This window comes from Antechinus flavipes, chromosome 5 (assembly GCF_016432865.1).
Source record: "Antechinus flavipes isolate AdamAnt ecotype Samford, QLD, Australia chromosome 5, AdamAnt_v2, whole genome shotgun sequence".
Classification (NCBI taxonomy): Eukaryota; Metazoa; Chordata; class Mammalia; order Dasyuromorphia; family Dasyuridae; genus Antechinus; species Antechinus flavipes.
The window spans coordinates 197,611,946-197,756,124 of NC_067402.1; the positions used below are offsets into that span (position 1 = coordinate 197,611,946).

The 144,179-nt window shown below is 36.3% G+C and overlaps 2 protein-coding genes across 3 annotated transcripts in view; one reads left to right on the forward strand and one right to left on the reverse strand.

The window, feature by feature from the left end:
* The first annotated feature begins 6,481 nt into the window (after nt 1-6,481).
* Nucleotides 6,482-79,529, forward strand: ADIPOR2 (adiponectin receptor 2). 2 transcript variants are annotated; one of them, XM_051962832.1, is made up of 8 exons: nt 6,482-6,673; nt 37,140-37,398; nt 53,502-53,621; nt 63,083-63,254; nt 71,313-71,499; nt 71,907-72,094; nt 74,938-75,131; nt 76,360-79,529. In XM_051962832.1, the coding sequence occupies exons 2-8, from the start codon at nt 37,225-37,227 to the stop codon at nt 76,486-76,488; spliced, it is 1,164 nt and encodes a 387-aa protein (XP_051818792.1). In that variant the 5' UTR covers nt 6,482-6,673; nt 37,140-37,224; the 3' UTR covers nt 76,489-79,529. The 2 variants fall into 2 exon arrangements, with proteins under 2 accessions (XP_051818792.1, XP_051818791.1); XM_051962831.1 differs by lacking the exon at nt 6,482-6,673 and adding an exon at nt 7,703-7,881.
* Nucleotides 79,530-84,099: 4,570 nt separating this feature from the next.
* Nucleotides 84,100-144,179, reverse strand: part of CACNA2D4 (calcium voltage-gated channel auxiliary subunit alpha2delta 4) — a 160,362-nt gene continuing 100,282 nt past the window's right edge. The window contains exons 26-37 of the mRNA XM_051962435.1: nt 129,170-129,231; nt 126,332-126,376; nt 126,029-126,091; nt 111,176-111,246; nt 108,563-108,638; nt 100,442-100,494; nt 99,826-99,881; nt 98,216-98,236; nt 92,536-92,653; nt 91,691-91,803; nt 91,284-91,366; nt 84,100-86,378 (exon numbers count right to left, since the gene is read on the reverse strand). Coding sequence (XP_051818395.1) covers nt 86,286-86,378; nt 91,284-91,366; nt 91,691-91,803; nt 92,536-92,653; nt 98,216-98,236; nt 99,826-99,881; nt 100,442-100,494; nt 108,563-108,638; nt 111,176-111,246; nt 126,029-126,091; nt 126,332-126,376; nt 129,170-129,231 — 854 coding nt within the window. The 3' untranslated portion in view covers nt 84,100-86,285. The remainder of the gene's footprint in view (nt 86,379-91,283; nt 91,367-91,690; nt 91,804-92,535; nt 92,654-98,215; nt 98,237-99,825; nt 99,882-100,441; nt 100,495-108,562; nt 108,639-111,175; nt 111,247-126,028; nt 126,092-126,331; nt 126,377-129,169; nt 129,232-144,179) is intronic.

Below are 144,179 nucleotides of genomic sequence, written 5' to 3' on the forward strand. Positions count from 1 at the left end.
TAAAAAAAAAGAAAGAAAAAAAGGGGGAAAAAAAAGAAAATATTCTGCTTCTCCAAGGCAATCCCAATAAACTCTGGGTAGAAATCACCATCTTCATATAGAAAAAGAACCATGGAGATTGAATGTAAATTAACACATTATGTTCACTTCTTTTTTGTTTTTGTTTTTTTTCCTTTCCCCTGGTTCTTCCCTATTGTTCTGATTTTTCTATCCCAAAATGATTCATAATGTGTATTTCAAAAAGTAATAAAAGAAAAACTTAAAAAAGGAACCGATTTCCATCTATTTCTCCAGTTTCCCTTTTAAAAATTAAATTTGTGTTCTGGATTAATGGATCTGGATTAATATCTCTAAATTGAATACTGAATCCCATGTTTTATAGCTAACTTCTTTAGTGTTTATTCTGCAGCTGGGGACAGAATTAGTCTGCAAGGTAATAAGGTTGAGATTGCTTATTAAGTGCTGGGTATACTAAAAAAAAGCAAAAATACAGTTCCTATCCTAAAGAAACACATTCTAAATGAGAAAGACAGTACAAAAAAGGTTGGGGCAGGAAACAGAGAAGGGGTACCCACCCAGGTTGGGAGGAAATGAAACCTGACCAGCCTGGGCCATGTTCCCAAATGGAGGCCCTGAAAGAAACTCACCAATGGGAGGAAGAGAAGGCAAGTATAGCTGAAATATATCCCAGGGTCTGAAGGTCTCAGGCACTGAAGGAAATTCTGGAGTGAACCCAGACCAGTCATGGTGGTGTTATGCCACAGTTTTCTTTAACTGTCCTGACTCAGTTTCCCTGTCTCAGTTACCTTAACTGTTCTGTCTCTGACCTAGTAAAACTAAGGATTATTCGCTCTTGGGTTATGAATTAGCAAGATAAAAGAGTAGATCTCCTGACTCTAGATCAACCCATGATATCTTTACTTCTTTGTCTCTGGAATTTTTAGGTTTTATGGCTTCCCCTCCCTGATAAAAAAAACCTTCCCTCCCTTTCTCTTCTTTGTCTCCAAAAAGGTATTTAAGAAGTTGGGGTTCCTCCATTCATTGCTGGAGAATGGCATCTGGCAGCTGTATGCTGGACCCTGGATTTTTTGGGTCCTCCAGCCCTGGGACCAATATGGATTCCTTGGTCCCAGTATACTTATCTCTGTCTGACTGGATAATCTGAGACGAGAGTCCTGTCCAGTCAATCTTACTCTCCAATTAATAAAATATTAAACCTCTCTAATCTCTCTCCTGCCTCAGTTTCTCCGGCATTACAGTGGTAAAGCTCTTAAGGGCAGGGAAGGGAATGAAACATGGCCTGTCTGGATCCCTACTGTAATGTTAAAAAAGTTAGTAAGACATAGTTTCTGGATAATTAATAATTTTATTAATAATGCTAGCTAATATTACCAATAAAATGGATCAATGACACTCTTGAATGCCAAAGAGGAAGCATTGCCATGGGCTCACAGTTTATATGCTCTTGGAAGAGTGGGTGTTTCTGAGGGTGGCAATAGTTAATGAGAGAAAGAATATCATAATGATATATGAGCTTATTCCAATGAGGGTTTTGAAATATTTGACATTGAGCCCTCAAATCTTGGTCACTGAGGCTTATCAAGTTCCATATTACCAAGTCTGACAAAAGGGAGAATTCACATTTACTCAGAAAGGTCTGAGTAAACATAATAAGAAGGAATCTAATTTAGATTAAATCTAAAGTAATCTTTACTGTCTTTGATTAGATCTTAGCTTTCCTGCCTGGGTAAGTCTGAACAAGATTCCTCTGACTTATTGATTTGTAGACAAGGAAGTGAAAAAGAAGAAAAACTTTGGCCCCAAATGAGGTTTTTAGTGTTGGGTGTGGTTAACAGGACTGATAAAAATTAATCCCTGAGGCTGACTGAGGGAAGGCACTGGTGGAGATTAGTTTAGTTCAGGGGTCCCACCCTTTGGGGAAATTGTCCAGTCAGAAATCCATGTTATGTCAAACCCCTGAAACCTATCCTTGCAGGGGTCCTCAAACTTTTTAAATAGGGGGCCACTTCACTGTCCCTCAGACTGTTGGAGGGCCGGACTATAGTAAAAACAAAACCTTTGTTTTGTAGGCCTTTAAATAAAGAAACTTCATAGACCTGGGTGAGGGGGATAAACGTCCTCAGCTGCCGCATCTGGCCCGCAGACCATAGTTTGAGGACCCCTGCAAGGGATCTTGGGCAGTCTCACTTTGCCAAGCTCTGTCAGAAATCCCAGTCATGTCCCTGAGGTTAAATTTTCCCTATAAAATCTACTTGTGGACCATACCATAACTGCTGCTTTCCCTTTGGTCAGTCCATAATAGCACTCTGCCTTTTGGTGTCTTTCTCCTTACCTCTCTCTCATGCCAAGTGACATCTCCTCTAATTCCACTATGCTTCCCAACCCCAGTTCTCCTCTTTACAACTAACTTACCCTTTTAGAATGCTAAATCCCTTTCAGGATTTAGCCTGCATTTTAAAGGCATGCCCCAGCCTCACTGAGTGCTCCTTTTCCACTGGATAAATTGTGAGTTCCACTGAGGAACTTGTCTTTCATAAACTCTCCCACTATAGTTCACATTTACCATTTCTGGGGTTTACTATATCCATTCATTTTGTCTGTAACCTCTTCCCTACATAACTCTACCTTTTGCCAAAGATAATGGCCATTGTGAATTCTTTACCTGACCAAATTCCAGCTGTTGGTGCCTACTATCATCTGGTGTCCACATCATCCATATCTTCCCTAATTCAATAATTAACTTGTAGATACAAGCAAGAAATAATCATTTATCTCACTTCAGATCTATAAATTAACCTATGTTTTTGGCACTTTGTTCCCTTAGTTTTTCTGATTAAATTCAGTTCAACAATCTTTAACAGTATAAATGAATAGATCCTTTGAATTATGGTTTGGAAGTTAGGAGAAATCTTAAAGATCATCTGGTCTAATTCCTTCATTTCATCTCTGAGAAACCTGAAGATCAGAGATTATGGGCCTTGTAAAGGCCCAACATCCTTTTGAAGGCAGGGTGTAGGTCTCCTAAGTTTACATCTACAATTCTTGCTACTATTCTTTTTTTTTTTATTCCAATAGTATTTTATTTTTCCAAATACATGTAAAGTAGCTCAACATTCATTTTTGTAAGATTTTATGTTCCAAATTTTTCTCCTTCACCCCTTTGTCTTTCTCCTCTCCAAAACAGCAAATAATCTGATATAGGTTAAATATGTGTAATTCTTTTAAGCATATTTCCATGTTTTTCATGTTGTGCAAGAAAAATCAGACCAAAAGGGGGAAAAAATCAAACAAATATACAAAAAGATTAAAAATACTCTTCTTCTGTGTAGGACAGAATACTAAATCTCCCTCCCCCTGTAATGCCAGAGAAACTGAGGCAGGAGAGAGATTAGAGTTTTTAATATTTTATTAATGGGAGAGTAAGATTGACTGGACAGGACTCTCGTCTCAGATTATCCAGTCAGACAGAGATAAGTATACTGGGACCAAGGAATCCATATTGGTCCCAGGGCTGGAGGATCCAAAGAATCCAGCGTCCAGCATACAGTTGCCAGACGCCATTCTCCAGCCATGAATGGAGGAACCCCAACTTCTTAAATACCTTTTTAGAGACAAAGAAGAGAAAGGGAGGGAAAGTTTTTATTAGGGAGGGGAAGCCATAAAACCCTAAAAAATCCGGAGACAAAGAAGTAAAGATATAGTGGGTTATCTTGGAATATTCTAAAGGAATATTGTAAATCCTTGAGGACACAAAACAGTCAGGAATCTACTCTCTTATCTTGCTAATTTATAAGAGATTGAGACAGAATAGTTAAGGAAACTGAGACAGGGAAACTGTAAAGAGAACTGTGGCATAACACCCCCTTACTCAAATTGACTTCCTGGAGTTATCTCCAGGTACAAACAGAAAGTTATTATTCTTTCTTGCAAGAAGTGGGGCAGCACATACCAACAAGGTGTGGCACAGCACAGAAGCAGAAGTTGGGTTATATAGCCGAAAAAACAGGTCTCCATCTCTCCTTTCCCCCCTTATCCTGTAGGTTTTTAAATTCATTGGGTTTTCAGGAACTCAGAAGAGGCTATTGTTGATGTAGCAGTGCAGATTCTGCTTCATAATAGTCATGTAACTTCCTGAAACTTAGGCCTGGAGTCTGTTCTACTTTAGCCTATAATTTTCTGAGAAAAGTAGTCATTTATTCCATTCACTTCGATCTATTCAGTCTTCATAGTTCTCTCTGGATGCTGGCAGCATTATTCATCCCAAGTCTATTGGAGTTTCGGCACTTTTTTAATCACCAAAGAGGTGTTTTCCCCTAGTAATTCTGTCTTGCAGTTGGTTGTAAAGAATATGATGGAGGATTGAAGGAAAAATAGTATAAGAACAAGGCTATAGTCAGTACCTTCTCAGATGTCAACTGTGTATGATGAGGTTAGGGTGGCAATTCCTAGTTCCAAATGATGTGTTAGAGGTTTAGCACCAAATGCTGGAGTTCAGTCATTGGAAGAATTCACAATGGTCATTCTCTTTTTTTTTTTTTTTTAATATAAGTATATTATGTTTTTTTTTAATTTTAATTTAATTTTATTTAATAATAACTTTGTATTGACAGAATCCATGCCAGGGTAATTTTTTACAACATTATCCCTTGCACTCGCTTATGTTTCGATTTTTCCCCTCCCTCCCTTCATCCCCTCCCCTCCTCCCCCCCCCAGATGGCAAGCAGTCCTATATATGTTAAATATTGTAATGCCGGAGAAACTGAGGCAGGAGAGAGATTAGAGAGTTTTTAATATTTTATTAATGGGAGAGTAAGATTGACTGGACAGGACTCTCGTCTCAGATTATCCAGTCAGACAGAGATAAGTATACTGGGACCAAGGAATCCATATTGGTCCCAGGGCTGGAGGACCCAAAGAATCCAGCGTCCAGCATACAGCTGCCAGACGCCATTCTCCAGCAATGAATGGAGGAACAACAACTTCTTAAATACCTTTTTGGAGACAAAGAAGAGAAAGGGAGGGAAAGTTTTTTTATCAGGGAGGGAAAGCCAAAAAACCTAAAAATTCCAGAGACAAAGAAGTAAAGATATCATGGGTTGGTCTTGGAATATTCTAAAGGAATATTGTAAATCCCTAAAAGAGTCAGGAGAGCTACTCTTTTATCTTGCTAATTTACAACCCAAGAGCGAATAATCCTTAGTTTTACTGGGTCAGAGACAGAACAGTTAAGGTAACTGAGACAGGGAAACTGAGTCAGGACAGTTAAAGAAAACTGTGGCATAACAATATGTTGCAGTATATCCTAGATATAATACATATTTGCAGAACCGAACAGTTATCTTGTTGCACAGGGAGAATTGGATTCAGAAGGTAAAAATAACTCGGGAAGAAAATCAAAAATGCAAATAGTTCACATTTGTTTCCCAGTGTTCCTTCTTTGGGTGTAGCTGTTTCTGTCCATCATTTATCCACACAATGGTCATTCTCTTTGGCAAAAGCCAAGTTTATTTAGAAGTTACAGACAAAATGAAGAGATACAATAGACACCAGGAATGGCAAATATGAAACAGAGCACGTAGTTAGCAAAGAAAGTGGTTTTAAAATTAACAATGGAAAAGACCAGCTCCCCAGTGGAACTCACAATTAGCCAGGAGAAAAGGAATACCCCATGAGGTTGAAGTATGCTCTTAGTTGGCAGGCTAAATCCATAGAGCAGTTTAGCACCCTAAAAGAGTTAGCCATAAGAAGGAGAAAGATACCATGAGATATGATGGAGGAAGGGGAGTAAAGACAATATGTGGCCCGAGAGAGGAGTGAGGGAAGAAAACACTAGGAAGAGTATCATGATGACTATAACTCCAAAAGGGATTTAGCCAAGATTGGGGGGGGGGGGTCACAGACAGATTTGTAGGGGAAATTTAACCTCAGGGTTTGACATAACTTGGATTTCTGATTGGATTTAAAGAAGTGGGACTACCCAGGACTTCCACAGAGGATGGGACTACGAGGTTAAACTGATCCCCATTAGTGTCCTCCCCCACTTGCCTCAGGGAGTGATTCCCCCCCTTAGTTACTCAGAACTCTTCATTTTGGACATCATGGTTCATGCTTTTAGAAAAATGACATTACTGTGAACATGAAGTTTTGAAGGCAGGAATAAGGATCAAAAGATATGAAGTATAACACGCATTTTTATACATGTACCCATTATGTATTTTTACAGATGAATTGCTCTAAACCTTAAAACATCTCACACACACACAAAACCTCACCACCTTTATAACACATAGTTGATTGTGGCACCCATATGTTGGAATGTGCTCAGTTTGTCTAGTCACACCCACGATTATGTCACTCTAAGAATGACACATTATCCTTAGGCTGATCTCTACCAAGGGACAATGAGGAAGGTAACAAATTCAGATCGACAAAAGTGTCAATTACCTGCTTACGAAGAATTCAACCAGAGAAGCAAGAGTAGAGAATTTATTTTATAAAAGTGGATTCTCAAAGCACCAGGATTACAAGAAGAAGGAAACAGTAACACCTGAAAGGATTGGACAAAAGCAGAGGAGCTCAATCTATTATTGAAGGCTTCCAGTAGAATCAGTGTTGAAAAGACCATTCACTTGAACTTGTGGATTATTTTACAGTAAGTATAACTATCTTTTTTTCTCTAATGGAGCTTAATTAAATTTGTTAAGAGAATGGCTAGGGTGCTCGCAAGCACAGAATTGGAGTTAGCCTTTTTCGATATTAAAGAGATTTTTAAGGTCCCCTTCCAGGTTAAACTCTTTGATTCCAAATAAACATGTTATTATACCAATGTGTAAACTAGCAATCACTCAACTTATTTATTTATTTATTCGTGTCTTTCAAGTTTCAAGAAGGGGAATCCTAAGTAGGTCTGATGGGGTCCCTTATTTTTAACCTTCATGACTTTGAGCTCATCTTTTCTTAGATTTCCGCTGCCAAGGTAGGAAAAGCCCAAGTTTGCAATCAAACCGAGCTTAGCACAAGCCCCGCTTGTTGAAGCTGATCTTAGCATCTTTGCCCGGGTCTCCCTATTCTGTGGTTGCGAGGCAAGCAGAAATGTACCCTAAGTAGTCTGGGTTAAGATCGTGCCTAGGTATGGAACTAGGGCTAAGGGACATTTTCGAATTCGTTTTCGGACGCTTCTTGGGGCTCGAGCCGCGAACCTAAAAAACTACGATGCGGCTGGCACTTGCGATTCTTCTGTGGCCCCAAACTCCTCCTAGCCTCCGGTTCCTGTACTACTTTCTCCCAGCTCTCTCGTAAGCGCCAGCTGGTAACTATGGAGACGGGAAAACATGCTACCGAGGCTGACCCGCCCCCTTAGACTCCCGGACTTTCCGCTTCCGTTGGAAGCTGGGGGGCTACGCGCGCCCCCGCGCTACGAGTGGGCGAAGGAGGAGGAAGAGGAGAAGAGGGAGCGCATGCTTCCTTGTTGTCTTAAGATTGTTCTGAGCCGAACCACAAATCCCCAGATGCATCAGGGGAGGTCATGAATTTGGAAAAGCAAGGACTTCCGGATGTAAGAGGCGCGTCTGCGTACCGGGCGCTGTCGTATTGGCCCGAGAGGTCTCGTGAGATGCGTGTCACAGCGACGTGCAGTCGTGGGGCGGGGAAGTCGAGGCGGCGGCGGCGGCGGCGGCGGTCGCGGCGGTCGCGGCGGCGGCGGCGGCGGCGCGGACACGGACGCGATTTCGCTGGAGCGGAGGTGGTCGCGGTTGCGACTGGATCGGGTTTTGGCCCCTTCCCTCCTCCGCTCCCCCTCCTTCCCCCCCTTCCCTTCCGAAGAGGTTGAGCCCGGCGCAGGCAGGCGGCGACAAGTTCCGGGTGAGGGACCCTGGAGCCCAAACAAACCCCTCTCCCCAACCTGGGTGCCTGGGGGCGGGGGAGAGAAGGCTTTGAGGGAAGCAGCCTTGCTTGTCTGTCAAAAGGACTCCTCGAGGGAGCTCGCCCCACCTTCCCCGGTCGCAACCTTGCTACTGTTGGGAGGCCGAAGTCCCGTTATTTTTTCACTAGGGTCTTGTCACACCCCTCTCCTCGTCAGAAAGGTCCTTTTTCTGTCTCTGCCTCTGGAGAGATGATTCCCCCATCTTCTTGCCGTCCCAGGAGCTCAGTACCGACCTCCCACCCGAAGACCAGCCTGCCCACCTATTGTCTCCCAAAGATGCTTTGTTTAAAAGTTGATTACATTTCCTCTTTCCTATGGATTTTGGGGTATCTGTTTACTTTTGGGAATAACTGACAATATCCTTCTTGAGTTCCTCCCATTCTATCTTGAAACTCCGGAGAAACATTTATCCACTTAGACTATTGAGATTGTGTACTTGGAGCTTTCTGCTTTCTTTTGGGATTTGCTGTTTTTCTGATTCGATAGCCTTAGTTTCTTTCGAAATTCCATATTGAGAACTGGCTCAGAAATTTATTTTCAACACACTTGAATTTATTTTGGCGTCTCACAGGCATTTCTTTTGTCTGTATCTTGGGAGGTTAATTATTTTTGCATATTTGTCTGGTGGTACAAGACTAGGTGAGTTGATGTTGAATCCTAGGAGAAAAAATTAGATATTATGGAGTTGTTGGAGTTCAATTGAATTGAAAGGCTTCCAAGCCATAACTGTTGTGTAATGGTCCCCTTTGGGCCCATATTTCTCAACTCTCTCCCTAGTCTCTGAACCAGTTTAAAAGCAAAAAGGGTGGGCTTGCCATGTTTATGAGAAAGTTCCAATTCATTGTGTCTTCCTTTCTCCCCTCTATTTTCCCTTCTTCCAGAAATGATTAGGGTCTTTTAAAAGTTGCAACTAAAGGGAATAAGGTGAAGAATGGGAAAAATGACTGTAATTTAGGGTAGGAAAAGAGAGCAATACAATTCTTAATAGTGTTTGATCCCAGGAAGGACTTGTCTCTTTTCTTGGATATTTGCATTTTGATTGAGTTTCTAGAAATAAAAATTTAATAAATGCCATTTAGTTTCTCTTCTCCATCTTCCCCCTACCAGTCCAAGGAATCTGTAGCAAGAGGTATAACAGATTCCCTGAGACATAAGAGTATTGCAGGACTTCAAAACTTGCAGGGATCATTGGATTCCCTGACACATGAAGTAATGGACAATAGATTGATTTTAGACTGTATCTAGGACTTATGAATATAATTCTTCATGTTGATTCAGGTTGTTTGTTTGTAATATCTCCCATCTTGATGGATTTATGTATACCTGTTTCAAGTGAGACTCTTCAGAAACAGCTTATCTAGTTTAATTCCCCATTTCCCTTTGGTGTTTTCCTCTCCCTTCCTTAGATGTTAGGGAGGGCGTGATCACTCCTTTTTTGAAGAGTCAGGGAAGGCATGATCACCTTTTTGGGGTTCTTAGCTCCCTGAGAAGTCTCAGTTCCCCCCTGAGACCAAGGCCTGTCTGAAAGGCTCTCCAGGAAGCTGCCCAGCCCCTGGCAAGGAGACAATAAAGAATTTGGACTTTTAACACCTGGCTATTCTTGTGGTGATTACTCAACTGAAACAAAGGTTGCTCCAAGACCTACAGAAAACCAACCAGAACACTACACAGGTGTTGAATTTTATTTTTGAGATGTCATGTAAACTTTGAACTATCAGTTCTGGTTATTGAAATGCCCTCTTACAAAGTTTCCTCCTTTCCCTTTATCTCTAAACTTAAGTTATGAGTTCATTTGTGATTATTGATTTGAGGGCTAAATATGGTTGTTATACTGCAGTTAACTCATCTGGGAAGGTATATAATTCATACACACTGTTCCTTAATAATAACTAGGTTATTTGAGATTTTGAATGACTCCTTTTTTATAGTTTGAAATTTAAAAGTCTGGTTATTTTCTAAGTTAAGACCAAAAAAAAAAAAAAAAACCCTTTCATGGTGAATCTTATGTGGTAATTGTGAACCATAGATTGTTGTGCATTACTGAATTTTTCTCATTAGTGATACAAATTGCATTTACCATTTCCCAATTAACTAGTAAGATTGACTGCCTTATTAGTGTAGTTCTATCTCTTTTGCACATTTGCTGAGAACTGACAATAATACATCTACTGACTTTGTTAAATAGTCTTAAATGTAATGACATTCAGTTGGTTTTTTCCCTCTTTGTATGTCAGCACAAATAGATTATTTCTTATAGTGCTTTATAGTGCTATAGTGAAGTTTTCTTCTCAGTTTTAGAATTTGAAAGTTTATTTACAAAATTGTTTTCCTTAATCACTCTAAACTGTTGATTTGATATATAATTTAGTTCTTAATCTGTTTGTCAAAGTATATAATATTTCTAAGTTTTCAAGGCACTAGACTCAGAAGAGCAGTAGTTAGAAAAAAATTTATTTCATGCCTGTAAAATTTTGTAATAACTTTTATGGTGCTTTAAGATTTGGAAAGTGTTTTATAAACATCTAAAAGCCTTGTGAAGGAGATAGTTCAAATATTATTTCCCCAATTTTATAGCTGAAGAGGTTGGGTCCTAGAAGTCTTAGAAGTCAAGTGATTGACTTGACAAGAGTCCCACAGCTAATATCACATTCAGTATTATATCCTGTCTTTTTTTTTTTTTTTTTTTTTATGTTCAGTACTTTTTCTGTCTCCCCTGAAGCTTCATCACTATGTTAATATTCGTCTCTCAGAAGTGATTGTGTGAATCTCATTTGGGATTATATATTTGGAAAATCCTGTTACACTTAGGTAATTACCAATTTTGAATTTAATAATTTAGTAAAGAATTCTACTACTAGAGTCCCCTCATGACCTGGTGTGCCAGTGACTCTAGGTTCTTTTTAGGCTAATCCTCTGATATTTGAGCAATGGTGTCAAACTCAAAAAGAATCATTAAATTGTACATAAAGATCCCTTTGGAGTGTCAATATAATGTAATTATTAAATAAAAAATTTAAAAAAAAAAAAGATCCCTTTGGATCATATTCTGATTTAGAAAACCACACATATTTATATGTTTCTTTTTTTTAAATTAATACATCAATTTATTAAAGTCAGCCATTTAAATCTAATTCTGGCTGGCACTTGGATTGTGGCATGTGTGGCTATTATTTACTTAACACTTCTGGCTTTAGCATATGGTTAGCTATAGAATGCAAAACGTTTTCCATTGTGCCTTCTAAGTTACAGGGGACTCATGATTTGCATTGGTGGAAGGAATAGATGCTGAAATATTTGAAAACAAAGATCACTTTTATTGATTTTAAAAAACATTTGTTTATGATGTTGAAGGCTGCATGATTTTTCACTTTTCATCGATTAGAAGTGCTATAGTATTTTGAAAAAAACCTAAATATCTAAATATATTTAGAACTGAGAGAAAGATTGAGGATTATCTGTTCTAGTCTTGTTCTTCTAGAACAACAGTACAGACTAGTAAAATTTGATTTATGTAAAGTATACCAAGGAGCTGGGAATGAGAAGAATGTAGAAGCCAGTTTGAAAAAAAAATTAAAGAATCTTGATTGCAGAAGTTACATGGACCAAATCTTTTAGCTTGAGCAATATTGTTGAGAAACACTGAGAGTTTAGCTCATTTCATTTATGTACTCAGATTCATTTTACATATTCAGTTTGTTATAACAGGGAACCTTAGATATCCAAACCAACCCTTTGATTTTATAGTCAGGAAACTCAGGCCTGAGATGTTAAGAAACATCTTATTTTCAACAACTATTTATTAATTCCCTGTGACATACTAGGCATTGGGAATACAAATCAACGAAAAATCTACTTTCAAAGAATTTATATTCTGATGGGGTAAACAACAAATAAGTATATAGAAAATAAGTACAAAATTAAATCAAGGAAGTTTGGGAAGGAAATAATACTAGTAATTGTGAGAAGGGGAGGATTCAGGAAAGGTTTCTTTCAAGTACTAGGAAGATACTTGAGCTGAGTCTTTTTTTCCTCAACAATATTTTATTTTTCAATTGTATGTAAAGCTAGTTTTCAGCATTCTTTTTAAAAAATAGCTTTTTATTTACAAGTTATATGCATGGGTATTTTTACAGCATTGATAATTGCCAAACCTTTTGTCCCAATTTTTCCCCTCCTTCCCCCCATCCTCTCCCCCCAAATCACCTGTGGGCTGACCAATACATGTTAAGTATTTTAAAGTATAAATTAAATACAATATAAGCATACATGTCCTAACAGTTATTTTGCTGTACAAAAAGAATCAGTTTGAAATAGTGTGTACTATTAGCCTGTGAAGGAAATAAAAACATTTCAGCATTCATTTTTGTAAAATTTTGAGCTCCATATTTTTATTCTCCTTCCCTTCCTTCCTCTCTCCCCAAGACAGCACAATTTGATGTAGGTTATACATGTGCAATCATTTTAAGCATATTTCCATATTGTCATGTTGTAAACAGTCATATTGTAAAGAAAAATGAGAACAAATGGGAAAAACTATGAGAGCAAACAAACAAAAAGATGACAATTGTATGCTTTGAATCCACATTCAGTCTCCATAGTTCTCTGGATATGAATGGTATTTTCCATCCCAAGTTCTTTTGTCTTGGACCACTGTATTGCTGAGAAAAGCTGTCTATTATAGATGATCATCACATAATCTTGCTGTTACTGTGTACAATGTTCTTCTGGTTTTGTTGAGCTGAATCTTAAAAAGAAGAAATTTTAGAGTTGTAGATGAGCAGGTAATGTACTGGAATCATAGGAAATGTGTATGAGAGACAGGGAAAAGGCCAGTTTGGCTGCATTGCACTTTGTAGGAGGGAAGTAATAAGAGGATGAAATAGAAAGATAAGTTGGTGCCAACTTTGTGAATTTTTTTTAAAGCAGTTTTTTATTCTAGGGATGTAGAGCTAGGACCCAAAGCTTCTCTTACTACTTATTCTACTATTCTGCCTAAGGGTGCTTTTCATTAGCTGGCGGAAATTATTTTCAGTCCCTTGGTGGCAATGGAAAGCATTTTTGTTGTTGTGAATCAAGGCTTTGCCATTCTGTATTTCTATGATTGTGATTAAATCATTTGAATTGAATTTTATTTGTAAAATGTAGTTAATAATACTTTATTAAAGGACTGTGAACAAAGCATTTTAAAACCTTATTTTTGAAAGATTTTTCAGAGAGTTGTGAGAGTAGCAAAAAGTTTTTAGGGAATAGTATGGAAATAAAATCTATTAAATTTTATCTTTTTAAAACACAAAGCAATTTTTTTTTTTTTTTTAGTATTTTGAAGTATATAGTTGAAATTTTGTTGCTGTCTCAAATTATTTTCTTATATTTACAATCTGTCTCAAGCCTATTTAAAATGAGATAAAGAGTTCTGATTAAATACTGGCTTATTAGTATGGTGAAGAGGGGACCTCGTAACTCAGAAAATCCTTGAAGGAGAAAATCTTCAATTCTGCCTCAATAAGAGACTACCCCAAGTCCCTTTTTTTTTTTTTTTTTAAAAGCTTGATAAAAGAGGTTTATTATGGGGTTTGGAAGTAATGTTAAATAAGTGAAGGTAGAGATAAGAGGGCACCAGAAACAGGATTCCAGTGGGCAGAGAGTCCTTGGTGCCAGGTATGGTATTGGCATGTTTTGACCCTCTGCAAAGAGAGGACTTCAGCTTGGCTCTTTTATAATGAGAGATTTAGCTAAAGGGGTTTGTGGGTGGAGTCCTAAGTTAGCTCCTGGATTGGTTTCAGCAAGGGCTAGTGGGGGTTGCTTGGTGGGGATTGGGAGACCTGAGCAGATAATTAGAATGGGGGCTGGGAGCCCCCCTCTCCTGTTGGAATTCAAAGGGGTGCTTTTGACCAGGATTTGTGAATCAAAGATCCTAGCTTTCTGAATTGATAATGCATCAGCCAGGAGGGGTTGGGAATCAAAGGACTAGTTTCTTTTTTTCTTTTCTTTTCTTTTTTTTTCCTGGTATTGAATGTTTTTTTTTTTTTTTTTTTTAATTTTTATTTAATAATTACTTTATATTGACAGAATCCATGCCAGGGTAATTTTTTTACAATATTATCCCTTGCACTCGTTTCTGTTCCGATTTTTCCCCTCCCTCCCTCCACCCCCTCCCCTAGATGGCAAGCAGTCCTATATATGTTGGATATGTTGCAGTATATCCTAGATACAATATATGTTTGCAGAACCGAACAGTTCTCTTATTGCACAGGGAGAATTGGATTCAGAAGGTATAAATAACCCGGGAAGAAAAACAAAAATGCAGATAGTTCACATTCGTTTCCCAGTGTTCTTTCTTTGGGTGTAGCTGCTTCTGTCCATCATTTATCAATTGAAACTCAGGTCTCTTTGTCAAAGAAATCCACTTCCATCAAAATATGTCCTCATACAATACCGTTGTCCAAGTGTATAATGATCTCCTGGTTCTGCTCATTTCACTTAGCATCAGTTCATGTAAGTCTCGCCAGTCCTCTCTGTATTCATCCTGCTGGTCATTTCTTACAGAACAATAATATTCCATAACATTCATATACCACAATTTACCCAGCCATTCTCCAATTGATGGGCATCCATTCATTTTCCAGTTTCTAGCCACTACAAATAGGGCTGCCACAAACATTTTGGCACAGACAGGTCCCTTTCCCTTCTTTAGTATTTCTTTGGGATATAAGCCCAATAGAAACACTGCTGGATCAAAGGGTATGCACAATTTGATAACTTTTTGGGCATAATTCCAGAATGGTTGGATTCGTTCACAACTCCACCAACAATGCATTAGTAGGACTAGTTTCTTAAAGAACCACAACATGTATCAATGGTACTTATTCTACTCCCCAAGCAAATTTTTTTTTTTTTTTTTTTTGGTATCCCCAGACTGTAGCACAGTACTACACAGGAATATAGTAAGCATTGAATAAATATTTATTATTGACAGATTGACTAACCTTCATAAAGCCTTTCATGATCCCCTTCCAACTGCTAGTGTCTTCCTCCACCCAAAGTAATAACTATAGATGAGGTAACTCCACTATCATTGAATGCTATTGGCACTTTCTTTGTTACCTGTAGTCCTACACTTGTCCTCAGTTACACCCCTAATTTGTTTTTGTTTTGTTTTGGCTAAGGCAATTGGGATTAAATGACTTACCTAGGGTTACAACCAGGAAATGTTAAGTGTCTGAGAGCAGATTTGAACTCAGGTCCTCCTTACTTCAGGGCTGGTGCTCTATCCACTGCACCATCTAGTTGCCCCTCTATAGCTAATTTGTGACAGAGACAAGATCTGAACTTAGATCTCTGTCTTGAAAACTAGCTCTCTTTTACGCCTATGCATTTACTTGTATATATTTTCTTCATACCATATATGCAAGTTTTCTCTAGTAGAATGGAAATTATTTGAGGATGCACTTTTGTGTTTATAACCTCAGTATCTACCACAGTGCTTGACGCATTGTAGTTACTTAACTAAAGCTTGTTGATTTATTTATTGCGTTAGAAAGTCAACAATCATTTATTAATCATCTAAATGTGCTAGATACTCTGTTGATGGAAGATATTATAATGTGGAATTCTTCATAGCGATTAGATCTTGTGATTTGAAGCTTCTTTGAGAGTGTTTTTAGACCTGGTCATTAAATATAATGGAGTCCTGTGGGAGGGTACCAGTTGATATAATTTACTATGAACCAGTCTAATGAAACCTTTGTTAATAGGTGAAATAAAATTCACCTTGAAATAAAGTTTTAGATAATTACTGAGCTCATTATAGCATTTATTACTAGTAACATAAAGGAGACTTGCTTTTTATCATTTTCATGGGGATAGCATGAAGATTTATGCAAATTCAAAAGTAAGTACTGTGTGGAACTTTTTTTTTGGTATGGAAATACCTTTTTTTTATTATTTAAATTCTAAATTAAAAAAGAGAAATACAATTTTAAAAATTGACTGTTGTCAAAACATAAATGAATTAACTAAAAATATTACACATCTTAAATCCATGTAGCAATAAAATGAATCTCTAGAAAGAGTATGATATTGTATTTTTCATCTTGAATTTTTTTTTCTTTTTTAAAAATTTTTATTTAAAAAACATATGCATGGGTAATTTTTCAACATTGACCTTTGCAAAACCTTTCTTTCCATATTTTCCCCTCCTTCCCCCCAATCCCTCCCCTAGCTGGCAGGTAGTCCAATACATGTTTAATATGTTAAAATATATGTTAAATCCAATATATGTATACATATTTATACAGTTACTCTTGCTGCACAAGATAAATCAGATCAAAAAGGAAGAAAAAAAATTGATAAAGAAAACAAAATGCAAACAAACAACAACAGAGAGAGAGAATGCTATGTTGTGGTCCACACTCAGTTTCCACAGTCCTCTCTCTGTAGATGGCTCTCTTCATCACTGAACAAGTTGCACTGTTTTGAATCATCTCATTGTTGAAGAGAGCCACGTCCATCGGAATTGATCGTTGTATTGCCTTGTTGTTGCCATCTATGATGATTTCCTGGTTCTGCTCATTTCATTTAGCATCAGTTCATGTAAGTCTCTTCAGACCTCTTTGAAATCATCCTGGTGGTCGTTTCTTACAGAACAATAATATTTCATGACATTTATATGCCATAATTTATTCAGCCATTCTCTATTTGATGGGCACGTGTGGAACACTTTACTAAAAAAAAAGCCAACAATCTCTATTCCTATCATTGATTAATGTTTGTCTTTGTGTCTTTTAATTTAAAATGCAGATTTGAAAATTTTTGATAAAACTTTAGGTAAACCTATTTTTAAATTAAAATCATGCCCTAATTTAAGCCAGTCCAATAGGAAATAGTGGCAGCAAAAGACCCAGAATATGTAATGTAGTTAATTCTTTGTGTAGTTTATTAATAACTTGATGACATTTAGGAACCGTGGATAACTTAAGACAGTAATTGTAAAATAAGAGGTTTAGGGTTAGAAGAGACCTTTAAGAGATCATCTAATCTAGTGTATCAAACTTATATCGTAATGGATCCCAGTGAGTACATATTAATTTAGAAAACCATAGACTATATATATTATGTTGTACTATATTTCATTAAAACATTCACTTTACTTTTTAATTACTTTTTAATCTGGTGGGACAGCAGTTGTGGGTTTTGCTGACTGAAATGGGCTTCTAGATTGACCACTGATTTATTTCAATCCCCTCTTTTTTACACTTAAGTAAATAGAGGCTTAGAGGTTGAGTGATTTGATGTGTGGGTACCTTAATAAGTGATAGATCTGTGTGATTGCAAGTTTTGAGCTTTTTCTACCATATCATGTTCACTGGTGGTTTAGTTTTATGCTTCATAAAATGATAGAAAATATATAAACTTGAATTTTTTTAAACATTTGGTCAGAAAAAATTCTCATTTTATTAAAATTAGACTTTATGAGGCATACTAAGAGTTACTTGTCACAAATTTGGTACATTTTCCTTAATCTCTTAGGGCCTTTGTTCTTCCATCTGTAAATTGTGATGAAATGAATGTGTGCTGACATCCAGTGGCCTTTAAGGTTACTTTCAGTTCTAAATCTATGATTCTGTGATAATGTTATTTTCAAGCTGGAAAAAATAGTAAATTCTAGCTAAATTATTAACTTATTTTTAAGATTTGTGTTTTACAGGCTTTTTTGTGAATGAATTTTGGATTTTCCTTTAAAAAACATAACGATAATACAATTCAGATTGTGCTTTAAGGTTTGCCAAATCTTTTATAAATGTTTTCATTTCATTCTTAACACAACTTTGAGAAGTAGGTGGTATTATTATTATTAGTAGTAGTAGTATGATTATGATTATCTCCCTTTTACAGATTTGGAAATTGAGGCAGACAGCCATTGAATAATTTGCTCAGAATCACATAGCTAGCATGTATCTGAGGCTAGCTTTGAACCCAGGTCTTTCTGAATCTCAAGTCTAGTCCTATATATACTTTGGCTTTGTAGGTTCTGTTTGTCAAATGTAGAGCTTTCTAAAAAGAAGCTGTCTTTTGTTAATTAAGCCACTGAAAGTATACTATGTTTATTTACCTCTTTTTTTTTTTTTTTTTTTGGAAGAGGTATTTTAAAAAGCTTTTATTGATGCCTTTTAACTGTAATCATTTCTATTTCTCCTCATGGCTTTTTCCTTGCCCTTGGTGTTAGTGAAGTTCCACTTTGATCATAATCTACAGACTAATATATTTCTGCTATTCTTAGATGTAAAACCTGGTGGTTGGTGAAGTTTTGCCTACCAAGTAGTGGTCAGTGGTCAGTGCATTTCAGTGTCAGTCTTAGAATATTCTAAGTACAGTCACTCTAAGTTGGCTTTGATATTGAGTCTGTATAGTATTTCCCCAGTGAATTAAATAATGCATTATACTAACTTGGACAGGGTTGCAAATATCTTATGAGAGAGACTAGAAAGTGACTAATTAAAGAAATTATTGGCTAATTATATGATAACATTCATTAAGAACAAATGCAAAAGTATTCTTAGAAAACGACAGACAAAAGATAAAAAGTAACTAAGAAGAAATATTATGTCAAAAAATTAAATATGTGTGTATTACCAGTTTTAATAGACTGAGTTAGTTATTTTTATGTTCTTTCTTTTAAAAGATTTTAAAATAAATATCTTTTGTTATATTATTTTTATTTTCTAATATAGCTCCCTTCGAGAGAGCTACCCCTTAAACCTAATGACAAAAAAAAAAGTCAGCAGAGCTAACCAATACATTAACTGAGTTTGAGGTTACATGAAATATTACACAATCTTAATACTCTTATCTCTTCAAATAAGATCATTTTCATATTCCTTTTAGGGCTGATAAGATTTAATGTTGCAATTTCATAGCATTAAAATTTTTTTGATTCTTTCCATTTACATTGTTATCTTTATGTATATCATTTTCCTGATTCTCCTTGCATCTTTTTGCATTTGTTCTTATAGAAAGGAAGGAAGGAAAGAGAAAACAGAAAAATAAAAGACAGATAAATCTCTCATTAATTAAAAAAATAGAAGCTATAAATTAAGAAATCTTTTCCTATATATATATATATATATATATATATATATATATATATATGCACTTTTTTTCAGTGTTACCTTATAAGGATTTTATTTTCTTTTTAAAAATTTCTCTGTTACATCTATTTTTAACCTTATTTTAAGTAGAAGTTATACATATATAAATACATACATGTACACAATACTCCATATATGCATACACATATATCACATATATCTTTCTCATCTCACACATAGCAGTATTATTGCCCAATTTTGAAACCCCTCCCCCCCAGATCGATGAGAAAATTTTGCAAGCAAGCAAGAAAAAAATAATTCAATTACACTGGAGCTACAATTAGAATTGTACAAGACTTATCATCAGCCACAATAAAAGACTGCAGATCTTAGAATCACATACACCAGCAGTCAAAAGGACTAGGCCTGCAGCCAAAAATATTATATCCAGCAAAATTATCTATAATATTGAATGAAAAAAATGGACATTTAACAAACATGAAGATTTTGCAATTCATAGTAGTTAATCTAAGTTTTTTGTTTTTTGTTATTTTGAATCTTCTTGGGTTGTATCAGGAGGACCCCTGTTCTGTCCCAAATCTTCTTTATTTTTCTAGTCTATGTTCATCCTGAGGTAAAAATTTGTTCTGTTTGTGGGAGGAAATCTGGAGAACTTGAAATTTATCGACCTACTCTGCCATCTTCCCAGAATTCTCCCTTTGCAAGATTTTGAGCTTCAGATTTTTTTCCCTTTCCTCCAACTGCAAGCTATCTAATAAAGGCTTTATTTCCATATTAATTATATTGTGAAAGAAGACTGGAAACAAATGGGGGAAAAAAAACCTACGAGAATGGGGGGAAAAAACACATGAAAATAGTATGCTTTGATCTGCGTTCAGACTCCATAGTTCTTTCTCTTGGTGTGGATAGTATTTTCCCATTAAGAGTCCCTTGGGATTGTCTTGGATCATTGCATTGCTGAGAAGAACAAAGTTTTAACCTCCTTTTTAAGGAAGATACCTTTCTTCTGTGGTGTTTTCCTTCCCTGCTTCCTTTTCCCTTTTCCCCTATTGGAGTGTAAGTTACTTGAGGGCAAGGGCTGATTTTTATTCTGCTTGTATTTGTGTTTTCTGTGTTTAGCAGAGTGCTTAGCACATTATAAACTTCCTGTTTGTGCTTATTGATATGGTAATTATTGGTTATATCCAGCTAGACTAAATAAATTTCTTTAATAAGGAATGTTAAATATGAGAATAAGCTATTGAAGGAGAATTTCTTTCTTGGAGATCTCTCAGAATCAGATTGGTGCTTGATTATGTGGATGGTTTTGGTGCAGAATTGAAAGTTGACTTGACTCTTTAGAATCTTATGAATCGCTGAATGGTTTCTGTTATAAGTGCAAATTGGCATTTACAAATAATATGTAGCTGAGGGTTCTCTCCTGGGTCCTTTTATCAATTTTCTCTGGATTTCTTATCTGATGATGTAATTGACTTCCCTAGTTTTTAATTATCATCTTTAAATAAATGACTCCCAAATCCATATCTTTTCTTTTGCTCTGGCTAAGTAAATCCCTTTTAAAAACTTGCTGAATGTCTCATTTGGTTCCAGTATTGAACCTAAACTATCAGGGATCTGTCCTGAATCAGACACAGTCCACAATACTATATATGCAATCAGTTGTCAAATCTTGTAGTTTCTATCTTCATATCACCCTATTTCAAGATTTTTTTCCCCTGGAGTATTATAGTGATCTCCTAATTGGTTTCTCAGTGTCAAAGCTTCTTCATCCCATCCTCCCTACAATTGTTAAAGTGATTTTCCTAAAGAGCAGGATCAACCATGTTATTCCTTTTCTCAGTAAGTTCCCAGCTACATAAAACATTTATTAAGTGCTTACTCTGCTAGATACAACCTTTTTTTTTTTTTTAAAGCCTTCATAACTTTTCTTCAACCTAACTTTTCAACTTCCTTTCCTGCAGTATTCTGTTATCTAGCTGTATTCTCTTCTTTGCTGTTTTTTTTAAAAGGACACCACATTTTATAAGACATCTCTTTTGTGCTGGTTGTCCACCATGTTCCCATTCCTACTTTACCTCTACCTTTTAGAATCCCTTTTTTCTTTCAGAACTCTGGCCAAGTGACAGCTTGAAGTTTTTCCTAATCCCTCCTAGATGAATATTATTTTTTTCCTTTCACCATTTATCTTGTACTATATTTATTTTGAATATATTTTATATATTCTTATTTATATGTTATTTCTCCCCATTTCCTTCCCCTTCTTCCCTCTCTCTTTCCTTCCCCTTCCTCTCTCTTTCCCTCCCTCCTTTCCTTTTTCCTTCCCTCCCTTTATTCTCATTGCCTGGCATAATAATGGCACATAGTAGAAACTTAATATATTCTTAGATTATATATGTTTTTGTTCAGGTCTTATTTTGCTTCATTAGTTCATACAGATCTTCCTGTGTTTCTCTGAATTCCTCAAATTCATTATTCTTTGGCAAATGCATGAAAGCATCATAATTATCAGAAAATAATTTTTTAACTCAATAATAAGAAGTGTCCAGTCCAACATAGGGATTTTATTAGTTTGTCTCAGATATTAGGGATCTTTATTGGAAAATGGAAACACGTTTGTTCCCTTGGATTTTCTGTCTGTGCTTTTATTTTAGATAGAAGTTAGCTGACAAAGAGTACGTTTGTCATTGTGTATGCCACTCCAGTCAAGTCTACTTTTCTTGGCCCATGTGACATATAAGACACAATAATCATACAAAGAGGAAAAGATATAAAATAGACATTGTATAGATTTTGTTGCTTCTTTTCTCGCCTTAAAAAATGAATTTCCAAATGAAATAGTTAAATTGATTTGTTGTATGAGACTTTGAAGGCATAGTTTCTAAAATCCTTTTTATCCATAGTTAAAACTAACAAAATTTGTAGGAGAAGCAATATTCTAACCTCTACCCTCGCTGAAGTTTGGTTAGTTTTTCCTTAATAGGTATCTTCAAGGCTTGGGTCCATCTTTAAGACTGGTTCAGAGGACTAAAGGCTCATATTGTCAATATAATATAGTGGTTACCATTATTTTACATATACATAATAATGTATATTATTATTATATATATATTATAATAACATATAAGGAGCTCTGAGAGAAGGAAATGGCAAACTACTCCAAGAAAACTGCAGATGGAATCATAAATAATTGGACATGACAGCAGTGTTTTCAATGCTTATTCTTGTTGAACATCCTCTTACTATGACTAAATCTCTTTTTGACTTTATCAGTGTCTCATTTTGTTTCAGTATTGAACTTTTATTGGCCCCAGCCCCAGCTCAGGACATTGGAAAATGCATTGGTTTTTTTACCATCCTGCAGATGAGTCATAGGTAGGTCCAATTATTGCAAAAAAAAAAAAAAATGACTCCAGTGAAATGGTTACGTTATATAAATTCAGACTGCATATTTTCTTTGGGTTGAAAACAGTTACCATTTCTTGCAAAGTATACTTTGAAGAATGTTTAATTTGAATTCATTTGACCATTTTGCAATATTCATTATTCACACTAATCTCAGGACCTAGCTTTTATGCTTCGGAAGATATAGAGGTTTTTAGAGGCATACTTGTATTATTTCTCATTATCTCCCAGACTTGAGTAGAATCAAATAAATTTTTGTGTTTGAATTACTAGTTATGAAATTATATTTGGGGGGCACATGTAAAAATATTTCTATTGAAATTTAATTTTGAAAAAATATCTATACATATATACGCATATATGTGTGTGCATGTGTGTATATATATATATGGAGAGAGAGAGAGAAAGAAAGAGAGGAATATAGAAATTTCTATAGCATTATTTCCTATGGATTTGTCAAGAAAGATTTGTAGATCTGGAATTTAGGTATTTGGTAATTGGAAAATTCTTTCTCTGCTGGCATTTGGAGAGGCTTATCTGACACTTTTTTCCTTTTCATTAAAACCTATGCCTCTTGAGGACTTAATATTAAGGCTATTTCCTTTGTTTATGTGGGACTATTACTTCATCTACTCTTAGTCTTAAGTGCCTTTTAGATAGTCCTTCCCTCCCCCCCTTAAAATTTGATTCCTTCTTAGGCTGCTTAGCAGTACCAGATCTCAAGCTATACTACCTGATACTGGATCACTGGAATCATTTATAATACAATATGCAGAAGTAAATGGCCATAGTAACCTACTTTTGATAAACCCAATATCCCAGTTATTTGGGGAAAAAACTCAAAATTCTACAAAAAGTGGGAAAACTGGAAAAAAAAACTAGGCATATACCATTATCTATCATTCTATACCAAAATAAATTCAAAATGGATATGTGATTCAGATATAAAGGGTGATAATTTTTTAAATGCTCCCCTAATTTACTTATCTTTACTGATCTGCATATAGGGGAATAGTTTATGACCAACCAAGAGATAGAAAGGATCATGAAAGATAATATGAATGATTTTGATTACATTAAATGAAAAAATTTTTGTTCAAATAAAACTAATGCAGCCAAAATTAGAAGGAAGGAAATAATTTTGCTTGTAAATTTTTCTGATAAAAATCTCATTTCTCAAATATACAGGGAACTGAATCAGATTTATAAAAATAACAAATCATTCCTTAATTCATAGTCAAAGGCTATGAACAGGCAGATTTCAGAAGAAATCAGAGCTATTCAGAGTCATATAAAAAAAGAAGCTCTAAATCACTACTGATTAGAGAGATGTGAACTAAAATAACTTTGAGATAATCACCTTATACCTTATATCAGACTGGCTAATATGTATTTCCCTTAGAATTTTAACTTTTGGTTTTACTTGTACAGAAATTTTAAAATTTTATATAATGAAAATTATCCATTTTATCTTATTTGATCCTCCTTAAAATTTGATCTTGAATTTTTCCCCTATCTATAAATATAAAAAATAGTTTCTTCCTTGCATCTTTAATTTTTTAAATTTATATTCTTTTATATCTAAGTCATATATCCATTTGGAGATAATCTTGGTATATTATTTGAGGCATTTGTATAAACAATATCTAGTGGTATTTATAAGGGGTGTCTGCACTCTATTCATCAAACATTTATTGAGTGTTTACTTTGTGCAGAGCAGTCTGTTAGGTGCTGGGGATACAGAAATAAATGAACAAAAAATTGATGTTCCAACAGGGCTACTTTTCCTTCCCTATCCTCACCCTCCACTTTTCAGCTCCCTTTTTTATATGTTGTTTTTTTTTCCAATGAGAACATAACCTTCTGACATCAGGACTGGCCTTCATTTTAATTGTGTTTGTATCTGTAGTGTTTAGTACAATGCCTGACACTTGGTAAGCACTGACTAACTTCTCTGGGCTTGTTATTTATCCCCTGATCTTATAAAGTTCCATTCAAATAAAGACTGGAAACTAAAGAAAAGAGAGGACTGTTAAATTTGTGTTCTGTAGATTTTGGTATGTGAAATAAGGGGAGATAGAGAACTCTTATCTTCTACTAATATCTTTTCAGTTTGTTGAGACATGCCAGAGTTTAGATTTTACTATCAGAACTTTTGGTAATGTAAGTTTCCTTCCACATAATGATGAAGCAACAGGTTCTTGATTTTGGAGGATTGATATTAGCAATATTCTGTAATAAGGTTAATTTCTGGTGTGAAATACCTTGATAGTATATTTCCATTCTCCTCCGCCCCCCATTTTATTCCTAAATACTGATTTTTTTTTTTTTTTTTGGTACTCTGATACTGTTGGTCTGAGGCCAAGAAAACAGTGTGACTAATATAGTATGTCTTTGTATTCTCTGAATAACAACATTTTTGTCTCTGGTGCTGAACATAGAGTACCATTGAGGACAACAAAAACATTAAAATGATTTGGTTTTACCACTCTAACATATTCCTTTGGTCATATATGGTGGAAGCAGATATAACTATCTAGATATGATTAAAATAACTAATTTTTAAAATTTTCACTTTTTAAAAAAACTTAAAAGTTAGAGAGGTGAGATTGCTTATGTGATGTTCATATTTCCCTTGTTAAAGAATAAGATTCTAAGAATAGGGTTATGAGGTCTAAGAATCTGAGATGGAAAGGACCTTAGCAACCATCGACTTTTTTTTTTTTTTTTTAAATTATAGCTTTTTATTGACAACATATGCATGGGTTATTTTTTACAACATTGTCCCTTGCGCTCAATTCTGTTCCAACTTTTCCTTTCCCTCCCTCTACCTCCTCCCCTAGATGGCAGGTAGTCTTATACATGTTAAACATGTTAAAGTATATCCTAGATACAATATATGTGTGCAGATCCGTACAGGTCTCTTGTATAAAACAAGAAGAATTGGAATAAGAAGGTAAAAATAACCTGGAAAGAAAAACAAAAATGCAAATACTCCACATTCATTTCCCAGTGTTCCTTCTTTGGGTGTAGCTGATTCTGTCCATCATTGATCAATTGGAACTGAATTAGATCTTCTCTTTGTCGAAGATATCCCCTTCCATCAGAATACATCCTCATACAGTATTGTTGTTGAAGTGTATAATGACCTCCTGGTCTTGCTCATTTCACTCAGCATCAGTTCAGACCATCTACTTTTAATACTTGGAAACAAAGTCCACAATACTCAACAAGTGGTCAGTTCATGCCTTTGCTTAAAGAATTGTAATGAAATTACAATTTCATCGTAATTGAGGCAATTCATTTTGCTTTTGGACAATTATGATAATTTGAAAGTTTTTCCTAACATTAAGCCTAAATTATTTTTATTATTGTTGTTATTATTGCACCTCTCACCTGTAGCTCCTAATTCTTCTTTCTAGGTTCAAACAGCACAAATCTAATACCTCTTACATGTGGCAACTCTTCAAAAGTTGAAGGCAGCTATCATATCCTTATTGTTTTGTTTTCTCTATATCAATAACTTTGATTTAACTTAGTATTTTACAAATAGAAGTATTTTAGTAATTTAAAAAGTAGAGTGGGAAGTTTCATTTGCTAGTAATCCACTTATGATTTTGAACATGTTTTGTGTTTTTACTTATCTCTTTCTTGGAGAAATTTCTGTTTTCCATCCATTTATCTTGCTGAGATTTAATCAGTCAGACTTTTAAATTAAAAAAAAAATCCATGGGAGTTTATGGAATCATAATTTTAGAGTTGGAAACGATCTAAGCCACTGTATTTTACAAAGGGGGAAATTAAGGCCCAGAAAAGCAATATTTTATTTTACAAAGGAGGAAATTAAGGCCCAGAAAAGCAATATCATTCCTGTGGAAAGGAAACAAAGGCCAACTTCAGTGCAGAAAGGCTGATTCTTTGAATTATTCTTGCATATTGCTTCTTTATTCCTTCTGCTTTTATTCTTTTAGCCATTTTGCTTTATTAGGACCTTTATAGAGATAGCAAAGAAAATGGATGCCGAATTTTAAGAAATTTTCCTCCTTGGGCTTGATTAAAAAATTTGTTTAGTGAAAGAAGGTATGACACCATTGGTTTAAAGATGTTGGGAGATTGTTTAGGTGTCATTTATCAGTTCTGATAAGAAAGGAAATTTAAAAAACTTACTCCTGTATATTTGTATTTGAAACATATCAGCAACCATGGTAATAATACATACGTTTTGGGGGAGAAAACCTGTTTTGTTCCATTTATTAGATTATATAGTCTGAGAAATAATTGTGGTATATAATTCTTAATGAGTATAACAGTCAAGAAGACCTGAGTTCAAGTCCCTTCTCTGCAATCTGACCGCAGACCTGACAATAGTATGACCTAAAGCAGGTCACTTAATCCCTCAGTGATAATCAGGTTACTCTTTATGATTACAAATTTCAGAGTTGATTGATTTTTGCATTGATTCATAGAGAAAATTTCTTACCTACAGGAGTATTTCCTTAGAAGATGAAATCAGAGAAACATAGGATGTTAGAAGAGATCTTGGTGGTTGTCCAGTCTGTGTCATACATGAAAGGAATCCCTTCTATAAACCTAATATACCAGTGACTTTCTAGCTTGTGTTTAGAGCACTCTAAGGGGGAGGAACCACTTTGTTATTTTTTTTCCTCCTCATTAAGCTTAAATTTACTTTGTTGCAGTTCCCACACATTATTATTCTTGTTTCTTCCTTCTGGGGCTAAATAGAATGAGACTATCCTCCATCTGACAGTCCTTCAGATGGTTGAAGACAGCTATCGGGTCCTTATTGAATCGTCTCTTTGTGCTAAACATGCCTAATTTCTTCTACTGATCCTCATGTGACATGGAGTCAACATCAGCTCACAGTCCTGGTTGGCCTCTTCTCTGCAATCCTCAACTTATTAATATCTTAAATCATAACATCTAGAACTGGATATAGTATGTATGTGAATTCTGGCAAGGTCAGGGTACAGGGGGAGTATCAACTCCTCATTCTTAAAAGCCATGGCTCTCAGTGTGGTCTAAGATCAAATTAGCTTCTTTTTTTTTTGGCTTTCATATCATCTTACTCTACTAAGTTACTGAGCTTTTGTTCCATTTAAACTTTTTAGAACATCTGTGTGTATCTGACTCCCCTATTTTGGTAGGTATGAATGAATTTTTTTATTTATCCAGGTATAAGACTTTATCTTTACCCTTACTGAAATTTCATCTTAATAGTTCAGTTCAGTGCTATATAGCCTATCAAGATACTTTTAAATCCTGACTCTTGTCATTCAGTATATTACATAACCCTTCCAGCTTTGTATCACCTGAAAATTGGATGAATATTCATCTTTGTTTTTATGCAAATCCTTTTATAAAAGTATTAAATAGCACTGACTTAATGTCTGAACTTTGAGAGTATACTAATGGAGAATTCTGGCCATCCAATCAGATAGACACTGAATTTGTCAGTTAAGATTTGTTAAGTGCTTATAATGTTCCAGGTACTATGCTAAGTTCAGATAATATCAAAAGAGGCAAAAGGTAGAGATCCTTCCTTGAAGGCGCTCATAAGCAAATGTATATATTATATATAGGGGATATACATATATGTGACAAATAGTAATTTGCAGAGGGAAGGCACAGGCAATGAGGGGATAGAGGATAGATGGGGATATTGGAAAACCCTCTTGTAAAACAGGGGTGGTAACCTTTTTTCTGACATAATCTGCAGTGTCTTGGTCTATATCCTGCCACTTGATCCACTGGAGAAGTGGTAGTTGTTGCTTGTCCTTCTTGAAGAGCACCACAATATCAAGGAGGTGATGCCATGACATGCAAGAGAATTGGATTTAAGTGAAGGAGGGCTGTGCAAGGTCACCATGCTGTCCCCTCCTAAATTGTTCTCTAGAATGGTTGGAACAGTTCACCACTTCTGGTAGTTTATTAATGTACCTATTTTCCCCTCAATCCCACCAGCATTTGTAATTTCTTATAAGTGGTGCCTGTAAGAAACAAGTGTTTTAACAGAAACTCTGCAGTTGAAGCCAGGGAAAAATTTTTATTCACAGTTTTGCAAGAATGGTTGTCCACCCATAGGCACCACTTAATGCTATAAGTTGTAAGTTCTGTTCCAAAATTCAAGTCTTAACTCTCCATTGGCTGTGTCATACAGAATTTACAACCTGTCTGGAGTATCTAATTCTCTCACATGAGTCCCCACCTCTAACCACATCCCCCATTGGTATTCATTTCCCCTTTTTCTTATACTTTATTTGATCATAGTTCCCTATAACTATAGATGTAAGTAAAATATTGGCAGAAACCAGTTGTGTATTCTTTGTCACATAGGAGTTCACAGATGTATGGTCACGTAGGTATTCCCATCCCAGTATAGAGGCAACGTCTTCAACTACATTTTCTATAATCTCCTCTTTTCTTTTTATTTACTCTTAGTTGCACTTGCATCTTCATTTTACCATAAGAAGATTCTAGTCCAGCCAACATTGTTTCAAATGACCTCTGTGACTCCTCTTACGCCTTTAGAAATTGGTTGTTTGAGCCTCACTTTATTTTTTAAATGCCAGGGTAAAAGAAATAGACAAATTTAATCAGTGTACAAAATGCTTGTCTAATTCCCAGGCAAAGTAGGTTGGAGAATGTCTTCTCCACCATACTCATCCCTGAGAAGTTGCTAGAGCTGTCCCTTATGTTCCAACTTTGAATGCATGATGTCAAAGTTCCTTCGTTTTGGAGTCCTTCACCCTGCCTTGAGAGACAAACCAAGTGATTTCCCATTCTTAGATTTGCGGATAGTACAGACTTAATGTTTTCTTTCTGTACAGAAGGGAAAAAAAAGGACAAAATCCTGTGATTAATTCTCCCTAGGGATATTGTTTTGGAACTGGAGGATCATGCATTTGAATTCACTTTCATGTCTTTGCATGTCTAAGGGGAATGATATTATTTGGGTGGTGTCGTGACTCAGTAGCACAAGCATAGCAGTCACTTTGTTCAGACTTTATAGTATATTTTGCCCATTTTACCCAGGCATTGGTCTCTCCATATTCTATTTCTGTCTCTTATTTTAAGTTCTTAACTTTGATTCCCTTCACAATCTTAGGGTCATTTGGAGGTTTTTGTTCCTTCAGTAGAGGCGCTATGCATTATGGTTTTCCTGTATCTCTTGAGTTCTGAACCACTGTTCTGGATCTTGATTGTTCATCTGTTCCAAATCCATAGATCTGAATTTTTTGTTTGTGGCAATATCTAATTTCTGTGGATTATAAATTCCTTGAGGACAGAGTCCTTTTCATCAATATATTCCTAATACGTAGCACAATCTTTGGCACTAGGGTTAGAATTTAGATCTATGATTTCATTAGTAAATGAGAAAACTAACGTTACCAGTGCTTTTCTCCCTTCCTTGGCTGCCCAAACCCAGTGTTATTGTTGTTAGTACATCTTTTTAACTAACTAACTAACTTTCTAACTAAGTACTAAGAGACTAAGAAAATCATGACAACTTTGACAACAATATGTAATATTTATTATATCAGTTTTCTTGAAATGGAAATTTGTTATTTTATACTGAATATTCTTATCATCTGCTGTGTACATGGCAGTGCTTTTTAAGTTTGTAAATTCTGTTCTTTTTTTTTTCCCTTTGATAATTTTTAAAAATTTTACATTTAAATTTTTTCGTTTTCTTCCTGCCTACTTTGCTTCTCTGTCTACTCATCCCTCCCCCCTTATTTCTCTAAAGATTTTGGAGCGTGCTATACCTTTCATAGTATATATGCAATGTTTTCTGTTAAGCTATTCTTGATATGAGTAGGTTTTCAAAACTAGTAGCCCTCTCCTCCCAAATACTTCTGTATCTATTCTTCTGTACCTCTTTGTATGACATAATTACTATTTTTATCTTAACTCTGGCCCAATTTTTCTTTTGAGCTGCTCTGTTATTTTTGGCAGTCTTAAACATATGCTATACATTTCCCATGTTAAAAAACAAAAACAAAAAAAAAAAAAAAACACAAACTATTTGTCCATGTTGAGTTCCTTGACATTGATCTTTTATATTGACTTACATGTTAAGTTTTCTATTAAGTTTGAGTTTGTTTAATAGAAAGTCCTGAAAATCTGCAAGTTCATTGAATGTCCATTTTTTTCTCGTTCAATAGTACAGATAATTTTGCTGGATATGATATTTTTGGCCACAAGCCTAGTTCTTTTGATTGTTAGTAGATATGATTCTAGGATCTGTGATCTTTTATAGTGGCTACTGATAAGTTTGATTCAATTCTAATTGTACTTCTAGCATATTTGAATTTTTTTTCTTGTTTTTTGCAAAATTTTCTCTTTGATCTGCCAAATTGAACTTTGGCAACATAGGTTCTCTCTTTTTTTTTTTTTTTAATTTAATTTTATTTAATAATAACTTTGTATTGACAGAATCCATGCCAGGATAATTTTTACACAGCATTATCCCTTGCAATCACTTATGTTTCGTTTTTTTCCCCTCCTTCCCTCCCCCCCCCCCCCCCCCAAGATGGCAAGCAGTCCTATATATGTTAAATATGGGCAACATAGGTTCTCATTGAGGTGATAATTGGTAGATTTTTTCAATTTCTACTTCTCATGTTCTATCACTCTAGGACAATTTTCTTGGATTGTTTCTTGCAATATTGTATCAAGGTTCTTCTTTTGGTCACAACTTTCAGGCAGTCCAATTATTCTTATATTTTCTCTTCTTCTGTTCTCCAGATCTGTTGTTTTTCATATGTTTCACATTCTGTTCTATTTTTTTCATTATTTATAATCTGTCTTGTTATTTCTTGGTCTCATAGCTTCATTGACTTCCCCTTGCCCAATTCTAGTTTTCAAAGATTTAAAGAGATTTTTTTTTTTTTAAGCAAAACAATTATTTTAAAAATCAAACAGGAACAGTACAGGAAATAGTGGGAAAATAAATGAGAGCTATGTAAGAAAATTAGAAAAGAAGTAATAAAAGGCATCTTAGTAATAAAAAAATCTAGATTTTTAAGTCATCTGTAGTTTATATTCTGAGTTACCTGGGGCACTGGGAAATAAAGTAATTTACTTCTCAGGTAGCTTACATTCTTTTTTTTTTTTTTTTTTTTGGCTGAGGCAATTGGGGTTAAGTGACTTACTCAGGGTCACACAGCTAGGAAGTGTTAAGTGTCTGAGGCCAGATTTGAACTCAGGTCCTCCTGACTTCAGGGTTGGTGCTCTATTCAGGGTGCCACCTAGCTGCCCCAAGTGATTTATTTCTCTAAGTTCACATAGCCAGTAAAAGACTGTACAATTTAGCTACAGGACTCATTAACTCCAAGGACACCCTTTTATCCAATCTCTGAGCTGTTGCTACTTTAATGCTTCTTGTTGGGACCATAAGTATCTTTATCTGCTTCATTTTGTCTCTGTAAATTGTTGTTAGATTCTTTTGTGTGTTTATGTCTGTTTAGGAAGCATTGTATTGTTTTGAAAGCTTTGATGTAATTAGAACAATGTTACCTGAAAACAAGAACATGTGAACCGTCCATAGGGAATTTCTCACATGGACTTCTGTCATTTTCAAGCATATGTTTCCCTGGCTTATAGTTTTTCTTATGTTTTCTTAAAGGACCCTGCTCTCCTTACAACTTGTCTGTCTATATTTCTTATCACTATGACTTTTTTATGAGAAGGTAGAAATATGTCTAGGAGGCACTTAGGTGGCTCAATGAATAGAACACTGGTCCTGGAGTCAGGCATATCTAAGTTCAAATGTGGTCTTAGGTATTTATTAGCTATGTAACCCTGCGTAAGCCACTTAGTCTCTTCCTTAATCCACTGGAAAGTGGAAAAGGAAATGACAAAACTATTTTAGTATATTTGACAAGAAAACCCTTGAACAATATCTACTGTCTTATAACAACATTCTCTAACAATGCTATCAAAAACAAATCACTAGAGAAAACAAAGATAAGAAAAACAGCTGGAACAATTTTGAGGCCATTGAGCCAAAGCATTAATCTCGTATCTTAAAGAACAAAAGATTATCATCTAAAAAAGAATCAAATAGAATTACCATAGAAAAAAGAATAACAGATAGCTGTACCCATATATGTTATTCATTCAATTCAATTGTGTCAGACTCTTTGTGACCCCTCAGATCATATTGTCCAATTTTTTTTCTCATTCTGTATTTAAGTGTAAAATTAAAAAAAAATTATCAAAGGGTGAAAAAAAAAGAAAGAATAGAATTTACAAATTTAAAAAGCATTGCCATGTACACAACAGATGATAAGAATATTCAATATAAAATAATAAATTTCTATTTCAAGAACACCTATATAATAAATACTACATATTGTTGTCAAAGCTGTCATGATTTTCTTAATTTCCTTGTTGGTTTTCTTTTGTTCTTTGCTGTTCATTTTTTATTTTATTTCCTTTCCCCTTCCCCTCCTCTCTTATCCCTTTCCCTAAAGAAGTCTACAGTTAAGTGTGGATATTTATACACTTATACACATATACATACATAAATATCTCTAAATGGACATATAAAACACAAATACATTTATACACACACGTGTAAATCCGCACTTTATTTTCTCTTATCACCTATTTCTCTGAAAATGGATAACCTTGTCCTTCCTAAGGTCAAGTCTTTCCATATTTTTCTAAATCAATCAGATCATCATTTCTTACAACAGCAATATTCCTTTCAGGATTCAAATAGCATTGTCCTTCATAGGATTTTTGAGGTTAATTTGGGTGTTTACATTAGTCAAAATGACTTTGTTGTTTAAACTTGTTCTTAAAAAAGTACTGCTATTATATATAGTGTTCTTGGGTTTGTTCCTTTTACTCTTTTTGTTTTGTGGAATTTTTTTTTTTCATGCTATTTTAAACCCATTGAGAACATTTCTTAGTAATGTTTTATCAGGAACACATACCATATTTCTCTCTCTCTCTCTCTCTCTCTCTCTCTCTTTTTTTCTGCTGAGGCAATTGGGGTTAAGTGACTTGCACAGGGTCGCACAACTAGGCAGTGTTAAGTGTCTGAGATTAGATTTGAACTCAAGGGGTCCTCCTGACTTCAGGATTGGCGCTTTATCCATTTGTGCCATCTAGCTGCCCTCATATACCATATTTTCTTTAGCCATTTTCCAATTAATGGACATCCCTGAAATTTCCAGTTCTTTGCCACCACAAAGAGGTGCTATAAAATATTTTAGAATATGTAGGTTCTTTTTTATTTTCCATAATCATCTTGGGAGACAGTCCAAATAATAGTATTGCTGAGTCAAAGTATATGGACAGTTTAATAACTCTTTAGGTATAATTCCAAATCTCTTTCCAAAGTGGTTGCATAAGCTCATAGATCTACCAATAATATGGTCACTTCCCAATTTTTTCACATTACTTTCAACATTTGTCAATTTTCCCTTCTATCATTTTAGCCAGTTTGATGGGTATAAAATGATATTTCAAGTTGGCTTTAATTTGCATTTCTATAGTCAATAATGATTTAGAACATGTTTTTCACATGACTATAAATTGTTTTAATTTCTTCTTTGGGAAAACTGCCTGTTCATATCTATTGATTATTGGAAATGACTTGCATTCTTCTAGATTTGACACACATTCTTTATACATTTGAGATATGAGACTTTTTGGAACTGTCTGTAGAATTCTCTTTCCCCCTACCTCAAGTTTTCTACTTTGCTTTTGATTTTGGCTGTATTTATTTGTTTTATTTGTACAAAATGTTTTAAATTTAATATAATAAAAATTATCCATTTTATACCTCACAACACTTCCTGTCTCTTATTTATTCAAAAGTCATTTACCTATGCATAAATCTGATAGGTAATATGTTCCTTGTTCTTCATATTATAATATCTCTCTTTATGTCTAGGTCATATGTATTCATTTTGACCTTACCTTAGTAAATGGTGGAAGATATTGATCCATGCCCAATTTCTATCAGATAGCTTTCGAGCTTTTCCAACAATTTGTAACATAATGAATTCTTATCTCAAATGTATGCATTGTTTATACCCATGATTCCCTATTCCCTCCCTCACCCCCCCACCCCTCCACACACACATAAAAAAAAAAAAAAGGTAAGATAAATGCCTCCTTGTATCTCTTCTTTGGGGTGAATCTTTGTCATAATTTTGCAACGTTTACTATCAATTGATTTTTTTTTTCCATTTAATATGGTTGATATTATATATATTGTTTCCCTGATCCTGATTTTGCTTACTTTGTTTCAATTTCTCTTAAGTTTTTCTGTGTTTGTATTCAGCTTTCTCTTCATATTTTATACATTAATATTTTGTTATATTTGTATATCATTCAACCAACATGCATTTATTAAGATCTTATCTTGTTACTTATCATGCTAGTTGGGAGGAGGGAATGATAACACACAGAAATAAAGTTCTGGCTTCAAAAAGCTTATATTCTAAAGAAGAAAACATATAAATCAGAACATAGAATATAAATGTAGAATAGATGGGAAGGAACATTAAAGTGACTTGGGGGGATACTAGGAAAGGCCTCCCTGAAAGAGGTGATACTTGGATTGTGTCTTAAAGGAAGTTATAAATTTTAAGAATCAGATTAGGAGAAGGATAAGGATGGAGAGAAGATGGAGTGTGAAGTATGATGAAAAGCAAAGTAGGCTGTATGATGAAAAGCAAAGTAGGCTGTATGGTTGGATTGTAGAGTGCAAGGAGAAGAGTATATTAAATGCCAGTGAAAGGATTTCTATTTGAGGTAATAATCACAAGAGCACAAGTAGTGTGCTTATATGTTTGTACCTATATTTTAGAAAAATCATTTAGATAGCTGGGTAAAGAATAGATTGAAGTGGAGAGAGACTTGAGGCAGAGTTCATACTTTTTAATGTAGTTTTTTTCTCATTACACGTAAAATTTAAAAACATTTGTTCTTTAAAAATTTGAGTTCCAAAATTTTTCCCTCCATCTCCATTGAGAATGTAAGCAATTTGATATAGATTATACATGTACAGTCATGCAAAATATGATTCCTTTTGTGAAAGAAAACAGATACAACAACAAAAAAAGACAAAGTTTTAAAAAAGTATGCTTTAATCTGCATTCAGATTCCATCGGTTCTTTTTGTGGAGTTGGATACTATTTTTCATTATGCATCCTTCAGAATTGTCTTAGATCATTGTTTTGCTGGGAACAGCTAAGACATTCACAATTAAAACATATGATATTGCTATTATTGTGTCCAATCTTCTGTTCATTTTGCATCAGTTCACTTAAGTCTTTACAGGCTTTTCTGAAAGCATACTGTTCATCATTCCATCACTGCTGTAATAATATTCAATCATATCCTATATCACAGCTTGTTCAGCTGTTCTCCAATTGATGGGCAAAGGATACCACTTTTTTTTAAAATAATTTTTTATTGATAGAACCCATGCCAGGGTAATTTTTTACAGCATTATTCCTTGCACTCACTTCTGTTCCGATTTTTCCCCTCCCTCCCTCCACTCTCTCCCCTAGATGGCAAGCCGTCCTATATATGTTAAATAGGTTACAGTATATAAAGGATACCACTTTGAAAGTTAATTACTGGATCATAATTTGTTTAGCCATTCCTCCAAAAATGGTCATCATTTCCCTCCATCTCATTCTTTTACTCCTACTCCCTGCTGAATGGGGCCATTCAGGAAGCACAAGAGATATTTTATGCCTACCATTTCCCTCTATATTCAGTTCAGCTTGATAATTTATTAATTGTCTATTATGTACTCTGTGTTAAGTTCTGGGACAAATATGAAGACAGACATTTCCTTCCCTTTAGGAGTTTACAATCTAGTGGGAGAAGATAACAAATAAAAAGAAGCTTAGTAAGCTGGGAAGGGAAAGAAGACACTAGGAGTTACTCTGCCCAAGGTCATCTTGGTGTATAGAGTTGAAATTAGGCAGACCTGCAGATGGGAAGTAGAATAAGTTGGCAATTCAGTTTCTGCCTTTAAACTTCAGTTTAAAGGAAAGCTTTGGGAGAAATTTAGTTCTCCGTCCTCCAGACCTCTAGTTACAGGAAAGAGTAAGCTCTCTTGTTAGACTGTAACCTCGAGGGCAGGCAATTCTTTGTTTTTGTATTTATATCTTGAGAATCAATCTGGTTCCTTGGCACATAGTAATTCTCAAATACTTTCATTTATTCATTATATTGTTAAATAATTTTTTGATTCATAATAATTATAATTCTATTTCTGTAGTACTTTTAAGATTTCCAAAGCACTTTGCCTTCATTGGTCTTGTAATATAATTATCATAAGTATGTTTATCTCCATCTCTCCTTTTTCATATGAAGAAATAGATTTATGAAGGTTAAATCACTAGTAATATCAAATGATTAATGAAAATTCTTATTTGTTTTCTGACCCCAAATCTAACACCTTTCTGGTTATCCCACAATGCAGAAGTATTTAGGAAATAATTGTAAAATATAGTTATCCTAGAATATTCTAAGATTTCATTGTCATGCCTGTGTTCTTGCTATGACTAAATTCTTATTTTTAATCTTCTCAAATTCTTCCTGTACTTTTTCCTTTCCTTTCTTTCTTTCTTTTTTTTAATTAAATTTTTTTACTTCTAAATTTTATTAATTTTTCTTTTTCTTAGGGCTACACAACTGTTTTGAGAGAACATCCTCCCAGAAGAGGGAACAGAAGGAGAAACATCTTTGTAAAAAAGACCTTGGTATCCCATGAACGAAACAGCAGATCTCGTATCGGGGTGCAACAGTACTCCGGAGCCAGTTACACGGCTCAGAAAAGGTTACCAATTTGATGTTTCAGGAAAAAGTCATAATGATAACCACCAAGAAGAAGATCTGGGGCCTCTTTTAGTGGCATCTGTTCCCTGTTCCCAGTTCAAAAAAGTAAGTAGGTGATATAAAAGTTGCAATTAAGATAGCATAAGGGATCTTAGAAGATCATCATTTAAAATGTGATCATGACTTTGTAGAAAAGAAACCATTAATAATTGTCACTTTTCAGGGTAGGAGGATTTTGGTTTAACATCTTGTGAATTATCTTGAAAATTATGATGTCTTCAGTAAGTTTTCCTTTTTGGAGATATTTTCATTTTCTCTTTATAAAAAGTTGGTAGGTTTTCCTTTTTTGCAGCTATTTTCATTTTCTCTTTATAACAAGTAGAAATGATGATCACGAGGTTGCTCATTGTGTTGAACACTGAATTTAAACTCATATTATGATCAGCTAGGGCAGAATAGAATGTAAATTGTAAAGCCAGTTGGCCATAATAATAAATATTTTTTCACAGTAACCCACCTTCCTTTCTTGCCTATGCTTTGGTTATGAAGTTCCTAATAGACTTTTGGAACAAATGCTGCCAATTGGGGATAGTACTAGCTATTGAAACTTGTTTACTGGGCATATCTTGGTGTCAGTTCAGTTTGGAAAACAGAAGAAATTGCTTTTTGAGATTTACTTTTGTCTATAAAAGGGAAAGAGCAGTTTTAAACAAATCACATTAGCAAACAAAACAGTTCTAATGTGAGAATAGTGGGAAGAAGTTAATTTTGTAGGTAGTTTATCTCTTTAATTTTATTTGTGTGCTCAGGAATAGTGATACTATAAAAAAAAAAGTATATACTGAAAATGTAGCATACTGAGTGACTGTCCATTTTTGTTTGGAGTGTTCCTGTTTGGTTCATAGGGGAGACTTCCATCTTTTTTTGGATATCTTTTTGGATAAATATCTCAGTGGTATTTTATTTTTCCAAATACATGCAAAGATAGTTTTCAACATTTTTTTTTTTTTGACTGAGGCAATTGGGGTAAAGTGACTTGCCCAGGGTCACACAGCTAGGAAGTATTAAGTATCTGAGGCTGGATTTGAACTCAGGTCCTCCTGACTTAAGGGCTTTTCTCCTTTTCTCCCTTACCTTCATTCCCAAGAAAGAAAGCAATTTGATATAGGATAAATATGTGCAGTCCTTTTAAACATATTTCCATGTTTGTCATATTGTACCAAAAAATCAGACCAAAAGGGAAAAAACATGAGAAAACAAAAAGCAAGCAAACAAAAAGATGATAATACAACGTTTTGATCCATATTCAGTTTTCATAGTTCTCTCTAGAGGCATATGGCATTTTTTATCCCAAGTTTATTGGAATTGAGACTTCATTTTTATTAGCATCCTGTTGGTTTGGATTTTAAAGACTTTTCTCTCAAGTAAACATTCTGGTGGGCCAGGGACCTTTTAACTATTAACAAACCAAAAAAGCCCTTAAGCTGAGATTTCAGTTTTGTTCTTGGTCTCACTTGAGAAGAACATAATAGTGGGATTTCTGTTTAATGCATACAGTGGACAGATAAATCATAGATTAGAGATGGAAGAGACCAGAGGAGGCATCTAGTCTAGCTTCCTTATTTTATAGTTATTAAAAAAAAAAAAAAAAAACAGATTCTGGAGAGTTAAGTGATTTGTTCAGTGTTACAAAGATAGTAACCAACAATCCCAGAATTTGACTCCACATCAGATACTCTCTCTTTTGAATCACAAGTTATGAAATATCTTACCTATCTGTAAATAACATGACAGAATAAGGCCTTGAAGTTTATTCTTGGAGGAGACATGTAGGATCTGTATTTCCTTCTATTTTAGTATATAACATAATATCACCTGGAATCATGACCACATAAATAGGGGGTCATATTACTGGTTGTAAAACACTTTGAAAAGAACATGTGACTATAGACTTTCCTTTTATAAGTCCTTTCTATTTGACGAGGTGCCTTTAGCAATATCATTTTTTAAATAATAGCTTTTTATTTTTACAAATACATGCCAAGATAGTTTTTCAACATTCACCTTTATAAAACCTCGTGTTTCAAGTTTTTCTCCTTCCTCCCCCGACCTGACAGCAAGCAATCCATGCTAGGTTAAACACGTGTAATTCTTCTAAACATTTTCCATATTTATCATATTTATCATAATGTGCAAGAAAAATCAGATCAAAAGGGAAAATAAAAACTATGAGAAAGAAAAAAAAAAGCAAGCAAACATCATCACCACCCCACCAAAAAAAAAAAAAAAGGTGAAAATATTATGCTTTTATACACATTGTCTCCATAGTTCTCTCTCTGGATTTGGATGGCTCTCTCCATCACAAGTCTATTGGAATTTCCTTGAATCACTTCATTGTTGAAAAAAGACAAGTGCATCACAGTTCATCATCATATAATCTTGTTATTAGAAATATTATTTTACATGATAAAGAGTGGATGTTTTAACTCCCCATTAATTTCAAATACTTGATGTATTTTACTTGCTTTCTTGAAACCCTGAAAAATTGTTACGATAGACTGAGGTCTGTAAGGAAAAGATTAAGGAAATGTGCCATTTATGTACTTTTAATGAAGTTGTGTTAACTGGCTGAAAACATTTTTTTATTTTTGCCTTTTGGAAGCATTTTTATAAGTATTTACATTTTCAGTACAACTGTAACCTAAATATCGATGATCAGAGACTCAGAACTCGAAGAGAACTCAGGTCTCTCCCATATTTTGTAGATGAGCAAATAGAGAGAAGTGATATGATTTGCCTTTTGTCATAATGAGGAAGGAGTAGATCTGGAATTTCCACCTGTTTCTGTTGATGATAAAACCAGTTTCCTTTTCCTTCTATCTTTTAAGCAAAATTTTTTTGTTGAAATACATTTTTGTACTATATGTTTATATGTTGTCTCTCAAGAAACTCAGTGCTTCATGTAAATTATTTCTTTCAATCATTAAATATTAAGTGCCTACAAAGTATGCCTATGCATACTATTCTCCATTTCACCAATGGAGAAACAGAAGCCAAGTAACTTGTTTTACAGCACATAATAGAACAACTCAGGTCTCTAAACCTCTAGGCCAGTGTTCTTTTCCATTAAAGTATACTAAGAGTTTCTTTTGCTATTGTAGGTGGCTGGTGATTATAGTATCATAGAATCATAATTGAAAGGCACTTGGTAACTAAAAGCAGTCTGAAATATTCTGTCACTTATATCTGACTGGTTTGTAGTATGTAGTAAAATGCCATTCAGCAAATATTTATCAGAAAGACAGCATGTGGTGTTCATTGTGTTATTTATGTTCTTCCTTTAAACATATGGGTCCTGCATGTGTAAGTATCCTTTTTATACTAAACCTGTTCTTTGAGAGCTCTGATCCTTTGACTCATCTGCATTTTCTCAGTCTATCTTATCCATTCTGGCTTCATTTGTCTTCAATTTCTGGATCTGAATCTGGTGATGGTTTCTTTAATGTTTCACCAACTACAACCCTAGAATCCCTCATTTCCTTGATTTTGCTTTATTTTTAACCTCCTGATCTTCAATCCATGTAAATGAAACTGTTCATTCTCCCCATTCCACATGCTAAGTCTTATTAGAAAGTCCTTTTTGGATAAAATCACAAAATTGGATTAATTTAACCCACTTCAGATTTATGGTATATAACTTCAGCTGGATATAATCTTTTTACTTTGTTTTCATTGATTCCCTTTCCAATTTTTCCCCAGCTCTTCAAGCCTACAAACTATCTCCAATTTTCATCCTTTAATTTTTACTGACTGGACATCTGTATCATTTTTTTCCCCTTTATTCGCTGTTAGTTTCTTCCTGTTAGTCTCCTTCTCTTTGGACTCAGTAACTTCACTTTCTACTGTTTCTCCAGCCTCTTTGACTATTCTTCTCTCCTTTACTGATTTCTCCTCTTTCCAACCCACTCAGGTAGGTATTTTCCTTGGTCTTTTTCTCTTCTTTCTTTATATGTTATCCTTTGGTCATCTTACTTCATTGGCTTCAGTGATCACTTTTCCAAATCCATATCTCTAGCTTGGACTTCTCCTAATCTCCAGCTTTTCTTTTCCAGTTGCCTATGGGACATCTTTCCTTGAATGTCTTATCAGTATCCCAAATTCCACATGTTCAAAAGTTAATTTTACCCCTAAATCCACTTTCCTTTCAGATTTCTCTTTGTTTCTTTTAGTGAAACTATCATTTGCTTTGTCTCAGAATTCCAGTGGTAAACTTTTAGTTTAACTATCAGCATTTTAAATGACTTGTAACCTAGAGTAGACTTATGAGCCCTTTTCAGCAGTTAAATATCAGTTTGACAGCTGTATGGAAAATGAGTGGGAGAGATTGGAGGCTAAAAACTCATGGTCAATTAGTTGGTGAACAAATATTATGTACGTACTGTGTGCCAGGTATTGTGTTAAGAACACAGGATGCAGCGAAAAACAAAAATAGTCCTTTTCTTTAAGGATCTCACATTCTGAATAGGGAGACAAACACTAAAAGATATGTAGAGAATAGATGAAAGGTAATCTTTGAGGAGAACGCACTAGCACAGAGCATTCCACAGAGTGGGGTGGAGGGGAAAGGAAACAATTAAGAAAGGCTTCCTACAAAAAGTAGGACCTAGGTTGAATCTGAAGGAAGCCAGGAAAATGTAGGGGATACAGAATGTGCCAGGAATGGGAGCAATTAGTGCAAAGTTAGACAGTGAGTTATTGTGTGTGAAGAACAGCAAGTGGAAAGGAGAGCACAACAAGAATGTAAAGGTAGGAAGGAGTCAGGTTGTAAAGGACTGTAAATGCCAACTAGAAAAGTTTGTTCTGGAAGTAATAAGGAACCATAGGGTAAGGTGTTTGGATGGTGGTAGGAAGATAGTTCTGTGCATTGGGAAAAATCACTTTGGCAGCTGATTATTGCAATAATCTAGGAGTGGAGTGATAAATACTCAACAAGGATGGTAGCTGAATGTGTGGTGAAAGGGTTGTATATAAAGAGATGTGAAGGTAAAAATTGTAAGATTTGACAACAGATTGGATATATGGGGGTGACTTACTGAAAAGCTGAGGATGACACTTGAGTTTTTAAGAACCTGAATTACTGGTGTGTTTGACGCCAGTAATTGGAAAGAAGTAGTAGTTTTGGGGAAAGATAATATGTTCTATTTTGGCCCTATTGGGCCAAACCTGTTGAGTTTCAGGTGCTGCTAAAATCTTCTAGTTTGATCTATCCAAAGTTAATGATAAAGGGATAAAATGCAGGAGAGTGTCATGGTCTACATTTGGAGATCTGGAAATCATCTGCAAATAAACCCATGGGAGCTGATGAGATCACTAAATGAGAAAGTACATCAAATAGAGAAAGGGGCAGGGCAGCGTCTTAATGAATACCTAATGCTACTGGGTATGTCATGGAAAGAACTAGCAGATAAATGGAGTGATCAAATAGGTAGAAGAAATGGATTATGAAAAACTAGAGAGTAGAAACTATCCAGGGCATAGTGATCAAGTATGACATGATGCAAAGAGATTCAAAAAGAGGATTGAGAAAATGCTTTTATTAGATTTCGCAGTTTTTTCAGGCAGTGTCAGTTGATTCATGTAGTCAGAAATCATATTATAAAGGATTTACAAGGGGAAAGGAGTAAACATACATGCCTACTATATGCTAGGCAATTTTCTAAGCTAGTACAGGCAGTTTTCTCAAGGATTTTAGTATAGAAGGGAAAAATAGTAAAAAGAGAGATATGATAGCTTTTACAGGCTCTTTTCCAGGGGTGGATATATGAAGGGAGAAAAGGAGATGGATATGAACTCCCTTGTAGATATTGAATAAAAAGATTTGGCAGCTGATTGATTATAAGGAAAGAAAACACAGTTGAAAGTAACTCCCAAGTATTACACCTAAGTTACTAAATGAATGATGATATCCCCAGCAGAAACTCACCAATTAACTTATATATTAAAAAACAGATCAGGAAAAGATAAAAGCAAGGCTAGGTAGCAAAGAATAAATATGAATATGGTATGCTCAGGAAAGTGAAGGATAACAAAAAACCAATAGGGCATTCTTTTTTTTTTTTAATTACTTTTTATTTGCTGTAATGGGTTGAGGCTCGAGTTGATGCACTGAGGTCCCAAGCACATGAGGCTAAATAGTAATTGGACCATACTCTATTAATATATATACACTTGGAGAAAGAATGGCCCCCGCCCACTCTTTGTGCAAGTCCTGATGTGGAAATGACGATTTTGGTGGGTGGAGGCAGGGGGGCGGAGAAGGAAGCGGAAAGAGAGACTGCTGGCTGGCATCTTGTCACAGCTGCTCACATTGCTAATCCTCCTTCACTTCGGATCCCCCTTCACCTCCAATTCCCCTTCACCTTCGATCCTTTTTCACCTCTACTAAGAATAAAGATTGACGATTTTACCCTAACCTGAATTCCTGACTCCGGCTGATTTTAAAATATGCAGTCATCACAATTTACAAGATATATGCATAGGTAATTTTTCAGCATTGACAGTTGCAAAACCTTTTGTTCCAACTTTTTCCCTCCTTCCCCCAGATGGCAGGTTGACCAATACATGCAGTAGGGCATTTTTTCAGCCACATTGGAAGAAAAAGAACCAATAAAAGGATAGAATCATTACTTTGGAGTGACATAAATGGAGAATGGATTGGAATAGAGAAAGACTTGTGACAGGCAATCCACTGGCAGCATATTGTAGTGTGAAGTGCGAAGTCCCAGCATCAGGGTGATTATTTATTATATTATTGGAGAAGAGAAGGGATTGTAGATGAGAGATGTTACAAAGGTGATATCTGTAGACCTTGGCAATAGATTGAATAAAGGGAGTAAGAGTTGGGAGTTAAAATGTTTTTTTTTAATATTTTATTTTATTTTATAATAACTTTATATTGACAGAATCCATGCCAGGGTAATTTTTTTACAACATACCCCTTGCACTCGCTTCTGTTCCAGTTTTTCCACTCCCTCCCCTAGATGGCAAGCAGTCCTATATATGTTAGATATGTTGCAGTATATCCTAGATACAATATATATTTGCAGAACCAAACAGTTCTCTTGTTGCACAGGGAGAATTGGATTCAGAAAGTAAAAATAATCTGGGAAGAAAAACAAAAATGCAAATAGTTCACATTCATTTCCCAGTGTTCTTTCTTTGGATGTAGCTGCTTCTTTCCATCATTTATCAATTGAAACTAAGTTAGGTCTCTTTGTCAAAGAAATCTACTTCCATCAGAATACATCCTCATACAGTATCGTTGTTGAAGTATATAATGATCTCCTGGTTCTGCTCATTTCACTTAGCATCAGTTCATGTAAATCTCTCCAAGCCTCTCTGTAGTCATCCTGCTGGTCATTTCTTGAGAGTTGGGAGTTAAGAATGATACTGAGATTGTGAGCCTGAAGGACTAGGAGAATAGTGTTGCCCTCAATAGTAAGGGAGGGTAAGAGGTAGGAGAGAATTTAGAAGGAAATATGAGTTCTGTTTTGGACATATTAAGTTTAAGATATCTAATAGACACCTAATCTGATCTATCTGAAAGAAGATGTGAGACTGGAAGTCAGCAGGGAGGTACATCATTAAATCCATGGGTGCTGATGATAGGATCAAGTGAAGTAGTGTAGAGAGAGAAGAGTAGGGGGCCCAGGACAAAGCATTGTGAGACACTTAGGCTTAATGGACATGACCTGGATGAGGATTCAGCAGGAGAGATTGAAGAATGGTCAGATAAATAAGAGGATAGCTAGAAGAGTGGTATCCTGAAAACCTAGAGGGAAGAAAGTTTCAAGGGAAGGTGATGATTAACAGTATCAGTTACATAGGATGTTGGATTTGGCAATTTTGAGGTTATTGTTGACTTTGGGGAGAGTAGTTGGTGAGATGATGAGGTTGGAAGCCAAATTGTAAGGACTTAGAAAAGAGTAAGAGCAGAGATAATAGAGGCACCTATGGTCTTCTCAAGTTTGGTTACAGTGGGCAGAAGAAATTATATATATAGGATGATATTTGGTAAAGTTGAAAAGATCAAATAAGGGTTTTTTGAGGAGACACATGGGCATGTATTTATTACCGTGATACTTCTTAGGAAAAATAGTTTGGACCTAATTTATTTCAGGAATATTGATAAATGCCTTTTAAGTCTTGTTTAGCCCCAGAGGGTATAAGTAAGAGATAAGTAATTTTAATAAGGATTTGTAACCCATCTTTTGCCATACGTGGGGACCCAAAAAACCTTTACATGAAATTGAAAAAAAAAAAAAGTACAATACCAACCAATGAAATCGATTAGTGTGACAGTATATTCAGTATTCCATACCTATGCGCTCCCATTTACCCTTATAGGAAGGGAGATTTGCATTTATTTTGACAATTGCATTTTTAGGGAAGATTGAAGAAAAGGAATAAGGGTGTGATTATTCGTAAGGCAAACCTATATTTGATTTGTTTTTCAATGAAATGGAAAACTTTATAGCTAGAAGGAACATTAAAGATCATATAGCTTAACTCTCATATTATGTAGAAGATACTGTGAGGATAATTCTAGATTCTCTCGGCCAGAATTTTATCCATCCTTGATATTCTCATTTTGCCTGATTAATTTTTTCTTGTGCTTATTCCATTGTAATTAATATTTTAGTTTTTTGTAGCATGTTTTATCTTTCCTACATCATAAATTCCTTCAAGATTTTATGTTTGTTGTTCTATGTGCTAAACTATAATGTAATAAGAATAGAGAATGAATCCATTATTTTGTTGGCATAGGGCACAGCTAGGGAGCAGTTTTCCTTCTACTTAAGCAGGTTGGCACCTCCTCTCTGCAACACATAATTTTATAGAGTTGCTTAAAGCAGTAAGAAACTATATTATTATGTCTCAAAGAGTGACCCATTGTTAGAGATAGGTCTTGAATTCCCAGGTCTTAAAGGATGACTCCACTATATCAAATTGTTTATTCTTTGAATGCTCAATTCAACCTATTTACTGAACTAAGTTGAAATAATTGTTCTGTCTTATTTAAAACAAGATTTGATTTATACCCACCCTTTCAAAACATTTCTGGCTTATAAAAAACTGTCAATTTTCTTGAATATTGGATATAGTATTGGAGATAAAATTGATAAAGGAAAATGTTAAGTCACTTGGTCCTCAGATTTTTAAGCCAAGAGATCAGCTTGTGTTTGCTTTAGCTAATCTCTGTACAATTAGAAAAAGAAGTTGAAGTACTGGGACATTTAACTATGTCTTTAAAGTTTTATTACTGGCCAGTGCGAATCATGCTCACAGAGATTAAAAATATTTCCATAAAGGAATCTAAATTATGAGATATGTTGACTTTTTGCCTTCATGTTCTTGGGAATTTTCTTTCTTTTTTTTTTTTTTTTAATTTTTATTTAATAATTACTTTATATTGACAGAATCCATGCCAGGGTAATTTTTTTTTACAATATTATCCCTTGCACTCGTTTCTGTTCCGGTTTTTCCCCTCCCTCCCTCCACCCTCTCCCCTAGATGGCAAGCAGTCCTATATATGTTGGATATGTTGCAGTATATCCTAGATACAATATATGTTTGCAGAACCGAACAGTTCTCTTGTTGCACAGGGAGAATTGGATTCAGAAGGTAAAAATAACCCGGGAAGAAAAACAAAAATGCAGATAGTTCACATTCGTTTCCCAGTGTTCTTTCTTTGGGTGTAGCTGCTTCTGTCCGTCATTTATCAATTGAAACTCAGTTAGGTCTCTTTGTCAAAGAAATCCACTTCCATCAAAATATGTCCTCATACAATATCGTTGTCGAAGTGTATAATGATCTCCTGGTTCTGCTCATTTCACTTAGCATCAGTTCATGTAAGTCTCGCCAGTCCTCTCTGTATTCATCCTGCTGGTCATTTCTTACAGAACAATAATATTCCATAACATTCATATATCACAATTTACCCAGCCATTCTTCAATTGATGGGCATCCATTCATTTTCCAGTTTCTAGCCACTACAAATAGGGCTGCTACAAACATTTTGGCACATACAAGTCCCTTTCCTTGGGAATTTTCTTAATGTTATCTTTTTTATGACAGCTGTTTTTAAATATTTAAAGGGCTCTCATGTGGAAAAGGGATTAAACTTGTTCTGATTTGGTGTAGAAGATACAACTTGGAGTAATAAATAGAAGTTGTAGAGAAGATGAGGTTAGGAAAAATTCTGAACAAATAAAATTATCAAAAAAATGGAATTGCCTATCTCAGAAGATACTGAATTCCCTTCACAAAAAAAGCAAAGTCTGTATATGTTTAAATTGTAATGAAGAATTATTTAAGTATCTATTAGGCAAGATCACCTCTTAGGTTCCTTTCAATTTTAAGTCTTTATTATTCTGAGGCCATAGTAGGGATAATGAACTGGGAGAAACCTGAGTAATAGAAATGAGGATAAATGATTTCATTCAATAAATATTTATTTAATACATACCTACTTTGTGGTAGGCAATATGCTAGCCAACTGGTACATAGAGACAAAACGAAAGTCCTTATTCCTCAACTTACAAAGTGGTATTCTCCTGAGGAAAGTATATATAATTAAATATAAAATATATTTAAAAGAGTTTTGATTAGGCTTAGAAATGGTAGGGTATGGAGAAACAGGAAGGTAGAATATTTTGATAGATTGCTGAGAAAGAAATAGAAAATTAGGATTTGAAGACATTAATGGCCCAGGAGGACAAGAATCATTAGCACCACTAGAAAAGTTCATGAAAATGAGACAAAGGAAGTTGATGTAGAAGGGAGTACTGAGATGCTAAGCTACCTGAGGAAGATTTAGATTGATTGCTCTTCGGGGAGAGGTAGAGTTCTAGGGGATGGTGGCAGAAGAAGAGAATGGAATGCCTACTTATAATTCTTATAATAGGTAATAACACATTTCATTGATGATTACTTGTAATCAAGCAAAGAAAATATTTTGCATCCCCCATGTTTTTATTGTTTTTAGTTTATTTATTAAACAATTTTTTAACCTTAATTAAAAAATTTTGAATTCCAAATGTTTTCCGCAGCTTATTGAGAAGGCAGCAATGTGATATCCATTATATATGTGAATTCATGTGAAACATAATTTCCTTATTAGTCATATTGTTTTTTTAAAAAGCAAGAAAAAAAGAAAAGCATTATGCTTCAGTCTTTTTTTTTATTATAGCTTTTTATTTACAAGATATATGCATGAATAAGTTTTCAACATTGACAATTGCAAAACCTTTTGTTCCAATTTTTCCCCTCCTTCCCCCCACCCCTTCCCCCAGATGGCAGGTTGACCAATATATGTTAAATATGTTGAAGTATAAGTTAAACATAATATATGTATACATGTCCAAACAGTTATTTTGCTGTACAAAAAGAATTGGACTTTGAAATAGTGTACAATTAGTCTGTGAAGGAAATAAAAAATTATGCTTCAATCTTTATTCAAGATGGAGGTGGATAGTATTTTTCATAATGAAGTCTTTTGCATTGTTTTGCATCATTGTATTGATCAAAAGTAGTTAAGGGTTTCATAGTTGATCATCATTACAATAATGTTGTAACTGTGTACAGTGTTCTGATTCTGCTCGTTTTATTTTGCATCAGTTCATATAACTCTCCAATTTTTCTGAAACCATCTTGCTCATCATTTCTTATAGCACAATAACATTCCATCACAATCATATATCACTCTTTCAGCCATGAACAGCCCTCAATTTCTAGTTCTTTGCCACCACAAAAACAAAGTTCCCTAAATATTTTTGTACTTATCTATCCTTTCCATTTTTCTTTAATCTCTTTGGAATACAGACCTAGTAACTATTGATGGATGAAAGAGTATGCAAGTTTTATAGCCTTTGAGCATAGTACTTGAAATACTTATTAAGCACAGTACTAGGAGCCCAGGAAGCTATAAAGATAGGATACCTGAATGCTTACAGAACTGTGTTTCTAGTAAGCAAGAACAATGGTACACTGCAATAAAGAATACACAGTTCAGTTATTACTGTAAATAGACCAAGAAACAAGTGCCTGTTACATCATGTCTAGTTTCTTGACATCTATTCACATTGAATACCTTCTCTTAACTCTTCCAACTATCATCTTTAGTCAAGTTCTCATCATCTTTTGGCTGGACTTTTGCAGTAGGCTCATAATTATTCTCCTTGCCTCTTGTTCTTTAAACCTCCATACAACTATCCAAAGAGTTTTTCTCATCATGTCACTCCCCTGTGCCTCCCTGTTATTTCTGTGATCAAATATATTAAAACCCTTCACAACTTTGCACCAACCTACATTTTGGATTATTACATTATTTACATTGTTTCCTTTCCTTTCCTGAACTCTTTGGTTCTGCCATACTAGTCTTTTCACTGTTTCTCTGTTATCTCCCTCCCTCCCTCCCACCCTCTCTCCCTCCTTTCCCCTCTTTCTCTCTCTCTCTCTCTCTCTCTCTCTCTCTCTCTCTCTCTCTCTCTCCCTCTCCCCCTCTCTCCCTCTCTCTCTCCCTTTTCCTCTCTTCCTCTTTTTCTCTCTCTTCCTCCCTCCTTCTCTCCCTCTCTCTCTCTTGGCTTGTCTCAGGAAAGAGTAGTATTTCTGATGTGAGGGCTGCTGAGCCCTTTTCAGGGATGCTTTTCACATTTGTGTTGTTTCCTTGTTTCACTCAGTTCTTGCCTGTAGTTCTAAGAAGCTGCAGTATGCACAGCACCTACACCGTAGTAAACTATTTCAACCTGTGGACAAAACCAGATTGGGGGTAATCGACAGGCCTTAGATCTGTCATTGAGTTAGGAGAGTATCTACCCCAAACATGTGAAGACTTCTTCCTAGTGATATGGGCAGAGAACAATTTGTTCTAACAGCCACAAAGCTGAAGCAGGTTCTGTACAGTATTTAGAGCTTAGTTCGACATCACAGATGCTAAGATCATCATCCATTGCATACTGGGCTATTGCTGGTTTTGTTGGTTTTTGTCTTGCCACCATTGGACTTTGATAACTCTAGAATTGAGTGAGACTAACAACTTTGTGCAACTCTGCCTCATTTGAATCCAGTTTATATGCCAGTCAAAAGATATCACCCATACCATTTTTACCTGCCTCAAAGTCCTATGGTAATGGGCTCAGTAGCCCTCACATCAGGAGTACTAGTCTCCCCTGTACAATTATTGGGACAAGTCAGTACAAAAAAGAAGAGAGAGAGATATCATTAGTGAGGAACAGTGAAAAGACCAGTTTGGCAGGACCAAAGAGTTCAGGAAAGGAAAGGAAACAAACCCTGTATGCAGGCAACTCAGGCCATGGAATCATCTTCCCACTGGACTGCAGCAAGATACCTCTTCATCCTTCTGTAAATTATTGCATTGCTTACTTTCTGGCATGAAGAAGAGGCTCACAAAGACACCCTAAAAATTGTCTTCATCTAACTTAATCTTGATCTGCTTACTAGCAGGCAGGTAATCTTCCCTGAAGTAAAAACATAAAAAATTGTACAAAAACTGTTGAAAAATTGATTCTATTCACTTTTGATACATGGAATGTGCATATGCTTGTGGAGAACACAAAATTCAGTAGACCTGAAAGAGAAATGCTTTTGTTGCAAAAGAACTTAGCAGATATTGTGTCCCAGGACACACATTTTTCTGGAGTGGCCACAGTGAAGAGGAATACTGTGAAGCTGGTGTAAGTATTAACATTCAAAGCTAATCTAGTCTACAAGCTTGTATGCCTTCCAAAAGTGAATGACAGCCTCATCACAATGAGATTGCCACTCTGGAGAAATACACCACCATAAGTGTGTATGCTTCCACGATGATGAACCCTCATGAGGTTAAAGAACAATTTTATGAAGACCCTCATCATCAGTGTGCTGAAAGAGAACAAGCTTAAAATTCTGGGTGACTTTGTCACATTAGGCATAGTATTGCAGGGAGTCCTTGGGAGAAATGTAGTCAGAAATAGCAGCCACTTAAACTACTCTGAAGATTTTTAATCTTATGACCTACTCATCATCAGCGCACTGTCTTCCATTTACCTAAATACAAAAAAACTTCATGGATGCAACCTCGCAGCAAACATTGTTATTTATTAGATTATATTATTGTGAGGAAAATATACAGTTAAGATGTGAGAATGGTGAAGATGGAGTGTGACAGGGTGCTGGACAGATAAGGTCATAGACTTAACCTCTCCACTCTAAACGTTCTCATTCAATACAAGAAAAGTGATAACTACCAAAGACTTAGGGTCTAACGGGAAGAGTTCATTGCTAACTTGGAGGGAAAGTTCCACTAGTATACAGTTTACAACAGTGTAACAAAAAAGTAGTGGACAGCTTTAAGAACTTTGATGTACAGCAGCACAGTTACTCATCTGGACTAGAATACTCACAAACATAAGACTGATTTGATGAAAATTCAGAAGCTGCTAAATGAAAAATGAGCACTCCATAGGGTTTATCAACACTATAGTTTATCCATCTCTAAAAAAGGCGGAATCCCTCCAAATTAGCAAGAATCCTGGCACTTTGTAAGATTCTTGGCTTAGTAAGAAGACGGATGAAATTCAGTTTTATGCTGTTTGTAACAGTCCAAAATACTTGTATGATGTCCTGAAGGCCCTTTATGGGCCAAAGATCTATAGTCCATCTCAGCTACTCATTCCTGATGAAGTCACATTGATTAGTTGATGATGCAATCCTGGCAAGATGGGTTGAATGTTTCCGTAGTGTTCATGCTTAACATACTGTCATTGATTAATGCTGAAGTCATTGACCATTTACCTCAGATTGAAGTCAATATCTCTCTACCTGAACTTCCAATTGAAGAAAAGATTTTGAATGTAATTAGGCTCCCCATGTGATACTCATATCCTTAGTGTTCCAAGAACATATCTCACTCTATTTCTTAGCTCTGGATATTTTCTCTGTTGTCCCCTATGCCTGGAATGTCTTCTTTCCTTCATCTCTGCATCTTGTTTTCTTTTAATTAAGTCCCAGCTGCAATTATACTTCAATGGGAAGATTCCTCTTAATTTTATTACTTTCTCTCTGTTAATTATTTTCTGTTTATTCTGTGTATAGATTATTTGTACATATTTGTTTTGAAGCTCATTCCCCCAAATTAGATTGTGAACTACTTGAGGGAAGGGATTGTCTTTTGCACCTATTTGTATCCCCAGTGGTTAGTACATTGACTGGCACATAATAGGCATTTAATAAAGGTCTTTTGATTGATTGTTTGAAATAAACTAGGTGGAGACAATTGAAATAATAGCGTTTATTGAAAAGAAGAAAGCAGGAATATCCAGAGAATATGCATATAGGGAGTTTGTGAGTGATTATAAATAGAAATCAATGAACACTTTTTTAAAATAGTTACCTAAAAATAATTCATGCATAATGAAACTAATTTCCAGACCTTATTTTTAATACAATAGTTTTTGAAAACTATCATCCCATTATTTCTCTGTTGATAAGTTTACATTAATCTAGGTTCATTGATATTATTTAGCATAACATTGGCAGAACAATCTATTGAAGCTTAGTTCCAACATATACACTTGTTCTTGGAAGGAGATAAGGAGATTTAGGAATCCACTCTTTAAAAACTATGCTTTGTTAGAATTTAACTTCCTTAGAAGCATATTATGTTACAATTTAACTTTCACTTACGTGTACAGGAACATTTTGAGTTTAATAATAATAGGAGGAGCCACTAAAGGAAGTTTATCTTTTTATAAATTTCCTATATTCTAGATAAACAGTGAATAGTTATTTCTCTGCTGTCTATAGACTTGTGTAATCCCATTTCTATTGTTCCTTACTATACATTCTAGGAATTTTCTATCAGAACTCTAGACATTTACATATAGTATGAAAACTGTTCGTTTGTTTATTCAAGAAGACTTTTTTAAAAAAAACTTCAAATACCAAGATTCTAATAAACTACAAACTTAGTAAATTTACTTCATTTTTCTGTTGGCTTAGGACTTTTCTGTAACTTTATTTTGAGCATAGTAGAAATACTGTTATTAACCTATAAAGATAACATGATTTAAAAAAAAATTATAATTTTGTTTCCAGTCTCTGTTACTGACTAATAAACTACATGGAACATTTCTCTGATTGCTTTGCAGAAGTCTGAGGAGAATGAATGCAACAATGGATCATCTCAGGAAGATGAGGGATTTATGGGCATGTCCCCCCTCTTACAAGCTCACCATGCCATGGAAAGAATGGAAGAATTTGTATGTAAGGTAAGATGGAAGTTTCTTGTTATCTCTGTTACTTTTGTTATTTTAAGTCAAGAACTAATAAATAGCTCAACTTTTATATTTACCTTAGTGGTAATTTTTGGGTTTTATTGGTAGAGGAAATGTACCAAGTCATTTCAGAGTATAGTATATATACAGTTGCCTCTAGCACCCTTATTAAAGGTTGAACTTGTAAATAAATTTTTTCAATATTTATTTACCGGTATTAATGAGCATGTAGGTGAATTAAGACTAAATAAACATTTTGGGATTTGAAATGTTTGAACTCAAAGAACTTTAAAATGCCTACACAAGAGCCTCATTAGAGTCTGTTCTGACAGAGGATGTGGGTATGAAAATAATTTTTCATTCTTTCTAGAATTTCTCTTATTTGAATAGAATTTCCCATCTGTTTTTATGCCCAGCTGGTGTTCAGTTCAATTGCTAACAGAGCCATCATTTCCAAACTAACCTGATTATCATTTTCTTCAAGAGTCTTGGCTCTAAAGTTTTTTGTTTCATTTATTGTTTTTTTGATTCTTTATCAGATCTTTTTTTTTTTGGAGACTATTTCTTACTAAAAATAGCCAAAATATGATCCTATTGAAAGGGAAGTTGTTTAGTGGAAATATTCTGAGACATCAGTAGTTCTGAAATCTTCTTGTTCATATCATTGTGGGGAAAAAAGGCCCTGGAAGATAAAAGTTTAAAAATAAATCTAGATCTAGACCTATCAAAGAAAGATGAAAAGTACCCATCACTGAAAGAGTGCTCATCAATTGTAGAATGACTTAACCAAGTATATGAATGTTATAGAATACTATTGTATTATAAAAAATGATGAAATGGAGTGTAGTTTCAGAGAACCTAGAAAGACCTGAGAGTTAAATGAGCTCAGGAGAAAAATTTATATAAAAAGAGCTATATTTTATAAAATACCTTCGAAACATTTAGGAACTCAATCAATACAACGACCAACCACAATTCTAGGGGATTCATAATGAAACATGTTACCAAATCCAGTGATCACTCATGTATAGATACTTAAACTTTTTTTTCTTTTTAAATATAGCCAGTATAGAAATTTATTTTACTTCACTTAGTACTTGCTTGTAATAAAAGTTTGGTTTTTCTTGTTATCTTATAGGCTGGAGAAGGAGAGAATATTTAATTTAAAAAATTAAAAGCACTTAGGTCCTTTAGATTTTTTTAAAACGTACATAAAATTTTCTTTCAACTTTATTATTTATATAGAATCCTGGGAAAAGAATTTTAAGTATGGGGTGGGGTTTCTAAATATATCTCAGGAGGTTTGAATCTCTGTTGTCACTAGGCAAAGGGAATGCAAAATAGTACTTTCTTTTTCAGGGATTCCTGTCCTGTAACAAATAATGTGAAATAAATATATTTTTTTTTCAAGAAGGAAGTTAAGGTTACTTAGTAGTCTGAAAAATCATACAAATAAGCATCTAGTTTATGGAGACCAAGAATTTATAGATCACTTGGGACATTATAGATGAAAGTCATCTTGCCTTTTTTTTTTTTTCTTTAAAGCTTGATTGAGAACAATCGAAGTTCTAATTAGCTAATGAGGGGGGAGTAAATGGAGCATTTGTTTATAATGTAAATTTACATTGTTATCTCTAAGTTATGACTGAGAATCAGTGCTATGTAGTGACGGAACAAGACTAAAAGTAACCCTGGATTCTAGTCTTAATTATCTCATAAATTAAGTTACCTTATATAAATCATTTCAGTTGTATTAGACAATCTGTGAGATCATTGTCTAGCTTTAAGAAATTCTAAATCTAGAAATGAGTGGAGAATAAATTTCATATGAGAATTGTATACTGAACTGAATAATAATGCTGTAGCAATGGGACAAAAAAAAGAGTTGGATGTTTAAACATAGGCAAAGAATTCATGATAGAAAAGAAAATAAATGCAAGTCATAGGCTGACATAAGCCCTAGGTTTTTGGAAAATAGAATCAAGAGGAATGACAGGCAGGATTTCATGCATTTAAAAGTTCTATAGGAGAAATTAGTGCAAGAGGAATAGAAACTTTTCAAGAATGAAAATCGGAGGAAATAAAAGGAAACTATTAACAAGGTACCAAAAAACCTGAATTTCCTGAAGAGATTCATGTCATTACAAATCAGGTTAGATTTTTAGAAGATGGAAGCAAGAGCAGGTAATAAAGAATGATCCTCTGTCATGTCCTGGGTAGGAACTGATTCTATTTTGGACCACTACCGTTGGGTATGCCATCTTGATGAAGCCAGCTAGTGCAAAGGTACATAATTCACAGTTATTTGTCCAGTCCTAGGCCATAGTGCAAATATACATCTCCAGCTTTCCACTTTTGATCAAGGAACAATTATTAAATCAATGTACTATCTTTGTTTCTGGAAAGGAAATGTCTATTGAGCCTGATATAACTCTACTCATCTTCCTGATTTCTCAGGCTCAAATACTTTTCACTGGCCATGACTCCATTATATATGTTGTTATCCTGTACTGTAATACTGTGTTCCTTGAGGACAGGAACTGTCTCATTTTTTGTATTTATTTCTCCACCGCATAATTAATTACATGACAATTAATAGGCATCAAATGTTATTTTTCATTCATAAATATGTTAGACTTGTAAAAATAGTATCTGAGCTAAAGTTCAGTAAAATTAAGCTGGCAAGGATAATTAACAAAAAGTGTTTCTGAAGATGCATCCAGGGAAAGACAAGAATAAAAGAAAGGATAAGACAGCTGCTTTGAGTAGATGAAATGATGCTAACTAATGACATTCAGAAGACAGACCTGCTTAATTCTTAATTTTGCTTCTGTTTTTGTCAAGGAGAATGACCATCGCACTGGAAATTTCAGAACAAAAATGGCTTACAGTTGGTCAGTATTAATTTATTAAGCACTTGCTATGTGCCTGACACTGTGCTAATTTCTGGGGATACAAAGAAAGACAAAATGTAGTTCCCAGCCCATCAGAAAGTTATACCTAAATTAGTAAGGAAGTTAGTTAGAAAACACTTAATGGTCTTGATGACCAGTCATCTGGTCCTGATGAATTATATCCTTGGATATTGAAAGAAATGATGAATGTGAATGATTGCTGAACTATTCATAGTGATGAATAACAGTGAAGAAGGGAAGAAGTACTTGGATTACGGAGAAGAATGACTGTTGTTTTCATTAAAAAAAGGGGGAAAAATCAGAATCCACAGAGAAACTACAGCTCAGTGAGTTTGACTCACATTCCTGTGAAAATTCTAGATTAGGATATTGAAGAAATTGTTAGTAAATATCTGTAAAAGGAAGCAGGGATTGTGAAGAACCAACATAATTTCATCAAGATGCTATCATGTGATAAGGAATTTTTTTCCTTAACATGATAAAAAGCAACAGTCAGTAGAAAAAACACTTTCTTAATTAATATAGAAGTAAACAAAGATGCCCTTTCTCTCCACTGTACTTTAGCATTATTCCAGAAATTCTAACAATAGTAGTAAACAAAAAGAAGAATTAAAGATTTAAAGATAGACAAAAAGGAATCAAAACTACCTATTTGATGATAAGATGATGGTTAATTTTGAAAAATTTAGGGAATCTGTATAACAACTAATTGAGATAGTTAATATAATAAAATATCAGAACACAAAATTTAAATGTAAATAAATAGAAATGTACTATAAATATATTTATATCATAATATATAAATGTAAATACAAAATATAAGATGTAGAAGTCAGTAATAGAGAAATCTCATTTAAAATAACTTCAAAATGCATAAAATATCTGAGAGCTAATCTACCAAAACACACTCAATACTTATATAGATAAAATTACACATGATACTTCTAAGAAATAAAAGCCAACTTAAACAGAGAAGTATTTAGTGACTATAGTTGGTTGTTGTAAATAAAATAAAAATGACAATATTGTAAGAGTTCATCTACAAATTGAATGTTAAAACAACAAACTATAAAGAACTATATAGTTATAGTTATAGAACAAAACAAAATGACAAAATTCATTTAGAGGAACAAACAATTTAGACATCAGTGAAAAACCTGAAAAGATAAACATGGGAAATAGCACTTCTAGGTTTCAGTCTATATCGAATAAATTTGAAGATATAAATTGTCTAAGATTGAATTTCCTGTTTGATAAAAACTGCATGGAAAACTTGAAAAATCTGGCAAAAATTTCATTTAGACCAATATTTTATACTGTATTTCTCAATAAAGTCAAACTGAATATATAATAGGAATATTTAAAATATTAGAAGAAGTGATCATAATTCTTTCACAGCTGTCAGTAAATAGGTAAATTCTTATCCAAACTAGAGATTGAGGCAAATTGCAAAAATGAATAATTAAATCATACGGATATGAAAAGCTTTTTCATGAATGAAGGATAAGAGGTTTTAAAAATTACATATCTTTTAAGTTCTGACATCCAAGATTTGTAGACACTTGAAAATACCATAAGAATAAAAGCTTTTTCTCAATAGATAAATAGTCAAAGGATATGAATAAATATTTTTCAAAAGAATTGCAAATTATTGATGCTTTGGAAAGAATGTTATAAGTAACTAATTATAAGAGAATTGGAAAAATCCAGATTTCACTTCTAACCTAGTTAATAGCTACATTTTGTCATCATTTCTCTATAATACTTATTTTAAGATAAAACAAATTAATGGCATTTTGTATTCCCCCCCCATGTTGTAATTCATAAATTTAGCCAAATATAAACAAGAAATAAAATTAATAACTTAAGCAGAATTTTAAGAAAATTACAGATGACTGATCTCTTGCACTTACTGAATGGGATAAAAAGGAATTTACATATCTTTAACATATGTGACATTTTTAATAGCAGTTAGTCATGTTTTGGGACATATAAAGACATCACCAAAAATAAGGCAAGATAAATACCAGACAAATTATTTTCTGATGACAATGTACTAAAAATTATATTCATTAAAGGACTTTTGAAGATATGAAAAAAATTAACTGAAGACTAACCATTTTAAAATCAAATTGAAGAAATAGTTAAAAAAAGTTCATAAAAGAAAATTATAACAGTATACTAAAACTGTTACAGCAAAAGCACTAGGGGGTATTCTGTCTCTAAACACGTTGATTAACAAAAGAGTAGAAAAAAATGAATGCATTGGGCATGAAATTAAACTAGAACAAATCACAGATCTAGCTAAACAGAAAAGGGTAGAAATTCTGGAGAATAAAAGTATATTGAAATGCTGAAAGGAAAAAAACCACTAAATAAATCTAGAAGTTGGTTAATAAAACAAAAAGCTTAATCTCATTTTTGAAAGAGAGGAAAATTCTAAAAAGTGAAAAAAATTCATAGTAATTGAAGGGGAAATAAAATACTCAATAACAAAAGAAGAATACAGTCTATTAAAGTAACCTAATATGAGAGAAATGTAATAATGATAACAAAGAAAAGCAACTTTACAACTCTGATTCTTGAATGAATGACAAAACCCAGTTTGAGACCACTGAAGATGAACTAAGCTTCCTTTCTTCTGCTAGAGAGGTGATAGGCTTAAAATTCAGAATAAGATGTAAATTTTGGACTGACTAATTTATTTTACTAGTCCATAAATATTTTAGATATGTATTCAATATGTCGGTGAAGGTGTGGCAGTGGGAGAAAATCTTTGAGAAAAATAAAATAAGGACAAAAATGTTGACTTGCAAGAAAATGATCTATTCAGTTCTGCTATAACACTTGTTTTGAAAATGCACATTTATTCCAACTTAATTGATATAGTATGAACTAATTTGAACAAAACATAAGAGTTTTTTGGTTGTGCAACTTCATCCCTAAAGATTCACAATAAGCACAGATTGCAACCATTCTAATGTCCATATAAACACATTTTAGGTCTTTAAAGGTCAAATATCATAGTTACTATATATCTCTGGGTAGAGTAGGACTTATCTATCACTCACACTTCTCTCTTCCTGGTGTTGTACTCCTCAGGTGCTGTGCTCTCTCCTGTAGCATAACCAGCAGCCCTAGACTACAGACACTGCACTATTGATTGTTGTGTTCTTGAATATTTTTCTAAACTATTTAGCTTATGTAAAAACTATGCTGTCATTTTTATTAGGTAGCTATACGTCACTAATGAAGTTTTTGAATGTAATACTCCTAATCTTATTTTTGTCCCATAAGCCTTATAGTTTATTTTGCGTAGCATGGTGCTTTTAAGGAATCTATACATTATTATAGTAGATCTGTCTGTAGTAGCCATAACAGCATTTTATAAGATTTTTTTCATATACTGAATGAAAAACTGTATGTAGCTTTCCTAATACAAATCAATATAGGAATATGGTCTTGGTGACAAATTGTATCTGCTTTTTTGAGATGTTGCTTAGCCAAAAAAGGAGAGACCCACTGTTTTACAGAGTTTCCAGTAGGTGAAAAATTATTTGACCATAAACCCTATTAAAAACTCAGATGCCTTTTAGTACTGTAAAGTCTTCCTTTTGTTTCTGTAGTGGTAGTGTCAGAGCGATGTAAAATAAGAGAGAGAGAGAGAGTGTGTGTGTGTGTGTGTGTGTAGCAGAGTTTGTGTGGGAGTTGAGGAAAGGTTCTAAGAATTTCTTTTAAACTGTCTCTAAATCTTAACTTGAATATTAGATTCTTAAATGTATCAATGATCCCATGAATGACAAATCTCAGGATGAACTGATTCATGTCTGAATTCAGATTCTAGAGATGAGTGAAGATATAGGAAATAAGAGCATTGTAGATAAATGGAATGATGGCTCATAGATTTTGTTTAGACAGTGAAGGAACTAGTTTTGTTATACCATTTCTTGGAAACCTTTGTTTTTTGTTTATGTTAAAGATGAACAAAAAGAATACCAAGAAGATATTTGTATCTGTGTATCAACATCTGTTGCAAAAGATGTGGTAGAGAACTTTTTGGAAGAATTTATAATTTTACATATAGGATCTCATTTCAAAGCCTTACAAAGGAAGAAATTGAGGCAGAGAGGAAGTGCTTGAGGACCTAAAACAAGTCCTTTGATCTCCAAATCCAGAGATCTTTTCTACTGCACCATGTTCTAGTCCACAAATTTATTTTATAGATAAAAATACAACTGAGGAAAGCTTAATGTCTCACTGTCCCATAGATTCACCTAAGTCAGATAAAATTCAGAGAACCAAGACCTTTTTCTATGTGATCTTTCTACTCTTTTCTCTCTACCTGTTTCCTTGTCTTTTGTTTTATCATCACCTACATTTCCTAACATCTTTTCCTCTCCTCTCCTTTTCCCCTTTCCTTCTAGAGTGCTGATCCTTATAACAAATTTTATGACAAGTGGGTGAGAGTTCAGTAAGAGTTCTGGCTCTTAAATGATCTTACTTGGATCTGTTTCCCAAGTTAGGTTTTTTTTTCCTGATATACAGTCCAATGCCTAATTTTTCACTTTTTTTTTTTTAACTTTAATATTTCTTTAGCTTCTATTTAGTCAATTCTGGTTTTTAGTGAAAATTTGCTGCTTGAGTTGTATTTTATTCTTCCAAGCTGTTAATTCTCTTTTCATCTTTCTTCTATACTTTCCTATTTTTTTGTTTACCCCTTCTCTTACCCTTCAGAAACCCAGTTTTGAGGAAGTCAGTCCATTTGGTTTTATACTTTATATTTGCCTCAAATATGGAATATGTTCAATTATAAATTACCTGTTCACGTCTTAAGTTTTTAGAATCTAACCTTTAATATCCATTTTGAAATTATTAACAGAGAGTGTAAAAGATTGATAAAAACCTAATTTTTGCTCATTTGCTTTCTTATTTTCCCAGCTCTTATGGTTAAGTAGGGAGTTCTTCCCTAATTAATTTATGTTCATTGTTTTGTCAAGTACTGAATTATCGAGTTATTTTGTTTCTTATTTTTCCTTTTCTAGTCTGTTTAGATAGCTAGTTTTTCTATTTTAACTTATTGTTCCACATGATTTAGATGGCTACAACTGTAATAATATGAGGTCTGGAAGTGTTTTATGGATTTTTTTTGGTTGTTGTTGTTATTTCTCTTGTGGATTCTAGATCTTTTGTTCCTTCAAATGAGTTTTGCAGGTTTTTTTCTTATACCTTTAGGTTTCTCATTGATAGTTTGGTATACTTAACCAGATTCACAAATTAATTTAGCTAGTATCACATATCCATTTTCCCTTTTTTCCTTGTAACTTTCAATTCTTGAGAGAATCAATATTGGAAAGAAGCAGTGCCAAACTTATTATGGATACCAAAACCTACCCTACCTCCTTTCATCACCATGGTTCAGTCATTTCCCCAAATTATCATCTAATTTCCTTTCTCCTCATCCTCAATTCTCAATGGCAATTTTCCCTAGAAACTCCTGAGTGGGATGCTAGTTATGAAGGTACAGCAATCAGGATTTACCTTACTGGGGATTCTGTTTTCTTTCCTTGGATTTAAATGCAGTTAACTGCAATGCATTAATTCTCTGTCTTTATCTTTGTCTCTCCTCTCTCTGTCTCTCTGTCTTTCTTTCTCTCTCTCTCTCTCTCTCTCTCTCTCTCTCTCTCTCTCTGTCTTTCTCTCTTGATTAGAGAAAATGAGTAATGAATCATCTTTCTAGCCCTAGCCACATAATTTGGACATCTGGCTTGACTTTCTTAGCTACTATTCTATGAATTTGGAGGTATGTGAGTGCTGACCACTAACTGACAGTAATTCTCTTTGAGGCTGCTTTTTGTCAGGTAGGAAGTTCATAGACCAGTGGCTTGTATGATGAAGATAAACAGTTCACCTTGTATTCTATGAGTGCTAGGGTTCTAGTTTTAAGGTTAGAGTATTTTGGATTCCTTTCTTTCCACCAGCTGAGGGGAGAACTTATCTCACACCTGGATGTGATTTGATCATTAAAATCAACTGTGGTATGTTTTAATAAGTTATTCTGAAGAAATGTTGCAGTCTAGTATAGTATAGTTTATTTTCTGCAAGGAAAGAAATATTACGTAACTTTGGCCAAATTAATTGGAGTTTGATTTCTCTTTCCTAAGAAGATAATTCTTGAATATTTGAATATTTGAAATTCATCTTAGAGGCTTTAAAGGTATAGCTAGTGGATAGAGCTCCTAGCCTGATGTCAGGAAAATCTAAGGTCAAATCTGGCTTCAGGCACTTATTAATTCTGGGCAAGTCACTTAAGCGTCATTTGCCTCCATTTTCTCATCTGTAAAATGAGGGAAATAGCACCTACATCCTAGGGTTATTGTGAGGATCAATTCTGATAATTGTAAAGTGTTTAGCATAGTTCTTGGCGCATAGTAGGTTCTAAATATATTAGATTTCCTTTAATGAGAGTATTGTTGTTGGAACGAGCATGTTCTAATTGATCAATTTCACTTACAACCTACTTAACAAGTATTTTCCTTACAGGTATGGGAAGGCCGATGGAGGGTTATTCCTCATGATGTACTGCCTGACTGGCTAAAAGACAACGATTTTCTTTTGCATGGGCACAGGCCCCCTATGCCTTCTTTCCGGGCCTGTTTCAAGAGCATCTTCAGAATACACACAGAGACGGGCAACATCTGGACACATCTCTTAGGTATTTGTGTTGAACTATAATATGTATGCCCTTTTTATTTTTGTGAATTTAAGGATAGGGAGAAGTATAAAGGGAAAAAGGAAACTTTTTAAATTTCCTTTTTTATTATAAATTTAATTATGGGCAAACATAAACATTTAATACAAACAAGAATAAAAACAAAGATTACATATGAAACCTGGAAACTTCTGTTGCAAACATGGTTTTTGAATTCGCACCAGAGAACTTTAATGTTCATTCAGTGCTCTTTTTCGGTGTTCTGTGGCAGAATTATAAGCAAGTTATCAGGCTTATGGGAGCCTAAATTTAGGATAGAGGCCAAGCCTACTGTACTATTCCGCTGACCAAACTTCCTCATCCTCATTAAGAGTGGCATACACTGAATTTTTTTTCAGTAACATGAAAGAAAAGAGAAGAGAGATGCTGGAATTAGATTTACTTGAAAATATACTAGTTTTTAAGTGGGACATTCTGCAAACAGGGATTCACCATAATTGCAGTGGTTGCCCCAGTTTTAGCTTTAGCACAAGCTTTAGGGTTGTGTTTACCCATTAAGAAGTATTTATTTAAAGAAAAGGATACCAAAGGAGTGAGGAATCCAGAGGGCTACCATTATGGGCAGCATTAAGTCTGAAGGAAAGGGGTCTGAATCTCAATTGAGGCCAATTCTATCTCTCCCTAGAGATTTTTCAGACAGGACCTAAGATGGCAAACCATATAAGCTAAGGCAGCCTTGCAGAATAACATGGAGAGGGACAAGAACATGATATGGGAATACAGTAGAGGCTTGAAACAAATTCTTGTTTCTAGAGGAAAAGAAAAAATCTCAATGAAAGCCCAGCATACAGATATATTAACAGAGATAACTCTAAAAACAGAAGGAAACTGTATAAAGAATATAAAGCTTCAATAATTTAAGTATATATTTTATGTGACAAAATAGCAACAAAATTGTCTGTTTTCTAATTAAGTTTTTGTTTTCTATAGTTTTAATGTTTTATTGATTTAAATTGTTTTATTGATGCTGTTTTCTGCATCTCTGCTACTATGCGTTAATGCGTGCGTCAACAAGTCAAACCAGATAAATCAGTCATATCAAGAAATGCATGTCTAACTATGTACTTTTAGTCTGTTATCTCTTCAGAGTCAAGATGCATGGAAAAAAGATCTTTTGATATACTATTTTACTATGTACTTTCCCCAAAATACATGGCCTCTCTAAGAGGAACTATATATGATATTTCAGATAGAATGCCAGTTAAGGAAAGAAGATGACCTGATTTTTATTTTTATTTTTTTTCTCTCTTTTTTTTTTTAAATTAAAACTTTTTATTTTCAAAACATAGGCATGGGCAATTTTTCAGCATTGACCCTTACAAAACCTTGTGTTTCAATTTTTCCCTCCTTCCCCCCACTCCCTCTCTAGATGGCAAATAATCCACTATATATTAAACATATTAAAATAAATGTTAAATCCAATATAAATATATTGTATAAATATGTGTACATATTTATACAATAATTTTGCTGCACAAGAAAAATCAGATCAAAAAGGCAAAAAAATGAGAAAACAAAATGCAAGCAAACAACAACAAAAAGAGTGAAAATGCTATGTTGTAATCCACATTCAGTCCTCTCTCTGGGTGTAAGTGGCTTTCTTCATCACAAGATCTTGTGAACTGGCCTCAATCATTTCATTGTTGGAAAGAGTCATACCCATCCGAATTGGTCATTGTATAATCTTCTTGTTGCCATGTATAATGATCTCCTGGTTCTTGTCACTTCACTTAGCATCAGTTCATGTAAATCTCTCCAGGCCTTTCTAAGATCATCTTGCTGATCATTTCTTATAGAACAATAATATTCCATGATATTCATATGCCATAACTTATTCAGCTATTCCCCAACTGATGGGCATCTACTCAGTTTCCACTTTCTTGCCACTACAAAAAGGGCTGCCACAAACATTTTTGCATATATGGGAAAGACCTGATTTTTAAAGTTCAGTTCCTGACATATACTGAATGCCTAACTACGAAAAAGTCATATAAACTTCTCAAAGTTCCATTGTATATGAGTTGCTGTTCTGAATTGGTGGAGAGAGCCTGTATCCATACAGTTTCCATTCACCAGTGAAATCACATTACTAAACTTCCAGCCAAGAATTGCCTACTTCATTGGTTACATGATTGAAAAATAATTAAGAAACCTGAGAAGAAACTGTAGCAATTACAGTAGAACTGCACACAAACTTGAGCCAGAAACTCATATACAGTAGGAAAAGGAACCAGCACAGCTCCCAGTTAGTATAAACAAATTAACTGGTAGCCTTCCAATATAGCCAGAAATGATCCAGAAACACTTTTAAGGCTCCATGTTCTCATACAACAGAATCAGAAGAATCCTTAAAGAAGGTTCCTAGGTTTGTACAGCAAAATAACGATTTGGTCATGTATACTTATTGTGTATCTAATTTATACTTTAATATATTTAACATCTAGGGGAGGAGATGGGGGGAAGGAGGGGAAAAATTGGAACAAAAGGCTTGGCAATTGTCAATGCTGTAAAATTACCCATACATATAACTTGTAAATAAAAAACAGTTTAAAAAAAAAAGGAAGAAGAAGAAGGTTCCTAGGTGGAGACCTTGAAAGCCTCAGGGAACATCACTGACTAGTATGGAGTAGCAGTGTTCAGTCTTTGATCGCCTAAGAACTTAAGGTCTCCCACCTGTATCTTGAGATATCATTGAAGCTTCTGAACACCTGACATTCTGAACCTCAGAGATCTCTGGATGGGATGGAGGGAGGATGATAGGGCAGAACTCAGGTGACTTAGAATGAGAATGAGCAAGACTGACCACCTAAATCCAGAAGCTCAGTAGGAGACAAGATCTGGTCCTGGCAAAAATTCTAAATCAGGAACAAAGATTGAAAGGATGAATAAACATAAGACGACGCTGTTGGAAACCAATGGTTTACCTTAAAAAAAAAAAAAAAAAAAAAAAAAAAACCTGAACAGTTTATTTCAAGAAATTACAAGAACCATATCTATTAGAACCAGAGGGAAAAGTAAAAATAAAAAGAACTCACTGATGACCTCTCATAATGTATATAAAGAATGCTGATCTTAAAAGAAGAAATACTGCGAGGACCCAGAAGGAAGTTTAAGTGTCGGGATCTCATAAGAACAAACCTAGTTCTTTGTATCACAGAGCTGCTGTGATAAACCAGAGGAGATATTGAAATATAATGTTAGAAAAGGTAAAAGAGAAATGCTTCCTTCTAAGAATAACTTTACCCTGAAGAGCTGAGTATAATCCTACTAAGGGAAAAAAAAAAAAAAAAAATGGATCTTAAATGAAAGAGAAGATTTTTAAGCATTTTTAACATTTTTTTGATTTTTAAGCATTTCTAATGAAAAAACCAAAGTTGAGAAGGAACTTTGATATACAAAAATATAATACTCTTTTTCCTCCCCTACAGCACCTTTCCCTATTTCTGAATTCTTCTTGGAACTTCCATTTGGGGGGAGGTGGGGAAAAGAATAGCCATTTTTTACTTTTTGGACTTTATTATCATGCCCTTGCATACTTTTTTTTTAGCTTTTTTTTTTTTTTTGGCCTTTATTTTTCAGTTTCTTTTAATATGTTCTCTTCCTTCAGTAAACTGTTACAACAAAAATACCAATAATATTTAAATAGTGCTTACTTTGTGCCATTGTGTTAAGCATTTTCACATAGTATCTATGATCAAGCATATTCCCCCTTTTTGAGAGAGAAGTGATAGGCTTTTTTTTTTTTTTTTTGGACATGACCACTATATATTTTGTTTGGCTATGCTTATTTGATACAAGTTTCCTTTTTCTTTTTGTTCCATTTTTAGTTTGTGGTAGAGGAGGAGAGAGGGTTTAGCAAAAGAGAAGAGAAAAAAGAGAGCATATTAAAACATTTGCTCAGAAGAGAACAGAAGGGAGTTCAGATGGTAGTGCAGACAAACAGGATAGTTTTGAAAGTAAGGGTAGAATTTAATATATATATGTAAACTCTAAAATGATAATTCATGGTATCATTTGTAGTCTGTTTTTTGTGTTCTTTGTATATGGAATTTCTCCCCTTCCATCTTCCTTTTTTTCAGCTCAAATTAAAAAATTATTTAAAGAAATCTCATCCCAATCTTCCCTCCCCCCAACACAATTCATTCTTTTGCTCTCTTGTTTTGTACAGTGATGCTTTTAGACAGAAAAGGTACACTCCAAGAGACATCTTGTTGGCTCACCAATTGAAATATGTTTGAGTATAGCTAAAATGGAAATGTTTATTTCACTGATGATAGGCAACTTGATTTTAGGGATTAATTTTAAATCCTTGGGAATGTTTTCTAAATTTAAGTTTTAGCTTTAGTTGGAAGTTTTGTTTTTTAAAAATCTAGTACTGTTTTTCTCTAAATTGACTAAAATTTATTTTGTAAAATTATCATAGATCACTGGTATGTGAAATAATTCTGATACTTTGAATACCTGTTTCTAAATTTCTTGAGACCTTTAAAATAGGAATCTTCTTTATGAATGTGATTGTTAGCCTTGACCACCTTTCTAGTTTACTTTTTGGTAAATTCTTTAGTAAAATTTGGTTAAATCTCCAAATTCATGTCAGCCAGTCTAGCAAAAGACAAGGTTAAAAGAATCAACCTCAGCATAATACTGCGTTCTAATTCCAATATGGGGATTTTTTTTTTAAAGGGATTAAAAATAGGATCACTCAACAAAAATCACTTTATATTTGTACAACTGATTTAACCCAATTAAATACTAAGGTATAAAGTTTTTCATAGTTTACAAAGGACTTTCATGTACATTTATCTCTTAATCTTAGCAGCTCTATGAAGTAGACAGGCAGATAGACACAATTGCAGGTGATAGAACTTGAATTCAAATTCATATTTTATGTTGCCATCAAGTCAGTTAAGCATCCATTCCTTCACTTCAGGATCTTGATAATGAAGATCTTTTGCTATCATTCTGATGGTTTTTGCATTCTCTCTGCATTTTAAAACTCCCTGTTGTAAAGTTTGTTTGTTTTTTTTTGGGGGGGGGGTTTGTTTTGTTTTTTTGTTTTTTGGTGTCTACTTTTGTTAGAATGTGCACTCTAAAAACAATCATCTTGCTTTTCTTTTTGTATCCCCAGCACTTTGTACATAGTAAGCACTTAATAAAAATTTTCTCATTCATTTATTCCTATTTTGCTGTTAGGAAAAGAACAGCTAAAATAAGAACTAGATAAGAAATGCCTTGAACTAGCATGGTGTCACATGATCACCTTCTAAGCAGCTTTTGGTCTAATGGAGGCAGCCATTCAAGTACACTGAGTCTTTTTTTTTTTTTTTAATAGCTTTTTATTTACAAATATATGCATGGGTAATTCTTCAGCATTGACAATTGCAAATCCTTTTGTTCCGACTTTTCCCCGCCTTCCCCCCCATCCCCTCCCCCAGATGGCAAGTAAACCAATACATGTTAAATATGTTAAAGTATATATTAAATACAATATAAGTATACATGTCCATATAGTTATTTTGCTGCACAAGAAGAATCAGACTTTGAAATAGTGTACAATTAACCTGTGAAGGAAATCAAAAATGAAGGCAGACAAAAATAGAGGGATTGGGAGTTCTATGTAATGGTTCATACTCATTTCCCAGAGTTCTTTTGCTGGGTATAGCTGGTTCAATTTATTACTGCTCTATTGGAACTGATTTGGTTCTCATTGCTGGAGATGGCCAGGTCCGTCAGAATTGATCATCATATAGTATTGTTGTTGAAATATATAATGATCTCCTGGTCCTGCTCATTTCACTCAGCATCAGTTCATGTAAGTCTCTCCAAGCCTTTCTGAAATCATCCTGTTGGTCATTTCTTATAGAACAATAATATTCCATAACATTCATATACCGTAACTTATTCAGCCATTCTCCAGCTGATGGGCATCCACTCAGATTCCAGTTTCTGGCCACTACAAACAGGGCTGCCACAAACATTTTGGCATATACAGGTCCCTTTCCCTTCTTTAGTATCTCTTTGGGGTGTAAGCCAGTAGAGACACTGCTGGATCAAAGGGTATGCACAGTTTGATAACTTTTTGAGCATAGTTCCAAATTGCTCTTCAGAATGACTGGATGATGTGTTCACAATTCCACCACCAATGTATCAGTGTCCTGGTTTTCCCACATCCCCTCCAACATTACGCATTATCTTTCCCTGTCATTCTAGCCAATCTGACAGGTGTGTAGTGGTATCTCCACACTGAGTCTTTGAAAGCTGGACCACATAAAGTCCACATCATAAAAGCGCTTTCATTTTAGAGTTAGCTCTTGCTGTCAGTGTTTTGCCCTCTTAAGAAGTGGCTGCCATCTAATTTCTCTTAAAGTAGATCAAAATGCTTTTGTGCTTGTTCTTAAGGAAGGTTTAGAAAGTTTGGATTGGAATTTGTGAAGGCTGTGTGGGATAGGTGGATCTTTGTCTTCAAAGAGAAAAAAAGAATAATTAAAATTATTACAAAATTATATTAATGTACAATAACGTGTAATAATGAAGCATCATTAATAATAATGAAAATATCAAGAAAAAGCATTGAAAAGAAAAGCTCTTTGGTAATCATCCAATCTGATATTAGTTAGGATATATTGTGATTGATCAGTGGAATGGATTAGGTACTCAGTATCACTCAAGTACCCAGTATCACTTGTCCTTAAACCTTTTTAATACCACAAAATATATCAACTATTTCAGTTACTTTAAACTTTGCTGGCTTGTGATGCAATGGAAAAAATTGTAGATTTGGGAGTTAGAAAAACTGGTTTTAAATCTCACTTCTTCAAATTAAAACTAATGTGATCTAAGTACATTTGTCTCTGGGCTTCTGTTTCCATATGTGAAATTAGGAAGTTTGACTAGATAAGCCTCTCCTTTTTAGCTCTAAATCTACAGTCATAGGAGAAGATTCCTAAGCTCTCACAGTTTTATTTTAAAAATTTGCTTATCTGAACCTGTATCAAATTGCTTGCTTTATTAGCAGGAGAGGGGCAGCAGGAATTGAAGGAGTGAGAGAATTTGGAATTATAATCATATAAATATGTTAAGTATTTTTAAAAAATTAATTAAGGAGTTTTATTTCTATAATAAATTGGAAGGTCAAGATACTCAGATTAGCATAGTGACCAAAGTGAGAGCAACAGTGGAAAGGTGAAGAGCCTATTAAACTAAACAGCAGACACAACTACATTGGAAGTGTGTAATAGTTTCATGATGATCCTAAAATTGTTGGTTTTTTTTTTTTTAAGAGGGTTACATTGATCAACTGTATTTAAAGAAAAAAAATTGTTGTCTTTTAAAAATTATTAGATATTTGGTATTTTGGATTTCCATCATGAAGGGATAAGCTTCAGTTATTTGGAAAATTAAATACTTAGAATGTGTCACCTAGGGAAAAAAGATACAATAATTAAGTAGAATATATCAGGTTAGTGCAATGGAAAGTATCCTGCATTTGGAAGAAGAAACCCTGTACTTACGTGTTGATTCTACTGTTTATTCTTTATATATAATTAATCTTGCATAAATGACTTATTCTCTGTTTGAATTTTAGTTTCCTCATCTGCAAAATGAATGAATTGGTTAATCTCTAAAATCATTTACTACTCTAAATCCTATTCTGACATCATATGTTTAATTGTACATTTTTCCAATGATAAGTTGTGTTTTAACAAAGCAAATATATATAAAACACAAAGTGTACTTTCCAGAGAATGTTTTGTGCCGTGTGCTTAACAAAGTGATACCAATCAATGAACACTGACTGGAGTTTTGTTGCCATGTTATAAAGTTTTGTTTTTTTTTTAAACTCATAAAATTCCCTAATAATTTTCAAAATGATTGAAGCATTTTTATCTCTACAAGCAATGAATTAATTGTCCTATTTTTGATAGAGTATTTTTGTTGTTGTCTTTTTGAAGGTTTAATCTTTCATTCTTTTCACCTTTCCCTTTTATTTCTTTTGCCTAGGTTGTGTTTTCTTCCTATGCTTGGGGATATTCTACATGTTTCGTCCAAACATCTCCTTTGTGGCTCCATTACAAGAGAAAGTGGTCTTTGGATTATTCTTTCTGGGAGCCATTCTCTGCCTTTCCTTCTCATGGCTTTTCCACACTGTTTACTGCCATTCAGAATCGGTTTCCCGGATCTTCTCCAAGTAGGTATCTAGAAAGGCTCTAAGGCAGGGGTCCTTGGGTTTGTAAATGTGTTCTTTTAAAAGTTTTTGATACCTGATTTCAATATAACTGATTCCCTATGTAATCCTATATATTTTATTTTGTACATTTAAAAATATTATTCTGAGAAGGCCACATAGTTTTATCACATTACTAAAGGGATCCATGATACATAAAAAGGTTGAGGATCCCTGCTGTAAGACTTGATTAATTACATAGAAACACTAGTCTGATTTGGCCTAGGGAAACATATTTGGAAATCTTAATACTGTTTATTTTAAGGAATCCAAAGTTTCTTATTACTGATATTTCCAAGCAAATGGGGCTAATTAGGGCTCTGGAAATAATTTTACTGTGTATATTAAACCAAATATTTGTCCTATTCTAGACTGGATTACTCTGGCATTGCCCTCCTGATCATGGGAAGTTTTGTTCCTTGGCTTTATTACTCCTTCTACTGTAATCCACAGCCTTGCTTCATTTACTTGATTGTCATTTGTGTGCTGGGGATTGCAGCCATCATTGTCTCCCAGTGGGATATGTTTGCCACCCCTCAATATCGGGGGGTGAGAGCAGGTAAGAGTACTGTCAGGTTTTGTACTTTAATGCAGCAGTTGGAGAAGTTTTAATTGAGGAGAAGGGACCTGTACTTTTTTGAGTAGTATTTAAAGAAGCTGATTTATGGTTGTGGCTATAAGATGTTCTGAATGGCAAGCTCTTTAAACCTTGTAAAATGAGGGAGCCCTTTAATTCTCTTCAGGGGAGCTTTTCAGTGAATTAATTGCTATGAAAGCTTAGCTAGCTTATTCTGTGGAGATTCTATATAACCACGTTGCTTATTTGATTATTACATGTGGCTTCTTTTCATTACTTTTGCTGCAGAAATAAAAATAATGAATTCTGGATCAGGACTCTTCAATGTGAAGATGATATAGGAATCCCTTTGGAATTTTTTCTTATAGGTGCTGGTCTAAAGTGAAGTAGAATGTTTTAAAAGGAAGGATCAAAGGTGGGGAAGGTACCTTCCAACTATGATTCTCTTCCCCCATCTAGTATAAAAAAAATAAAACTAAACTAATTTATCAAGTGTAACAAGTAGGTTGGTTGTGGAAAGAACTTGCATCTCACCATTCTCTTGTCACAAATGTTTTAAGCAAGTAAATGGATAGTGCTTAGTGTTGGTCTTCAAAGACAGGGGTAGGGGTGTGTGTGTGTGTGTGTGTGTGTGTGTGTGTGTGTTTTCAAACATGGACACATTAAAGGACAGCTTTATTGTCATTTGTATGCAGCATAAGATCCTCTTTTTTGAACTTTTGACTTAGGAAAAAAAAGGATCAAGAATGTCAGAAGTCTTTTTTTAACCATCTAGAAGTAAAAGTAGAAGACATTAGTTGTTTTTGCTTGTAGGTGATATAGAGATTAATATTTTTAGTTAGGATTATTAGATTTTGGCAAGTGGCGTAAATAATGCCATTTTCCCCTTCTTGTTTACATAGAAATGTACATAATTTTTGAAGGCTCAAAAGGTAGGTGTTGATGTCTAGGATATAGATGTATGATCTTGGGTAAAACATTTGCCTTCTCTGCAATCTCAACATTCTTAGATTATAACATCGAGGGGTAGTTGAGTTAAAAAGATCTTTATGATTTCTTCTGTCACTAAAATACTTCATACTTCTAATTCTGCAGAGTTCAGTGTATAATGGCTGTAGAATAATCTACTTTTTCTAGGAAACTACAGTAGCTGTATACCTTAGAACAAAAAGAATAGGCTCTAGAAAGTTGGGATTTATAACAAAAGTTTTCAAAGCCTCTCTCATTCCATGAATATTCCTGAAGGCTAAAATACTAGTCTTAGTGACACTGACAAACTTTGATTCCCAAGTGCTACTTATAGTTAAATTTTAATGTTTTTTTTTTCTAATTCCCCAGATTAACTCATGAGTACTAGTTTTCCTTTTGAGGGTAAGATACTGCCTCAAATGGATAATTCAATTTAGCAGACATGTATTAGGCACCTGCTACAAGGGAAACAGTAAAAAAAAAAAAAAAAAAGTCCGATCCAGCAGTCTCTGCCCTTAAGAAGCTTATGTTCTGCAAGCAGGGATATAATCCAGTAGACATAAGATAATATGAGAAAGAAGAAAATATCTGGGATATCATGGAAGATACCATGGAGGAATTGGCACCCAAGCTGAACCTTGAAGGTTACTTTAAGGGGGAGCTGACAAATTGCAGGTTAAGGGGAATAGGAGTCTGGGACGGTACAGAGATGCAAGATATTACATGTCAAGTTGAGGAACTGTAAGATAGTTTGTCTAGAAGCTGTAGTGTGTGACAGGGAGATATGAAATAAGGCTGTTTGAAGAACAGATTTTAAAAGATCTGAAGTGCCAGGCTGAAGGATTGGTTGCTCTAGAAGCAATAAGGCCAATAGGGAGCCCCTGAAGTTTCTGTCCATGGGAGAGGTGTGGTCAGACCCATCCTTTTTTCCACAAGCTCCATATTCCAGCTACGTTGGCTTTCTTGCCAGTCCATAGGGATGGCGTTTGTTTTCTAGAAGGTGGACAAGGTTCATAGCTGTTTAGCCAGGCATTCAGCTAAGCATTTCGTAGTTGTTACCTCCTTTACTTCTCACAAGACCCCGTGAGGTAGTACTGTTGTCCCCTTTTTTATAGTAGATGAATCAGAGGCAGCCATTGCCTAGGATCATGCAGTTAGCGAGTATTTGAGCCGAATTATGAACTCAGGTTTTTCTGCTCTCACATTACACCCAGTGTGCCACTGAGCATCCCTTCATGCAGGGAACATACTTCCTCATCTCTTCTTGTAGAGATCTTAGATTCTTTGGGAGTTCAGCTCTCTAGGCCTCCAAATAAAGGAAATGAGGAGGGCTGGTAAAAGGCAGTCAGATTAGAATGGAAAGTATTGTGCACCTTGTAGATAGCAAGTTGTTGAGCTGTGGATTAGACAAAACACCCCACACAGGAAGCAAATACCCCATCCACCTGACACCTTGCGACTTAACATCTCAGATGTCAGGTATCTTAGGACCTCTGGCTCCCCAAAGTGCAGGACTTATCAATGTCAAAGAATTCATTCTTCTGTTGCTTTCTGTTGTAACTTGTATCTTTTACACAAAAGGCAGCTTACTTGAGCTTCTCTGGTAATGTAAATCTAAACTCTTTGCAGATTGACAGCTAATCAGATGAAGCATCATTCATCAGGACACTTTTATTTTCTATTATAACATTGTTGCAAAATAGGGCTTCACAAATCTTTTGTCCTTTTCTAAAGGGACATTAATTTTGCATTCTGTGTACTTTGTATTTCCCCATTTACAATGTTTTCGGGTTTTAGGGTTTATGTGTTCTTCACCTTCTTCATGTTTATATTGATTCTGTCCATTTGGATTCTAGGAGTGTTTCTGGGCTTGGGCCTCAGTGGAATCATTCCTACGCTGCACTATGTCTTTTCGGAGGGGTTTCTGAAGGCTGCCACCATTGGACAGATAGGCTGGTTATTACTCATGGCCTGCTTGTACATTACTGGAGCTGCACTCTATGCTGCTCGGATCCCAGAGCGTTTCTTCCCTGGAAAGTGTGACATCTGGGTGAGTATGGAACCCATTCATTTTTATGGTAGTAGATAAGAGATGATTGGGTATATGCTTGTTTAACCATTTTGGATTTTAGGTTGTTAAGGAGATGGCATAATTAATAGAAAGGAGTACTGGACTAGGAATCTGGAGCTTTGTATTCAAGTGCCCATTCTCTCACTAGCTAGCTATCGCCATGGCTAAGGCTCTTATCTGTATGGGCCTCCATTTCTTTAGCTATAAAATGGGGAGGAAAAGTCTGGATTAGAATACAATAAAAGTATGAAGGACATAAAGAATTTTATAACTAAAGAGGCTTTCATTAAGTTCTTGAGAATTTAAGTACCAGTGAGGATTATGAAACCTGGCCACTTTAATGTCAGTTCTTATTTTATGATCCTAAATATCCTTGAAGTGCAGTTTATCAATCCATAAAATGAAGGTACATTTTGAGCCTCAGGTAACTGAGATTTTTTCCTCAAATCATGATTTTGTAGTAATTGTTGGTGCAGAGACATTCTCATAACATATATGTCATTGAACTTTAAATTTGGAAGAAATCTTTTGTTATGTTTTCCATATGCAAGAGTTTCTTCTGTAGCATCTCTTAAGATAGGTGTATAACCTCAAGAGTGGTTTGCCCATGTATGAATAACTGGCCATATAGAGAGTTTTCATAGAGAGCTTCTGAATGTTACAATGGCCCCATACATATATTTTATTTCACTAATCATGAAAGAATCACTCCCCAAAAAAATCTCAGTACTGTTGAACTATTGTTACAATGTATGAATATAAGATTGATCTATAATTTCTTCAGTGTAAAGAAAGCCTTCATTGACAAAGATTACACAGCCTATTTGTGCATTAACGCCCATAGAGATAAGTCACACTAGTAAATGTCAAGACAAGATTTGACTTTGCTAACTTTAAGCTTGGCACTCTGTCCATTATGCAATATATGCTGTGTACCTCTTGAGTCATTGTTTCCTTGACTTGTGCTAGAAGGAGGCTTTGCCAGATCATACGTGGCCATGAATTTCACCCTGATGCATACTCTAGTATAAAGTGTATTAGTGATTCTTGGGCTTATCAAGACTGTATACAGAAGGGACAGCAGGAACTCTTAATTGAATTCTCTGTACTTCAGCTTTATTGTAGAACTGAAGTCATTGTTTTAAGTACTCTAAGCTAAACTCTTAATTATGTATGGGGTTTTGTTTTTTCTTCTTTTTGTCTTCAGTTTCACTCCCATCAACTCTTTCATATCTTTGTGGTTGCTGGGGCTTTTGTGCACTTCCATGGTGTTTCAAACCTCCAGGAGTTCCGTTTCATGATTGGTGGGGGCTGCAGCGAGGAAGATGCACTGTAAAACCTGCCAGTGTCTTGGACCATAAACCAGAACCAGGGCCAGCAACAGCTGTGGTCCATATTGACTGGACATTGATGCAAAACACCAGAAAGAGCCCCACAACTTTGAAACCCATCTGGGCATCGAAGCTTCCCAGGGGCTGGACATGGTACACAGTAGAGAAGAGAAAAACAAAAATAAATCATACCTCAAAGGATGGAGTGCATCAATTTGGAGAAAAAGGAGATGAGATATTCACTCAAACTTAACTTATTCTTAGGAATCTACAGATTGAGGGCCATGGAGGACCCTTGGCAAACTGGCTTCTGTTCAATGCCATATTTATTTGTAGAAGATGGGGGCATCTTAGTTGGCTGTTATTCTCTTTCCATACTCTTGCCTCCTCTCCCCTCTTGCCTCCTCTCCCCTCTTGCCTCCTCTCCCCTCTTCTCTTCTCTTCTCTTCTCTTCTCTTCTCTTCTCTTCTCTTCTCTTCTCTTCTCTTCTGTTCTCTTCTCTTCTGTTCTCTTCTCTCTTCTCTTCTGTTCTCTTCTCTCTTCTCTTCTGTTCTCCCCTCCCCTTTTCTTCCCTCCCTTCCCTTCCGAATCTCTCTTTTTTAAATAAATCAACCACAATTTGGGGTAAACATTTATATCTTGCTAAGGGGCAGGGGTGATTTTAGATGCTCTTTTGGGAAAACAAAGAAATTAATGTAAATAAGATTTCTAACTTTCTGTTTAAAAAAGAATTTATATAAATGTTTAAAATGGGGTGGGGTAGGGTAATTTTTGTAAAGACTGAAACATGCAAGTACCACACACTGTTTCAATTTTGCACAAAGGAGGCTGTAGGTGAGAGAAGTCTATAAGTAATGCATTCTTGGTGATATCAAGGTGCCTCTCCAAAGGCTTGAATACCTTGGGCTATATTGAGACAGAGGCCATGGCAGGCCCAACTTGGTAGTCTAGTGACTACTTCTATACCTGGGATTCTTGGGGCAGTGAAATTAGAGAGTTATTGTATGTGTCTTTTTAGTGGGAGCAATATGTAAATGGACAAGATGGTGTGAAAAGGTCCAGAAGTACCCATCTGCACAAAGTTTGGGTGCTTTTGTGGGATCTTGCTTTCTTGTCTTAGCAGATGCTGTTAGTGACATTTCTAAGAACTAGAATCATCCAAGAAAAAGAAAAGGTGTTTAGGTCTGTACTCAAGCAGTATATGCAGGGAGTGTAGGAGAGGAGGGGGAAGCAAAGCTTTGGATTTAGCACTGGGGCAATGTGAGTACTTAATTGGCAGCTTATCTGATTTTTGTGATTTTGCTTATCTTGGATGGTGAGCTGCATCAGTTTCCTATATCTTTTCTCTAGGAGTTCTCTGACACTTTAAAAACCCTTCTATGTTGAAATCACTGCTCTAATTCTCTCTTTCTTCCCACATAGAGAGTTAGTACTTCTCCCTGGTAATTTGGTGGATAGAATAAAGCCAGCCATCAGACCAGGATTCATTCTGTCCTGGTGCCTCTTAAACTCATTTACATAAATTACAAATACACTTCAATTTATAAAGATGGTTTTTAACCTTTGGCATACTCCCTTCCTGAGCCCTTTTCTTGAAGAGGAAAATCAGCCATACCATCTTAAATCCAAGTTTAATACTTACCTTCCCTCTTCTGGGGAAAAACCTGGTTCCTTGTCTTCAACACTTATTAAACCTCTATTTTTTTAGGGGATTATAAAAGAAAGCTTGCTAGGGAAATTGTATAGGACCCTTGGTATAATGTCCTAAAAAAGCAATTTGAAGTAGGAAAAATATTTATTTATGGCTCCTGTTCTGGCATGGTATTGTCAAGGAGAATGAGTGAATATCTAAAGAAACTGGGGATTCAGTTTCACATAAATTCTGAAGTGGCTTGTTTAATAGGTAGAAACCTTAAATTACTTCTAACCTTGGGATCATGGGTATTGGCACTAAATGATGAGGCACCAAGCATAGCAGCTAGCTTAATGTATTAATGTTAGGTGAAACAGGAAAGACTCATTTGGTAGAAAAGTTTTTTTTCTGTGTAATTTTGTTCTCTCCCCTTCTAACTCCTGGATCTCTGAAGATGCCTTATGTAAAGTGAGCAGAAGCTGGAGGCCAAGGAAAATGGATCCATGGTAGGACCTGGGAGAAGATTAAAAGTATTTGGTTCTGAGTGAGGTCATTGCCCTGGACGCTATCAGGACTGAGCACAGAAAGCTCAGGTGAATGGAGTATGTCCAGAGCGGATGAAGAGCAGTATTAATCCCTCTGAGGAAATGGGGTCCATCAGGACTAGAACCACCTGGGAGGAAACTCATTCAGTTCCACAGAAGTGACAATACATGACAGAAGCCCAGTTAATTCTTCTGTAATGCACTTTGGGTTACAGTATAACAGGCCCCTGTATCACATAGTTATTGGTGCCAGGCATCCTGTGCACCTTAGAGAAGGAGATGAGCCTGGTTTGATAGAGCACAAACCCCTGGAGAAAAAAAATTAAAACTCTACCTATCCTCAATCCAGTGGAAGCTCTCCCTCTTTAGGGTGTGTGTGTATGTGTGTCTGGGCACACGTGCGTGTGTGTGTGTGTGTGAGTGTGTGTGCATGTGCAAGTTTGTGTGTGTGTGTGTGTGTGTGTGTGTGTGTGTGTGTGTTTTTGTATATTACCAAGAGCCTCCCTGTGCATTTTGTTCTACTGTGCTAGCTGAGAAATCTCACCAGGTTGGCACCTGAATGCCTTACTCTCAGCAATCAGAGGCTTCCTTGCTCTGTTGATTTTAATTTAATTTTATTTTGGTCATAGGTTAGGACCTCTATAGTGTCTTTCTTTTCCCCATTAAATAGTGGCCTTGTTCAGTATGTCCTCCCCTCCCCCCCCCCCCAACACTTTAAATTACTGAAGCCACAAAGCACATTCTTGGGGATCATGGAGGGTTGGGGTTCCAGAACGGCATCTGTGATATTTCCATTCACCATGGGATCTCTCAACTTGCTGTATTCTTAATTTCTGCTAATAAAAGAATAAAATGAAAATTGACTCAATCATATTCTACACCTTTCTCCTCATTTGTCTTTTTGTTAATTGCTTATTGTGAGACATTGTAGGGTTCAAATTTTCATAGATCTTTTCTATTGAAAGCATTGAAACACGAATGCTTGTGTGCTGCTTCCCTCTGCTTATCTCTACGTTAACAGGAAATATTAAAAGAACTAAAGAAAAGGCTCCATTGGGGTGAGTAGAATCTTTGTGATTCAGCAAGGGAGGTAAATAAGCATTTATATAGCAATTACTGTCAATCACTATACTAAGCACTTTTACAAATATTTCACATTATCTTCTTAATAATATTACAAGCTCAGTTTTTTATTATCCCCATTTTACAGCTCAGGAAACTAATGCAAACAGATAAAGTGACTTGCCCAGAATCACACAATAAGTGTCTGAGGCTAGATTTAAATCCAGGTCTTCCTGACTTCAGGCCTAGCACTCTTATTTATTCAACAAACAGTTTTTGAATGCCAACTATTTTCTTTCTTTTTTTTTTTTTTTAATAGCTTTTTATTTACAAGTTATATGCATGGGTAATTTTACAGCATTGACAATTGCCAAACCTTTTGTTCCAATTTTTCCCCTCCTTACCCCCATTCCCCCTCCCCCCCAGATGGCAGGATGACCATTAGATGTTAAATATATTAAAGAATGCCTACTATTTTCAAGCCACCATATTAGACTAGGAATTCAAAAGACCAAAAAGAAACAAAGCTTGCCTTCAAGAAACTTTAATTCTACTTAGCTAATATGTGAAGACAAAGAATAAGTCCAGGTACTCAAGGAACATTTGAGGAAGTAGAAAATACAAACAACTGGAAGAATCAGGTAAGGCTTCATGGAAAAAGTAAAATCTGAGCAGGATCTTGAAGGAAGATGAAGGATACTGCAAAGTTGAGATGATGTAGTAGGACTGTGTGCAGATATGTGGAAGTGTGAGAAAAAATGTTAAGTAGGGAAACAAATCCAGTTTGGTAATAAATGAAGACTGGAAGGGTAGGTTGCAGACTATATGGAGAACATGAACAAGAGTTACCTGTAATAAAACTATATAGAATGGTTAAATCCTACCTTTGAGGGGAGAGTACTCTTAGCTATGTCAAACTTGGAAATGGAACCAACTTGGGAGGGGGTGGGGAGGACTGGAGAGGAGGAGGTCTCTTAAGGATTCCACTATTTGTTAGTGTTTTCAGGCACTTTCACTGTCCACTAAGGTAGACTGGATAAGCTCTGAGTCATCTGTTTGGACTTGTCTAGTGAAAAGGTCAAATATTTATTTTTTAAATACATTTTTTGCTTATGTAGTTCACTTTTCCTGGCAAGGTGAAAATTCTATATTTAGGTGAAAGTTTTTTTAGATGGATGGGGGAAGGGAGGAAGAGACCAGGCATCTCAATGTAATTCTCCATAGATAGTTTAAAAATAATTTGAGATCTTTTGTTTTTATATGATCTAAAATCTTCCTGTATCTTTCCCCGTCCCCTTTCAGAAAACCATTCCTTATAAGAGAGAAAATTTACCAAAGCTAAATTATTATTTTAAAAAGAATCTGACATTTGCAATGTTCCACACCCTTGTATCATCCAGTCAACAAGCCTTTATTATGTGCCAGGCACTGTACTAAATTGGTATCAGTGGGTAACTTGAGTTAAGAAGTTGAATAATACCAAAAGTCTGATTGTAGACAGTTAACAAGAATTGAAAGGAAAAGTAGAAATGCCTAGTTTTCTCGGGTAGTTTAGTTGAGATGGGAAGGACTACATACTGATAGGGAATAGTAAGGATGAGGAGAGACATGCCCAGTAGGCAACTGGGGTAGGAACCAGGAGATAGGGAGAGAAGCAAATTAGAGTTGAGATGGTGGTGGAATCTGCTGCAGAAGATAGGAGGGGGCTGGATCAATAATGCATGTTGAGGGATTTGTCTTAAAAAGGAAACTTCCTCATTTGAGGCTGGAATAAAAGGAAAACAAGGAAAGATTTGTGAGTGATTTTTTTTTATTATAGCTTTTTATTTACAAGATATATGCATAGGTAATTTTTCAGCACTGACAATTGCAAAACCTTTGGTTTCAATTTTTCCCCTCCCCCAGATGGCAGGTAGATGGATACATGTTAAATATGTTAAAAGTATATGTTAAAATATATGTATACATGTCCATACAGTTATTTTACTGCAGAAGAAGAATCGGACTTTGAAATAACGTACTATTAACCTGTGAAAGAAATAAAAAATGCAGGCAGACAAAAATAGATTGGGGATTCTATGTAGTGGTTCATAATCATTTCCCATAGTTTTTTTTGCAGGGTGTAGCTAGTTCTATTCATTACTGCATGATTGGAACCGATTTGGTTCACCTCATTGTTGAAGAGGGCCATGTCCATCAGAATTGATCATCATATAGTATTGTTGAAGTATATAATGATTTCCTGGTCCTGCTCATTTCACTCAGCATCAGTTCATGTTGTGAGTGATTTTTTGAGGAGAAAAGAGGGAGAGCTCCAGCAGATTTCAGGTGGTGTTCTCCCTCTCTCCTCTTATATTAATATGAAGCAAGGTCCTCTGCTGAGAGGATTAAGAGAGAAGTTCCCTGGAGAGATGTGAAAAGAAAAGGTTTGAAATAGGATCTGTATTGAGTGGGAAAGTCTTTTAAGAAAATATAAAAGGATTGCTTGAAGGCTTATATTCCAAATTTGTAAGGGACCCAGTTAGAATGATTTTGGGACTTTCTCCAATTCCTTTCAACATATTTGGAGTGAAGACAGTAGATAATGGAAATAATCCAAGGCTGGGGTTTGACAAAGCATGATAAGATAGAAAAGATGAGGGGCTCAAATGTGTAAGATTATACTATAGAGTTGAATAGATAGACTAAGGGGTTGGTAATATAGAAGGGAAAGTTCAGAGCCAGTAGAGGGATGATGGAGAAGTGGAAGGATCAGAGATGGAGGGCAAGAGGAACAGGGATAAGGGTTGTAAGGCAGAGGGAAATTAGAACGGTAAAAGATAGTAATCAAATATGAGAATTTCACAAAATGAAACATGAGAGTAGAACACTTGGGTGGTTACAAGATCAAAGGTAGTTGCATCTCTGTTGAGGCAGAGTAGAGGAGTAGCTCATGAGAAGTGAATAGTGAACTGAGAAATTATCCTTTAGGATGAGGGCAATAGTCAGATTGTAGAAAAAGATGGATTTTCTCTGGTGCCAACTTTAATATTTGTAATTTTGTAACATGCATTTTAAAATTATTTTATGGTGTTTGTTTCTTCTCTTACATCATTGTCATAGATAATACCCATAAATTCTTTTTTTCAGGTAAAGATATAGTTATATTTGTGTCTGTTATTTTACTTCTACTCTGGACTTGGTCTCATTTAGAAAGCCATAGTCTGTCTAAAAGAATAGTTCAAAAATTCCAAAGATTCCTCCTTTTCTAGAGTCAGTCATAGGAAGATACTTGCTTCCCACCTGTTAGGATATTAATTTGGTGACTATTCAAATCATAGAAAATATGGATGGATTTTTACTTAATAAGCCCCCCCACCCATCCCCCGGGTGTATGTGTATGCATGCACCAATGGCTTCTAGGCAACACTCTTTAAATATCCAAAAAAAAGACTATCCTTAAAAATCTTGCTCAATTTAGTTTTCTTCTCTTGGTAGACAGTAACAGCTCATTATCATTTGTACCATATGTGAAGCCTGTATTCTCATTTTTAATTGGGAGAAGAGATTCCACAAACTTAGTCTGTTCTTGCTTCACCTTCCCCCAAAACACACATACCTGCTGACTTGACATGATTAATAGCTGATAATTTACACATTGCTTCATACTAACTCGGTAACTAACATACTAACCACATTACTTAACATGTTCCAACTGTGAAACATTTATGATCACAAGCCTGTTGGGTTTTTGGTCAACACCCTTGAAGATGACTGAATTCTTGCTTTACCCCTGCTTCCTTCAGAGCTAAGATGTCAGAGTGAAGAGAACCAGGTGGGGCTTCTACCTGAGCCTGACTGCCATCTGGTGGCCCTTATGGCAGTTTCTGGGTCCCTGAAGGCAACAGGGAGAAACAATCCACTCAAATCCCAGTACTTAAGTGGCTTTCTCTTTTGGTTGTCCCGAAAGCGGTACAAAATCAGATCTGGGACTTGGGGAAAGTGGGCAGAGGTGTAGTGAGTGCTTCCTGACCTTTTCTAGTTTTTAAATTTGCCTTTGACACCCTTGATTGGATGGGGAAATAAGACAAAAACTCTCCTGATGAAAAAGAGAAGGGGGCAGTAGCTAGCAGGAAGTCTATGGGAGGCAAACTTTGAATTAAGTTTTGACTTGAGAGTCTATAAACTGGTATTAGCAAGAATTTTAAAATAATCTTTTAGTGACACACCCAAGATCTTTGCAGTGACTTGATTAGGAAAAAGTAAGCTAGTGATAAATAGGCCTCTATCTTCCTGGAGACAAGATACTTTTTACTTGGTATTTTTAACATTTTAAAAATAAATTTTTATTGATGTCTTGATTTAACAAATATGTATATACATATTACATATGGACATACAGATACACACACATGATTAAAGATATACACATTCATTTGCTGGAATTGTACAACTTGATTAACTGATGACCAAATCCCAGGAACCAGTTTTGATTGTTCTGTAGACCATTGGGGCACCAACAATTTTGAGTACTCAAGCTCTTCTGCTCTTGGATGATCACTATACAAAAAAGTCCAGGGGTTTTTTCACCCTCACTTGAAACAACTGATTTACTTACTGTGTGATCTACTGTGGTTACCACGGTTACTACAGTTTTCTCCTTATAAGCAAACATATTACAAAAAATTTCCTTCCTCAGGAGGCAGCATTAGGATACTTCTTGAAGATGGTGAAAAAAATGCCTAGGGAAAAATCATAGTATAACCTGAATTACATGAGGATGGTGGGGAGTGGGGCTGGGACGATATGCTTCACTAGACCTAGAACTTGAGAAACCTAATTTTTTAGGATAGGGATGAATTAGCATGTTAATAGGAGACAATGCCATAGAATAGGAAGAGTAGGACTACACAACTGCACTTTGTACATAAACATATAATAAATCCATCCACCTTCAGGATCAATTCCTTCCCCTCTTTCCTCATTTGCCCATCCAGCTGTTTGTGCCATTAAATCATTGAGTTATATGAATTGTTCCTAGGAATCTGCACAAGAGTCCACCCTGGTTCTTATCTAGTTTTGATGTGGGGGGACAAAGATCTGCATCCATGGGTATTAATAATAGCCACTATTATATAGTACTTTGCAATGTGTTTTTACATATTTTACTCATTTGATCATCCAGCAACCCTGGGAAGTAGATACAGTTATTTACATTTACATTTTACTGACGAGGAAAGCAAGGTAAGAGGAAGTTAGCTAACTTGTTAGTCTAGAGTCACAGTCTGAAGAAATGAAGGATTCAAACTGTTTTTCCCAACTTTCTCCACTGTGCCACTTAGCTGCCAGTATATTAGTAGATTCAGTAGGAAAATGTCTTTTTTCAAAATAATTTTCTAAAATCTCATTTATACAGTGCTTTCTCCACAGCAGTTCAGTGGGATAGGTGGTACAAGTATACTAACCATTAGTTGAAGACCAAAGATCCCTTCACCTCCATTCCTCCCCCCTTGCTGATCAATCAGTATCATTGTTACTCTTTCTGTCACTGAGTTGCAAGCCACCTAAAGTGAAGCTCCTCTCTCCAGCAATACTCCCCTGGATTTGTGCCCATGGCAACCTTATGCTTTCTGTGTCCCTACTCCACTCTGCTCTGTCCTAACACTGTGTCCTCTTACATCAAATGCTCCATTGTTAATAAAGTGCCCTTCGTGTTCAAACTTCTCTTGGAAATTCCCACCTCTTGGAAATTATTGTATATATGTTGTATTTGTTTGGCTATGTACAGATATTTTTCCTGCCTAAACTGTCCTTACTCAATTTCATTCTCAAAGGCAGGGACTTTTATTTTTGACTTTGTATCTCCAGAACCTAGCACATAATGTTCAATACATGTTTATTGAATTGATGCTGTGTCTAGAAGTTCTCCAACTATTAGACTGTCATTTGGAGTGGTATAGCCATTACCCAAAGAAATTTGTTTTTTGCCCTTCTTAGGTCTTTTTCATTTGCTCTTCCTACCTGCACAAATATATCCCTTCCTACACCCATATCCATAAGAACTTGAACAGACCCCAGATAATGAGATGTATCCCAATATAAGCTTTACTTTCCTCGAAGTTTCTGTGGCATTTTTGTCTTTTCTGTAATATTTCTTCTGTGTTGTTCTGTCTTCTTGTCCCAGTATCTGTAAAACTGTGACTTGCTTCTCTAAACAACCTGTCAAATGAAAATAGTTAATTCTTCCCTTGATCAAGCCAGAAACCTGGCACCTAAGTGAATTAATGGAAGTGAAAACTTCAGTCAAATCAGTATTTATTCATGCATAACTAAGGAAGGGGTGGGTAGCTGGGAGCTACCTGAGAACCACTCTGAACCTTGAAGCAGATAGTACTTGGGAAGAGGTTCTTAGGAGCCTTTTTTCCCTAGCCTAACAGTCTGCAGTAATTTTCCATCTGAAAAAGGGAGGCTTCAATAGCCCACGTGGGACGGGCTGGATCTCAAATCAGTCATGGTTTTCTGGAACATCTGCGCAAGGAAGAGGCAGCCTTGTTTACCCCAGTGTAGTTAAGGTTGTGAGCTGTCACCGAAGCAGCTCCCAGGTTCCCAGGGGCAAAAGGAGCAGGATGATCGAGGCTGAGTTCTCTGCAGCACCTCCACAGTCCTGGGCATTTTCCTATAAAATGGGGGGAGAGCTGGTCAATACCCCAACTAGAGGACTCCCCCATAATGGAAATTGTGTCATTCATATTTTTATAGAAGACTTTGAATCTTCATTATAATACAAAGGATATCAGGATTTAGAACTAGAATGAAAATGTACCCGAAGAAAATGGAAAGCATAACATATATAAACATATACATATGATATACACACACATACAACACACTTATTTTTTAAGAATTGTGCTAATCCCCTTCCCCTGTCTTTGCTGTCCTAGGCACTTGCCTGCCTTTCCCACACATAGTCCCAAAGCAATTCATCACCTGTATATTATCTCCTTTAAGCATAACATCAAGTAGTGATAAAAAAAAAAAAAAAAAAAGCTAAATAAGAGCATATTTAGCAGGAACTTGATACTTGTCTGCCTATCTTCAAGTATATGCAGTTTATCTCTTAGGGGGCAAAATTGGGGGAAATAGATGAAAATTACAGAAAAACAGATTTTGATTCTATGAAGGAAAAAAAAAAAAAAAACCTTACCATTAGAGCTACCCCAAAGTGGAATAGACTGGCTTTTTTTTTTTTTTTTTTTTTTTTCCGTGAGGAGAGTGGGGAGAGAGGATCCAACTCTGTGATTTCACTGTTATAGGGGATGCTGTATAAGAAACTATTGTGAATAAGCAATTCTTCAATTTATTTAAAGTCTTAGAGTTGCTTGGGGCTCTTGAGAGATTAAATGATACTGATTCATAATCATAACACAGTAAGGATGTTGAACCCATCTTTTTGATTCTTTGTATTTTGTGTGAGAAATTCTAGAGAAGTGAATTTTGGAGTCTTCCATCCAGTGGAGTTTGGGTGGCCCTTTGTAATGGATGTTGGGAGGCTCCTCTTCAAGTATTTATTGGACTAGATAGCCTTGGAAATTCCTTTTACCTCTGAGACTGATGATAGGATTGATTAAGTGGAAATTCTTTTTGGATTATCTTTAACTTTGAATTATTGATACTCCTGACTCTTCTAATGACTGCACAGATAAACGTAGCTGATTGAGTGTAGTAGGAATCAGGCAAGCCTGGAAGCAATTAATTTCTTGCTAACTTTAAGATCAGGTTTAGGGAGACTTAGCATATATTATGTACCAGCATACTTTCTGGCCCTTCATTTTTACACTCCTATATAGGAACATATATACTGGCATGCATACACATCCATGGATGAATACATGCACATATACCCATGTACATAAACACATTTATATTCTTCATAAATTCACATACAAAATATTTGTAGGAGTTATTTTTGTGGTGGCAAAGAATTGGAAAATGAGTAGATACCCATCAACTAGGGAATGGCTAAATAAATTATGGCATGTGAAAGTAATGGAATATTATTCTATAAAAATGATGGATAAGCTGATTTTAGAAAGGCCTGGAAAGATTTACAGAAATCCTGAGTGAAATGAGCAAAACCAGGAATATATTATACACAGTAACTGCAAGATTGTGTGATGAACAACAACCAGGTTCTTAGCGGTTCAGTGATCCAAGGCAATCCCAATAAAACCTCTCTGGATACAGAGAGAGAACTATGGAGACTCAATATAAATCAACACATGCTGTATTCACTTTTTTCTTCTGTTTTTTTTTTTTTTTTTCCTCTTGTGGTTTTTCCTTTTTGTTCTGATTTTTCTCTCCCAACTTGATTCATAAAGAAATGTGTATTTAAAAAAATTTAATGTACCTATGTAACTAGAAAAAATAAAACAATTAAAAAAAAAAAAAAACCAAGTTCACTCATGTACATGAATACATGACCACATATTCAACATCACATCTTTAGCTGAGAATTCCCTCAGGAAACATGGAATTTGGTAGAGAATTATAAGCTCCTATCACACCCATCTCTTATTTTCTGTTGGCCCTACTCCTGGACCTTCTCCAATATTGGACTCTCTTTGCACGATTGATAATTGGATCCCCATATTTCCTCTTCCTCTTGCTTTTTGAGGAGATACAACATCATCACCCGCTTTGAGGGAGGATCTTGAACAATCTAATTGTCTGTCACTCTTAGTCGTTCTCTCCAGCTGCTAATCTTCCTAGACTCATTCTTTGATAATTAGCATACTCCTATCTTTCTTCTTTCAGTCTATCTCAGTGATTTTGGACTCTTGACTGCTGATATTCAAATGCTAGTCCCCATTTTTAAGTGGGGACTTTCTTTCATCTTACTTTCATTTGACCAATGTGTATTCCTATTGTACTCCATCTTTCCCCTCTGCTTTCTGGAATTCCTTTCATCATAAACTTTTTCCTTTCTTACTCCTTCCAATTCCTGGTACCATCCAAAGAACACTTTGCTATGCTATCTTTTCCACTTCTGGATATCCTTTCATACTCTGACAAAATGGGAAACTTGGAATACTCCTTTCTCCCCATTCCTATTTATAGGTTGTCCCCCCATGACGTCTCTTTTGAAGTTCATAATAAAAAATCGCTTCAATCAGAGTCTGGTAGCTGTTGTTTGTCATCCCCTAAAACATTTTATTTTCTTCTTCATTGAAGACTTTTCAGTGTTTCTCTCTGCTGTAATTCCTGCCCTCATACTAAGGAATTTCAACACACATTTTGATATTCAAGTACCCTAACTTCCCAGTTTTCCATGTGATTAGTTCCCATGAGCCTCTGATATGCATAGAGATAGTTATACCCTTGAACTGATTGCAACCCACGGTGTTCCTCTTCATGTTCACGAACTCCAAAATTTCTTTATTTAATCCTAATCTTTTATTATTAAATATTTCCCTATGTCATATTCTATTTCTTAAACTACATTTCTTACACTCCTCAGTTCTTTCCTAGGCATCCCCATTGCACTGATTGCCCTCTCTTCCCTTACAATTCTCAGACCCTCAGTTCTGGTCTGGTATCCCTTGCTTTCCCACATTTTTATCACCAGTCATACCTTATCGAACCCCTCCATTGGATTCTTTCCTATCGTGCTACTAAATAGACTGGAGAAAATCATTAAATGGTGCTGATTTGAGTATTCTACAAATTTATGATATTTAATCTTAATGCAGCAAGGTAATTCTACAGCTCTCTGATTCTCTATTCTCTCCAGAATGGCTCTTCCAAACCTTTTTTGTATCTAGTTAAGTCTTCTAAGACTCCCTCTGCTGACCACCTTGCTTCAGATTTTACTCATACTTCAATGAAAAAATTGGGGTCTTTAGCTGGTACCTCCCTCTTCTCTTCTTCTCATTTCATATCACTCAGACACCTTATCCAACTATTGTTTTCTTTATTCCTGTTTTGAACAAAGAGATTTCTTTTCTTGCTCCCTTCATCCTATTTCTTTCTGTCTTCTCCACAGATTGCTCTCAGTCTCTTTAATTTCCATTTTCTATCTCCTAACTCCTTTTTTTTTTTCTACCTACAAATGTACCTATGTCTCTTTCATCTTTCAGAAATCCTCTCTTGATCCTAATATGTTTACTGGTGATCATCCTGTATTTATCCTTCCCTTCTCAGCTAAACTCCTTGAGAAAACAATCTACCTTATGGGACTCCACTTCTATTTGCTCTTTTCTTCTTCTGTAATCTAATTTACATCCTCATCTTTGACTTAAATTACTCTTTCCAAAGTTGCTAATGATATCTTAATTGCTAATTCTAATGGCAACTTCAGTCTTCATCTTTCTTGATATCTCCATAGCATTTGACACTATTGATCAACTTCTAGAAACTTTCTACTCTTTGGTTGTTATGGCACTGTTCTTTCCTGGTTCTCTTAGCTATATGATATTTCTTTAGTCTTCTTGGTCAGTTCTTCATTCACATTAGCCCACTAATTATGGGTCCCAAAGCTCTGTCCTGAGTTCTCATCTCTTTTCCCTATATAGTATCTTATTTGGTGATCTCATCAATTGCCCAATGGTTCAAATGTAATTTCTATGAGGATGAGTCCCAGAGTTCTCTCCTGAGATATAGTCCTGGATAGAGTTGAATATATCATAAGTATCTCAACTTTGACATGTCCAAAACCAAAGGAATTTCCCCACTTCAATCCCCTCCTCCATCTCTGCTCTTTTTCCTCAAATTCCTTGTTACTATTGAGGGCTGCACTCTCCTTTTTAATTAGGGTCACACCCTTGGGGTCATATTTGATTCCTCCCTCTACCCCCACACAGCCTGTCCACTGTAAAATCTTGTTTTTACCTTCAGGACAACTGTCTTATATATTCTCTTGTCTCTACTCCTACTACTGTTACTTAGAGCCTCATCACTCTTGCCTGGACTTCTAATTGGTCCCCCCTGCCTTATCTCTCCTCACTACAAACCATCCTCCATTCAGCTGCCAAAGTGACTTTTCTAAAATGTCAGAAAGCAGAAGTGTCCATGTCACACACTCCCTCTCCCTGTTCACTAAATTCTGATCATACCCAATAAATTCCTTATTACTTCATGTTCCAATATAAAGTTTTCTTTTTGAAATTTAAAGCTCCATTCTCCCCTTCCATTTTGTTTACTACCCTCCATAAACTCTACACTTAACTACACTACCTGTCCCTTATACCTGGAATACTGTCCCTCATCTCAGCGTTTTAGTATTCCTGGATTCCTTTAAGGCTCAGTTCAAATCCCAGTTCCTCTAGGAGGCCTTGTTTGTCCAGTCTCCTCAGCAGCTAGTATCTTCCTATGTGAGATACTCTCACATTTACTCTATATAGCTTATATGTACCTAATTATTTACATGTTTTATCCCTCCTTAGAATGTGAGTTTCTTGAGGGCAGGGATTACTTTTGCCTTTCTTTGTAGCTTCAGTATTTAGCATAATGCGTGGAGTATGATGAGTGCTTAATAAATGCTAATTGGCTAATCAATTACTGTCTACTTCTCTAGGATACACACCTCTGGATGAAATGCGTGGCAGGTGTCTGGGCGTCTTCGGAGTTTCTGAGAGCGCATCCTGTCACACTTGACAGATGCATTATGTATATCAATGTTAAAGTCAATAGTAGGAGCCCAGAGGCTGGGCATAAAAAGGAAGTCTAAATTTAGTAATTGAACATAAAGACCTAGAAGAGTCCTGATTCCTTTGATGACAGATGCATTCTGAAGCAGCAGAGGGTGGCAAGAGGAAAGGGTACCAAAGAAGGGTTGCATGAATGCAAGGAAGAAGTTGGAACCCACTGAACTTATGTGAGGAAAGAAGAGGGGGAAGGGCTGGGATATTCAACACCTGGAACACATGATCACATACTCCCATCCCTGCCTCCTCTCTACCTCAGACCAGCACAGGCAGAATGGAAGGATATATTTGACTTCTGTGGCTTCTTGAAGGACAGGTGGAAACATGCTGCAGTCACAGGTGGAGTCAGTCACTACAAGAAGGAGGTTACTGTTGGGAATCTGTTGAATCACAAACATCCTGTAGAAAGAATGACAATGTAGTCAAATGTGCAAATGGCCAGGACATTGAATTAGACTTGTAGGGTTTAAGAAATTAGTAGTCACTTGTCAGCTTTGTAAGTGATTTGTTTATTGGCTTGAATTTTGATCTGGGGAGCCTGTTTTGTATTTCCTTGTTTTCCCTTGCATGGGGAAAGAAGGAGGGCAAATTAACTTGAAGAATGAGGATAGAGCACTCTAAATCTACCATGTCATCGGGAGCCTTTTTGGTTGGTTAAGTGTGCATTTTGTGTCATAGAATGGGTGAATAAAGTTGGTTCGTGGTGCCTACTTGGTCAGATTCTAATGGCATCCTAAGGCAGGTTGGGGAGAGGAGGTATTCAATGGCAGAAAACATCATTATCATTTGGGGAAAGCCACAAAGGAAAGAAATCTCCAGAAGAGAAGGGTAATGAAACTAGGCTGGAGGAATTTAGGTCCTGTTATATTTCTTCCTCAACAGGTTCAGCCAATAAAAGCAGAAATGAAGAGAGATGCTACCAGAAATTTAGAAGATTTCATCATCCCCAAATACCCCCACAAGATGCACCAAAATTCTGAGGGGTGAAAAAATCTTATCTCACAGATACTTCCACCTATCCCTTAGCTTTTCCAGAAGAGGAAATCTGAGGGATACCTCCTGTCACCCACCTTCCTGGCAGGCAAAACTCATTCAGAATTCTGCATCCCCACCTCCTTTGTGTGATCTTACTTTCTACAGCCTCCGCACTCCATGATCCCATTGGTCTCCTTGATAGAATTCTGGTACACAAATACAGGATACTCTGTGTCACAGGGTTGCAATATATCTTGCTTCTTGTGCTTGTGGGCTATGGAGAGACACATAAAGAGATATGTACTCAGACAAACCCAAGGAAGACAAAATGATGTCAGAGTTGAGGCAAAAAAAGTGGAAAGAGAAGGAGTGATGGAAGAATTAGAGGGGAGAATCTGGAAAGAGGACAATTAAATGGCAATAAACATATCATAAAAAAGGGAGTTAGGAGACCTGAATTCTCACAAACTTAGTTCTTGCAAACTAACTATGATCTTGAGAAGGTCATTTCTTTGGAGCTCAGTTTCCTAATGCTATAAAATATATTGGAAAGGATTGTTGAGGGAGTGTATTTTGTGTCTGGAAGTAAAGAATCCTATTGTGGAGGGAGAAACTTTGAAGAAGAAGCATTCATGGTAGCACCCAATATATAGTTGGAAAGGATGGGGAGCAGCTGCTTGTGAAACCTTCTTGCCCTCTGCGAGGAATAACATGGAGTAGAAAAAACTGATGATGCGGTCTGATTCTAGGTTCCACATAGTAAGTAGAGAAAAGCCAAATGACTAAATTTTCCTCTCCCAAACCAGTCCTATATGAAGAGCACAGGGAGGATGTGGCTTTGTCTCAGAGGAATGACATCTTTGGAAGGATAGTATGCTTCCTCTCCAACACAACAGCCACTCCAAAATCCTCCAGAAGTGTGAGCAACATGCCCCTCACCCCTCCCTGACTTTTGTGCTCTCGTGCACTCCTTCCCGCAACACTTTGTTCCAAGTACAGTTATTTTTCCTTATAGCTGCAAGAAACAGTTCTTCTCCCTTAAGTGTGAATCTTTTTGAGGATTATATTTTTAGGTTTTCCCTCCTTTGTCTGAGAGAGAATATTAACTCTATTCTTTTATCAGTTGTTTTAACTTTAATCCAAAATTTGATCTTTTTAAAAAATATATGATCTTCTGACTTGGAGCAAATGATCAATGAGATGATGAAAAGTTCTCAGTTGATCTGGGCTAGAGACTGAGCTGAATGAGGAATACATTTTGCTAAAAATCCATGTTGAACTCAATAATTTATGAGTATTCCAAAGTGGGGTGAAAAGTGGGCTGCATATGTCAAATGAGGGGGTTGGATCAGATGATCTTTAAAGACCCTTCTAGCTAGCAATAAGGGTAGTGGCCTAGGGGACTTTTTGTCAGTTATGGTTTGGTTTGGGTGAGCATTGAGATCCCTTTGATTTCCTAAATTCTGTGATGGTGAGTCTTTGATGAAAGCAGAATGGAGTGGGCTGAGAGCTCGGCCAGTAGGTGGCATGGGAGAATCACCAGAGGAGGTACATCCCACCAGTAATGTTCAGGACACTTCTCAGGAACAAACTGATCACAGTTGTAGGCCTCAGGGTCCCCTTAAGTTAGAAACATGATAGGGAAAGGGGAAGGGGAAGAGCAAGAGGAAGGGGAAGGGGAGAGGGAGGGAGAGGAGGAGGAGGAGGAAGAGGAGGAGGAAGAGGAAGAGAGAGAGAGAGAGACAGACAGACAGACAGACAGATGGAGACGGAGACGGAAAGGAGGGAGGGAGAGACAGAGAGACACAGAAAGAGAGAAACACAAACAGAGGGAAAGGGAGAAAGAGAGAAAGAGACAGAGACATACACAGAGAAACAGAGAGAGTCACAGCAAGAGAGAGAAAGGAGAGAGAGAAGGAGGAAGGGAGAGAAAAAGGAAGGAGGAAGGGAGAGGGAAAGAGAGAGAAGGAGGGAGGGGAGCAGACAGAGAGAAAGAGATAGAGAGGGAGAGAGGGAAACAGAGAGGGAGAGGGAGACAGAAGGAGGAGGGAGAGAGAGGGAGAAAAAGGAAGGGAGAGAGGGGAAAAGAGAGGGAGGGAGGAGAAAAAAGAGAGAAGGAGGGAGGGGAAAAGAGAGAGAAGGAGGGAGGGAAAGAAGGAGAGAGGAAGAAAGAGAGGGAGGAAGGGAGGGAGGGAGAAAGAGAAGGAGAAAGGAAGAGAAGAAGGGAGGAAGGGAGGGATAGAGATGTTCTTTATCCTTAGAGGAAAGAACCATACTGTAATAGTAAGGAAGAAAAGTGCCTTGTAGAGACCATACATAGGACCACCTTATTTAATGAACCCTGAAACTCAGAACTAGCACACAGGCTGGGGGAAAGTAAGGAAAATGTTATTAATATTAATTATTTGTTAAAGCTCTACACTGGTGTCTCATCATAGGACAGAGGTGACCCTGGATTCTCAAATGTTTTAAGAACTTGTCACTTAGTAATTTTTCAGACTTGTCTATTTTTTCACGACCCCATTTGGATTTTCTTGGCAAAGATACTGGAGTGGTTTGCCGTTTCCTTCTCCAGCTTATTTTACAGATGAGGAAACTGAGGCAAGCAAGGTTAAATGACTTAGCTAGGATCACACAATAAGTAACTGAGGTCAGATTTGAACTCAGGAAGATAAGTCTTCATTCAGGCCCTTTGCTCTATCCACTTTGACATCTAGCTCCCCATGCTAGAAAGCTTTTAAATATGTGGCTTTTCAAGGACCAGCTTAACTAAATTAGGAGAGGTCTATCAGAATATTGGCCCTAGGTTGAGGCATGTTTTAGCTCTTGCATTGATAAAGGGAAATCATGAAGCCTCAACTTTATTATTAACAGCATTATTATCTTATTCTTCTTTTAAAATTTGGTTCAAATAGAAATACTCCAAATATAAGTTGTTGTTATTCTTATATATTAATAATCTGTGATTTTTTTTTGGTAACTGAATAAGAGTATTGGATGTAACATCTTCTGTAGCTTTATATATTGAAAGCACCTTCAGTCAGTAAACACCAGTAGCAGGCGGGATGACAAAAATGGCATAAACCTCATCATATTCTGCTGTAGTTTTAATGTCTTCCAAGAAGTTTCTGAATTTGAAAGCTTTCCATTTAATGTGAATGCAGTTAGAAAATAGGATGTGGGATTTGGAATCATGAAGAACTGAGTTCAGATTCTGCCTCAGATTCTATGTGATTCTGAGCATCTATCTCTGTCTCATCTGTAATTTGGGAATAACAGCATCTATCTCACAGGATTGTTCTAAGGATCAAATAAGTTAATATTTAAATCACCTTGAAAACTTTAAAGTATTATATAAATGATGGCTACTATTAATTTGGATTGAGTTTTCAACATGGTGACATTAAAAACATTGTTCTTAAATTTTTATGAATCTTTATTAATTCTGGGCATTTGTAGGCAACAGTCCTGTCTGATTATGCTCTAGTTCTAAAACAATGTATTTGCTGAATTCTCAAGGACATTTTGGGATGTGCATTTGTAACATAGTTATTTGTTGTTTCTTTATAAAAGATAGCAAGCATTTAGTGGCAATGGTCTGATACTGAATTGTTAGCAAAAGCCCCACTTTCTCTCTAGATTTAAGACCTTTCCTGCCCCTATTCATACTTCTAGAGCCCAATATTGAAACTAAGTCCTTAAGGTCTGCGAAAAGCTTCAGAATGTTCTTTTAGTAGATATAGTCTTTTCAGTCCTAGAGAACTGGGAATCTGTCATGGACCTTAAGCAGGAGGGTGGAGTTTCTTGATGCAATGGGTGCATTTTAATCTTCTGGGAGAGATAGACAGGGGCAGTATTGGCAGCATTCCCCTGTGGCCAAGGAGGAATGGGGTGGCAGGGACCATAGTGGCCATAGGATCTCTTGAAGCAATCTTGCAATATGAGTCCCTGGACTAGAGAGGAAACAAGCAGCCCAGACTTTGCCCAATGGAACAAAGAACTTAAACTGAAGCTTCTAGGAAACCTGGCTTTAGGAATTGAGAAAATGGTGGGAAGATTGTATTTTCTTCCCCTTTCTCTCCCACTTTTGCTCAAAAGGAAGGATTTTTCAATTTTAGTTTCCTGTGTCCGTGAAGCTATTTTCAAAATATTTTAAAACTATCTCTGAATAAAGATAAAGTCAATCTTAACTGCTCAGAGATCCTTATTGTTTTTAATTGTGTAAAAGAATGCCAATGGAGGTTGGAGATTGCTGGCTTGAATACATAAGAAGTTAGATAGGTCAGGGTACCAGCCCTGTTTGGATGATTAGACTTCAGAATCTGATCTGGTGTCTTGACAAGGTGAGATGATTTATTAATAATATGTATTTTAAAACGCTCTAAAATTACAGAGAAAATATTTCACATGGATTCAAATTTTCCTTTTCCTAAGATAAATGGGCAATGATTACTAGGTTTGGTTGATCTGAATATAGGCACTCTAGGAAACACCATTAACCTCTGATGCAGAGAAAAGGGAAGTGGAAGGAGTGATGACCAAAGGAAAAGTCACATCCCTGAATCAGCCCAATAGAAGGAAAGAGACTTTTTTGTTGTTGTTGTTGTTGAAGCAATTGGGAGTAAGTAACTTGCCCAGGTCACACAGCTAGGAAGTGTTAAGTGTCTGAGGTCACATTTGAACTCAGGTCCTCCAGACTTCAAGGCTGGTGCTCTATCCACTATACCAACTAGGTGCCCCCAATATTTTCTTTTTAGACTTTTTTTTTTGAATTCCCCAACTAGTAACAGTATAGTAGGAAAAGTGCTGGAGTCAGAAAACCTGTGCAGCAGAAATAGGATCTATGTTCCAATTCTGCCTCTAACATTTGCTCTCTGTGTAACTCTGGCTAAGTTACCTGCCTTCTCTGGAGCTGGACTAGGCCAGCTTCTTGCTTTCCTTTCAGTTCTAACTCCATGATGCTTCCACTTATTAGCTCTGTAGGCAAATTGAAAACTCAGTGAACTTCAGTTTCTTCTGTGAAATGGAGATAAAGGATTTTATCTGCTCTGCTTTATTCACCCTCATACAAAATAATAGGGATAAAATGAGATAGATTGTAGAAATGCTAGAAATCATGATACAAATGTAAAATATAATTAGTAATACATGCTCTCCACACAGTATATTCTTAACTCCTTGCTGAAAGAAGAAAATAGGTAGGGCAAAGGGAAAGGAACTATTTGAAGAAACTTTGGGGAGGAAAGCAAAGTCTGAACATGCCCACAGTAATCTTTGGTGTAGTGATGGTGGTGGTGAGCACAGAGGGAGAAATGAAATGATCTGATATTATGGTATGGTGGATTTGGAGTCAGAACTAGATTTTGACTCTGAACTCTTGGTTTTTTGAGAGTCAGTTTCCTCATCTGTTAAAAAATGGGGATAATAATACTGGCAACACCCCAGGGAACTGCCTTAGGGTAACTTCTGTTCCACCTAGGATTATCACTTAGAACTTCTCTTAATTCTAGTGCCTTCCCTCTTTTAACTTTTTCCTATATATCCTGCATATAACCTTATTTGTATATGGTGTTTGTTTCTTGACTCCCTCATTAGCGTGTGAACTGAACACAGGGACCTGTTGCCAGGAACATATTGGGTGCTTAATATTTGTTGCATACTGAATGCTTCTCTAGAGTTTAAACTAAGAGCATTCTCATCTCCTGACATGATATCCTGACATGATATATGGGTATGGCCCCCTGAATGAGGAATATCCTAAAGAGTTCAATCTTTTTTTCCCCAAGGTTGTAGTCTGCAACATGCATTTTGCCTTTCATTAGTTGGTTTTACTTACAGTGATGGAAGATGGCTTTGGCTGCTCAGGTACATAACCAGCACAAGATGGAGATGGAATCATGGAGGCATATTTCACAAGATGATGGAACAGGAAGGGGGCAAAGTCAGGCAGAATGGAGGGATGACAGGATGCAGTGATGTCACATGGTGATGTCCCGAAGTAGCAGAGAAATGATGTCACACAGGGAGGTGATGGGTTTAGGAGTTGAGAGGAAGATATGAGAGAAGTCTATATAAAGCATGGTTTGCACCCATGGAATTCTACCTCAGTAAATTGCCAACAAACATTCCATTAATATCAGAGGAGAAAGCTTCTATTTCCATATTTCCAGCAGTGACTTCTCCCTTTTTTAAGTTTCATATGTCTCATACTGAACATATCAGTCCTGTGACCTGAAAGGTCCCTCCAAAATTCATGATCCTCCTTCCTTATTTCTTTTCGACTACTATCCTCACAGTTACCTCTGCTGAAAGCTTTGATTTCCACCCCTACTAGAAAAACTTCTTCCTCTAAGGACACCTGTGTCCGATGTTTTTGTTTTTTCAGTTCTCCCCGTTTGACTTCTTTGTAGCATTCATTGCTTTGGACACTTTTTTATGTCATTACTTTGTTTTCTTGGATCTCTTCTTCTCTAGTTGTTTCTTCCCTGTCTCCTTTGCTGATTCCTTTAGCAAGTGAATGTACTCAAAGTTTCAGTTCTGAATTCTTTTGCTTTCTCTTTATTTATACTCACTGCCTTAATATTTTCATTAACTCCCCCCCCCCCATGGCTTCAGTGATCACCTTTTTTTGCAATTAATTCCCAAATGTTTAGTATATTTCCAATCCTTTATTCTGTATTCCAGTCCAGACTTGCACCTCCATCTGCCTACTGGGCATCCCTGTCTGCCTGAATGTACCATTGGCAACATGTCCAAAACTAAGCTTACTATCTTTCTTCTATTATAAGGAATCACTGTACACGGCCTCATATCTATTTGGGCCATTGGCATATCATCCTAAGAATTCTTTAGGCCTTCACTCTCTTTCCCCTTTTATTCCATTCTTAATAGCACTGCTAGGTTAATCTTTATGTATAGATTTATTCATATCAGTACTCTGATGAAAAATCTTCAGCAACTTCTTTTAGTCTCTTGAGTAGATCATATTCCTTAGCCCATCATTCAAACAAAGCCCTATTAAATTTGATGTTACCCTATTTTTACAGTTTTATTTCAAAATCTAACTCAAATATTATGTCCTCTAGGAAACCTTTGCTGAAATCTCTTTGACCTCATATAGCATTGTTCATACTTTTAAAAATATATTTAACATATGTGGGATTTTTTTTTATCATAAATTTATGTATATGTCATGTCCCCTTATAAACTCCATGAGGGCAAGTATCTTACCAAAACTTCAGATCTTCACTATTGCTTAACATATTATTTACATACATATTTGTTGACTTTTTTTTTCTAATCATTATATCCCCAGTGCCCAGCATTGCACCCTTCTTTGTAGATAATTAATAAATGTTTGTTGACTTGAACTGAAATTCAGGAACTTGATGCTGTTCTTGAGATTATCCTGTCTCCCCCAACCCTTGTTAAATGCTGTGTACTCACCCTCTGCCCTGCTCTCCCACTGCCAGCAGCCCCATGTACCCCACTCTAAGAAGAACCTGTAAAAAAAAAATACAGGAGTAGTGTGGATGTGTGTGAGGGGGAAGGGGGTAGAAATGGGTGGGAAGTTTTAACTGTTTCTCTCGATCTCCTTAAATAGTACCGTTTCTTTCTGTAACTTGGCAGGGGGTAGGGAGAAAGAGTCTCACTTGCTCCAGGGACAAGGAAATAGACAGCTCTGTACTAAACACCCAGTGGCTAGCAACAAGTCTTTATTTCCTTTTTTGGGGGGAGGGAGGGGAAGAGGAATATTTACTCAAACCCTTCTGTGTTGACTAAAATCTAGACTATGGCAATGCACAATGTTGCTTGACTGCTTCCTTGGGCCCTCAGCAAAGCACCCTATTTTAAATGCTGAGCATATTGAGAGAATGCCATCTCTATATTTCTGATTTCCAAGTATCTGGGCTCTCTCCTTCTCCCTACTGTGTATTTCAATGAGAGTGCCCTGAATTTCACAGATAGAATAGACCAGGAAAAGGTCCCTATTGTGATCCCAACCCAGCATAAAATCTCCCCCTTTCCTCCCCAAATAATTCCATCAGACACCCACACTCACATGAAGAGCTCACTCATCAGCCATTTAGCAGCAGTCACAATCCAATAGATGGGCTAGAATGATAGAGTACATCATTAAGATCCAAGGCTGGATTCCCTCTTAGTCTCTAGACCTTAACAGCCATAGCACCCCAAAGAATATATATCTTAAGACCACCTCAGCTTCTATTTTACCCTTAAGAAACAGATTCTCAACAGATTCTCCTCCATTGAAGGAGACATTTAAGGAGGCATATAACAGAATAGAAGGAACATTTCCTGGGTAACCAGGAAATGAATTCAAATTCTGACACTGCTACTCACTAGTTGGGATTGGAGAAATAATCAAACTTTTATTGATAAAATACTGGTGGTGGTAGAGTGGGGAATAGAAGAGATTGGATTAGATAACCTTTTTCAACATTGTTGAGTCTTCTGGGTAATTCCTATTATGGGTTAACTATTTTTAGGAAGCTAGGAAAATTTCTTTGTTGACTATTAATTGGAACTTCTGGGGGATACGGTTACTAACACTGGAGATTTGGGATATTCTGTCTCATATTACCAGGAATGAGGGGTGGATGGTGAGTTTTAGAACAGGGAGGAGATAAATAGACTGATGAACACTGATTCAGGAGAAAAACACTAAAGGCTTAGGGGACATCTCTGATTTGAATCAGTTAGTCTTGTGTGGAGCAATGTGGCCAGAGAAGCTCAAGATGGTATCTAAAGTACTGAGAGAATAGTTAGGTAAATGGATTTATTTAGATTAAAAACCTTGCTGAGTAATTGTTTTCTTGCTTGAGGCCCTCACACAGTACAACTGAGAGCAACTGTTTGCATTAGGACTTGGCAGGAATCTGGAAATGGCTAATCAAACAGCTCATCATCTTGCTAGCATTCCATGACAAAAAGACTAGAAACCCAAGATAAATAAAAATAATTAGTCACTAAATCAGTTAAATCTTGACTCAGCTACTCTTCTATACAATGAAGAGAATTGGCCAACAGCAATTGACTCAGGGTCTAGAACCACCAAAATGACTAAAGACTGAGAGGACCTTGTTTCCAGCAAGTATGGAGGGCAAGTTGAATTTACTGTGATGCAAGAGACTATGTTATTTTTGTCTTTCTGTTAGTGCAACACACTCACTTGGTGACCTTATCAGCTTTCATATACTTAGTTATCTCTCTCTTTTTCCTTTTTTTTTGAGATCCAGTCTCCCATTTGTTTTCAGGCTAGAAGTGTAACTCACAGGCCAGAAGTTTTTACCTGCTGCATTCTTGATGTGTGCCAGTTTGCTCCTCCGTAGGCAACCTGGTAGTCTGCTCTCAGGGGACTATGTAGTGCTAGACTTTGTATAGGAACCAACTGGCTTTTAGTACATACTAGCTCAGAGCTCAAAGGATCCATCAGCCTCAGTCCTCTTTCGGTAGTAGAGATTATAGGTATGCCTACTTTTGGTTTTAATTTGATAATTATTTCTTGACTTTTAGATTGAGCTCCAGTTTTGTTTTACTAACTGTGTGCTGAATATTTCCATAGATGTCTCAAACCCAACATATACAAAGCAGAATTAGTTGTATTTTCTTGCAAACCAATCTCTTTTCTCAAATTTCCCCACTATTCTTCTAGTTTCCCAAGTTTGAAACCTCTATTAATCCTTGAGTCAAGAAGCTATAGTTAGAACCAAACAGGAACAGTTGATTGTTTTAAGACTGGAAAAGGAAAATGACAAGGCTGTATATTGTTACCTTACTTATTTAACATATTCAAAGTATCTAATGAGAAATACTAGACTGGATGAATCAAAAGCTTGATTTGAGGTTGCCAGTAGAAATATCAACAATCTTAGATATGTAAAGAATACCACTTAAGCAGAAAGTGAACAATTAAGAAGCCTCTTGATGAGGATGAAAGAGGAGCATGAAAAAGTTCACATAACAAAACTAACTGAAAACTACGATCATGACAACTAGTCTCAAAATTGCCTGGCAAATAAAGGGAGAAGAAATGGAAGCAGTGTCAGATTTTAAATACTTGGATTCAAAGATCACTGCAGATGGTGAATGTAGCCATGAAATTAAAAGATGCTTGCTCCTTGGAAAGAAAACCATTGTTGCTTTATCCTTTGTTTTTGAAGAGGGTCAGTGACATTGCTGGGTGATGTTTTGAATCATGTATAAATTGGATTTAACTGAAGCCATTACACAAAGCTGTCAGTCTTATTTTCTGTTCCAGAATCACAATGGCGAGACAAAAGAAAGGATGCTTGGAATACAGCGGCATCTTCAACGTGGAACCAAGCTCTAGAGCACCTATTTTAACTAGTTTACTGGCCATTGGCATAAATTGTTCTTTTCTACCCATTCCAGGGAGAGAAGTCTTCACATGCTTAGATACACCCCTACCCCCCAATTCACTGATGGGTCTGAAGCATGTAGGCTACCCTCAATCTGGTCTGCAAGACACTACTAGGGTGTGGCCATTGTGCATGCTACAGCTTCTAGGGGCCACAGGTAAGAGTTGAGTGCCAGACACCAAAGGTGGATGAACATTCCTGGACAGGGCTTGACCAGAAGTGCTAGTCCTCCTTGAACAGCTACAAATCTATACAGCATACTAAAAAACACATCACCTTACTGACAAAGGTCTAATTATGTTTTTTTTTTTTTTCCAGTAGCAATGTATGGCTGTGAGAGTTGGATTACAAGGAAAGTTGAATGCTTTAGAATCGGTGCTTTCGAACTGTGCTGAAAACTTTAGAGTCCTTTGGACAGCAAGGAGATCAAATAAGTCTATACTTAAATTAATTCAAATTATTCATTGGAAAGTCAAATACTGAAGCTGGAGTGTAAATACTTTGGCCACATAATGAAAAGACAGGACTCATTGGAAAATATCTTGATTTGGGAATGATTGAAGTCCAAAGGAGAAGGGAATGAGATGGGTAGATAATATGGAAGCGACAAACACGAGATTGGACAGAATCTGGGATATAGTAGAAAACAGAAGGGCCTGGTATGCTATGGCCACAAAGAGTTGAACATGACTAAACAATAATAACACTTAGTACAGTGCCCAACCTATAGTAAGCTTTTAATAAATGCTTTAGCTATCTTATATATTACTTCTGTTCCTACACACCATGGTTCAAGCCAAACTGGCTTTGTTGCAGTTCTTCATACATAATTTTCTCTCTCACTTGGTGCTTTTGTACTGGCTGTTTCCCATGTGTGGAATGTTTTCTTTCTTCACCTCTGCCTTTTAAAAATTCATTTCCTTTAAGATTCAGCTCAACAACCACCTTCTACATGAAATTTTTCCTGATTTGTTTCAATATATATTTTATATAAGGGAATAGGGACTGAATGTGTTATTTCATTGGTAGAGGGGAAATCCTTCTCTCAAAGCAAGGAGCAACTTTACTGCACCTTCTAGTCCTTTATAGATGCTTAGAGCCCTGAGAAAGTAAGAGACTTTCTCAGTCAGAGGTAGTCCTTGAATCCAGGTCTCTACACATGCTATGTCCTATATATATATTTCACATATGTATTTATCTGCTGTCTTCCTAATAGAGTGAGGTACTTGGAGGCAGGTACTGTTGTATTTTTCGAGTAGGTCACGAGCATCTTGCTGAATTTGGCCTATCTCAAAGACTGATGTGAAAGAGGTGGAAGAACATCTTTTTTTTTTTTATTAGAAAAAATAGGTCTTCTTTGAAAGTACAGCAAGTAGTTCAGGAAGAAAGAAAAGTGGGGAGAGGGGAGGAAGGAGTTGGAGTGGCAGGAAGGTTAAGCGTAGAAAAGATGACAGAAGAAAATCCACTGAATATTTGCAACTGACAAGTTAAGACAGATCTCTAGGGGAGGAAGTTGGTCTCTCTGATATGAAGCAGCTTTGTGCCCTCTAAGAATTAAAACGTACACTCACGGGTGCCACCAAGAGCGTGGGAACGGGAATGTTCGGAGGGAGGGGTTCATAGGGCTGGCTGGAGATTCCCAGGGAGGAATTGGGGCCGCCGTTCGTTGTCCTGATAATTGACTAGAAGGGACCCAGGAAGATTGGTTATGGAATCTTGGGCAAGAGGCTGAAGATTTTAGGGATTGTTTTGTTTTATTTTAATATTGCATTCTATTTAAATTTTTGTTTTAAGTTGTTGCGGATTGAAGCTGTGGACTTCAAGCAGATTTGGCAACTGAACAGTTAGTTGCTAAAGAAGATGGCAGCTAAAAATAGGATTTTTCCCAGTCTGGTATTAAATGTTTTTGGTGATATCGATATCTATAGAGATGTAGATATCACCAAAAATGTTTAACACACACACACATAATTTTTTTTTCCTGGATAGAATCTTCTTGCAAGTCTGATGAAGAATAGAGAAAGAAAAGGGGGGAAGGGCCCCTCATCGTCGAAGGCCAAGCCAGATGGCACAGAGAATAGAAAGATGCAGGAGCTGAGGGAGACGACACCCCCCAAAGCAGCAGCAATGACTCTCCTAACCCCGGAGAGCTCCACGCAAAGCGCGCCGTCCCGAACTTGCCGGCTGTTGCGGGTGGAACTTGTTTGGGGTGAGGGCGCTGTAAGAGTGATTAATGAATTCAGAAGGAAGAGACGAATCGCAAGGGATGAGGAAGGGACTGCTAGAGCGGGGAGAGTTCGGTGAAAGGCATTTGTCTGCTGGAGAATCGGAGGAAGAAATTTGTGCACCACGCCCCTCCCCATTCCCAAGAGCAGGGGTCATAGAGAGGGTGGAGGACTGCAGGGCTAGAAGGTGCGCAGAGAACATACGCGAGGCCCAGTTCCGGTAGCCTGTCGAGGAAATTCCGGCTAAGTTCTGAGAGGAACTACGAGTTCCGCGGGTGCTCGTGTTTCTCCGTGAAGGTCCCGACGCTCACGGAGGCAGAGAGGAGCTAGAGTGGAGATGGGCGAAGCCCATCCTCGAACTCAGCAGAAGGAAGCAGAGGGCCAGCGCAGCTTGCAGGCCTCTGTCTTTTCGCTTCCTCATGGCGTCCTCTGTGAAGAACTTGGCGGAAGTTCTTCTCCACACTCTCTGCAAGAGCGCCCGGGCACTCTAGCTCTCCCGACTCTATGGCAACGTTTAAAACCAGTTCTGGGGGAGGGGACGGGATGCTTTAATTGGCCCCACGGGGCTTTTCTGGAGCGGTAGCTCAGTAGCAGTACTGGGAGAGCCCAAGGCTAGAATGACCTGAGACTAATAGTACATGAATACTAAAGACAACAAAAAGGTCTTCAGCTAAAGTGGAGGGAAGAGAAGGAAGGGAAGAGACCACTGGTTGGGATAACAATGGGGAAAAACGATTTAACTCTTATTTAATTTCTCTCTTTTCCACCAAGAGCAATGATCCGCAGAGAGAAGGATTAAGCTGGACTTTAATATGGAAATAGTGAGACTATTCTCTTCTTCAATGAGTTGTCACCAGGCTCGAACTAACTGCAGCCCAGAGGCCTAAAAGAACTGGGAGAAGTGAATACTGAGTAACTGTAAGGACCTTTGGAAATTATGGGTGATGGAAGCAGCGCCTCAGGATAGAAAGGGCAAACGCCGTCCTGAGTATTTTAAAAGAGAAGAAACTTGGAAACCACATAAAGGCTGCTAGCGAGCTTAGAACACGTTAGTGAGAGGACTTAGGAGCGATTGCTAGGAGTAGCTTCATCAAGAAGCTAACCTCATTTCTTTTTGTGATAGTGTTAGGGAAACAGCCGTATTAAACACAGCCATAATATATCTAGATTGTAGTGAAGCATTTGACAACGTTTCTTGTGCTCTCTTTGTGGAAAAGATGGAGTGCTGTGGCCTGGATAATAGTATTGTTAGATGGATTTAGAATTGGTTAGATGACAGAAACAAAAGACATCATCTCATAACTAAGATCTTTGGTAGATTTTTCCCTGGGAATACATCAGTAGAAAAGAAGCTCTTTGAAGACAAAAAGTTTTAACTATTTCACATGGTAGTCTGGTCAACTCTCACAGATTAAAATGTCATTATACAGATGATTTTCAAATCTACTCATCTAGCTGCCTCCTATTTCCTGCTTTTCAGATATTCAGATCTAGACATTTTAAACACAACATATCCAGAACTGAACTCTATCTTTCTTCTGAAACTCTTTCTTCTTCTTAACTTTAGTATTGCTGTGAAGGACATCTTCTTCCTAGTTGCAAAGGCTGTTATCCTCAATTCCTCATTTTCACACCCCCCCCCCCCCCATCCCTATATTCATTCATTTTCCAAGGCCTCTCATGTCTACCTTTGTAGCATCCCCAGTGGACTTTAAAACTCTGGAAGAGAATGAGACTGACAACTTTGCTTAGCTCTGCCTCAATTAAATCCAATTCATGTACAAGCCAAGACTTTACTCTTGTGATATCCTGGGTCCTCTTCAAGAATGAAGGATCCTTTCAGACACTGCCACTAGACTGGTTCAGGCCCTCATCATCTCACACCTCATGTCTTCCTGCCTCAACTTTGTCCCCACTTCTTTCCATCCTCCACTGTGTTGTCAAATTAATTTTCCTAAAACACAAGTCGAGTATAAAATTCTCTGGCTTTCAAAGTCCCTTCCCATCTTCAGTTTCTTATGCCTTACTCTCTCCCCACTCTCTTAACTTTGATATCCAGTAACTTTCTTGCTGTTCCTCAACATTTCAGCATTTTATCTTGTGATGTGCAGTTTTACTGACTGTCCCCCATTCCTGGAACTCTCTCTTTTTACTACATTCTAGTTTTCCTGCCCTCCTTCAAATCTCAGCTATAGCCTGGCTTTCTACAGAAGCTTTTCCCAGCCACCTTAATCTTCATGCCTTCCCTCTGAGTTTATTTCCAATATATTAAATATATATCTTGTTTGTACTTAGCTATTTGCATGTTTTCTCTTCCCGTTAGACTGAAATCTTTAAGAGCAGGAATTATCTTTTACCTTTCTTTTATCCCCAGCACTTAGAGCATAATGCCTAGTACATAGTAAATGCTTAATAAATGTTGACTTGATGACTTTAATTTTTGTTTTATGGACAAATGTTTGTTGAACTTTTGCTAAACCAAATTGTTGAACTTGGTTACTAGGCAGGCATCAGGAATTTCACTAGTCAATTTACATCTGTAACATTGTGTTTAGTTTTGGGCAAAACAGTTTAGAAAGGACATTATAAAATCTGTATGAAAGAATATGACTAGGATGGTGGAGGATTGAAGTCAATGCCTATGAGAGTCACTTGAAGGATCTTTAGCTTAAAAAGATCTAGCTTGGGATTTGGAAGATAGAAGAAGGACAGAGAAACAGGAGGGAAAACTTCAAATATCTGAAAAGTTGTCATATGAAAGAGGAATTAAACTTTCAATTATCCTTAGTTCCAGTGGGTCCAAATTTCAGAGAGGCGAATTTAAAAGTGATATAAGGAAAAACTTCCTAACAATGAGAACTGGCAAAAAGTGGAATTCCTTGCTGTGGTAGGCAGTATATCCTCCCTCAGTGGAGACCTTCAGGCTAATACCAGATGACTGTTAGGGATGCTGCAAAAGGAGGTTCTTTTTCAGGTTCAAATTGAACTAGAGGGTTTCTGAGATCTCTTGTAATTGTCTTTTTAGCATTTTGAGCAGAGGGATAGATGGGACCTGTTGCCAAGGGAGACTATGAACTCTGTTTCTTGGCCATGTATGGAGACATTAGTGAAATAAAACTGGAGCCAGTCTAATTCCTCTATGAGTATGTTGTAATGCAAAGAACATTTTTCCTGGAATAACATTGGGCTAGTCACTTCATTTGACTGCACTTCAGTTTGTTTGGACTAGTTAGAGATATCAAACTCATAGCCTGGGTAAAATTACTCTGTATGGCTCCCAAAATATTAAAATGTAACTGGCAAAGGTTTAACAAATAAATAAAAATAGAAGCCAACATAGATAATGTTAATTTGAAGTTTTTTAAGTCAATAGGCAGCCTGCAGGTATCTGTTTCTCTTTGAGTTTGACACTACTGGTCTAGATTATCTCTAATATCTCTAATTCTTTAAAACTTGTTTATTTTGTGATTCCAGGATTTCCTTGGATAAATTTTTTCCAAAACCATTACCTTCATTTGGGGATAGTGACTGAAAAAGAGAATGGATGATACTCACACTGAGAAGGTGCCTTCCCCCATTGTGGTGATGGTGGGACATTTTGCACATAGCCTGGTAATCATACATGGTCACTCTGTAAAACAAGAGAACTGTGTGTGAAGAAAGAAGCAGATGTCTCTGCTTAGTGAACTTCTCGGTACTCATTTATTTTCAGGATCAAATGTAAAATACTCTATTTGATATTTAAAACCCTTTATAACCTGTCTTCTTCTTAGTTTTCTAGTCTTCTTATATTTTACTCTTCTTTGCACACTCTTCTATCCAAATCTACTGGCTTATTTGCTTTTCCTTTATTGTGACATTTAAGACTCCTCTCCTCATTTTAAATCTCTTTATTGTTTTCCCTTTATACCTGGGATGTTCTCCTTCCTCACTGTCATCTCCTGGCTTCCTGGCCTCCTTCAAGATTGCCTCAAATACTACCTTCTGCAAGACTTTTCCTGATTCCTCTCATTGCTAATGCCTTCCCTCTGAGATCACTTTTCATTTATAATGAGTATTCTGTCTCTATGAAAGGGGTCTGGTATGTGCACAGAACTGATCAGCTTGCATTAGATGACATGGAATGATGCTAGGGAACTGCTTCCTGGGGAATTGTGATGATGTGTAAGAAAAACACCTTCCTTGGGGGAAGGGTCTCCGGGACTTCTTCCCTGCTGCATGTGGCCCCTAGTAAAATGGGACCTTCTATGTCCTTTTCCTTCATTCTTTTTTATTCCAGGTTCAGGAAGTAGAATCTTTAACTTGATCTGGAGGCCAGCCATAGGAATCCAGGTATCAGAACTATACTGAAGACTGCTTTTGTCCTGGAAAAATTTGTGACTTTCAGGAAAACTTTCTAGATCCATATCCATGAAAGCTGAGACAAGAACTTATCTGACTGCAATGCTATCCATGGATGTGAACTTAGAGGGACCTACTGTAAGAAATAAAATTGTAAGGTTTTGTTTCCACAGTTGAAAATTTTCAGTCTCACAGCCTCCTTCTGTTGCCATAGTTGCTATATGCCAATGTGATATAAGTTTTAGGGTCAGTACATCCATGCTGAAGAGAATTTAGTATCTTAATTCAACAGAAGTAATAGCAGGTTCTGGTTGAGTGCAAATGACCTAGGTTTATGCTCCAGGCAAGCCAAATTTTAAATTGAGCATGCTTAATAAACCTCATGTATATTAACTTCTCCCTTCAGGAGGAAACATCTATCATTTTTGAACATATGTGGCAAGGAGAGGGGGGAACATGGAAACATGTCAAGGAGTTCATATAGTGGGAGTGTCATGAAATATTAGATTTTGTAAGGATCTTCTCTAGTGGAAATTCTGAGAAGAAGACGAGGAGGAAATTGCATTTGTGCCTTCTTAAAGGAGTTTGGTGCTTGCTTTTTGCAAGAAGCATATAAAGCCTTCCTCTACTCCCTCCAAGAATTTGGATCTGGAGTTTTTATTTCTAACACTACTCTGGAGGAACTGAACTCAGTTTTGAGCCTACTCCAGAGACTGAGATGATATAAAGGAGCAAATGTCATCAAATTATTGGGGGAAATATATGTGTACTTGTTTTTGTTATATATGTGAAGTAAATGCCCCTTTAAAAAAATTATCCAATGTTAGGTTTGGGGGTGACAGTTACTGGCCCCAAGAAAGAGTCTTGGGCTGATGAAAGTGAGAGATGCGCCATAAATTCCTCCTGGAAACTTGAAACCCTTGGGAAAGAAAAGTGATGTTGGAGGCATGGCCCTGAGAAAGTAGGGCCTGAGTACACATTTTCTAGAGCACATGGTTATTTGCATGTTACCTGAACCATGACATGTGAGGGATCATGTTTGGACCATTCTTTTAACATAATCCTTGGCACATAGTAAATGCTTCTTAAATACTTGTTGACTGATACCTAGTCTGCTTTTTTTTTTTTTTTTTTAATAGTAGCTCTGGTTGAACTTCTCTGTCAGGAAAACACCTACCTCCTGAACTCTAGAGAAACTTTTCAGTTTCTTGTAATACATTTCACCCTTCTCCCCAGGTAGAATGCAGGCACAGAAAAGAAATAGTTTATTTTTGTGTTTGTCACTTCAGCCCCTAGGAATGCTCCATAATTGTTATTTAAATGCTTCTGAATTGAATTGACTAAAGGTAGCACGTCCATTCAAGGTCAACATAAAGAAAACAAATGTTTAAAGTAGCATTTCTGTAAACCCTAGGCAGGGGAATAGAGAAGTTAAGTTATAGAAAACAATTTAATTTTAAATAATTTTGGAAAAAATGAATAAGTAAATATAAGTCTTGGCAGATATCCAGAGCAAAATAGGCTAAAATGCTTTTGTTAACCTTAAAGTGCTATCTAAAGATGAGTTTAGTCATAACTGGAGAGAGCTGGAGGATTCTATACCAGCTCAATGATCACCTCCTTATTCCAGTCCTCCTCTGGCCCCCATGTCTATTTCCTGATGTCTGAAAAGGAATTTTGGAACTTTTTCGGGGCTTTCACCTCTGGCTAATCATGCCAGGATTTTGAGAGCCATCTGGGCTCTTAACTATCATACTTGCTCATGTTTATAACCCAGGATGAGTGAAAAAGAGACATGATCTTCAGGTAAGAGAACTCCCTACTTACTGAGTGAATACCCCCATGTTGAGCAGATAGGTCATGACTGAGCCATCCACCTCTCCCAGGAATCTTCCAGTCTGAAAAAAAGAAGAGAGAGAAAATACCAAGAAAGCAGGAGGAGAGGATATATTTGGAGGCGTAAGTAAAAGTTTGCTGAGTTTCCCAGCAGAGTTATTCTGTAGGGGCCTCAGGCTCTGTTCTAAAATTAATTCCTGAATAGGAGAGCCCCATTTCCCCATAGGGGTGGACTAGGTACTGAGGGAAGATTGTTTAAGTGAAGAAATCAAAACAACAAGGAAGCATGAGGCTTAATTATTATCTTTCCTCCATAAACTCTCTTAATCTCAATTTATTTATCTATAAATTATGATAATGATACTGGCACTACCAACCTTTCATGAACAAAGCCCCCATGTAGACCAGAAATGTAAATATAAATGAAAATTATTGTCATAAAAAACCTTGGAATATGGAAACAAGCTAGTTCAGAGAAGTCCATCCTAATAAGGTTAGTTATGAGATGAGAATTAGATCATTTGGGGACTCATTTGGGCTATAACAATTAAATTTTTTTTTTAAACAATTCACTTGATTGTTATAACTCAAGGTAGTGGTGGTTTTATTGGAGAGATGAAATCCAGGCTCTTTTGAAATATTTTATTGTTGTGATTGCTACTACCATGACTATTACAATGCCTATTACAATTTGTCACTACTGAAATCAGGTGCATGTCCCTGGCAGAGAAACTGAACAAATATAGCAATCAGAGACTATGCTAAGAAAGGCAATTAATTAGTATCTGAGTTCCTGAAGAGGTATCCCATGTGTTTAAGAATGTAAGGATTCATTATAAATCAGTGTAAAATCAAAATGTCAAGGAAATTTATCTTTTGAGGATAAAAGTAATAATTGTTGATTTAATGACATTTTACACTTATAAAGAACAAACACAATGGATAAAGCAGACTTGGAATCAGGAAAACCAGGGGCCACTTAGCTTTTCAGTATCTCTCCAAGACAAGGACTTATAAACAAAGTGCCTATCTATCAGAGGAGGAAGTTTTTATAAAGGAATCTCTACATAGGCGACTTAAGTAGGTTGAATATCAGCGCTACCTTCCCTGTCCGCAGATAGAACCTGCTGAAGCTTTTGTTCTGTTGGCACAGTCATGATCATCATGCCACAATGAGACACTGAAATGGAACTGAAGTAGAGGGCCTGAGATTATGTAACTAGTAGCTACTGGAACAAAGTGAAGACTCAAGTTCTTTCTTTTAGACCATATTTCCTTTTCTATAATATAGCTTATAGTCAGTGGACAGAGGGCTGTTGTATTCCCAAATCTGCTTATGTGGTCAGGAAACATGACTCTGAAAGTGAAACTAACGTGAATCAAAGACCAATGGAGAGAAACAGTTGCGATTTCAAAATTAATTGTTAAATTTGATAATAAGGTGCTAGGAAGTAGCCACCCCACAATGTAACAAAAATTGTTAGTAATCATGTGAATATTTTATAATGCATTTTCTAATATGAGTCTCAGACCCATGAAATAAGTAATCTATTATTAATCTCATTTTGCAAATGAGAAAACAAGCTAAGAAAGATGAAGTAGTTTATCCAAAATCAACCATGGCAAATAGTACTTTCCAACTCCAAATTCAATGTTTTTGCATTTTTTCTATTAAAAACATTTACAAAAATTATATGTTTACATATATATTATTTATTAAACTATAAATATTTATATATTTGTAGTTTATGTAAAATATTTATAGTAGCTCTCTTTGTGGTGGCAAAGAACTGGAAATTTCCCGTCTATTGGGGAGAATGGTTGAATAAGTTGTGGTATATGATTATGATATAACACTACTGTGATGTAAGAAATGATGAGCAGGTTGATTTTAGAAAAACATGAAAAAAATTGCATGAAAAAATGACATCAAGTGGACAAGAGGACATTGTCTACCAAAGCAAACTGGTAACTATTCTACAATTTATGACTTTAGTCTATAAAAAGATACTTGGGGCACTGAAAAGGTAAGTCATTCAACCAAGATTATAGAGTCAGTATGAATCAAACAAAGAACTTGAACCTAGGACTTTGCAATTCCAAAGCCAGTTCTTTCTCCACTAGCTTATGCCAAATTTGCCAATAGTGCATCTTTATTTCACTAATGTTGGTACTTCCTTCCCTAGTGTAGTTAGTTAGAACTATACTAACTATTAGAAATATGCTACAAAGATAAAAAGGACTCAGGATTGTATGAAGTAAGTTGGTTTATTTAAGGCTCTTGAAAGAAGCCTGCAATCCACCCAGGGGTAGTCCCTGGGTAGATCCCTGCTTATAGATGTGGGAATTGTGCCACAGTTCTCTTTTATTGTCCTGACTTAGTTTCCCTAAATTGTTCTGCCTTGTTTTCCCTGAATTGTTTTGCCTCAGGTTCTAATTATTCTGCTCAATCCTGCAAAAGCACCCCTCCCTCTTAATCATCAGAATATTTGATAAGGATAAAAGATCTTATATTGTAGAATGTCAGAATGACTCTCCCCATCCCAAGCTATTAGAATGTCAGATATCATCTTATCAAGATGCCTCTCCCCATGTCCGGAGTGCCTCCCCCCATTATGTCCTCCCCATCTGCGGTGGCTTCCCCCACCCTGTCAGAGTCCTGTTCCTGCTCTCAGCACCCTGACTCTGTCCCTGCCTCAGTCCTGAGTCTGAGCCACGTGTATATATGAACTCAAGATCTCACATTGTTTGCTGTATTCTTGGAGACAATAGTCTCATTCAGCCCTGGGACCAAACCATGGATCCATTTGGTCCCAGTAAATCTCTCTCTTTCAAATAAAATATTAAATATTCTCTAATCTCTATCTTGCCTCAGTTTCTCTGGCAGTACATTTTGCATGCTTCCCGTTGAGATGTTAGAAAATGAGCAGGATTAGAGATTAGGGATCTTCAGGTGTCCACCTTGGGCCTCAGGGCAGCTGGGGATCTGGGTTCTTGGCCTGAAGAAGCCAGCCCTCTGGATTTTTTTCAAGAGTCTCCAGGAAAGAGCATTCTTCAAGTGCAACCATGTCTGATGGTGGATACCTTCATTTCAGCCACTGAAGAGTAAATCTAGATTTCTTATTTATTTATCTGTTCTATCTGTCTGTCTGTGCTAGCATCTTTATTCTCAGAATTACAGGACACCGACAGGTGTTAAATTCTGAGAATAGTGTCCACTGGATGCAGTATGCAACTACCTGGGTTTCTTCTAAGACACATCTAGTCTGATATGACTCTGTGCACCTTTGGGGTACTCTCTGGTTATATGTGTTAAATGTTTTGTTTAATGTTGTAATTGTGCAGCCTGTGTGATTTGTGTTCTGTGTGACTTGTCTGTCTGTTTTGTTAATTTAAGAGCTCTGTTAAGTTTTAAGAACAACGATTAAGAAATTTGGGAATTGATTCAATGTTGCAACTGTACTTAGTAAAAATTGCTTGTGATTTCTAATTCCTTAACCTGTTGCATTGATCTGTAAGTAAGAACAGAAAAATTTTGGCTATCTTTTAAACTGGCTGATGGTTTTTTCTTTGGAACAGTTTTCAAAGGCAGCTAATAGGATTTCAAGGAAAACCTTACCTTGATTCAAATTCAAGCCTGGCCTAGACTGGGCTGGGCAGATGAGGCCTCTGGAGGACAAAGGAGTTTATACTAATTGCTTTGGAACTCAGGTAGAAGAAAACATTTGATTAGAAATTTTGATGATTTTGAAATTGTGGGAAATAATTTTACTATTGCCTTTGCATGGCAGATTTGTTCTGAGTATTCTTTTGGGCAGTTTTGAAATTGTGGGGAATAATTTTACTGTTGTCTATACAGGCTAGATTTGGTTATGCTTTAAATTCAGCTCTGCTGGACATGAGAATGCAGGTGATTTATTAAGGATTGGTTCATAGGAGCAATCAAAGGTTTGCATGATTTTAGGAAATAAGAGAAAGTATTGGGAAGGTATTTGGGAGGAAGAAAGAAGTTGGATGAGGTAGGGAAAAAACGAGCTTCCCTTCCCCCTTCCCCCTGCCTCTTTGGAAGTGGAGTGGGTGGAAGAGTGGCCACGTGGAATCCTCCCCCCCAATTAAGTGTGTTACAACCGCTTTCTGCAGAGGCTTGGTTTTGGCAAATGATTTCAAGAGATAGGCCCATTTTGGGGGGTTAATTGACTGAATATTTGTCTCTGTGTTGGGTATTTTAAAAGCAAACTGCTTTGTATATATAATGTTCACTTATGAAACACATGAAAGATAACTTGTGAACTTACTGAGACAAATTTATTACAGTTATCAATGTAAGGTTATGGTATTTCTAAAAGTTTAATATTTTTAAGAACCTCTTGGATTCTTTTATGTGGTAATAGGATACACTGTATAGGATATTCTATCTAAGTTTTACTTGATTGTATTGGGTCATCCTGAGGTCATTTAAAGAGCCTCTGAAAATAATAGGTTTTTTTTCTTTTTTGTCCTTTGGAAAATGTTTTTGTTATGGACAATATGCAATTTGAAATATTTGTCTATGTATTGAGTATTTTAAAGCAAAATGATTTGTATGTATAATGTTCACTTGTGAAAATGTCTACTTAGATATGAAAGAAGTGAACTTCCTGAGACAAATTCTTACTGTTATAAATATAAGGTTATGGTAAGTATCTGTTTAGGATTTATCTGAAACTTTGGTTAATGGGATTTGTTATTGGAAATAAAATTTCTTGGGCTTATAGTTAATGCTATTTGGGAGTTTAAAAACTCTACCCTCTGATAGTTAGTGGGACAATTAACTGGAGTAAAAAATGAATTAAAGCTATTTTATCCTGTATGTGCTGAAGGTTGAGTTTTAACTGCTTATATTATGTTATAGTTGTGTCCCTGCATTTTTTTCCTCCTGTGACCGATTTCTATGATTAGAGCAATGGTCAATAGAAATTGTTAATGCAATTCAATTATGTCATACTTTGCTATTTCCAATCTGGTTATATGTAATCATTATATCCTAAATATTTGGGCAAATAAGTATTTAGCCTGATCATCTGTTACTGGATATTGTGTTTATGATATTCAAGTGTTTTTTTAAAAGGTTTCCAATTAATGAGAGGACAATTAGCACAATGAGACCTAACTGCTACTTATGTGGGACTATAGCTGACAGCCATTTGCCTTTCCTGTTAAGCAAACTCATCTCTTCACATAGGAAGCTGCTGGCTCTGCACATTTTGCAGCATTTTGAACCAAGTCTTTCTATCTTAGACTGTTCTATAACCTTTATTTGTTAGATTTGTGTTTTTTTGTTCTAGATTTTGGTCAAATTACAGCTATTGACCTAGATCAGCTTTGATTGACAGCATGCCACACCACATCTGTCCCCTGCATGGACTGAGAATCTCCGCCAGTGCCCAGCCTGAAGCAGTTTTTGAGAGACCATTGTCCATGCTCCTAATGTACTTTGGACTGATATGGGGAATTGGGAACCCTGATTGGGTCCTCTATTACTGTGTGTTTAAGATTTGGGATGAAATTTGTTAAAACTGTACTAGTCTGTTGTTTCGATTCACTCTTGGGATGGTAATTTGATAATTCCTTTCCATGAGGAAAAAAAAAAGGAGGAAGAGATAGGAAATTAGGGAAACTGGTGTATTTTTGTCAAAATACCTGCAAGAATGAGAACTTTGCCGTAGGCACTTCTGCCCCACCCTCTATCTCACTAGTTCAGATTGAATTGGAAATGTTTTAGACAGTCCTTTTCATTTTTACTCCTTCCTTAAAATTAGTGGACTATGATTTGCTGGTTATGCTTTAACTTTGAATTCCCTTATTCTGCTGGAATTGCCCTGGAAGACTCAGTTTTTGGGATTATTTTTTAGAAACAACCAGAAATCAGACACCTATCCTGGGACTGGAAATTTCTCTGATCTGTTTCTCCACTCCTGTTACCCCAGTATTTCAGCATTCTCAAAAGACCTTGCAGTTGATATAAGGCCTCTAAGAGTTTGGGGTTACCTGCCTTGGTCTAACTGTGCATAGTCTGTTCAGAAATCTGTTTCCTAGTAGCAGCTCCTGTTCTGTTGAGAGGGGACAGGTGGAGCTACTCCAGGCCCCATTTTTCCCCCCCTTTGGAGTCCCTGACAGACTTGGGATGCCTTCTTAGAATGGGCAGTAGGACTGCCTTGAGCACTGCTACTCAGCAGAGGCTGTGTTAAATGTACAAATGACCACAGACCTAACTCACAATGAATTGTCCATCTCAAACTGGATTCTCTGGCTGAGATGCTCCCTAACTGCAGAGGACCTAACCTGCTTGCAATAGGGAGCCTTTTGTAATGCTGATTAACTCTGGGGTTATCAGGGAGAGACTTGTCCTTGTCATAAGTCCTTGCATTTTTCTAGTTTTAGTTTGATTTATTTGCTTCACAAGCAAAGGTTGATTCTGTTAACACCTCCTTGACATGTTCTCCCTCCCTTAATCCTATTATTTATGTTCAAAAATGGTAGAAAATTCCTTCTTTGGGGAAGAGAAATTAAAATTAATTCATTAAGCATGTACACCCAGAGCTTACAGTTACTTTTCACCTACTTCTTGTTTTGAGGTGATTTTTATTAGTTTATCTGTTCAGTGTTTCAACATTTTATTTTGAGTGATCTTTCCCTAAGTCTTTGTCTCTATATGGAAATATAAATCTATAGGTTATTTACAGCAACCTCTTCTTATCTTTAAAGAATAGCAGAATCTCAACCTTATGGAACCTCAGAGGCCTTTTAAACTTGAACAAGAATCACTTCTGTGATAGCCCTAACAAGAAGTTAGCTAGCTTTTGTTTGAGCCAACCAATTCTATATTTGGATATGTAATATTAGGAAATTTTTCCTTATGTTAAATCAAAATCTTTGTAACTTTTAACCCCAGGCTCTAGTGATTCTGCCTTTGCAGATGGAGTCAAAGAAATCTCATCTCCAGTGATTTTTACTTAGGGGTTCATAATCTTCCATGGAGGATCTTTCTGGAGCACTGGATGCTTGCTTTCCTTTGACTCCTTTAATATTCTGAGGGTTCCAGTGTATCAAGGCTATCCATTTGTCTTCCTTCAGTATTACTAGGTGACTAGCCTACTTCATCCTATAGACATAGATGCCCTTGATGAATGTTTAAGATCTTTTTCAATTCTAGATCCCATTATCTTAGGCATTTCTACTTTCAAGTCATAATTGGCAATAGTCTTTGCTGTCGTTCTTAGATCCACTATGACACATTTTTCCATTGTTCTATGGGTTATCAAGAAGGCATTAAAATAAAAAGATTGCATGTTTTCTTGGGACAAAGGTTCAGAAGGTCCCAGAGAAGGGTCTTTTATTGGGACATTTCAGACAAGTCCATACCAGAAGGACTCAGGGAAAAGGGCCTCATCATGCTGTCCTCAAAACTCTATTTGGAGATGACCAACTAAATAAATGAATTTAGTGGATTGGATCAAACAGATTCTAGAATATATTTACATATGACATATATTTAGTTTAAAACTAGGAAGCCAGGATTTGAGATGGCTGTGGGTTAAGAAACAGGGTCACGTGAGGATGACTTACAGAAGCTCTACACAAACACCCAGAGGCTGGTAACAGATGGATGAGAAAGATGTCAAAGCTGATTAGCATTTTTGCTCTCCCACTGTCTAATTCCCTTTAGGCCCTGGGGATGCACTAATTTGCATGTTTATGCTAGGTTCCTTCTCTTTAATAGGTTGTGGAAGAAGTCCACCTCTCTTTTAGGGAAGAAGGGAATCCTGATGTGGAGTTGCAGAAGCTAGTGTCCCACTGCTCCCTGATCTAGGGATAGGTTTAGGTCAGATTTCTTAACTACTCCACTCTACATTTGCTAAATAAATTCCCTTTTCCTGATCACATGCCTGAAAATAAGTGTCCTTGGGTATAAGGAAGGGATAGGGTGAGAGAGGCTGTGGATAACAGCTAAGTACAAACCCAACTCTTGGAAAGATTGCTCAAAGCTCATGTCCTGGCAGATTTTTTATTATTATTATTATTATCAATTTTTTTGAGGTGGACCAGTGATAGTTTAGTTTTTTGGTATCATCATTTATGATAATAATATTCAAACTCATGAAACCATGATTTCATCTAAGGGTACATTCTTTTGGTAGAGAACATAACCCATTTAGATTTCTCATGTTGTAAAATTTTTAGTATTCATATCTCTCCAACAAACAGGTGTCCTTTCTCTAAATCCCTTAACATTTTGTAAGTACCAATTGTGTATCCATCTGTTAATCCTTGCTCTCACCAACTAATTAGGCCATCTCCTTTTCAGATAATACTTATCTTCAATGTTGTCTTTTATGCTAATTCTTGCTATAGTCAGCTTGCATTCACCAAGTGTCTCCATTGTTTTTTTGAGTTATCCTCAATTTTATTTCTTTTGTTATGGTGATATGATATTGATAGAGTATAGCTTCTAGGGGAAATATAACAATAATCCTGAAGTCTCCTGACCTTAGAGTGCTATTGTTATAACAATCTGTCTCTCTGATTTTAAAGTCTTCTGGCCTTAGGATAGTCCTACAAACATTGCTGACTGTCAGATAGATAATCTGCTGGTCAGTGAAAACCAAATTCCTGAGACAATAGCTGATAGACCATTCCTCAGATAGCTGAATTAGCTATAAAATTAGCATATCAGTGACAAAAGAACCAGATCTCTCTGTCTTTTCCTATAAATTTGTCTTCTTGCTCCTGATTTTTTGCTAAATCCTTTTGGAACTTAGCCCACTTCAATTGATGTTACAATTACAATAAATCTTGCCCCTTGATTTGGAGATGGGTTCAAGCCTGAAAATTCTTTTGAGACACCTCACAACACTGGTTTGTGATCCCAACCTCTTGGGATCTCCTTTTGAACCTCAGCAACACGATTTATAGGAAAATACTGGTGTTAAAAAGATAGGCCCTAACTACATCTACAAGCATGCAAAATAGATTACCCCGGCCTAGATAAAGTGATATCTTTATATTGTCCAGATTAAGATAGGCAGTTGGACAGACATCTCATTTAGCTACTTAGATGCAGATATCCTGGACAAATAAAGAGAAGAGAACAGGTTGGATTATATTTGGGAAATTTTTCAGAGCTTTCAATGGTCCCAAGCTGCTCTCTCACATAAAATAATAATACCAGCTTACATTTCTGTAATATTTTAAAGCATACAATATGATTTTTCTATAACAAGCCTGTGAGGTAGATGTACTATCTATTACTAAGAAAAATATCTGAGCCCAAGGCGATATAGCTAGTAAGTAAACTAAAATTCTCTGCAAGAAGATAGCAGGTACACATATATTGTATCTAGGATATACTGTGACATATTTAACATGTATAGAACTGCTTGCCATCTGGGGGAGGGGATGGAGGGAGGAAGGGGAAAAGTCGGAACAGAAGTGAGTGCAAGGGATAATGTTGTAAAAGATTACCCAGGCATGGGTTCTGTCAATAAAAAGTTATAATTATTAAAAAAAAAAAAAGAAGATAGCAGGTGTGTGGCTAATATATGTGACAAGGTTAAGAAAAATAAAATTCAGGAGGCAATGGACTAGAGATGCAGAATGAGATATACACATTCAAATGCAGCTAGTGTGTTCATTTGTTTTGATTTACTACACATTTGTTATAAGGGTAAGCATCAAGTTGGGGAAGGAGGATGGTAGGTTAGTGGGTAGTGATAGATATGTAAAAAAAGAGCATCAATAAAGCTTTTTTTTTAAATGCACAGAAGAAAACAAGTACAGAAGGGGAGGAATATGGAGCTGTTTTTGTATCCTGTATGGTATTTAGAATTCTTAAAAAGCAAAGTTTACAGTTTTTATACAATTCTCTTTCTATTTGTATATTGAAATATTTATTGATAATTATTGAGATGGTAATGAAAAAGAAAATGTAATTAATTGTTAAAAGTGTAGGTGGCAATGGGGGAAGCCCTTGGAAAAATAGCAGTTCTCAATAAAATTGTCTAGAATTGGGGAGGTGGAAAGGGAAGGGAGAGGGAGCATATGATGCAATATAGCTAAGGTGGAAGAAGGTCTTTCCCAGGCAACTAGAGTGATATGAATGACAGCATGAAATGATGAGTGGGAGGATATGACAAAGAGAACTGGGGAAAAGGTGAGGTAAGGAAAAGGATGGGGTTGGAACAACAAAAACTGGAACAGTCACAAAGTTAGAAAGCCTAAGGAAAGCTCCCGTCCTAGAGTGGAAAAGAGCCATGTCCTGTATGTGGAATCAGAGGATGGGACTTCATGGTCCAGTTTTCTATAGAATATTAATTGATTGTAGTCACTTACGTTTCCTCATCTTTAAGATGGGGTTAGCCATGTTAACAATAGTAGCAACAGTAACAACTAATACTTATTCTCTACCCTAAGTGTTTGAGGTAGGATTTGAACTCGCCTTTCACTGAGCTGGCTCTCAAGCTCTTTTTAAGTGTCAAGAATAACATCAGCTATTATCCCTTGCTTCTGGTTCTCCTCATTAGCTACCCACCAATCTATTCTGACTCCACAAGCTGTCTCTCTCTCTCTCCTAGCATTTCACAAAGGGTTTACCAGCTTTTGCATTATAATGTAGACAGTTACCTCTTTGAGGGAGGCTATAGTTGTTAAATACAAGATTAGTCACAGATGTTGTATCGGATGTTAATTGCTTTCTCTCCTGTCACCACCTGGACAGCCCCTCTCACCTTCTTCACTACAACCCTTTGGGGGTAGATGGCACTGGCATTATTATCGCTCCCTTATATAAGAGGTAACAGGTGCAGAAAAACAAGGTGATATGGCCAAGAACTCGAGCTAAGAAGTAACTGAGCCACCAGAGGTTAGCCACCTAAAAATAGCCTTCACATTCATTTTGGAGGAGGATGAAGAGGGAGCAGACTCAAAACTGATTTAATTGTTAAAACACAGAGTAGGCTAAGTGACAAAAGGGAACCTGTAATGATACCAAATCTACTTGCATAAAGACCACACTTTTTATTCTGGTTTTCTGGCAATTAAGCAGGGGAGATGGCAGCTACTGTGAGGAACTTTCAGTGGACACTGAGATATATGTCAGGAGTCACAGAACAGCTGGCAGCAGGCAGAGCTAGCAGGCAACAAGGAAGGAAGAGGAGAAAGCAGAAGAGGTAAAAGTAATGATGATAAAATGAGGGAAAAAATGGCAAGAGGTAGAAGACATGGGAAGGTAGAAAGGAAATATTTCCTTGCTTAAAAACACACTTCTTCAACCTGTTCTTTGCTGTTGTTGTTGTTTTTTTTTTTTTTCTACTCAGCTCCCAAATAAGAATAGGGCAATGATGTCTATTTTTTTTTTTTTTTGCAATGATGTCTAAAAGTGATTATTGTAACAGTAAATATAGGATGTCTAGAAAAGAGTAAAAAATCATAGAAAAAATGAAGTTGGAAGGCACCTACTTGATAATTTACTCCAGTTGCCACTCAAAACCATGATCTCCATCCTTGACAACTATCCTCTGTTAAAACACTTCTAGTGACAGAGAGCTTACCACCCTTAGAGCCATGTCATGTCATTTCATTTTTGGACAGCTCTCATTGTCAAAGTTTGTTTCTTAACTTGAGCTGAAATCTGAAATCCATCTCCCCATAACAAACTTGAGTTTTGTGCTTCTCTCTTTCCCAGACTGGATTTCAGAGGCTAAAACAGTGCTATTCAAACCATTGCTGCCCAACTGTTTCCTTTATATATGGAGCTTTCTGCTCACTGGAACTTAGAATAATAACGATGATAATAATTATATGCCAGATAGAGCTTGGTGGTTTGCAGAGTGCTTAAATATATCATTACATTGGATCCTTACAGCAGTCCTGTGAATAGTTACTGCTATAGGTATTATCAATCCCATTTAGCACATAAGAAAACTGAAGTTCTGAAAAGTTAAGTATGTTGTTCAAATTTACCCAACTAGTCAACACTTGACTACAGCACACTCTTATAAAAAAGGCTAAATCTTAGAATTTTAGGATTTTAAATTGGAAGTAACTTTAGAGATTATCTAAGTCCCCTTGGTTTACAGAATAGCAAAATGGCTCATCCAAGGTCTTACAATTAGTATGTGAAAGAGCCAGGATTCAAACATAGTGTTTTAATTTTAAATCCAGTAATGTATTTGCCCCTCTCTGAAAGATAGCTCCCATGATGGGCTAAACACTGCTAACTTTTAACAAAAAAAATTAATAGTCAGTAATCTGATTTATATTCAAAATAGCTTTGTGAGATAAGTAGGACATATTATTACCACTTTCATTTGACTGATAAGGAAATGATGCTTTAGTTTGGATCATGATTCAGAGGTCCCTTCCTTCATTTTGCCAATGAGAATCTAGGTCCAAGAGAGGTTAAAGTGTATCCGGGTCAAAAAAAAAAAAAAAAACACAACCCTACTCTGAAGAGGGATTTGGACTCAGATCTTGACTTCAAATCTAGCTCTCTATTGGCATGCCATGTTTTCTTCTGAGATTGGTAGTGCAAGGGAATTATTCAGTTTAGAAAGGAGGAAAATGAAACTCCCAAGAGGAAATCAAATTGCTGAAATCACTAAATAATAGTTATGTGAGGTAAGTGCTAGGTTTAAACTTCATTAGGGTTTAAGATCTTAAGGGACAGAAACATGAAAGATCAAGGAAGTTTTCAGATGCAAAGAAAAATTTTCACACTCAAGAGTTGGAGGCTCAACTAGCTCAAGTACATAAGAAGAGAGCAGCAAGACAATAAGCTTGTCCCTGACATAGACTACCTTAATAGCATCTTTCTGCTAGAGTTATTAATAGGCACCAAGACTGATGATTTTTATTCCCTGTGCCCTCTTAAAGAACAGGAGAATAGTCAGAAGAGGCATGAAGGGAAAAAAATGAAGAGTTGTGATCAGATCCTGTGGGCAAAACAAAGTATATCACCAGTGGTATAGCTAGATCCTTGCTAGTGAATAAAAATAATAAAATTAGCGTTCCCTTTACTATTCAGATAGCAGAAAAAACCATGTATCGCATAATCAGTGATTTTTGTTCCAGTGGGTATCAGTGGGTATCAGGCAGAGTGTAAACAGCACAGTGTTTTGAAAAAAATACAATGTCTTTAAGCCATTGACAAAAAGTGTTAAATACCATTTAATGGAAGAGCCAGGATATTGAACTTAGCTGTGTCATTTCTCAAAGCTGTGATTTTGTGTGGTCACTTAAACTTTCCTGAACTTCAGTTTCTACATTTATGCAATCTTCTTCCTTTCTCCCTTCCTTTCTTCCTCCCCCTCTCCCTCCACTTCGTCCACTCCCTCCCTCCCTCCTCCCCCCGCCTTCTCTTCCTACTCCCTCCCTCCCTCCTTTTCTCCCTCTCTATGTCTCTGTTTCCCTGTCTCTTTCTCTGTCTCTTCTTTTTTCTCTCCCTTTCCTCTCTCTCTCTTTTTTTCAACCTGTCCGGTTCACTTCTCCAAGGCAGTCTAGTATCCCTCCTTTCCAAAGACTTGCCATATTCGAAAGCTTGTCAAACTCACTTGCAGACAGTCAATTGGGTTTTCCTACTGTAGCTCAGAATTTTGTAATTCAAGGCATCCACAGCCTCAGCATCCCTTAGTATTTCCCACTATTATGCTCAGCCAAAAACAGATCTTCTAGAGACCCATAAGAATTCATTCTAAATATCTACACAGGAAAAGCCAAGTGGATGAAGAGATAATGTGTCATTGGAAGAAAAGTCTGCATTAATGAAATCACAAATCCATTGAGTTATCCAAATATAAAAAGAGGATAATACTACTTGCCTAGTCTCCTTCCCAGGATTATAGTGAGGAAAAGGCTTTATAAATTCTAAATTGCAGTTTGAATGACAGTAATTATTATTTTCTCTACTCTCACCAAATGGGTTTGTCATTTGGTGGCAGGTAGATGATTATTTGTTTATGTGCAAAGGCTTGGGGAGAGTAATTTACTAAGAGAATAATGAGAAGGAGGAATATAAGATTTGCTGAAAGGAAAGAGATGGCCAGATTAGATCTGGGAATTATAAGAAATCAGTAGGACAGTGATTGAAGTTTGCACCTCTGCACATTCTTTGTCTATACTGGGCCATGGCTTCTTCTTCTTCTTCTTTTTTTTTTTCCCTGAGGCAATTGGGGTTAAGTGACTTGCCCAGAGTCACACAGCTAGGAAGTATTAAGTGTCTGAGGTCAAATTTGAACTCAGATCCTCCTGACTTCAAGTCTGTACCTCTATCTATTATACCACCTAGCTGCCCCCTGGGCCATGATTTCTTAAAGAGATCCAAGTTTTAATAGTCTCTTTTGACAATACCAGAGCTTTGGCTCAACCAACACAAAGTTGGTGAAGACTTTGATACATGTACTAGGCACTTCTCTGTAGTTCTCTCCATGCTAGGCCTCTATAGAATCTATTCAGCAAAGGTCCTTACCCCAGACCTCATCCCAGTTTGGTTTGTGTGCAGAGAATATTTAGATGCTCTGATTTTGTCAAATTCAGTGGCTTTAGAGGACATAGATTTGGGTAAGAATGGTTCATTAGGTACAGGGGGCTTACTTTCTTCTTGTGGGGCTCCCAGTTAAAATCAACTTTCTGTTCCATGCTTGTATTGCCAAGAAGGGAATTTACATTTTTTAATAATTTCCTAAGTCTAGAGTGAATCAAAAGGTAGTTTTAATTCTTCCTTTTAATATGCAGAAGTTGGTGGAAACTTCTTCCCCCAAGCCCACTCTGCACTTTCCTCCTTCCAAATTTCTGCTTCTTCCTCTTGCTTACCTCTTGGGATCTCTTGGAGATAAGAATGAATCCATTGTTGTCTATGACAAAGCAGTCTAGGTCCTGGGGAAATATATAATGATAGTAGATTTAGTTAGGAGAATCCTGATTTCCCAGTTCTTTCTATACAGGTATGAGTTTGGAGCTGTAGAAATGAGCTATTTCCCTTTTCAGTTCTATACCGTTGGGGCGGAGGGAAGGGTATTCAAAAAGGGAACTTGAGTTCATGTAACTCATAACAATCCTTGTGATGAGTTCTACTCCTACTGTTTATGCTTTGGAAAATTCATGGGAAGAACTCACACTGTCTTGACAGCTTAGTGAACAGATTCCATCCATTTGGCTGCACTAGAAGGAAAAAAAGAGAGACATATGTGCTTGTACTCTTTCAAGTGCTATACATGTGACATATTATATATAATGGAGAAATGAGGTAAAGTGAGGCAAAGTACCCTCTCTGGCAAAGCCAGTCCCACTCTAGAGACCCAGCCTTTTCTTAAACCACTCTGGCCCATCTTGAAAAATAAAGTATGATATCTATTCATGAGCCATTCCCAGATACTTCAAAGAACACCCACCATGAAGGGGACAGTCCATGACATGAAATTTATAGGATTAAGGCACTCCCATCTCTGCCATTCAGAACTGATGGGGTAAATATATCTATTTCAGAAAAAATAGACATTTCCCCATCTTCCTCCTTCCCCATGCTTTCCTGTTCACCCTCCACTGTATGACCATTTCCCTATAGCACCAAAATCTCTTAAACTTCCCAGCATTAGGACTAGAAGCAAACCCCTAGAAAATTTTTGAAGCAAGTGGAAGAGGAGAAGGAAAAAAAATATGGGAAAAAACACAAGGGTTAGGAAGAAATTGGAGAGGAAAGGAGGAGAAAACCTGTTGTGTTGAAAGAAGATGAGAATCACATGAAAATTGAGGGGAAACAAAAAAGAAAATAGATAGATTGATAATTGATTGTAGGCAACATCAGAAAGGGTGGAACATTGAGATCCATGAAAGGCTAAAGGGTTCTCAAGCATGGAGATTAACCTAGGACAGTATTATTAACACTTTGTTTTTATTGTACAGAGCAGTGATGGAGCATGGTAGATGCTTATAAATTACATATAGAAAAAATCTAGGGTGCAATGTAGGGTAAAAAAGAGAGTACCTGGCTACTTACATCCAAGTTACTGGACTGGGTAAGAGTAAAAGTATTCAAGGAAGGCATCAAACCAGAAGTTAGGACCAGAGAGAGCCAGAGAGATGAGAGAGAAAAAATTCATTAGTCACTCTCTGTGGAACTTCTTTCTGAAAAGCACTGATAGAGAATAAAGGTCATTCCAGCACTAAACTATGACCAAAGAAGAGCTGAGTTTGGAGAGGGAATAATACAGAATAAACTCTAGAATGGACTAGGCACTTATTCTCCTTATTTGTATTCTCCTCATTGCAATACTTGTAGAGATGATTATGATGGAGAGGTTCCAAATGAGAGGAAGATCTTTCCCCTCTCACTTATGACACTGACTCAGTGGATACCCCCTTTCCCCACAACACTGATTTTTTAATCTCCCCAATCAGACTGCCTAATTAGTCAGCCTAGGGATAGACTTGGGCAGAGTAGCCAAAGCCACAAGTCTTTTTGTCTCTCTAAGGTACTTCAGTCTATCCTAGGACTAGGCTATCTACCTATACCCTTTATTTTCATCAGACTTGGAGCTCATTCTTATTAAATATCTCATGTTACATCAGCTTTTTTTGTTATTGTTCAATTGTATAACTTCTCATGATCCCATTTCTTGGCTGAAATACTAGGATAGTTTGCCATTTCCTTCTCCAGGTCATTTTACCGATGAGGAAACTGAGACAAACAGGGTTAAGCAACTTGCCCAGGGTCACAGGCCTGTGAATGTCTGAGGCCAGATTTCAACTTGGGAGATGAATCTTCCTGGCTCCAGACTTAGTATTCTATCTACTCTACCCACCTACCTCCCATCTCTACTTAGGAATATCTTTTACCATCACTCAGAGTTCTTTGGTTGAATAAAACAGTAGTGGAATTCTCTGAATCCTCTACCAGGGACATAGTGAAGAATTTCATAATAAAAAAGGACCTCAGAAGCCATTTAATTCAATTTATATCTGAATAGAAACCCCTTTATACAACATCTAGACAAATGGTTATCCCAGTTCCTGAGACTTTGCCTCCTACCTTAGAAAATATAGCCCATCCTCCATGAGCTCCCTCTCCTCCCCTGTTCTCTACTTAAAATCCCTCTCATGTATTATTTTCTCCTCCTTTGCCCTATTTTCTGAGAAAGATGTCTCTTGATCTTGACATGACCAAAATTTCAATTTATAGTATTGATCCTATTTTCTCCTCATGGTTCTGGGAGGATACTTCTTTGATCATTTCTCCCATTACCTCCTCTCTAAACAATCAATCTCTTTTTATATACTGGTTGCCTATAAACTGATATATCTCTTACCTTTAAGAGCTCTTCACTTTATCCTGCCATCCCTTCAAGCTGTCTTCCCTTTAATCTCTCCCAGTCAGGATCCATAGATTCTCACTCTCCTAGCTTCTTTTCCCTTCACTTCCTATTCCTCAAATCCCTAGCAATCTGTCTTCTGACCACTGTCATTCCACAGAAATTGCTCTTTCCAAGGTTACCAACAATTTAGTTGTAATGGCTAAATAATGGTATTTTCTTAGTACTTATCCTTGACCTTTCTGTAGATGTTGACATTGTTCTGAACTCTATCCTACTTTCTTTTCCCTCAGTTTCTATGTTACTTACTTGTGGGATTTACTCCTATCTGAATATCATCTGATGGTATGGTATCTCCTAAAGCCTTATCTTAGGTTTTCTTCTCTTCTCTCTATACTCTCTTCCTTTATCTTTCATGAATTTATTTATCATCTCAATTCAGATAACTCCCAAACCTATATATCCAGCCCTGCATTTTCTCCTCATCTCCTCATAGATGTCCTGTAAGCACTTAAACTCATGCCCAAAGAGAGCTCATCTTTCCCCTTAACCTCACTCTGTCTCTAAACCTTCTTCCTTATGCTCCCAATCTCACTTTTACTTCTCGAATAAGGTTATATTATATTATTATGTAGCTAGAACTTACCTGGTTCACTACTGCCCAGAATTTTCGTTGCAGTAATTCTAACTTCATTTGCACACCCACTGCTAAAGGGCAGCAGGAAGAGGGAGGAAAGCCAAGAGGTATATATGTGTGTGGTTGAAGATTGAGAAGCAGAAAAGGGAAATTGGAGGAAATTTAGGGACAGATAGGACAAGGAAGGATGAGAGAGGAAAAAAAAAAAAAAGAAATGGAAGATAAGAAAGGGAAGTGACTGACTTAAAAGGAAATGCTGGGAGAGTTCATATTCCTGGAAGAAATTTTATGAGGAAAAGCTGAGTCAGATTATTGAGTTAAAAAGTCTAGTTGGAGGTTATGAGTAGGGAGAAGCAGAAAAAGCCTCTAGTTCCACTCTTCCTCCAGTTGAAAAGGACAAACAGGAAATTTTCTTCAAAAAGACAGTTGACAAAATTTTATTTAACATAGTATGAATCTTTTCATCACTCTGGCAACACCTGCCTAAAAGTTAGAATCAGGGAATTTTATAGCTGGAAAGCCCATTACACATCATCAAATATACCCCTTTTCCCTAAATTATACTATTGAAGAAACTGAGGTCCCTGTTGATCATGTGATGCTATCATTTACCTACTTCTGTTGAAGATGCAACTATCCTTCTAGTCACTCAGGTTCACAACCATAGAATCGTTTTTAACTCATTCTTCCTCAAACCCATTAATAATCTAATTTCAATAAAGTTATTTTTTATATAATAACTTTAATAACCTAAACTTCACTAAGAATTTTGGGACACCCTTATACAATCAGTTGCCAATTCCTTATTCTCCACTCATATGACTACAATAGTTTGGATCTCCTCACTTCTCATCCAGGACTATTCTAATAGCCTATTAGTTGGTCCCCATGCCTCAGTTGCACATAAGAACAGCCAAGCTTTAGGTTTCTATTTGGAGATCATCATTGTGCCTGAATCTTATTGTAACAGCCTAATCTTCTTTGCCTCAAATGTCTTTAGTTAAATTGTAATAAGACTAGATGCATGATGAAAGAATCCAAGAAATAATACAAAAACTAAAGTGAAGGGTTGACTTTCAGAATTTCATTTCATTCCTTGGAAGGAACTTTACTATTATAATGTTAGAAGTTGGAGTTGCACAATGGAGAGCCATATCAGACCATCATTAATCCTCCACATGATTCTAGTAAGCAAGTGATATTATTCCATTCTTTTTATGTCGTGACCAAGAAGGTCTTGCATGATGACTTTGGACATTTGGGTTGAGAAAACTCTTTAATTATTGAGGAATAAATTTTTCTGGTCTAAAATGGCAGTAGACAAGAATAAGATGAGTGTAATGTGCTCAGTGTATCCAAGGAAATTCAATTCATGCTGTAATTGTTCCTCTTTTGTTTTCAGAGAAGACCAATGATGGTGCAGGATGATGTCTTGACTTGCACAGGAATTGGATTTAAGTGAGGCAGAGTTGCACAAAGTCATTAGACTCACTTTCTCTCCCACACTCATTGAAGCCCAGTAGCAGGGCAAAATTCAGGACAAGTGAGGATGGCCTGGGATGCAGTGATGAACATGGAATCTTGGATGTCTGATCAAGCTTTAAGCACTCCACAATCCACTTCAGCTACCTTCATGGCCATTGGAACAAATTATTCCCATCTGCCCATTCTGCCAAGGAAAGCTTTCACACACTTGGGGCAGACATCCCTCTGACTTACTGATGGGTTTGAGGCCAGTCAGTTACCTTCAGCCTTCATTTTTTTTTTTTTTCCGTGCACGACAGTTTTTGGGAGCCACAGGTGAAAACTGAGTGCTGATTAAACTCTCAAGGTGGATGAATAGCCCTGAAAAGAGGCATTCTTTGAAAATGATAGCATTTCACAGCTCACACCAGAGGTTCTAGCTCTCTCTCAACACGCCATACACCCCATTTTCTGGTATAATCCAGAATTGCCTGAATTCACAGATCTGGTAAAAAAAGAGGCATCCTTTATTCTTTACTATTTTGAATGAGTGTAGCCTTCTTTAAATGGAGCTTTAACCAGAATGGGGCTTCTTCTTTAAAACTGATGAGGCTGAAGAATCATTTTCTTTTTTTTTTAACCAATCTTTTTTGTTATTTTTTACTTTTTCCCAGAAGATCCCAGTCCGCCCACAGCACAGAAGCCATGGCTTGAACTGGTGGGAAGGAGAAGGACTTTCTTCCTTGGCTCTCCCTTTTGAGAAATGGGATTGGGATTCTTTGTGTGTTCTTCTCTGTGTTCGTTCTTGCTTTCAGGTGCAGTCATGATCTCTATGGAGTCTAAGAGTTTAAGGCAAGAAGACTTTAGAGCTAGGATGGTTCAGCCATCCAGCTCAGCAAAGAAGTGCTGAGAAGTCAAGGTACTTGGGACTTGAACTCAAGCAATTTTTGGACTTGAAACTGGGACTGTGCTCTATAGGAAATGAATTAAACTATGAACCTATCTCTTTTCCCTCCCCAGAGTCTGAGAGGATGCATGGCAGAGGGGAAGACTGTGCCTCCCCCTATTGGGGAATTAAGTTATATATCTGTTGTTGGGATCTGTTGTTGGGTGTGTGTGAGAGGCAGTTTGGGTTAAATGAATTGCCCTTTATCACTAGTAAGTGTTTAATGTCTCAAGCCAAATTTGAACTCAGGTCTTCCTAACTTCAGTGCTTTGTCCACTGCACCATCTAGCTGCTCTAAGTTTGCATATTTATGATGATACTTTTGGAAATAAACATTTCTGGGTAAAAGCTAATCCAACTGTTAATGGCTAGTGGAAAGGGAATGCAGAATAGTGCCCTGTGCAATTGAGGGAATAACATTTTTGGGGGCTGAAGCTTTTTGTACTCGGCTTAGATATATCCCAATACCCTTAAGTGTACTGAAGGAAAGGACTGGAGAGACTTACATGAACTGATACTGAATGAAGTGAGTAAAACCAAGAGAACATTGTACATGGAAACAAGATTATATGATGATCAGTTCTTGAGGGACTAGGCTCTTCTCAGAAATGAGATGATTCAGGCCAGTTCCAATGGTTTTGTGTATTCAGAGAGAGACTGTGGGGACTGAGTGTGGATCACAACATAGTATTTTCACTTTTTTATTGTTGTTTGCTAGCATTTTTTTTCTCTTTTTTTCCCTTTTTGATCTGATTTTTCTTGTGTATCATGATAATTGTGGAAATATGTATAGAGGGATTGCATGTGTTTAACATATATTGGATTAGTTGCCATCTAGGGAAGGAGTTGGGGGGAAGAGAAGGAGAAAAAATTTGGAATACAAAGTTTTGCAAGGGTGAATGTTGAAAACTATCTGTATGTTTTGAAAATAAAAAGCTTTAAAAATGTAAAACAAATTCACTACACACACACACACACACACAGAGTACTGAAGAACCCTGGATGAAGGGATAACTGTAACCTACCTTCTAGGCAGTGGGGCCCTCAGCAGTCAGGGTTCCCCTGTTATATTCTAATCTGTATAATTTCTCTGACTTCAATGAGTCCATAAAGGCACTCTTCTCACTGAAGGCCAATTAATACAACCTTACTCAAAGGAAATTCTCCCTGACCTCACTCACCACTGCTTCCCAACCTTCTTCTACTGTTTTTCACCAGGCCCCACACATCTGCCTAGTGCAGACACATTAAGAAATGTTCTACAAGAAACTCTAGGAAAATACGGGAAAAAAAACTAAGTAGGAGGTCAGCATGATGGATATCCCTCCACCAGAGTGAGGAGGTCCCTGGTACTAAGCAAAGTTTCAGTGTGAAAAAATAGCCGAATCGTGGTGATAAAAACCAGAGAATCAGAAGCACAACTAGGAGGGGAATGAAGACTGAAGAGATAAATCCTTAAGACCTTTTTAAGCCTCTCCTAATTAGCTTCCCTAAGTCATGTCTCTCCCCAATCCAGTCCATTCTCCACAAAGCTGCTCAAGTTATGTTCCTAAAATCCCTATCCATGTCACTCCACTCCTATTTAAACACCACTGGCTTCTTATGACCTCTAAGGCATATATTCCTCTGGCAGACACTTAAAGTCCTTCACAACTTGGTTCTAACCTACTTTTCCCTCCTTGTTATACATAATTCTATAGTCTAACCAAACTGACTTTCTTGCTCTTCCTCATAGGAAACACCATTTCCCACCTTCCATCTATATACTTTTGTACAGTCTAGCACCATGCCTAGAATATATTCCTTATCTACTTCTAGATTTTCTGGTTACCTGTAAAACTCAGTCCAGGCACCAATTTCTACATGAGTTCTTTCTTGATCTCTTGTCTCCAGTTCTGCTGGTGTCTTACCCCCAAATTATTTTATTTTTATGCATTTAATTCTGCATAAATTTGTAAATGTACATATCATCTCCCTGATAAAATGCTGGCTCTTTGAGGGCATTTAGCTTGGTGCTTGACATGAAGTAGATACTTAATAAATATTTTTTGACTGAAAAAAAAAAACTAAGTAGGATTTTTTTGTTCTTTCTTTTAGGCTTACAACTATGGCATAGAGTTGGGAGCAGATCATTTCACTAAAAAACAGGAGACCATTGTGGGCAAACCTTTTACCCTCTGGACTTTCTTTATTTGAAAAATGAAGAGATTAGTTTAGATGACAGGATTTAGAACTGAAAGGGATCTTAGAGCAATTGAATCCCATCCTATCTTTTCATAGTTAAGAAAACTGAGACCCAGAAAGGTTATTTACCCAGAGTCAAATTACTAAAAAGTATCTCTTACTCCAAGTCTAATTGAAGTGGGAGGGAAACTGTTCCCTTTACTGAAGCTGTGTTCCCTTTAAGATTATCATTCTGAAACTGTGTTCTCTTTATTGAAACTGTGTTCCCTTTAAGATTATGACTCTGAAACTGTATTCCCCTTTGATCTGTGATCCCTTTTGGAATCTCAGCCCCATCTGGGGAAGACATATTCCCCCAGATAAGTTATCTTTCCAGGATGCCAGAGTCTTTGATTCAATTAGAAATCTGGTCAAAAAGCACCCTTTGAAGTGTTCTTAATTCTAATAGGAGATCTGGGCTGGATACTGATAAGCATCTAGGCCTGGGAATCTGAGTCCTGAAGCCTCAAGCCTTCTTTTAAAGAGTAATTTCTGGACTCACTCCTTGCAGTAGCTTGTTTAGCTGATAGGACCCTCTGCCCGCTGAGAAGGCATTCCCTTCTCAGTGCCAGACTCCATTTCCCTAATAGGACTTTGCCACTATAGAAGTGAGTCTCTTAGGAAACTGGTTTCTATCTAACAATAAACTTTAATTTTTGCAACTAATAATTTGGGAATAAGTGAATTCTTTCACTTTGAATCTGCGGCCGACCAAAAGGGGATTTTAACAATTCTCTTATTGCCAGTAATCTCATCACCACTGGGAATTGAAGGGATACAAACCTCATCACAATGACCTACCTACCAGACCACCTGTGTTCCTCTTTGACTCTTTTCAGCTCTAACATTCTACAATTCTCTTTAGCTGCTAAAAAGATGGATCATATTCATCTTTGTGGGTAAATTAGAATTAATAGCATATGGAGAATAATTATGACTTACATGCTTATAACAATTCAAGATTTACAAAATACTTTTAAAAAAATAACAGTTCTATGAAGTAAGAACTACAAATATCCTATTTTACAAACAGGGAAAATAAGGCTTATAAAGAATATGTGATATATCCATCATCATATAACTAATAGGTTTTCGAAATAAGATTTGAACCCATCTTGGCTTGAAATTCAGTACTTTTGGCTACACTATATATAACCTGGTAGTAATAAGCAGCTATGGGAAGTGATAATCATCTAATAAAAAATGAAGAGAATTTCCAGGGTTAGGGAGCATATGGCCATGGGCCATGCCCTGGCAGAGTTTTTTGTTTTGTTTTGTTTTCTCTCCATACCCTTTAGTTCAGAGTCAGTTCCCCTAAGGATGATGTCAGGCCTAGTATTTGCAGGGGAATTTCTTATAAGAACAGGTGGTAGCAATGATCACAGTCCACCTTATCGTTCCTTGAACAAGACCCTCCATCTTCCACCTCAGGGCATTTTCTCTGGCTGTCCCTTATGCTTGGTCTCCCTCTTTGTCTCTTGCTTTTGACTTCCTTCAAATCCCAGAGAAAATTTTACTTTCTACCAGAAATCTTTCCTTATTCTTAGCACTATCATAAATTCTAATGCCTTCTCCATTGATATCAGCCATTTATTCTGTATATTATTTTGTTTGTGCATAGCTGTTGGTATGATTGTTTTCTCCATTAGACTGTGGGCTTTTTGAGAACATAAACTGTCTCTTACCTTCAGGGTTTATCCCAGTGCTTAGTGCCTAGTAGATGCTCCATAAATGATTTTTGACTGACTGATTGAAAATGTTAAATAGCCCAGGGCCAAGTATAGATACTTGGGGCATTTCACTGGAGACTTCCTGCTCCCCTCCCCCACTGCATTATTCATAACTACTCATTGAATTTTGTTATCCAGTCTGTCATTAATCTGCCCATGTTATCATCTAATGCAAACCTTTTAATCTTCTTCACAATATAGGAGATAATTTATCAAAATGTTTACTAAAATTCAGGTAAAATTATTTACAACATGGTCCTCACTTACTAATTTAGAAATTCTGTTAAAGAGAAGAGAGAGAGAGAGAGAGAGAGAGAGAGAGAGAGACAGAGAAAGAGGGAGGGAAGGAAGGAAGGAGGGAGGGAGGAAGAGAGAGAGGGAGGGAAGAAGAAATTAAGTTAGTTCAAGATGACTCCTTGATTAAGTCATGCTGTCTCTGTAATTATGATTTCCTTTTCTAGGTTCTTATCAACTATTTCTTTAATGATCCTTTCTGGAATTTTCTTGTGAATCAAAGTCAGATTTCTAGGACTATAATTTATAAAACCTATTCTCTTCCCATTTTTTGAAAATTAGGTTATTTGTCCTTCTGTAATCTTAGAGGGCCTTTCCTGTTTTTAAATGATCTTTTAAGTCTTATATATGACTATATGTAGTCATGAAAAAATGCTCTAAGTCATTATTGATTAGAGAAATGCAAGTAAATTTTGGGATGTCATCTCATACCAATCAGATTGACTAAAATGATAGAAGGGAAAATTTATAAATGTTGGAGGGGTTGTGAAAAATTTGGGAGCATTAATACACTGTTGATGGAACTGTGAACTGATCTAAACATTTTGAAGAGTAATTTGGAACTATGCCAAAGATTTATAAAACCATATATACTCTTTGACGCAGCAATATCATTATTAAGTCTGTTTTCTAAAGTAGTCAGGGAAAAAAGAAAATAATGTATATGTTCTAGAATATTTGTAGCAATTCTCTTTGTGATGGAAAAGATTTGGAAAATGAGGGGATGCCCATCAATTGGAGAATGAGATTGTGATTTATGTTGTGATAGAATATTACTATGCTATAAAATGACAAGCTACTTCATTTTATAAAAATATGGAAATATTTGCATGATTTAATGAAGAGTGAAATGAGCAGAACCAAGAAAATTTTGTATACAGTAACAGTAATATTGTTCAACAAATAATTGTGAACAAGTAAGTTATTCTGAGTATTATTAATCCTCAGATCAACTACGAAGGATCTATGAAGGAAGATACTATCCATCTCCAGAAAAAGAACTGATAAAAAGAAATATGCATAGAATGATTTTTGTTTTTTTCTCCCTCCCTCCCTCCTTCCCTCCTCTCTCTCTCTCTCTCTCCTCTTTCTCTGTCTCTCTCTGTCTCTGTTTATGTCTGTTTCTGTCTCTCAGTCTCTCTGTGTCTCTTTGTGTTTGTGTGTCTGTGTGTCTCTCTCTGTCTCTGTCTCTCTGTCAAATGGTGCCCTTTCTAGTGCAAGGTGGGAAGAGAAATAGATAGCTTGGAACTTAAAATGTAACATAAAAAATTAAATTAAATTTAAATATTACTGACACATTGAATTGACAAAAGACCAAAATAAAAACAAAAAAACTAGATAGGGAACAGGAAGACACTGGAAATGGATAGCTGACAACAACTTTTTCTCTAACCTCCCACATATAACCCTCAGGCTGTAGGACCTCTTTATGACCTTTCATTTCTTTTAAGGTTGCTTTTTATATTCATTTTAAACAGTTTTTGCTCTCTTTACATTTTAGATAAGAATATGTGTATATATGGGTCTTTCTTTTGTGTGTATATATGTGTATGTGTATATATGTATATGCCTCTATGTATGTATGTGTGTATGTGTGTGTGTGTGTGTGTGTGTGTGTGTGTGTGTGTGTACCACAAAATGTGATTCGTCACAGGATAGAATTTTTGCTAGGGATTTCTCTGACCATCTGTCAACCACTCTTTTCTGGATCCTCCATCTGCCCTTAGCTTCCACAATGCCATTCTCTGTTGGCATTCCTCCTGTCTGACCACTCCCTTCAAGCCTTCTTTTCTGAATCATCTTCTTCTTTCTATTCAATGAGGGTCTACTTCCTAGATGCTCATTTCTCCTTTCTATCCTATTTCCCTTGGTGATGGCATCGGCTCCTATAGTTTCTGTTATCATATCTATGCAGATGAGTTTTAAATTTAAATTTATATAGACAGCTTTAAACCTTCTCCTGAACTCCAGATATATCACTAACTGCCTGCTACATATATTCACCTGAATTCCCATGGCATCTTAAGCTTTCACAACAGAACTCATTGTATCCCTGCCAAAATCATCCCTCATTAAACTTTTCTCTTTCTATTGAGGAGAGTATCATCTTCTAATCACTCAGGTTCAAGGAATCATCCTTCTGGCCTGATTGGTGAATGTGTCACATGATCCTCTATATTTAGCCAGTCCCAGACATGATTCCTATTTTACCCTGGACATTTTCTTGCTATTTGTCCTGCTTATTACTGTGCCTTGCCCCCAACCCTGCCAATTCCCCCATCTCTATAGTTTTTCCAGCCCTGGAAAGAATGTCAATCACTTTCCCAAGACTCCAGTCATTGCACCTTTCCAATTCAAAACACCACTCCCTAGCCACCACTGTCCTATTTATACTTCCCCCTTTTTCTTTTCAAGGAGGATGAACTCTTTTTGTATTTGCATATCTAGAATTCATAACAATGTTTGGTACACACTAGATGTTTAATAAATGCTTTTTTTTCATTAATTCATTTTTTTTCCTCTAGACTTCTCCACTATGATTTAGTTTAGGATGGCCGTACTTTATACTCTCTTCTTCACCACTGTTTCCTGAATGGTACTCATTCTCTCTCTTTTTAGCTCATTTTTACATGTTGTGTTTCCCAATTAGAATGTAAGTTACATGAGGGCAAAGATTGCCTTGTTGTTGTGAGTACTTAGAAATTTTTATTGACTTGACTGAATTACTACATCCAGGAATCTCCCCTCTCCTCTATCTCACCTCCCAGATCCAATCAGTGCCAAATCTTGTTGATTCTACCTATTTTTGAACAGGAACATAGTATTGTACATTTAAGGGTAAAGTCACTTTAGTTCCATGCCCTCTTTAAAAAAACAACACTCCTACATTTTATTTGTTCTTTATCTTTATACCACTTCTCATCCTACTTTCTACCACAGCCTCAACTCTTTATTTAACTGAATAAAAATATTCAATAAAGTGATTGCATATAACATTTTCTCTTACCTCCGAATTGCAAGTGACTAGGTATCTTTTATTATTCATTCTCTAGGACCTAAGTTAGTCTTCTTGCCTTGTATGTATTTTGCATATACTTATATAAGTACATATTTTGTACCTTGATAAGCCTCTTGAAATGAGGAATGGTTTCATTTCTTTCTCTGTATCTCTTCAATACCTGGTACACACTAAGCACTTAAGGAGCATTTGCTCATTGACTGATTGATGTTTTTTATGTCAGTTCTTAAGATTTTGTAACCGTACTTTTGAAAATTGTTCATATTCTTTGACCAAGAAATGATTCTTAGTGATATATATTTGCATATTTTAGATATCTGACTTTTATTCTTTCCCCTAGTTCTGTTTACTGATTTTATTTATGCAAAAGAATCTTGTTTTTATGTAGTTTAAATTATCTGTTTTATCTGATACAATCTATATTGTCCTTGATTTGGCTAATAAGTTGCCATAGTTGTAAAAGTATCATCTGTTTTCATTCTCTTACAATTATTTTTTTGTTTATAAAATGAACTTTGACATCCAAATCACATTTATTTTGAATTTATTGTATTATACAGAAGAAGCTATTGATCTACATTGAATTTCTGCCAAACTTCTTTACAATTTTCTCAGAAGTTATTGTCAAAAAAGTCTATCCCCCAGCAATTTATGTTCTTGAGTTTACGAAAAATTAGATTACTATTATTGTTTGCTTCACTTTTCTATTTATCTAATCTAGTCCACTGATGTACCTTTTTTTGGTCTTTAGACAAATAGCAAATTGCTTTAATGACTATTATACTATTAATCTGTAATCTGGGGTCATTTTTATTCTTTCCTCATTGTGTCCCTTGGGATGCTAGAGATTTTAATCTACTAAATGTACTTTGTTGATTCTTTTTTCCAGTTTTAAAAGGCTTGACATAAGTAATTTAAGTAACAAAAATAGGCAAGTTAATTTAAGCAGTACTGTAATTTTTATTATGTTGGAATAGCCCAATCATGAATAAATGAATATTCCTCCAATTATTTAGGTATCTTCTTATTTTTGTAAACATTGTCATATTTGTCTTAAAAGTATGTGTGTATCTTAAAAGGTTAACTCTCATGTGCTTTATGTATTTTATAGTTATTTTTAATGGAATTTATCTTATTGTTTCTACTTGGTTATTTTTAGTACATATAATTGTCCTTCTGGCAAGCCTTAGCCTATCTGTCTTGCAGTTGTGTTTTTTCTTAGCATAAGAAGAGAAGATTCTTATGGAGGCAGAGGGATCAGAATTGGGCAGCCAAGTTTTCTAGTAGATAGAAGTTTAAAACATTTCTTTGCAGTAGGATGGGAAAGAAGAGCTAGAGATGGAGGACTCTTCCAAAGAAGACCCTTGTAAAGCTGGAGTCTTTCCCTGGAGTATATTTCAGCTTATTGAGAGAATCCAGTAGAGTGACTAAATTCTTCCTTTTCTCACCTACCAAACTGATATTTTTAAAGAGCAGAATTGACTATTTCACTCACTACTCAAGAAGCTTCAATGGTTCTCCACTGGCATCTTGCCAAAATCCCTAAAGCTCATGAGATATCTCTTCAGGTTTTATTTTCACAGGCCAAAAGTGGTGGATCCTTGTTGGCTTCTGATGGCTAGAATTTGGAGGATCAGATGCAGGGCTCAAGGGCAGCTCACAGTCCACAAAAATATCTCATGTAGAGCTCACTGGATTTAGTCAGGTGTTCTGATGGAGTCCTTTTGTTACCTTTGGGCTAGGCTGGCATCCCATTTAGGAGGGATTGGACATGTGCTGGTGGAGAGCATGGAGATAATGTTGCCAACAGCATCTACAATAGCACAGGAAAGGTAACTTTTTACTCATTTTAGTTACTGCTTGCATGAGATTTCAGGTATAGATGCTGTACCTTAGGTTCTACTTTGGGACTCATAGAGGCTACCCCACTCAGAACCTGAGCACAAAAATCACACGCTCCAAGATATTTGGTAGTGTCCCAATAAACATTCTTAAAACACAGATTTGATCATATCACTTACTAATTAAAAAAAAACTTCAGTGGTCTCTTATTGCCTTTAGAATAAAATACAAAACTTTCAGTTTGACCATAGTGATATAGTTCCCACCTTCCTTTCTAGTATAATTTCATATGATTCATTTGATTCCAATCGAACTGGTCCATTATTTTCCATACAGGAGATGCTATCTCTTATTCTCTTTGCAAGTAGTCCTCCATGTCTGACAGAGAAATGCCCCTTCTTTCCTCTCCCTTTCTTTCAAAGCACAAGTCAGGTGTCACCTTCTACAAGAAGCTTTTCCTAATCCTCTAGCTCTTAAGTCCTCTTCTTCTTAAAAATACTTTTAGATAATTTTGACTTATTTATCTGGATAGTTTTTATTCTTTTAGCAGAATGTAAATTTCCTGAGGGCAAGGATTATTTCACTTTTGTTTTCACATGCTAGTTTGTTATATATAGCAGGTACTTAATAAATATTTGTTGTTTAGTAAGTCAAATTCAAGTTACAGAATTTTATAATTTTTGGACTAAAAGGAATCTATAGAAATAATTTAATTCATCTCTGTTTCAGTAACAACTATTTTCACACTATGAGAGAAAGAAGCCTTATGTATTCCCCTTGGAACTTTAGCTTCTCAGTAGAATCAGTGTTAGAGCTGGAATGGACCTTAGAAATTTTTTAGTCCAGTTTCCTTATTTTGCTAAGAAACTCTCAGAGAGAAATAGAAAGAATGACATTTCCAAGGTCACATTGCTACTTTAAAGAAACAGGACTATAAGCTAGTAACCTAAGTTCGAATTTAGTCTCTTTTGATTATAGTTCTCTTCCTGAGCCCACCATGGAAATGTAGAAACTGAGGCACAAAGAGTCTACAGCTCATCTGGGTAGTCTCTATCATCCCACTGAAAGGTAATGCAAATGAGTCCTCTGATAGCTGCACTCCTTTCCCTTCCCCCAAGAACTAATGAGAAATGAAGGTTCCACACAAATAACTTAGTGACTGTCAAAATTCTTATATTTTTCAAGGGGTGAACAAAATAGGGTGGAATGGTTCAGGGTTAGTGAAGATGTTACCTTTTAAAATAAAATGCATGTTAAATTGTATATACTTTAAATGGGGTCTTTCTAAAGGAAAGGTATTAGAAGAGAGACAGTGGGGTTTACTGGAAAGACATGTAGACGTGAAATCAAGGGCCTTGAATTCTAATTCTATCACTCTGTTATTTACATACTCACTGTGGGAAAGTCATTGAATTATTTTGGACCCCAATTTCCTCAAATTGCTGTGGTTTTTATTGAGAGACTTTTCCCAACTTTGAGATTCTATGAATCCTTGGAGAAAACTTCTTACCTTGAGATTTCCTTTATTTCTTGGGAATCTAAAAGTCTACATTTTACTAATCAACCTCTAATCTCACCTTCTAAATCTAAATTTCTCATTCTAGAAACAATCCTATGTCTTTCTCAACACCATGGTCAGGAATCAGCTTAGGAGTTTTGCCCTCATTTGTGGTCTATTCTAGGTATTGTTTAATAGAACCAACTACCTTGGTGGAATCCATCTCCTGTATGCCTCTGTGCAATGTAAAGATGGAATACAGCATTTTATTATCTTCGGAGACAGGCTTTTTTTTTTTTTTTTCCGAGAGAAATTGAGTTTCTTTGGCAAGAGAATTTTGGGGAACATGAAGCACTTTGTCTTTCTGGGTTCTGTTTTCTCCCTACTCCCAATGCAATATTAAGAGAGCAAACTCTCCAACTCAGGCGTGCTTATGGTGGGTTGTTAGTACTCTAATACAAGTTCCCAGTCTATCAGTGTAATGATGCAGGAGGACAAACGTCCAAGATTTCCTTTCTTTCTCCTCCGCAGGTTATTCCTCTGCTCCTGGCATTTGTTCCCTGCCTGCCCTCACTCTTCGGCCTCTCTTTATGGTTCTAGTTCCTTCATTTAAAGCAGCTTTTCCTGAAGATTTCATCCCACTCTCTGACAGCCTAACAAAAGCCTCAATAAAACCAGAGGCGGCAGACTGCTTATCAAGATGTGCTTCTTTGCTCTGTGTCCTGGTTGTCACCTTTCTGTTCTGTTGTCATTGAAGATGCCAAAACAACACAGCTGGGCTTGCACCCAGAGAAATGACTTCTGTCAGAGATGATCACCAGGAGAAGTCAACTCTATTTCTCCCCCTTTCATTTCTCTCTGTCCACCCAGCCATTGCTTGTGAATACCCCAGTTCAGTGATTTGGAATTTAACAATATTATCATCTAACTAGTCTCCTTATAGGCAGAGACTGCCTTTTTATATCTTTTCAGGTCTGTGGGCTAAGAATACAGTATATATTGAATGAATACTCATCCATTCATTCCCTTAGTAAACATTTATCAAATGCACATTCAAGGCACGGTGTTAGGTGCTGTGAAAAAAAATAAAGGTGTCCCTGACTTCAAGGATCTTCTAAGTTAGCACGAGAATAAAAAATATATAGCACTGAAATACCAAGCTAAACATGCTACACAAAGTTCTCTGGGAGAGAACTAGTCCTCACTTCTGGACTAGAATGATTAAGAGAGGTTATTTTTTGAATCAGGTCTTAGAATAAGATAGATGAGGAAGGTGTTCTGTTTAGAGGATAGAAGGAGCTGGAGAAGAAGAACTATGAAAAAAAGGATTTAAGAGGGTTTTGAAAATATGAAGGCCAAAGATTGAAATTTGGGTAGGGGAAATTTGGAAGGATTTTAAGAGCAGGGAAAGGAGAAAGAAAAGAAGGAAGACAACTCAGGTATAGTTTACTTAACTTTTAGCAAGGCATTTGACAAAGCCAAACAAAAAATAGAGAAAATAGGTGGATCACCTTACTATAGTGAGGACTCATTTGAGCTATTCTTGTGGATAAGATGGAGAGATGGGTTGAATAATAGCATAGTTAGGTAAAATCAGAGATAATTATATGGCTGAATCTCTAGGATATTGGTATAAATGAGCTGCTTTACCCCATATTTGTTCCTAATATTACTTAATTATTATTTAGGGGAATCTGCAGTCAGGTCTGGAGATATTTTATTGCTAATGATTCAATATTAAATACATAAAAAGATAGTTTTGAACATTCATTTTGGTAAGATTTTATGTTCCAATTTTTTCTTTCTTCCTCTCTCACTTCTCCTCTCTCTAAGACAGCAAGCAATCTGATATATGTTATACACAATACAATCCTTTTAAACACATTTCCATATTTGTCAGAATTTTTTTTAAGTCAATGACATGGTAAAGGCATAGATAGAATACTTTTCATATTTGTAGATGACTATTATGTTGAATGATAAATTTTGGATCCAAAACAATC

Bases quoted from the DNA above. Each gene is read 5' to 3' on its own strand.
- ADIPOR2 (XM_051962832.1), top strand. From the start codon at position 37,225: ATGAACGAAACAGCAGATCTCGTATCGGGGTGCAACAGTACTCCGGAG. The intron at 63,255-71,312 runs GTATTTGTGTTG...TCTTTTGCCTAG, and splicing joins CATCTGGACACATCTCTTAG to GTTGTGTTTTCTTCCTATGC. The intron at 75,132-76,359 runs GTGAGTATGGAA...TTTTGTCTTCAG, and splicing joins CTGGAAAGTGTGACATCTGG to TTTCACTCCCATCAACTCTT.